This window comes from Schistocerca americana, chromosome 6 (assembly GCF_021461395.2).
Source record: "Schistocerca americana isolate TAMUIC-IGC-003095 chromosome 6, iqSchAmer2.1, whole genome shotgun sequence".
Lineage (NCBI taxonomy): Eukaryota > Metazoa > Arthropoda > Insecta > Orthoptera > Acrididae > Schistocerca > Schistocerca americana.
The window spans coordinates 295,172,173-295,316,351 of NC_060124.1; positions in this window are offsets into that span (position 1 = coordinate 295,172,173).

Consider the following 144,179-nt stretch of genomic DNA (forward strand, 5'->3'; position numbering starts at 1 on the left):
AAGATTCAATGAAGAGAAGCACGTTTCGTTAGTGAATAGTTCAGATAGCGCCACAGCATTACGGAAATACTCAACAGTTGGCAGTAACAGACGCTACAAGACAGGCATTATGCATTACGGAGAGGTTCACATTTAAATTTACAGAAGAGTACATTCAAAACAGAGCTGGACAACACCTTACTTCCTACCACACACGTATCGCGAAATGAGAACGACGAAAAAAAATTAGAGAAATTGGAGCTCATAAGGAAGTTCATTGAAAGTCCTTCTTCCCACGTGTGGCACCATTCGTGAATGGAACAGGGAAGGCGAAAAATGATACTGGTTCAAGAGGTATCCTCTGCTACACAGCTTACCATGGAGTACGGATGTAGATGTTGTGTACCATTCAACAGCAGCACAAATATTCGTATATTCAAAGTATTTTTGCTGCGATTACCTCTTAGATCTCCAGAAAAGTTGTATCACTGATTTTGTCTCATTTAGATCTGCTATTGTGGCTGGCAAAAAGTAGCATGGTTTCACTTTAAAAAACTCTGACTCCATTTCGTCATTAATCTTACTTGGATTGTAATGGGCACTACAGATTCGATACAATTATATTAAATCAAACGGGAAAATAAGCTGAAGACGTGAACAGAAGTTTGTATTAGGGAGGGCACTGGAGAAGGGTATTCCATCCAGGTGCACTACCTATACAGCTGCGGTGGTGGGATTACTAGCACACCTATTTTGCAAGCAAGGAAACCCAAATTCAAGTCCTGGCTTTGACGCAAATTTTAATTCATGTGTTCAGCTTCTAACGTTATCGCATGTAATGGGCACATTTTCGAGAAGGAAAGCTTTGTGTTTTTCTCACTGAGAAGGTTTACTCCCAGTGTGTTCCCTGGGTGCTCTTTTTGACAGGAGGCAGTCAGTTAATCTCATTAGCAAGGGTAAAGGTTCCCTGGAAGCTGGACAGTTTTCACAGAAGTAAAGCTTCGGCCTCCTTCGTGCTTTTGCCTGCAAGCCCTGAGAATAACTGAGCATCACATTTTTGTCTCTCTGTTTGGACATCAAAGGAGGACACACCAAGAAGCCGCCCAACCAGCATGAAAAGGCCTGTTGCTTTCACTGCAAACTGTGATGTACCCAATCGAATGTAGTCACCTTGAGACTGTGCTCGGGTAATGGAGCTCATCACTCGGTGGGACACTGCTCCATCCCAGCACCAACTTCTCATTTGTTGAGGTACGTTTTGTACACCAAGACTGGGAAATTTCCAGTGTTCCCCTTTGTTTAATGAAATAAGCGACGTTCTCGCCGTCATACTGGTAACAGCATTGACCTGCCCCTTCCATGTAGAGATCTTTTTTAACAGACAGTTGTAGAGCGATATTATTAAATTTACACCTAGGTGATAAGCCAAGGGGCTCTTCCTAATGTCGTGTGGGACCCCCTGTTGCCCGGCTTAGTGCAGCCCCTCGACGTGCCATGGACTCAACAAGTCGAGATAATTAGCCATGCTGCCTCCATGTCCGTCATAACTGCCTAAGTGTGGCCGGGGCAGGACTTTGTGCACCAACTGACTTCTCGTTTACGTCCCATAAACTCTGGATGGGCCACATGTCGGGCGATCTGCCTGGCCAATTCATTCGCTCGATTTGTCTGTAACGTTCTCCAAACGAATCTAGAACTCTTGTGGCCGTCTGTCACGGCGCGTTGTCATTCATGAAAATTCCGTCGTTGTTTGGGAACACGAAGTCCATGAATAGCTGCAAATGGTCTCCAAGTGGCTGAACATAACCGTTTACAGTCAATGATAGGTTCAGGTAAACCATAAAAAAAGACCCAGTCCATTGACTGTCAAGAGCCCACATCATTATGGAGCCACCACGAGTTTGCTCAGCGCCCTGTTGTCAACTTGGATCCATGGCTCTGTGGGGGTTTGCGCCACACTCGAAGCCTACCATCAGCTTTTACAAACTGAAATCTAAAATCATGGGAACAGAGCACGTTTTTCCAGTCGTCTAGGGTCCAACAGATATGGTCACGGGCCTAGGAGAGGCGCTTCAGCTGATGTCGTACTGTTAGCAAACGCACTAGCGTCGTCTTCTGCTCCCGTATCCCATTACAGTCAAATTTCGCCGCACTTTCCTAATGGATACGTTCGTCGTACGTCCCACATTGATTTCTGAGGTGATTTCACGCAGTGTTGCTTCTCTGTTAACACTGACAACTCTACGCAAACGCAGCCGCTGTCGGTCGTTAAGTGATGGCTGTCGGCCACTGCGTTGTCCGTAGTGAGAGGTAATGCCTGAAATTTGGTATTCTCGGCACACTCATGACACTGTGAATCTCGCAGTATTGAATTCTCTAACGATTTACGAAATGAAATATCCTAGACACCTAGCTCCAACTACCATTTCGCGTTCGAAGTGTGTTAATTGCCGTCGTGCAACCATAATCAAGTCGCAAACGTTTTTACGTGAATCACCTGACTGCAAATGACAGCTCTGCCAATTATGTGCCCTTTTATACCTTGTGTACGAGACACACAGTCATTTGTATATGTGCACACCGCTACCCCATTACTTTTGTCGCCTCAATGTGCACATACAGTTTACTTACTACAAACCATACATCGATCCGCCGCACTGAAGGGGGGTAGTGCTGAAAACGAGGATGTGCTATATTCCCTCATGATTACCAGCACGACATGACAGTGGTTCGCGGACTATGGACTTATGCTTCCTCAGACTTATTTAGGTTCAAAAATGGCTCTGAGCACTATGGGACTTAACATCTTAGGTCATCAGTCCCCTATAACTAACCTAAGGACATCACACACATCCATGCCCGAGGCAGGATTCGAACCTGCGACCGTAGCAGTCCCGCGGTTCCGGACTGCAGCGCTAGAACCGCACGACCACCGCGGCCGGCAGACTTATTTAGGGATCCGCTGTAAAACTGCTACGGTTTAGCAGCAGGGCTCGTATTTTCGTTAGTGTTTGCCATCTGAGCAGCCTTTACCATTATGCGGGTTACGTCCTCATTCGCCCTCAGAGCACCTCTTCCGTCTAAAGGAGCTCTCCGGCTTAACACGTGAGAGACCATTTCGAGTCTTGCTCCTGCGTCTACAAGAATTGTAAAAGATGTTCCGGCATTGTGCCATAAACGAGAGTGTTGTTTAAGCACTTTGTTCTTCCGGGAAAACAAGGTCCTCCACGCGAATAAACCGTCTGTTTGTCATTACGCGTTCTAGAGACCGCGAGCACCATTCATTAGCTGTGTAGCTCCCAAAGGAAATAACTCGACGCGGAAGCTAACGGGTGTTTCTTCGCTTCTCTAAACGTTTCACTGAGTCAGAGCGTACCGATGATTCTGCGGGCTCATAAAGGGTGCATTGACGTTTACCTGCGTCCGTCTGTTGCCTCAAACGCCAGTGCTGGAGACGTTTATAGTCACATCCTCATCGTGTTCTGTATAGCAGATAACGAAATTCTCAGCAGTGATGTACGAAAGCGCGTGTCTCCGACATCGCACGGGAATCAATACCAGGATAGGCAGGCTGCGATTACCTTATGGGTTACGGTCCGTTACACGTAGGAGTATTTGCACTCAAAACCCGATCAGAATTATTTCATGCGTTGCTTCGCAATGGGATAAAACGAAGTACATTATCTGACCTCAATTATATGATTATTTACAAAATTTACAAACTTGACATGTAAAATATTACAACATATCTTTATTCAGTGTCAAACTGTTGGTCATCGTCCTCTTCGTCATCTTTGCCGCCCTCTATTGTTTCGTAGCTATTGTTTTCATCTAGAGGTGAAGGTGGTGTGCTTGCGGTCATTAGACAGACTGCCTCTTGCAAAAATGGGACACTTTTCTTATGATGCTTTATCTGCTACAACTTAAATAAGGTTCTGAACTCAATAACTATCTGTGTAGAACATCTTTCTTACAATCCACACATGAATATTTTCGAGCAAAATTTATTCCGTATTGCCGTATGTATCTGTCGCGGATATAAGCTGCTTCCTCCGATAATTAGGCAATAGGTAGCAGCTGCTTTAGATATGACATTTACATACCGCATTGAAGCTTTGTGAAAAGTGCAAATCTGTGCACCTATTTTGCAATTTCGTGAGCAGATGCATCAAATTTCTCTGTACCAGTGTTGTTGCCACATGAAATCACTTCCTGGATTACTTTGCATCTTTTAATTTAATCCTCAATGAGGCTAGTGATTCGAGAAAGACTATTCTGGGTCGGCAAAAATCTCTCCTGGGTGTGTTGCCGTCATTCGTGTAGTCTAACTCATGAAGTCACTCTCGAACCATCTCAAAGCACGACTTAAAACAGTTGTTGGACCAAGTGGACAATTTATCATTTCTGCAAGTTCTCTTCCATGACAGAAAACGTCTCATTCATTTTCTTCCCTTTAAAATGCATTAGAAAGTTGCACAAAGCTCTTATAATAAATAACTTGACTGCGCCCAACGAATCTACAACAGAATTAACGAAAAATTTCTATGTTGCAATAATTTAACTAATTCAACATTTCACTTTGAATGAAAAAAAGCAAAATGGTGGATGAGGGCGGACAATGTTATTGTGTTAAACAGCTGTCATCGGTCTAAGACCCGACAGGTAACTTCAAACATTAAAACCTAAAGACTTTGAAGTAACGAGAGTACCCATGGGAACAGTGTCTATAAAAGTAAAATTTAAAACAATGAAACAATAAAGGCATCATGTAAGATTTCCATATTCAGTAGGTGTTTTTATCTAAACTTAGTCAGAAAAACGAGAGAAACAAATGTCATAAACAAGACTGCATGGAAGAGCACATGTATTTCCAACTCTGGCTCGTTTGTGACTGACTTTGCAACAGATGGCGTTAGCGTAGAGGACGGTTCTGACTGTCGAAAGTTTGGCAGCCTGTGAACCTTGTGGAGTAATACGTTTCAAAGAATTTTAAAGTAACTTGGCGATTTTGATTTTTGATCGGTTTTAGAGTACGAACACTCCTACGTGCGTCGCTCGGACACTGTGTATCGCTTTTAGCCGAGAAAAACGAGTCAGGAGCGGCCTCAGAGAGGTTCCGAGAAACGCGTTGATAAAATACTTAGCTTCAAAATTTTCATGTTTTTAAAAACTGATCATCTTTCAATGATTTATATTTCAGTGAAAAAGTTGGAGGATGAAGCAAACGCTGTGCATTTTAAATTATTTTAAAAATATTGAAATGGGGATGAAATTCAAGTACTAATTATGAAAACTGCGTTTCAAATGGGAATTTGAAACATACAATTACGGATACTAACGTGATGTTTGGATTATAACAATATCTAAAACTTGAAAGTCATGTTCAGAAGAAAGACAACACTGAATTTTAATATAATCTTCACGGTTATAAACAAGAACCACCGAGATGAAGTTCCTTGCGCTATCAAAACTGGGAATCCACAATTTCAGTTATATAAAATATGAACATTACACGGAAGTGGAGATATTACATTAATGGTGCGAACGTCTGTGCAATATTTAACCAAAATTTGAACGATTATTATTAGCCTGCATAATGAAGCCTAAATAGAAAAACTACATTGACTCTGCGTGTGTGCAACATAGCTGGCATGGAAAAACGCAAAAGGGAATCGGTTGTCATGTGTATCTTGAGTCAGATGCTCTTATTGTTTCTGCATGCAGTGTGTTAGACTGTAGCGCAATGTTAGTACCCACGTTGCAACTGTAACATGTTTGGTAAATATCTGAAGCAAGAGAGCATCAATAAACCGTGAAGATAACAAACTAACCGCCTTTTGTTCATTTGTTGAAGTTAATCTCACAAAAACCCATTACGCAATCGCCTGCAAAGCTATGGGTACGATCCTGGGGGTGTTAACTACGCACTTCCGACTTCTACGAGACTATCAAAGAAAGAGGTACAGTATTTTGTGTTTCCTCATTTTCGTGACTGGAAACGTGCTCTGTAGTTCATACGTGATGGCCAGGGCCGGTTTAAGATCTGAGAGACAAAAGCGGCGGCTCAAGGCACCAAGCTGAGAGCAGTGCCAGAGGCGACCAAGACAAACTTTGTATGAAGGGTGTTTAGTAATCAGTAGATAAAACCGTCGCGGGTAAAAATACGAGGTTCGGGGGGAGCGGGTAACTGATTCGTCGCTTTCTATGAAAGAAATTCTCGACTTGGCTATGGTTCGTCTTCTCGGCCTGATGGTGAAAGCGGTAATTTGTGCTTTCACCGATGATATAGTTTTCATCATTTCTAACATAATACGTTTCATTCGGCTGCGTTTCAGCGCCATTACCCTCTCACTGCAGTGCTCCTAGGGAATGTTGCAAAGGACCCATCTACAGCCACAATGGTCTCTTTATAAGACGAAAAAGCCCGCATCTCGTGGTCGTGCGGTAGCGTTCTCGCTTCCCACGCCCGGGTTCCCGGGTTCGATTCCCGGCGGGGTCAGGGATTTTCTCTGCCTCGTGATGGCTGGGTGTTGTGTGATGTCCTTAGGTTAGTTAGGTTTAAGTAGTTCTAAGTTCTAGGGGACTGATGACCATAGATGTTAAGTCCCATAGTGCTCAGAGCCATAAGACGAAAAATACTGACCAGAGCGGAATTCCTCCAGTTTTGAGAATAGGTGAAAGTCAGAGGGGGACAGATCTGAAGAACAGGGTGGATATTCCAGTATGTCATAGCACAAATCCCTCAATTTCCCAACTGCCAAGCGACTTTTGTCGACAGGCGCACTGTCCTGATGGTAGTTGATTTTTTCTTCTTTAAGTCAGGTCTATTTTGACGGATGCTTGCGTGATGTTGCGTTAGAAGTTGAAACTAGTATTCTGCAGTTATAGTTTTAACTTTTTCAAGACAGTGAATCAACAATATTCCGTTAGCATCCCAAAACACTGACCCCATAATCTTTCCCGCTGATGTCAAGTTCCTTGCCTACTTTGATGCCGAAGAACCAGCTTCCAGCTACTGCATGGACGGCTGTTTGGATTCGCGTGTGTAATGGTGAATCTATGTTTCATCCACTGACTCTTGTCAACGCAAAACGTCGCTTCTATTTTTGTTAAAACGCACCAAGCACTTTTCGGAAAGTGTTGCATGAATGCGTTTGTGATCCGCAGTGACCACACGTGGCACAATCTTGCACAAAGTTTTCACGTGTTCAGTTCGTAGTGCAAGATGTGACCGACAAGTTCCTTTGATATCCCTAGAGCATTAGCAACTTGACACATCTTTATATGCCTGTCTTCCAAAATCTTATCATGCGCTTTGACGATGATTTCTAGTGTACTTGCAGTTTTTGGACATTCTTCAAGTGAATTATTTTAGACGCTTGCATGACCACGTTTAAATTCGGCTGCCCATATCTTCGCGCAGGTAACTGGAGGTAAGAACCGCCATACACATTTACAACCCGCAAATGAATTACGGTCGATGTTAAGGCTTCTTTTACGAAGAATATAATCACTGCACCATACTCCTTTTTTTTTTCATTTTCAACACCACGCGCACCTCCAACTGTTTCAAACGACCGCCTACAGTCAACTGATGCCTGTGATGACATGAAATTTTACATGGCGTATACTAACACGTGTACCAACGTAACGGGAAAAAATCATGCTAATAGCGCTGTGATGTCTGAGCGAGGCAGAGAACTTTCCACGTAGCCCTCTTATTGCGTTAAAATGCAACTTTCGAAAATGATCAAGGAAATCAAAAAGTAAGTCGTGATCAGTCTCAGGTTCACTGTTAGAATTACTGAACAATATTTGTACACATATTCTGCTGGAAGCTGATTAACTTCAAATAGATTGTTTAATCTCAACGCTTCTGAAACATTTTTCGAACTGAATTCTGTTTTCTTATCAGTCACAAGTGAAAGAGAGGCGGAGAGAGAGAATTACACGCACGAGTCGTTATACACTCCTGGAAATGGAAAAAAGAACACATTGACACCGGTGTGTCAGACCCACCATACTTGCTCCGGAAACTGCGAGAGGGCTGCACAAGCAATGATCACACCCACGGCACAGCGGACACACCAGGAACCGCGGTGTTGGCCGTCGAATGGCGCTAGCTGCGCAGCATTTGTGCACCGCCGCCGTCAGTGTCAGCCAGTTTGCCGTGGCATACGGAGCTCCATCGCAGTCTTTAACACTGGTAGCATGCCGCGACAGCGTGGACGTAAACCGTATGTGCAGTTGACGGACTTTGAGCGAGGGCGTATAGCGGGCATGCGGGAGGCCGGGTGGACGTACCGCCGAATTGCTCATCACGTGGGGCGTGAGGTCTCCACAGTACATCGATGTTGTCGCCAGTGGTCGACGGAAGGTGCACGTGCCCGTCGACCTGGGACCGGACCGCAGCGACGCACGGATGCACGCCAAGACCGTAGGATCCTACGCAGTGCCGTAGGGGACCGCACCGCCACTTCCCAGCAAATTAGGGACACTGTTGCTCCTGGGGTATCGGCGAGGACCATTCGCAACCGTCTCCATGAAGCTGGGCTACGGTCCCGCACACCGTTAGGCCGTCTTCCGCTCACGCCCCAACATCGTGCAGCCCGCCTCCAGTGGTGTCGCGACAGGCGTGAATGGAGGGACGAATGGAGACGTGTCGTCTTCAGCGATGAGAGTCGCTTCTGCCTTGGTGCCAATGATGGTCGTATGCGTGTTTGGCGCCGTGCAGGTGAGCGCCACAATCAGGACTGCATACGACCGAGGCACACAGGGCCAACACCCGGCATCATGGTGTGGGGAGCGATCTCCTACACTGGCCGTACACCACTGGTGATCGTCGAGCGGACACTGAATAGTGCACGGTACATCCAAACCGTCATCGAACCCATCGTTCTACCATTCCTAGACCGGCAAGGGAACTTGCTGTTCCAACAGGACAATGCACGTCCGCATGTATCCCGTGCCACCTAACGTGCTCTAGAAGGTGTAAGTCAACTACCCTGGCCAGCAAGATCTCCGGATCTGTCCCCCACTGAGCATGTTTGGGACTGGATGAAGCGTCGTCTCACGCGGTCTGCACGTCCAGCACGAACGCTGGTCCAACTGAGGCGCCAGGTGGAAATGGCATGGCAAGCCGTTCCACAGGACTACATCCAGCATCTCTACGATCGTCTCCATGGGAGAATAGCAGCCTGCATTGCTGCGAAAGGTGGATATACACTGTACTAGTGCCGACATTGTGCATGCTCTGTTGCCTGTGGTTCTGTCAGTGTGATCATGTGATATATCTGACCCCAGGAATGTATCAATAAAGTTTCCCCTTCCTGGGACAATGAATTCACGGTGTTCTTATTTCAATTTCCAGGAGTGTATAATGTATTATCTATTTTGTCTTACGGTTGGGTCTCACAGGAGCGTTGAACATTTAGCAGTGACCATCTTTTGTAGTGTGTAAAAGATAGAAAAGCAATTGCTACTACACGTATTAATCCAGTCAAATAGTAGGTATACCTTCCAAAAGGTGGTGTAGAAGATTTAATTTTTTAACTCGGCCATATGGCTGAAGTTCCTGACAAACGAAGTTTTGCAACAAATTCTGTAGTCAAAAAACTTTTTGCATTTAGTTTTAAAAAGAGGTCTCAGTTTTTTGTGCTCCTAGAGCAATGAAATCTATTTCATTTGCAAAAGAACACAAAATTCTCTACAAATTTGCTTCCTACAAATTTTTTCGCACCCAATACCATGTGAAAACACATCAATTTTTCAAATTTCATGCAAAATGGCAAATACCTATTTTTGAGCACTTTTATTTCAGTTTCTGTTCGTATAGTAGAAATATATTATATATTAAGTCATATATTGGAACTGACCTCACTTTGCGGTATTCAATTACTCCATGTGCAGAAGGATGATTCCGGAGCACCCATCTGTTGTGATTTTTGCATCACTTGTTAAAGTTAAGTTTCAGGACATTTCAGCCCTGACTCGTGCATATTCATGAAACGACATCATTCACTCATTACGTTACGTATACATTACACTACTAGCGACAGAAAACTGAACTACTGTGAGCTGAAATAGGTAAACCGAAATCGGTAGCTTATTATACTTACATATACACACATCAAAAAATAGTTTTGTATCACCTCGGTTCCGAGAGTTCCGGAACCTGTACAGAAAATTGGAATAGAGATCAACATAAACATCATTTCCGCCCTTTTCGTTCCCCATAAAACCACACATTGCATGTTGTACCACCATACAGCGAGACCTTCAGAGGTGGTGGTCCTGATTGCTGTACCCACCAGTACCTCTAATACCCAGTAGCACGTCCTCTTGCATTGATGAATGCCTGTATTCGTCGTGGCATACATTCGACAAGGTTCGTCAAGGCATTATTGGTCCAGTTTGTCCTACTCCTCAACGGTGATATGGCGTAGATCCCTCAGAATTGCTGTTGGATCAAGTCGTCCATAAACAGCCCTTTTCGATCAACCCCAGGCATGTTCGATAGGGCTCATGTCTGAAGAACATGCTGGTCACTCTAGTCGAGTGATGTCGTTATCCTGAAGGAAGTCATTCACATGATGTGCACGATTGGGGACCAAATTGTCGTCTATGAAGACGAAAGCAACGCCAATATTCTGCGGATATGGTAGGACTATCGGTAGGACGGTGGCATTCACGTATCCTACAGCCGTTACGGCGCCTTCCACGACCACCAGCGGCGTACGTCGGCCCCACATAATGACACCCCAAAACAGCAGGGAACTTCCACCTTGCAGCAGTCGATGGACAATGTGTCTAAGGCGACCAGCCTGACCAGGTTGCCTTCAAACACGTCTCCGACGATTGTCTGGTTGAAGGGATATGCGACACTCATAGGTGAAGAGAACGTGATGCCAATCCTGAGCGGTCCATTCGGCATGTTGTTTGGCCCATCTGTACCGCGCTGCAGGGTGTCGTGGTTGCAAAGATGGACATCGCCATGGACGTCGGTAGTGAAGTTGCGCATCATGCAGCCTATTGCTCAAAGTTTGAGTCGTAACACGACGTCCAGTGGCTGCACGAAAAGCATTATTCAACATGGTGGCGTTGCTGTCGGAGGTCCTCCGAGCCATGATCCGTAGGTAGCGGTCATCCACCGCAGTAGTAGTCCTCGGGCGGCCTGAGCGAGGCATGTCATCTACAGTTCCTGTGTCTCTGTATCTCCTCCATGTCCGAACAACATAGCTTTAATTCACTCTGAGACGCCTGGACATTTCCCTTGTTGAGAGCCCTTCTTGCCAAAAAATAACAATGCGGACGCGATCGAACCGCGGTATTGACCGTCCAGGCATGGTTGAACAACATACAACACGAGGCATGTACCTCCTTCCTGGTGCAATGATCGGAACTGATAGGCTGTCGGACCCCCTCCGTCTAATAGGCGCTGCTCATGCATGGTTGTTTACATCTTTGGGCGGGTTTAGTGTCATCTCTGAACTTTCAAAGGGACTGTGTCTGTAATACAATATCCACTGTCAACGACTACCTTCAGGAGTTCTGGGAACCGGGGTGATACAAAACTATTTTTGATGTGTGTAGGAACCATGCAATACAAATGAGATATAGGTAACTTTTTTATAAGTAAAAAGACATTAACAGGAGGAGGAGGAAATTAGTGTTTAACGTCCCGTCGACAACGAGGTCATTAGAGACGGAGCGCAAGCTCGGGTGAGGGAAGGATGGGGAAGGAAATCGGCCGTGCCCTTTCAAAGGAACCATCCCGGCATTTGCCTGAAGCGATTTAGGGAAATCACGGAAAACCTAAATCAGGATGGCCGGAGACGGGATTGAACAGTCGTCCTCCCGAATGCGAGTCCAGTCTGCTAACCACTGCGCCACCTCGCTCGGTAAAAAGACATTAACATTTACTAACACTTATTATTATCACTTTTGAATGCGTGACACTTTCGATAGTGTACCTCAACCTTTGACGTGCTTCAGGTGGATATGTGAGTCACTTTCGACGCTTTGATGGGCCAAGTTCCACGGTGTCCCAGAAGTGCCTTACGTAGTTGAATCAGGGTAAATGGAATGAGGGGGTCCCAGATAGATCTGTTCTTTCAACAGTGAGTCTGTCTGTTCCAGATTTCCACGTCTGTACCTCAAGAATTTCTATAAAATCAACTTCTTCACTTTCTTCGTGAAAAGACTCTAGCATGTGTTAACAGTTAACTCTGCTGCAGTTCTTGCAAACGGAAGAAAATTCCAAATCAGCTTTTCTGCAGGAGATTCCCCCGACACAACTTAACTCAAATGATCGCGAAAGAACGAGAAAAACTTGTTCAAGTGCTGGAACTAGGCTCGTTACAAGAAGCCTCGAACCCTGTTTGCCATGAGTGCAGCCCCGTTTTTAAGGGGGTTTCCAGTTTCCGATCCAGCTTTGGATCTGCCAGCAACTCCGTAACGAATGATGTTGCGCATCATCTTCTGTAGGCGGCAACCTTGCAAGATTCCTGTTTTGCGGCAGACTTCGCGAACAGCTGGTACCTCAAATCGTCTAGCGTTTGGCAACTACTGGCATCTACACTATACAATGCGATGATAAACCGTTCTCCAACAGTTAGTATTTCTTCACGGATAGCGTCTGGTTTCTTGCACATTCCAAGCGCTGAGTTTACGTGTTTGTTTCTTAATAATGTTACAAAACTTCATTTTTATTTAATGGAAAAAAGCGGATTTTATACCACATCCACTAACGGCGTGAGTTAACAGAATATGTTCAGTGCCGGAATTGTACGATACCCTTAAAATCACTTGTCTTCTGCACATCCTTGTCCTAAACCGGTTGTGGACACAAGGAGGTTCTCCTACTATGACCACGCTCTCAAAATGGCAGATGTTACAGTCATAACGTCAGCGTGTTCTTGTGCCTCTTGTGCCTGTGCCTGGTGGGAGCGCGAAGATGCTGCGACCAGCCCTCTGCAAATGTGAGGGATCAACTTACGGCGACCTGACTAGTTTTGTATGTATTAAAATGAGCGTTAAATCTGCAAAGAAGCTCTTCAGACGAACTACGGTCGGCGCAAAGCATCAGAAACTTCGCTCCAAGCACACGGAAATACTCGTAATCAGTTCATTTTGAACTTCAATACATCAGGTCATAAATCATTTCTCGTCTTAAACGATCTTCGATGATACGATTGCAACTCTGCCACTGTGAACCATATGTACTAGGACTGTTAGGAACATAAGGTCCGCTCGCTCGCGAAATCGAAATCACATTGAAGATCAAAAATGTTTTATTTGACACAGTTTCCCACATCGTTCACCTACTTCTCTAAATAGTCACTTCTCCGACTTAGACATTCGTCTTAACGTTGTACCATCTTTTTAATATCCTCGTCATAGAAGGCAGCCGCTTGTGCTTTCCGACATTTCTCTACGCTGATCTATAGTTCGTTGTGTATGCCAGAATGTTGTCTTCATAGCCAGCGATCGGTTCATGTGAGCAGGGACGACCATGAGAGGGAGCATAGTCCGGGCTGTACGGTAGATGATCAAACATTTCCCATCGAAAACGCTGCAGGTGCATCCTAATTGTCCTGCAGTGTGCGGTTGAGAATTGTCATTATGAAGAAGCTGCACGACAGGTACGTTACGTGGGGTTGTATGAAATCAGGCGAATTCTCTCAGCAGCACCCATACTTGGTAAGAGACACTGTCGTCCTAGGCATCTTTACTCGCTCATTGTGTGCTCAGAATTGATAAGAGGGACACGTCACGATCGACAGTCATACTACAAACACTGCCCAACACGCCTGTACAAACTTCATCGGATTTTCACTGTTTTTCGATTTCGCAGTCGAGCGAAGCTTACTTTCCATACAGTCCCCCTCCCCCTTCTTCCTATTACACTGCACTATGATTTTATCCTTACATGTTGACATTTACAAGAAACAAGATGTTACTTCCATTACATTTCCCTTTCCGTAGTGGAAAAATCATTGTCACGTTTAGTGACTAGAAAAGTATGCAAGTAACACATCGAGAATAGCAAGTTAGTTTATACACTGCCCACTCACATTAATGTGACCACTTGTGAAAAGCCTAAAAACCACGTTTTGAGTAAGGCAGTTCCAAGACAGTCAGTGAGGTTCTGGAAGATTCCGACTGAGATGTGAAGCCGTAACGACTCCGGTGCCATGTCCAGCTCCAGTTGAGGATCCATGGCGCCAGCAGCCCGAGCGAGGTGGTCCCACAGACTCTCGATTGGGTAGTTTGGTGGCAACAGGAGTGGGGTAAACTCATCCCGCTCATTTTCGAACCATGCGAGCTGTATGATACGTTGCATTCTCCTGCTGGTAGATGCCATCGTGCTGAGAAAAAACAAATTGCACTTTGGGGGTGAACGTGGTCCCCAAGGATAGATGCAGACTTCCAGTATGTCGATCTCACCCAGAGAATGCCATAAAATCATTCCCCAGAGCATAACGCTCCCTACTTGCTTACTTTCTGTCCTTATACGCTAACGGCCATGTGTCCGATGAAGCAGAAAGTGTGATTCAACTAAACAGGTCACCAGTCGCCACTCACCGGACGTCCAACTGCGGTACTGGCGTGTAAGAGGAGAAACAAACTGCACATAGGGGTGGACATGGTCTCCAAGGCTAGATGCATATTTGTGTTGATCCATTGCACCTTTCAGAATGACGTGATCACCCAGAGAATGCCTCGAAAACATTCCCCAGATCATAACGCATTCTCCTTGCATGCTTTCAGGCCGTACACGCCATCGGCCAAGTGTCCGGTGGAGCACAGCGTGATTCAGCTAATCAACTAAGTGGGTGGCCTGACGCCGCTCAGTTGACGTCCAATTGCGATACCGGCCTATAGGTTCCACTGTTCGTCGCCGCTGAACTGCAGTCAGCTAGGACGCGCGAGGCGGGCGGCCGCTGCGCGGATCTATGCGCGGCAGCGTTTAATCAGCGCTCGTTGGGAAGACGCTGTACGTAATCCCTTGCTAACTCTGAGCGGTGAGCGGTCAGTTCTTCCAACGTATTGCGGCTTACCATTGTATTCTACTGGTGGTGACCACTAGCCACAATTTCAAACTAATTTCTGATCATTAAGCCTAATAGTTACGCGTAGTATTCTACTGTTAGTGAGCACTAGCTACAATTGCAAGCTAACTTCTGATAATAAGACCTAATAGTTGTGTAGCCACAATTTCAAACTAATTTCTAATCACTGTCAGTGAGCACTAGCCACAATTGTAAACTAATTACTGATGTTGTTGTTGTTGTGGTCTTCAGTCCTGAGACTGGTTTGATGCAGCTCTCCATGCTACTCTATCGTGTGCACGCTTATTCATCTCCCAGTACCTACTGCAGCCAACATCCTTCTGAATCTGCTTAGTGTATTCATCTCTTGGTCTCCCTCTACGATTTTTACCCTCCACGCTGCCCTCCAGTACTAAATTGGTGATCCCTCGATGTCTCAGAACATGTCCTACCAACCGATCCCTTCTTCTAGTCAAGTTGTGCCACAAGCTCCTCTTCTCCCCAATCCTATTCAATACCTCCTCATTAGTTATGTGATCTACCCATCTAATCTTCAGCATTCTTCTGTAGCACCAGATTTCGAAAGCTTCTACACTCCTGGAAATGGAAAAAAGAACACATTGACACCGGTGTGTCAGACCCACCATAATTGCTCCTGACACTGCGAGAGGGCTGTACAAGCAATGATCACACGCACGGCACAGCGGACACACCAGGAACCGCGGTGTTGGCCGTCGAATGGCGCTAGCTGCGCAGCATTTGTGCACCGCTGCCGTCAGTGTCAGCCAGTTTGACGTGGCATACGGAGCTCCATCGCAGTCTTTAACACTGGTAGCATGCCGCGACAGCGTGGACGTGAACCGTATGTGCAGTTGACGGACTTTGAGCGAGGGTGTATAGTGGGCATGCGGGAGGCCGGGTGGACGTACCGCCGAATTGCTCAACACGTGGGGCGTGAGGTCTCCACAGTACATCGATGTTGTCGCCAGTGGTCGGCGGAAGGTGCACGTGCCCGTCGACCTGGGACCGGACCGCAGCGACGCACGGATGCACGCCAAGACCGTAGGATCCTACGCAGTGCCGTAGGGGACCGCACCGCCACTTCCCAGCAAATTAGGGACACTGTTGCTCCTGGGGTATCGGCGAGGACCATTCGCAACCGTCTCCATGAAGCTGGGCTACGGTCCCGCACACCGTTAGGCCGTCTTCCGCTCACGCCCCAACATCGTGCAGCCCGCCTCCAGTGGTGTCGCGACAGGCGTGAATGGAGGGACGAATGGAGACGTGTCGTCTTCAGCGATGAGAGTCGCTTCTGCCTTGGTGCCAATGATGGTCGTATGCGTGTTTGGCGCCGTGCAGGTGAGCGCCACAATCAGGACTGCATACGACCGAGGCACACAGGGCCAACACCCGGCATCATGGTGCGGGGAGCGATCTCCTACACTGGCGGTACACCACTGGTGATCGTCGAGGGGACACTGAATAGTGCACGGTACATCCAAACCGTCATCGAACCCATCGTTCTACCATTCCTAGACCGGCAAGGGAACTTGCTGTTCCAACAGGACAATGCACGTCCGCATGTATCCCGTGCCACCCAACGTGCTCTAGAAGGTGTAAGTCAACTACCCTGGCCAGCAAGATCTCCGGATCTGTCCCCCATTGAGCATGTTTGGGACTGGATGAAGCGTCGTCTCACGCGGTCTGCACGTCCAGCACGAACGCTGGTCCAACTGAGGCGCCAGGTGGAAATGGCATGGCAAGCCGTTCCACAGGACTACATCCAGCATCTCTACGATCGTCTCCATGGGAGAATAGCAGCCTGCATTGCTGCGAAAGCTGGATATACACTGTACTAGTGCCGACATTGTGCATGCTCTGTTGCCTGTGTCTATGTGCCTGTGGTTCTGTCAGTGTGATCATGTGATGTATCTGACCCCAGGAATGTGTCAATAAAGTTTCCCCTTCCTGAGACAATGAATTCACGGTGTTCTTATTTCAATTTCCAGGAGTGTATTCTCTTCTTGTCTAAACTACTTATCGTCCATGTTTCACTTCCATACATGGCTACACTCCATACAAAAACTTTCAGAAACGACTTCCTGACATTTAAATCTATACTCGATGTTAACAAATTTTTCTTCTTCAGAAACACTTTCCTTGCCGTTGCCAGTCAACACTTTATATCCTCTCTACTTCGACCATCATCAGTTATTTTGCTCCCCAAATAGCAAAACTCCTTTAGTACTTTAAGTGTCTCATTTTCTAATCTAACTCCCTCAGCATCACCCGACTTCATTCGACTAAATTCCATTATCCTCCTTTTCCTTTTGTTGATGTTCATCTTATACTCTCCATCCATGACACTGTCTATTCCGTTCAACTGCTCTTCCAAGTCCTTTGCTCTCTCTGACAGAATTACAATGTCATCGGAGAACCTCAAAGTTCTTATTTCTTCTCCATGGATTTTAATACCTACTCCAAACTTTTCTTTTGTTTCTTTTATTGCTTGCTCACTATACAGATTGAATAACATCGGGGATAGGCTACAACCCTGTCACTCCCTTCCAAACCACTGCTTCCCTTTCATACCCCTCGACTCTTATGACTGCTTCCCTTTCATACCCCTCGACTCTTACGACTGCTATCTGCTTTCTGTACAAATTGGAAATTACTGATAATAAGATCTAATAGTTACGTCACATACGTGCCTGCGAGAGAATAAAGACTTGCTCTTCTCGCGGCGTGATACTAAATTCGCAGTAGTTATTCGGTGATGAAAAGGCTTGCACAGGATTGAGTAGCATGGAGAGCTGCATGAAACCAATCTTTGGACTGAACACCACAACAAAAATAACAACAATACCAAATTCAAATCTGGTAACTTCAGACTATTAAATGAGAGGAATTTAATGCGGCAGAAGACGAGGAAGCGGAAGGTAGGTGTTCAAGTTTCCTAAATAAAAGTATTACTTCTATGTTATCAGTGCCAGGGCCAGTTTATGGCCCAAGCGACACAAGTGGCAGCTTCGGGTGCCAGAGGCGACCAAGTGAAGTTCTGTGTAGAGTGTGTATCATCATTAATAGCGAAAAGCTATAAGGATGAATATATACGAGGTGAGGGCGGGCGATGGACGTGGCACACGCGAATTTCAATTCGAGATTAACAAGTTACTTGAAGAACATTGTGACTTTTGAAAATGGCTGTCAGTGTAATCTGTCGTCCATCAAACCATAACTTTTGTTGGATATGTGCAACCTTTCTGGAAAGAAGAACTTAACGAAAAGAGGGGAAAATGCCGAATCAAATACCAACAGTGTCCCTGTGGCAATGTTAGAAAGCGCACAGGGTGGTAGAGGCGCAGTCGCTTGGGCAAGTGTTGGGAGAGAAGTAATACTGAGCTTGTCGGGCAGGCCGTCAGCGTGCTGTAGGGGAAATGCCGAGCGCTGTAGCGAGTGCGTCGTTCTCAACTCAAGCCTACCCTCACATTTTTTTGTTAATTTAAGTGGTGCCCCTCCACGCCCCATCCAGAAAGATCTGTTGTTTCCTCGGCGTTGGTTAGTATCTAAAAAGAATTCCGCTGACAATGTAACAAACGAATTAATTTATTTTCGCCTGACTTGTCAACCATTACAAACCTTCAGAGAAGCGTCACGAGTCGTGAATTTTGAGTAAAACCTTCATTTGTCCTGTTGTCGTGCTAAAATTTGCTTCTTTTACCTAAACAACACGGGGTTTAGGCAATGTTACCTCAGTAACATGCTGTGCAGTCGCAGCTGCAAGAGGATTCTTAGTTAGTGGTTTATTAAGTGAGGAACTGAGGACAAGTAATGTCAATAGCTTATGAAAAAGCGTATCCTCGGTACAAACATAAATATATAATGTCTTCACTTACGCTTTTCCAAAACCAACACTATTTCTCGTTTGACCAGCTACTGAAGACCGTTAAATATTACTTTCATCGAAAGAGTCTGTGGATAGTGGAATAGCATGGCAGATAACGAAGTTTCACATAATAACTATATGGCAAAATAGTCTCCTCTTTACATGCTATCATTTGTTAAAATATTTCGATATGTCAAACCTTTTATGAGATATGATACATGTTATGAATATTTTATTCTAGCTTTATGGCGATCGTAAATGAGTGAACTACGTAAGATCAATTTTTTCGAAATTGGTGACATAGAGATCTCCACCCAAGTCGAAAGAAAAATTGAATATCTTAGTTAAATTTCATATTCAGCAACGTATTACGAAATACGCACCAAAAGCAAAACCATAGCGACCACTATTTTCATTTCAAACTTATTCGAATTTCGCCCAGTGTCTTATTTAAAAGCAGATATCACCATTACTATAACCACAAAATAAATGATGGGCGTTTCGTTATGAAGCTGAGATATGAAGCTGAAAGTAATGTAAAAATGAAACTTTTTTACCGAATAATTTCTATAAAATCGTTTGAAAGAGGCTGAAGGGCGAGCGGCTGTATTCTCTCATAGCAGCCGGCCAAACGCGGGCAGACAATATCGTCTTTACCTTCTTAACAAGCGAATGAAGTCGCCCAGTACTTCCGACGAAATCCGGTCACCGCGAACCGGCCACTGTATCTTGTGTTTTTACTAATAGGAATTGCCATCTGGTGCACAAGTCTGTACAAAGCTCAGTGAATAAATGTTACAGCGCACGCTAGTCTGAAGTGCTAAATGGTAAATGGAGCAACAATTTTCCCTGACTTCCTTCCAGGGCCTCTTCTTATCCATCTGATTTGTTTTGCCACCAGCTAAAATCGGTACATCATTGGTGGGTACAGTGTTTGTGTTTATATAGTGTCTGCAGGTCCATCAGTCATGCATGCATGTCTGAAGGAACAGACACGGTCATTAACGAGTACAGCTGTGTCTTGCACATTGCAAATATGCATTAACATCAGCTGTCTGCGACTTATGAAAATTTCTGCTAGATCAGGGCTCTAATCCGGGTTCCCACTTGTTTTCAGCGTTGCCTTAACAACTTTGGATATCTGAAGATCGATTAAAACTTCCACATGGTATGTAGCCACAACACTCAAGCTCGGACAAGAAGTGATTTCTGTACAGAGACACAAGGTGTCGTTCAATAAGTAGTTCAACAATTTTTTTCCGACCAATTTCGGTCTAAAAACTGCGGAATTTATTGCGGGACATCGTGGAATATTTCCGCTTCAGGCAATATAGTTTCATAAAGTTCCAGTAGGTGGCAGTGCTATATGTAGCCTTGAAAATGATGCCTGTAATGGAGGTGGTGTTCCAAGCAGATAGCTGTCATTTTCTTTTGTTGGAAAACCAGAGCATTGCAAATAACACTAGGCGCTTTGAGAATGTTTACAGGGACCTGGTGGCATACAGAGGCACGGTGAGTCATTTCATCAAGGTCATGCAAACATGTCCAGTCTCCCACGTGCTGGTTGGCCACACATAGCTGTGACTCCCACAACGTTGGAACAGACGGACACTTTCATTCGAGGCGACTGACGGATCACAATCAAACACCTCTCTGCACAGCGTGAGTCTCTATTGGAGTGCTGTCACACTCGTCCACCAATTGGTGTAGTCGTCAAACGGGTGTTCCCCTTGGGTTCCTCGCCGCCTAACAGAGGACGATTAAAGCAACAAAGGACCGTCTGTGTGGAATTGATTGCGTATTACGAGGCTGATGGCGACAACTTTTTTCTCGAAGATCGTCACAGACCTTGAAATATGGGCTCATCACTTCGTATTGGAAACAAGATGGCAATCCATGAAATGGAGCCGCATCACCACTACCTCTCCTCCTAAGGACAGCTTCAAAGCTTTACAGGCGTTATTTTATTTGATTTTCTCCCTCATGGTGCAACGATCAGCTTCGATGTGTATCGTGCTACCCTCGGGAAATTGAAGACACGATTTTTGTATTTTCATCGCCACAAAAATGCAAAGGAACTTCTCCATCTCCATGCCAAAACAAGGCCTCACACAAATCTGTATACCAAAGAGGAGCTCACAAAACTTCCATGGACTGTTCATCTTCATCCACTCTACAGTCTGGATCTCTTACTTTCTGACTTTCAACTGTTTGGCCCAATGAAGGATGCACTCCATGGGAAGAAATATGTGGATGATAGGAAGGTTACTGATGAGGCAAGACTTTATCTACGACGTCTACCAGTAGGTTGGTACTATGCTGGCATACAGGCTCTTCCAGTAAGATGGCGCTGATGTTGAAAAATAGGATTTTGTAGCCAAAAAGTGGGGAATAAATACGTGTTGCGTTACTTATTGTACTCCCCTCATATATTCTCATTTTTGCCATCGAGGCGTGGTTGCATGAGGTTACAATGTCTGTGTTTATACATGCATGCATGTCTGAAGGATCCCATATTGTGAAGATTCAGGCACTGTATGAACACAGACATTGTAACCACCAATGATATATCCGTGCCTCGACTGCCTAAATTGACAGTATAGCACTTGGCTCTTTGTGTAGGAACCACGAATTGTGCGAACGTAAGTACTGTGACCACATGACATATGGATGTTTGAATTGGTCCTGGAAGTGTCCTCCGATAGCCGAAGTGGTTAAAGCGACTGCTTATCATAGGCGGGAAATCCGGGTTCCAGTCTACGTCCGGCACAAATTCTCATGTGTCTCAAACAGCTGCCGTAGTCCCGCCAGGTTAGCCGAGAGCACTAATGCGCTGCTTCCTGGACTCCAGTAGGCGCACCGGCCCCGGATAGAATCCACCCGGCGGATTAATGACGAGGGCCAATGAGTCAGCCAGCCTGGATGTGGTTTTTAGGCGGTTTTCCACATCCCACTTGGTGAATACCGGGCTGGTCCCCACGTCCCGCCTCAGTTACATGAATCGCAGACATTTTCAACACATTCACACTTTCTCATTATTTCCACTAGACGCAGACAGTTGGGGTACACTGATTCCATCCCGGGGGGCACGGGGTGGCGACAGGAAGGCCATCCGGCCACCCCTTAACATTAACCGTTCCAAATCTGATTTAACCACGTCGACCCCGCGAAAACTGCGGGATATGGCATAAGCAAAAGAAAGAAGAAGCAACAGCTGACGTCTATGAATATTCGCAGTAAGAGAACTTAGTTCGTAATATCGGTACTCCAGAAGCCGCCGAAACATTGGAGCAACAAGCTGGAACGGCATGCGGAGATCATGAATTATCTGAAGTGACAGGAAAAAATATCATACAGCTGGAAAGTCGATTTTGATCTGATGTCGGCACACGCCACCTGGGGGAATGTACTGATAATGGCTTCAACGTCGTTCATAAACAGACAGCGTAGTGACGTAGCTACCAGAGCGCTATCTTTAAAAGGGAATGCTCACAGCCCCAGAAGGCACAGTCTAATGCAAACTTGCGAAGCAAGCAGGCAGCCATGTCACAGAAGCGCACTCGTGCTTCGGACAGACCAAGTGAGCGAGCTCGAAAGGGGTACAATTGTGGCCTTCCGAGTGGCGGGATGGTGCTTTCGGAGAACTGCCTCACACGTTGGACGTGCTGCGTTGGTTGTGCAATGATGGCAGTATCAGTGGTCACGTGAATGTTCATGTAGACGAGGTTCTTGGCCGTGCAGCACAGACGCAGACAAGGACCATCGTATTGGAACGGCAGCAGCGACAGATCGTACAGCTACCACAGAGGACAGCAAGTGTGACAACAAGAATTGTTGGGAACCGGTTATTAGCAATGGGACTACAGGCATGCACACTTCTAGCTCGTCTCCCAGTCACATCACAGCATCGATGTGCACTGCTTTAATGGTGTCGTCAGAGGATCAGTTGTAAGATGGAATGACGCACCGTGATCTTCGGCGATGAAAGCAGATTCTGCTTGCATGCTAGTGATGGTCGTTTGATCGTAAGACATGTACCTGGTGAGTGCTGTCTTCAAGTGTTCATTTGTCCAAGACACACTGGCTCAACCACAGGCTTTATTGTCTGTGGCTCGACAAGCTACAGCTCTCTCTAACCTTTGGTGTTAATGGTGGGAAAGTTAACCAGCATTCGGTACCTTCAAAGTGTCAGATCCGTTCTTTTGCCGTTTTTGCAACAGGAAGGTGATGTGTTGTTCCAAAGGGATAATGCTCGCATACATACTGCCCGTGAAACTTAAAGTGCTCTGCAAGACGCAGCACTTTCCCTGGCAAGCAAGGTGTCCGTACTTGTCTTCAATCGAGCATGTGTGGGATATGATGGGAGGAGTAGCGACTCGTCCGACTCGTCAACCAATAACTTTCGGAATTCCGTAAACACGTCGAGGAGGCGTGGCATAACTTATCACAGGACAGTATTCGCCATGTATACAATTGACTGGACGCCAGAGTCAGCGCCTACACTGTGGCCCGTAGAGGCTCACTGTGTACTAAATTGGGTATTTCAGCGTGGATCGACAACTGGAACCTCAGAACCGCTTGTGCTGTTGATCTGTAAATGTAATCATTTCATTTACTTCACATGAATTGTTGCAACAATAAATCTTGCGTACACTGGAAACCTCTAAACGGGTGTACTAATTTTTTATCTGGCAGTTACCGTCCAACGCCAGATACTGAGCTTGGGTACGGCATTGGAAAATACTGCAGCATTCAGGAACTGACATGAGAGTGAAAGAGGAAACAGCAGTCGAACTCTGGTGGGCCAAAAGTTGCGACCATCTGTTTAATAGCGAGTTGGTCCACATGAGCAGGCGCCCAATATCATCGCAGATGTGTTCCATCAGGTTCAGATCAGACGAATTTGGTGGACAAGACATCAACATGTGTTCACTGTCACGGTGCTCATACCACTGTATCGCAATTCTGGGTTTGCGGCACGGACAGTTACTCTGCTGGAAGATGCCATCGCCATCAGGCAAGACATCAAGCATGAGCTGATGCAGGTGATGCACAATAATGTTCACAGCTGTCCACAGCTGTCATGGTCCACTTGATTACTGCCGTATATCTCATGGCAGCCCCCGGTGAACGTCCCCCACAGCATAATACGGCCCCCACCAGCCTGGGTCCGTGACGCAGTTCATGTCTCCCTATGCCGTTCGCCTTTATGACAGTGTATCTGGACACGACCACCGATCTGGTGTAACAGGATCGTATTTCATCTGACAGGGCGACGCAATTCAGTTGATCCACGGTCCAATCTCGTCGATGCTGTGACCACTGCAATCATAAGAGACAAAGTCGTTACCTCGACATAGCAACGTGACGGAGTAATTTTTTATAGAGCCCCATTTTTAATAATGTGCAGTGCTCGGTGTGCTCGAAACAAATTGGGCAAGCACCAGCATTGTAAGTCGTTGTCAAATCTGCTGCATATTGCCCTCCTATCCTGCTTCACAGACAAACAAGCCTCCAATCTGCATGTTCTGTGATGAGCGTGGACGTCCAACACATTTTCATCTGCTCTTGGTTTGATCGTGTTTCAACCACATTCTGCACATGCCCAGTACAGTAGCACGTAACCGGCTCACCAGCTTCACCGTTTCCGAGATATCTCCTCCTGCCTCCCCTCCCCTCGATAACAACCTACCCTTCCACTGAAGGGGAACTCCAACGCTAAATTATAAAATTTTGCGACCATCATCTTGGAAAGTCTTCAAGACCCCGACTTCTGATTTTCCACAATTAATAAACTCCGCTCATATACTTCTCTTACCGCATCACGTGTCCTCAGACCCACCAGGCATCACACAACATTGCTGTGGGATGTTTTGTCTCATCAGTGTACTTTGCTTGAAAATCACAATATCGCCTATTTTTCATGTCTTAAAGAGGGCTACCACCTTAACTGAGTTTTTTGTCGTCAAAGAGTGGGTCATGTACGGCACAATGATTCAGTGTGGCATTAACCAATCAGTGTTGGCCAGACTGCCAACTTCTTTGATGAGGAATAGAGTTAACCTGTGGAACTGGCAGGCCATGACAGGAGAAACATCAGGGTTTTTGGGGGGAGAGGGCGGGCGCGCGGAGACGGAAGGAGCCTGCTCTTGTATGGAAAGCGCGGCGCCAAGCGAGCATGCTGGTGTTTGCCTGATCGGAGCTACGCTGGCAAGAGCGGTTAACTTTATGCACGGAGAGAGTAAGAGGCACGGTGACTCAGAGCAGACAGCGGTGCATGTAACGTGTCTAGGTGGCCAGGTAAGCGAAGTGTTAATGCAGCCGCTGTGTTAATGGAAAGTCTGCGAAAGCTACTGTCATTCACCAGTACAACTGACTCATCATCTTGGTCGAACATTAACTGATGGTGCGTCGGTATCACATCGCTCATCCGTTTGCTTAAAGCCTTGTCATCTGTCGATTGCGCTGCCTTTGCCTTAGAGACTAAATGATTCATTGAGTGTCTTGTATTGAAAAGATTTGTTGTTGTTGTGGTCTTCAGAGACTGGTTTGACGCAGGTCTCCATGCTACTCTATCCTTTGCAAGTTTCTTCATCTCCGAGTAACTACAACAACCTACATCCTTCTGAATCTGCGTAGTGTATTCATCTCTTGGTCTCCCTCTACGATTTTTACCCTCCACGCTTCCCTCCATCACTAAATTGGTGATCCTTTGATGCCGCAGAAGGTGTCCTACTAACCGATCCCTTTTTCTAGTCAAGATGTGTCACAAATTCCCATTCTCCGCGATTCTGTTCAGTACCTCCTCATTAGTTATGTGATTTACCCATCTAATCTTCAGCATTCTTCTGTAGCACCACATTACGAAAGCTTCAACTCTCTTCTTACCTAAACTATTTATCGTCCATGTTTCACATCCATACATGGCTACTCTCCATACAAATACTTTTAGAAAAGTCTTCCTGACTCTTAAATCTATACTCGATGTTAACAAATTTCTCTTTTTCAGAAACGCTTTTCTTACCATGGCTAGTCTACGTTCTATATCCTCTCTATTTTGACAATCATCAGTTATTTTGCTTCCCAAATAGCAGAACTCCTCTACTACTTCAAGTGTCTCATTTCCTAATCTAATTCCCTTAGCATCACCTGATTTAATTAGAATACATTCCATTACCCTCGTTTTGCTTTTGTTGATGTTCATCTTACATCCGCCTTTCAAGACACTGCCTATTCCGTTCAACTGCTCTTCCAGGTCCTTTGCTGACAGAAATACAATGTCATCGGTAAACCTCAAAGTTTTTATTTCTTCTCTATAGATTTTAATTCCTACTCCAAATTTTTCTTTCGTTTCCTTTACTGCCTGCTCAATATACATACTGAATAACATCGGGGATAGGCTACAACCCTGTCTCACTCCCTTCCCAACCACTGCTTCCCTTTCATGCCCCTCAATTCTTATAACTGCCATCTGGTTCTTGTACAAACTGTAAATAGCCTTTCGCTCCCTGCACCTTCAGAATTTGAAAGAGAGTATTCCATTCAGCCTTGTCAAATGCTTTCTCTAAGTCAACAAATGCTAGAAACGTAGGTTTTCCTTTCCTTAACCAGTCTTCTAAGTTAAGTCGTAGAGTCACTATTGCCTCACGTGTTCCAACATTTCTACGTAATCCGAACTGATCTTCCGCAAGGTCGGCTTCTCCCAGTTTTTTCATTAGTCTGTAAAGAATTCGTGTATTTTGCTGCCGTGACTTATTAAAGTGATAGTTCGGTAATTTTCACACTTGTCAACACCTACTTTCTTTGAGATTGGAATTATTATATTCTTCTTGAAGTTTGAGGGTATTTCGCCTGTCTCATACGTATTGCTCACCAGATGGTACAGATTTGTCATAACTGGCTCTCCCAAGGCTATCAGTAGCTCTAATGGAATGTTGTCTACTCCCGGGGCCTTGGACTTAGATCTTTCAGTGCTCTGTCGAACTCTTCACGCAGTATCATATCTCCCATTTCACCCTCATCTACATCCTCTTCCATTTCCATAATATTGCCCTCAAGTACATCGCCCTCGTATAGACCCTCTACATACTCCTTCCACCTTTCTGCTTTCCCTTCTTTGCTTAGAACTGGTTTTCCATCTGAGCTCTTGATATTCATACAAGTGGTTTTCTTTTCTCCAAAGGTCTCTTTAATGTAGGCAGTATCTATCTTAGCCCTAGTGATAATGCCTCTACATCCTTACATTTGTCGTCTAGCCATCCTCGCTTAGCCATTTTGCACTTCCTATCGATCTCATTTTTGAGACGTTTGTATTCCTTTTTGCCTGGCTCATTTAGTGCATTTTTATATTTTCTCCTTTCATAAGTTAAATTCAATATCTCTTCCGTTACTCAAGAATTTCTACTAGCCCTCGGCTACTTGATCCTCTGCTGCCTTTACTATTTCATCTCTCAAAGCTGCCCATTCTTCTTCTGTCGTATTTCTTTCCCCTGTTCCTGTCAATCATTCTCTAATGCTCTCTCTGAAACTCTCTACCACCTCTGTTTCTGTCAGTTTATCCAGGTCCCATCTCCTTAAATTCCCATCTTTTGGCAGATTCTTCAGCTTTACTCTACATTTCATAACCAATAAATTGTGGTCAGGGTCCACATCTGCCTCTGGAAATGTCTTACAATTTAAAACCTGGTTCCTAAATCTCTTTCTTACAATTATATAATCTATCTGAAACCTTTCAGTGTCTCCAGGCTTCTTCCATGTATACAACCTTCTTTCATGATTCTTAAACCAATTGTCAGATATGATCAAGTTTGCTCTGTGCAAAATTCTACCCGGCGACTTCCTCTTTCATTATTTATCCCCATTCAATATTCACCAACTACTTTTACTTCTCTTCCTTTTCCTACTATCGAATTCCAGTCCCCCATCGTAATAACTGACTAGTGCTCCTATTTTTTTTATTCATTATTAAACTAACTCCTCCATTACCCCAATTTCATTTTGTATTTATAACACTGTATTCACCTAACCATAAGTCTTGTTCCTCCTGCCACAGAACTTCTCTAATTCCCACTATATCTAACTTTAACCTATCCATTTCCTTTTTTAAATTTTGCTAACCTACCTGCCCGATTAAGGGATCTGACATTCCACGCTCCGATCCGTAGAACGCCAGCTTTCTTTCTCCTGATAACGACGTCCTCCTGAGTAGTCGCCGCCCGGGGATCCGAATGGGGGACTATTTTACCCCCGGAATATTTTACCCAAGAGGACGTCATCATCATTTAACCACACAGTAAAGCTGCATGCCCTTAGGAAAAATTACGTCTGTAGTTTCCCCTTGCTTTCAGCCATTCGCAGTACCAGCACAGCAAGACCGTTTTGGTTAATGTTACAAGGCCAGGTCAGTCAGTGATCCAGACCATCGCCCTTGCAACTACTGAAAAGGCTGCTGCCCTCATCAGGAACCACACGTTGGTCTGGCCTCTCAACAGATACCCCTCCGTTGTGGTTGTACCTACGGTACGGCTATCTGTATCATTGAGACACGCAAGCCTCCCCATCAACGGCAAGGTGCATGGTTCATAAGGGGAGGGGAAGAGATTTATGAAGAGATTTATAAAGTTAAATTAGTTGTTCCTCATTTGCGTCTAGCTGTTTATTAATCACGACGGTAAAGACCGCTTGAGGAGACTGTAGTGTCGAGTGCCTGCAGTCGAAGCTGTTCGCCTTCTAAACATTGTTATTTCTGGGCACTGATACTAAAATCCAGGTGTAAAAGCTGACACTGTCTCGTACTTACGTGGATTGTGGTAGATGGATGAAGCGTATCATTGAACACGGTAGGTGATGGAGCAGCGGTCGTGACTCAAGCAGACGTTACAAGGAAGCAATGTTCCAATTCTAATTGTATCAGAACCAATGTTAGTGAACATTAATATCATCTGGTTACCACAGAGTATTCTATAAGTCTCAAACAAAACTGCGTGTTCTCGTAAGTTAAAAGATTTCATAGTTGAGCCAGTTATGAGTATTCTGCCTCGTGAGTAAGTGTGGAAACAAGGCAAGGAAACAATTGAGATAACTGAAATTTCTAAGGAAGAACAATAATTGGAAGACTTGCACAAAAGATTCAGCTTTTAAATGTTAAATTGTAAACGCTGTTACAGTATTGTTATGACTGGAACATGATTTTTTTAAATATAAGTTTCTTTAAAGAAATAATTTCATTAGACTGGTTACGCTTTGTCGGATAGCTGTAATGAGTATTGTTCTGAGTTACGAGTGAACAAGTTTGGTGTGACCTCCTAATTTTAAAATAAATGATTTAAGTGTTGGGCTTGTGGGCCAGCTACTTGTAACAAGAGAGTACTGCTAGCTCTGTCCAAAAGTAACGAATCGTGGTTGTAGTTTAACGTCTCGTATGTAATGAGGTCGAGAAACATTTTCAGTCCGTATATATCATGTTTCATAAGCAAAAAGTGAGATTTTAGTTACTGTTGAAAGGTATAATTTGCAATCGCAGTTTCTACGTCAGTACAACATGCATTTAATGAAATTCACCTGTGCTTGCGAGAGTGACGGGTTCTAAGGCTTACATAATCCACAATGTGTCAGAAAACTCCTTTGACAGTTACAAAGTATCTCCTGTATTTGAAATACGCTAATGTGCCGAAATATTACAGCCACTATAGAACGCGAGATTGAGTGTGTTCTGGTGGCGTTGTGGGGACGTGACGCGGCAAGGAGACTATGAAGGGTGTCAGGGGTATATGTGCAGATATTGTCATCATTGGTACCTTAATATGTATTCGCTTCAGTATATTAGTTTTTTTCCTCCGTCTAACAGTCGCCAAGCACGTCACATAATTTACTACCTGACATTTTCTGCGTGGTCGTAACTACACGCCTAAGTACACGCCTAGATACACCGTTTTGGATCCATGCATCCACACTTCACCACTTTACCCGCTGACCAGTGGAAAAGATCCATAATGGCTTGCTCTTGCCGCATGTTCTTGGAGGTACTAAACAACCTAGAAACAAACTACTAATATCCATAATTATTAGTCCGAAAGTGAAGTAAATGCTGACGTAATGATGTATACTGTCCTTAGCCACCAATAAAAATATCTGCAATTATACCCCTAATCCCTTGTATAAACGCACTAGAGACGAATGGTTAGTCAATCTAGTGACAATGCGGACGGCAGTTGTTGGAGAAATCCACTGACCTAAGCGACTTTGACTAAGGGCGTACTGTTATGGTTCAGCACCTGGGAACGACAATCTCCGAAACGGTGAAGCTGATCGGCTGTTTGCGTGCCACTGTAGACTGCATCTACGGATAGTGACTGAAGGACGGTGAAGTCACGAGTAGGCAATAAAACGTTGGACTTACACGCCTCATCACAGAACGGGTAGGTGGAACGTCTGGCCACTGTGTAAAGCAGGAGGGCCCGCAATTGTGGCAGATCTGATGATGGAGTGCAAGGCTGCTGCTGGCACAAACTGTTCGGTGCACATAGCTGAAAGTGGGGCTTGACAGCAAGAGTCGTTCTTGGTTCTATGTCGATGCAGCGGAATCATCAACTACCACTGCAGTGGATCCACATCTGCATATACGAGTGTTTCCCAGAAAGTAAGTTCCGATCGGTTGCGAAATGGAAACCATAGTGAAAACCAGAAACATTTTATTTGTAACAGTTAGGCACAGCTTCCACCTACTTCTCTACATAGTCGCCGCTCCAACTTAGAGTGTTGTCGTAGTGTTGTATCAACTTTCCAGTGCCCTCGTTATAGAAAGCAGCCGCCGGTGCCTTCGGACAGTTATCTGCACTGGTCTCCAGCACGTTGTCTGTGGAAAAAGTTTGTCTTCATAGCCAGCGGTTCTTGTGAGCAGAGATGAAACTCACGGAGAGCCAATTACGGACTGTATTGTGGGTGATCAAACACTTCTCATTGGAAACGCTGCAGGAGCGTCTTCATTGCCCCTGGAGTGTGCGGCCGAGAATTGTCATGAAGAAGGAACTGCTCGACAGTTGTGTTGTGTGGGCTGCATGACACAGGCGAAATCTCTAACCACGCCCTCGTACTTGGAGGGAGACGCTATTCCCTACGCATCTTCACGTGCTCACTGTTCACTCAAAACTGAAAAGAGCGACGCGATACGATCGACGGGCATATTAGAGACACTGCCCAACACATCTGTGCAAAGCTTTACCGGATTTTCCCAGTGGTTTACATTTCTAGACTGTTCTGAACGTACTTTCTAGACAACTCTCTTGTACTCCGCAGGCCACAGGACGGTACGTGGCGGGGGGTACCCTCTACCACTTTCCTGTTCCATTCGCAAACAAAGCGAGGGAAAAAGACTGTCTATACGGGTCTGTACGAGTCCTAATTTCTCGTACCTTCGTGGTCCTTATCGAAGTGTATGTTACCGGTAGCGAGAACATTTGGCAGACAGCTTCAAATGCCGGTTCTCTAAATTTTCTCAGTAGCTTCCCTCAAAAGGAACGTCGTCTTCCCTCCAGAGATTCTCATTTGAGTTGCAGTTCCATAATACCTACGTGTTGTTTTAATCCATCAGCAACTTATGTTCCCTCCAGCCTCTGAATTTCTTCGACGTCTTCCTTTAATCCGACCTGCTGCGGATTCCAAATGCTCCACCAGTATTTAAGAATGGGCAGTACTATTGTGCTACATGGAGTGTCCTTTACAGCTGAACCCACTTTCCTAAAATTCTCCCAATAAACCGAAGTCAATCATTCGCCTTCCCTGCTACAATCCTAGAGGCTCGTTCCATTTCATATCGCTTTGCAACGTTACGCCTAGATATTTCATCGACGTTACTGTGTCTAGGTTCAAATGGTTCAAATGGCTCTGAGCGCTATGGGACTCAACTGCTGAGGTCATTAGTCCCCTAGAACTTAGAACTAGTTAAACCTAACTAACCTAAGGACATCACAATCATCCATGCCCGAGGCAGGATTCGAACCTGCGACCGTAGCGGTCTTGCGGTTCCAGACTGCAGCGCCTTTAACCGCACGGCCACTTCGGCCGGCACTGTGTCTAGGAAGACGCTACTAATGCTGTGTCCGTACATTACAGGTTTGCTTTGCTTACTCATGCGCATTAACTTACATTTTTTTGCATTTAGAGCAAATAGCCGTTCATCACACCAAATAGAAATTTTGTCTAAGACATCTTGTACCCTTCTACAGTCACTCAACTTCGACACCTTTCCGTACACCACAACATCATCAGCAAACGGCTGTATATTGCTGCTCACGCTGTTCGCCGTATCGTTGATGTATACAGAAAATAACAGCGGTCCTATCACACTTCACTGTGGCACTGCTGACAATATCCTTGCGTCTGGTGAACACTCGCCCTCAAGAAGCATGTAATGTTCTGCTGTTTAAGTAGTCTTCGAGTAACTCACACATCTGGGAACATTCCGTATGCTTGTAACTTCGTTAACAATGTGCAGTGTGGCACAGTTTCAAATGCTTTTCGGAAATCTGGGACGGTGAATCAATGGAAACGTGTCACCTGGTCGGATGAATCACGTTCCTTGTTGCACGAGGTCGATGTCTGGTCCGGATACGCCACTATCCTGGCGAAGAGCTTGACCGCTACACGGACACCGGCTGATATGGGCTGTATTATGCTATGCCGGAGGTTCATTTGGGCTGCCGAGAGCTTTGTTTGTAATCGAACGCACCATGGCAACTTTAGATTAAGCGCTCACTAATGTGGACATCCTACAGCCCTATAAACTTGATGGCTTGGCCCAATGCCGATGGCATCTTGCATCAGGATAATTTGTAACACTACAACACAGTGCCTCCCTTATTTTTTGCAGTCATCTAATTCTACGATTTTAAAACATTTTTTATAATTATATGCAGTTTTGAGTTTTGTCAGTAATTACTATTCATGAAACTGCAATACGATGGTAGAAGAACTAGTAAGAAATAATTCTGTCAAAGCTTAGTAGCAAACACGAAGGCAAAGTCAGGGAAATTTATTCTATACGGAGCCTAAAGAATATCACTGCAATAAAAACATCGGTGGCGCGAGCGCTCGCAGTCTCAGTAGGGGAGACAAAATAGGGAGTAGTGAATCATCTGTTGTGAGATACGAACTTGAAGTGTTGGCACGCTAACGCAAAATATAGATTACTCTGGAGCTTTTTTTTCAATTAGTGAGATCGCAAAACATATAGGTGAGCGAGCACGTGTATGGGTACGGTACGTAGCTGTAAGAAGATTTGGTAATTAAGGAAGGTTACTGTGCACCCCAAAGTCACTGAAGCTGCTCGCTAACCAAGAGGAGCCTGTTTTCAATCATTCATGCCATAAAAAGCATTACGTCGTACCACAAGGTCCTCGTCGCAAAGTTAACTCCCATTCGAATAATCATTGGAATTAGAGGCAGTAACGATTCCATGCAGTGTTTCACTACTGCAGACAATCAGTCAAACCGAAATATGTTTAAAAGCAATTTACATTCTAATGACAAGATAACGTTGACTCTATTGCAGCCAAAGTAATTTTACGAAGTTATGTTATGTTTTACAAATGAATGCATGTGCTTATATCCTCGTAACACTGGCATTTCGAAATGGTTGTTGCTATAAATGAAACAGTTTACAACTTTAATTTAAGAAGTAACCATTAAGGAACAGTAATTAGGTTTGGTCATGTTTCTGCGAATTCACAAACAGACAGCATTATCGTGAGTTAGGTAAATCAGTACAGTTTCGAAAAGTGTTGCTTGTCATTACTTATTATGGGTATTCGTGACCGCCCCCGGTAGCTCAATGGTCGCCAGCACGGTAGCTCAGCGTGTTCGGTCAGAGGGTTAGCTGCCCTCTGTAATAAAAAAACTGAGTTAATCGATCAACAACGAACTTAAACGGATGTCTTACGACGTCCGCCCCGAGCAGATACAACGAACAAAAGCGAACAAAATGAGATCTAAGAAAAAAAAAATGGTCAGCGCGACAGAATGTCAATCCTAAGAGCCCGGGTTCGATTCCGGGTGGGTCGGAGATTTTTCTTCCGCTCAGGGACTAGGTGTTGCGTTGCCCTAATCATCATCATTTCATTCCCATCGACGCGCAAGTCGCCAAAGTGGCGTCAAAACGAAAGACTTGCACCCACCGAACTATCTACTCGACGGGAGGCCCTAGTCACACGACATTTACATTTTTATGGGTGTTCATAGCTATTAATAATATCAGTATTCCAAGTTGTCATCATTTTGTTCATGATACATGTGTCTTTAACATCTAAGCTCGCGCAAGTGCTTTTTGTTCACTTACTGCATTATTATTCACTACCAATTATTACATGATTTCAAAGTCATGCCAGCCATTAAATAAATTTAATTTTTGCTCGTTTTTGAGCTGGCGGCCGTAAGTAATCTGTACAACTAAAACACCAGCACAAAGTTGCAAACTTCACTTTCATATTTTTTTCATTCGATGACTAGTTTCTCGTCAGGACCCACTTTCAAATCATCCCACAGGGCAGAAATACAAATTTACACTCACATACAATACAGGTATTATCAATTTTAAGCACCTACTAAAAATACAGAACATATCGCTTAGAGACGTACGTAACATAGTCAGAAATGATGTTTCCGAAAATGCAAAAACCATGCCAAAAATGTGCAAACGAACAGTTCTACATTTACATCTATATCTTCACTGAAGAGGCAGTGAAACAGATACACCTGCCTACTGTCTTGTAGGGCCCCCGCGAGCACCAGAAGTGCCACCACACGACGTAGCATGAACTCGACTAATGTCTGAAGTAGTGCTGTGCTGAAGGGAACTGACGCCATAAATTCTGCAGGGTTGTCCAATAATCCGTAAGGGTACGAGGTTGTGGAGATCTCTTCTGAACAGCTCATTGCAAGGCATCCCAAAGGTATCTCTGATATGCTCAATAATATGCGGAAGTTTTTAAACTCAGAAGACTGTTCCTGGAGCAACTCTGTAGCAATTCTGGACATGCGAGGTGTCGCATTGTGCTGCTCGAATTTTCCAAGTCCGTCGGATTGCACAATGGATATGAATGGAAGCAAGTGATCAGACAGGATGCTTACGTTCGTGTTACCTGTCAGAGTAGTAGCTAGACGTATCAGGGGTTCCATATCACTTCAACTGCACTCGCACCACACTATTACAGAGCATCCGCCAGCTTGAACAGTCCCCTGCTAACATGCAGGATCCATAGATTTATGAGGTTGTCTCCATACCCGTACACGTCCATCCACTCAATAAAATTTGAAACGAGACCCGTCCGACCAGGAAAAATGTTCCCAGTCATCAACAGTCCAATGTCGGTGTTGACGGGCCCAGGCGAGGCGTAAAGCTTTGTGTCGTGTAGTCATCAAGAGTACACGAGTGGGCCTTCGACTCCGGAAGCCCATATCGATTACGTTTCGTTGAATGGTTCGCACGCTGCCAAGTGTTGATCGCCCAGCACTGAAATCTGCAGCAATTTGCGGAATGGTTGCACTTCTGTCACGCTGAACGATTCTCTTCAGTCGTCGTTGGCCCCGTTCTTGCAGGATCCTTTTCGGCCGCAGCGATGTCAGAGAGTTGATGTTTTGCCGAATTCCTGATATTCCTGATATTCACGGTATACTCCAGAAATGGTCGTACGGCAAAGTCCCCACTTCATCGCTACCTCGTTGATGTTGTGTACCATCGCTCGTGCGTCGACTATAAAACCACGTTCAAACTCACTTAAATATTGATAACCTGCTATTATAACAGCAATAACCGATCTAATAACTGTGACAGACGTCTTAAATATGATTTCCCTACCGCAACGCCGTAGTCTGCCTTTCTCCATATTTCTTTATTTGACTACGCATGCCTATACCAGTTTCCTTGGCACTTCAGTCTACATACATACTCCGCAAGCCACCATACGGTGCGTGGTGGAGGCTAACCTGAACCAATACTAGTCGCTTCCTTTCCTGTTCCACTGGCAAATAGAGCGAGGCAAAAACGACACTCTGTATGTTACCGTGTGAGCCCTAATTTCTCCTATCTTATCTTCATGGTCGTTACATAAAATGTGTGTTAGCGGCAGTATAATCGTTACTCCAGTCACCTTAAAATTCCGGTTTTCTCTATCTGCCGGTTCTCTCTATGTGCCGGTTCGAAAAGAACATGGTCTTCCCTCCATGGATTCCCACTTCAGTTTCCGAAGCACCTCCGTAATACTTTGCGTCTTTCTCGAACATACCGCTGACAGATCTAACAACCGACGTCTGAACTGCTTCCGTGTCTTCCTTTAATCCGATCTTGTGCAGATCCCAAATACTCGAACAGTACTCAAGAATACGTTGCGCTGTCACCCTACATGCAGTCTCGTTTGTAGAGGAACCACACTTTCCCTAAATTCTTCCAATAAAACGAATTCGACCATTCTCCTCCCCTACCACAATCCTCATATACTCGTTCCATTTTCTATCGCTTTGCTTAAACAATGTGCTGTGTCAGGTAGGATATACTATTGCTGTATCCGAAAACGTTGGATTTGTTTTGCACACTCATCAGCATTAACTTCGATTTTTCTACATTTAGAGCCAGCTACCATTCGTCACACAATCTAGAAATTTTATCTAAGACATCATTTGTCCTCCTGCAGTCACTCAACGACGACGCTTTCCCGTACACCACAGCATCATCATCAAACAACCGCAGATTGCTGTCCACACTGTCTACCAGATCACTTATGTATACAGAAAACAATAGCAGTCCTATCGCACACCCCTAGCGATACCACTGTCTCTCATGAACAGTTGCCGTCTGGGACAACATACTGGGTTCTATTATTCAAGAGGTCTTCGAGCCACTCACATATCCGTGAACTTGTCCCATATGCTCGTACCTTAACAGCTTGCAAAGGAGCATGGTGTCAAACACTTTCCGGAAATCTAGAACTATGCAACCTGCCCGTTGCTCTTCATTCATAGTTTGCAGTATATCATGTGAGAAAAGGGCAAGCTGGATTTTGGACAAGGGATGCTTCCTAAAAAAACTGATTCTTGGACGTAGGCTTCTCAGTCCCAACAAAGTTTATTATATTCGAACTGAGAATATGTTCAAGGATTCTGCTGCATACGGAAATTCGAGATATGGCCTGTAATTTTGCAGATGCCTCTTTTACCCTCCTTGTATCCTGGAATCATCTGCGCCTTTTTCCAGTCGCTTGGGTCTTTGCGCTGGGTGAGAGATTCACGATTAATGCAAGCTAAGTAAGGAGCCAATGTCGCAGAGTACCCTTTGTAAAATCGAATTGAGATTCTATCTGGAGCTGGCGATTTATTTACTTTCAACTCTTTCAGTTGTTTTTCTACGTCTGGGATGGTTATTACTATCTCGTCCAAGCGGGATCTGTCCGACGGTCAAATGACGGTATGTTTGTACGATTCTCCCGTGTGAACCATTTCTTGAATGTGAAATTTAAAACTTCGGCTTTCGTCTTGCTGTCTTCTACTGCCACAGCAGATAGGTCATCAAGCGATTGAATGGAAGCCTTAAGCCCGCTTAGCAATTTTAGATAAGATCACAATTTTCTCGGGTTCTCTGCGAGATCTTTTGCTAAGGTAAGATAGTGGCACCTCTCCTCTCTGTTCATCTTACTTTCTCTCTTTTTCTGCTGATACCACAGCCCTACCCACCCACCAAACTACTCCTTCCTCTCTGTCTTTATCCATCTTACCACCTACTCTCTTTCTACAGAAACCATGCAGCAGGTTACGAATTTATACCCACAACCATCCTAACGTTTAATCTCCCCACAACTTCTTCTCCCAGCGCAGGTTCTTTAGTGAAAGTGCAGTGGTTCTTTTTAACAAACGTAGCCGTTTGATTTTAAATTTTTAAATTTCTGTTTTGTCTTTTTATCTTTACGTGCCAGCCTTCATATTTCCCTATTTCCCTTTTCATTTTCAAACGACGAAAATTCAGTAAACTCTGTAGGTTGCAGAGCCGGATTTGCTGTACTGCTGCCAGATTATCATCCTCCCTTCCCCCCCCTCCCCCACCACTGTGGGCGCGAGGGCATAAAATAACAACAAAGGAAAAACGAATACGTTTAAAAGATTATTGGTGACCTGCTTCCTCCTGAAGAAGATACCCCAAGTGGTATTGAAACCTGATCAAGGCTTGTTACAATAAACTTTATACAACTGATTGGCTGTGTACACTGTTTATTGAAAAAATTTGTAAATCATGGAACATTAACGTTTTATTATTATATTTCCTTTTTGTATCAAAGCCTTAATTTTCCGAAAAGCTATTAACTGGAGCACATTACTACGTCGATGATCACTGAATATTATCCATACAACTTATTTGTGAAATTGTGGGATAAGATAGTGGGTTAGAGTAATTTATTACGTTTTGTTGGGCATCGGCCGCTTCAGTTTTCATTCTGAACCAGTGTCGATCATTTCAATTCATCGTTTTCAAACGTGGAGTTCAATTAAATTATTATAGATTCCCTTCTGAGGTAAGCAGCGCTTGTGCATTTTTCGATAAATTTTAAGAATTCGTTTTTATACATTGTGTAAACGTTAATATCCTAAAAGGATCTTTAATCTTACAAAAATTTGTTTCTGCAAACTCAGTTAACTGTGAAAAGTAAGCAAAATACTTAAAACGAAATTAATCCTGTTATGTCAGTTCACATGTGTCTACTTAACTTACTGTCTATGTGTGTTAGCTTATATCATTGATGAACATTTTGTTGAGTGTATTTGCAACAGTTGTATCAGAGAAAGCAGAGTCTATGCCACTTCTTGAATGGAGCTGCATCAGTGCGAGCGTTATGTGACGAAGAATAAAATGTTGTGAATGCATTGAAGTACTTGATGAAAGTGGATGTCGATGTTAATTCATATAGAATACCGCTATTAGCAGTTCCAGTTGCAACAAACAAAAATCATAACTCAGGTCTTTAATGGAATGTGAATAATTAATTTTCGACGAAACCTTCGAACAACGTGGTAGGTAAAAATTATATTCCGCTTCCTGTTCTCAAATATCTTTTAAAATATTGCAGTGTAACCATGTGGTGAGAGTGTTGTATTAGGGCGTTGTGAGGGATATGTTGTGAGGCTGGTAAGATGACAGTGATGTGGTGAATGTGTAGTTATCTTAGTGATGGTGTAGGAGCTACTGTGACAATGACTCTGGTGTATTGCGTATGTAGCTGCTAAATGTAAATGTCGTGTGACTAGGGCCTCCCGTCTGGTAGACCGTTCGCCGGGTGCAAGCCTTCGATTTGACGCCACTTCGGCGACTTGCGCGTCGATGGGGATGAAATCATGATGATTAGGACAACACAACACCCAGTCCCTGAGCAGAGAAAATCTCCGACCCAGCCGGGAATCGAATCCGGGCCCTTAGGATTGACATTCTGTCGCACTGACCACCCAGCTACCCGGGGCGCGGGCGGATGTATTAATGGTGGAGGTGCTGAAGTGAGGGCACAGGAGAGGGCAGATACTAGTAAGGAAAGGGGAAGACTTACCTTTCTGAGAGGATTCTGTGAATGCACAGTGAATCTCTAAAGAAAACCGCGTACTTGGTGTTAGTACGACAAGACCAAAAGTACTGCTTCAGCATTTCGAGCCATTAACAAGTAGCCTTGACAACAACCATTACATACACATTATTCTGATTCGAATATAATATACTACCTTGAGACCGAAAATCTTATGTCACGACTCATCATGGTTTTAGAAAGCATCACTTACGCGGAACTCAGTTTGCCCTTTTATCGCATAATGTACTGTGAACCGTGGATGAAGGGCAACAGGCAGATTCCGTATTCCTAGACTTCCGAAAAGCGTTTGAGACAGTGCGCCACTACAGACTGTCAACGAAAGTACGAGCAAATGGAATAGTTTCCCAGACATCAGAGTGGCTCGAAGACTTCTTAAGTAAGTAATAGAACCCAGTATGGGGACTCTATCAGGAGTTGTGTGCACCATGACCACCACATGAGTATTAATAACAAAAGGAGGTTCAGCAGTGGTCGTTGAAGCAGAAATCTTTATTTCTGTTTCAAATCGATTTCAGTCACTCGTGACCATCACCCGTGCTGTAGATAAAACAATACAATAATAAAATAATCAGACTGCACTATAACATACAACATCTGCAAAACTGTACAAGTAATAACATACAGAAGGGGACGTTTACATTAACTTACCTAGTACTAAAGCCCTGTTGACTCGAAACTACAAGCAGTAAAACTGCATTATCTGCACATATCAATGAAGAGTACTTATCACACCGAAGGTACAAAATCGACTGGGCCAGCTGCTTACACGGACATATGCAGCTGTGCTCATTGCTAACATCGGACGCAACAGCGTCCTCTTTAATGACCATTATTAGTAAATCGTTTACTGGTGAGAGTAGAAGGCATAACAAAATATAGCAGTTAATCCATGCAGACATCAAGAACCTTAAATGAAAAAATCTGTAGGACTAATACTGAAATCATAAATCTGACAGTGCTTACGCCTTCTGGCGTGTGCTTCGTGTACCATGTCCTAACGTACGTGGTGTAGCGTGAACCGTACAAGAACACTGTATTGCAACCATTACATTAATGTAACACTGAAATGATTCCAGCGAAACCAAAAGAAATGGGTTACACTAATTTGCAGTTTTACATTATTTTTTATACTTACGCGATTCCTAATGCCTATATGACGCAGTGTAGGTATAAAATTACAGAGTAATGAGCAAAAAAGTTTAAAAACCGAATTAAAAATTCGTCGTCATTCATATTTAGGTAAATTGAATAAAGTGACTGCACTCACATCCTCTGCCATTAATTGAAACACTCATACATTTTCGAATGACGTGTAAAAACCATGTAGACACAAACATGTAAAGAACAACATCTAAAACCTTAAAAAAACCTTTAAAACGACCACAGAAAATTCTGACAGCCATATTTAGGTAAGTCCCCGTGAGATCACCGAAGTTAAGCGCTGTCGGGCGTGGTCGGCACTTGGATGGCTGACCATCCAGGCCGCCACGTACTGTTGCCAATTTTCAGGGTGCACTCAGCCTCGTGATGCCAATTGAGGAGCTACTCGACCGAATAGTAGCGGCTTCGGTCAAGAATACCATCATAACACCCGAGAGAGCGGTGTGCTGACCCCACGCCCCTCCTATCCGCATCCTCCACTGAGGATGACACGGCGGTCGGATGGTCGTGGTAGGCCACTCGTCGCCTTAAGACGGAAAGCAAAGAAAAAAAATATTTAGGTAAGATGACAGTGACGACATGTACAGAAATAACGCGCTCTTGGCGTTTGAATCTGAAGAATGATTACTCCCTTTTACTGCGATTGGGACTTAGTCTATAATGTAGCGTGACTGTTTTCTGTTACGAAATGTTTACATAACAGTTAGCTATTGTTAGTATTCTTGTGAATCATTCTTTTATCCAATCTAATTTACAGACAGATGTATTTCAGATTAGTTAAAATCCAATTCCTAAAAACGTTATTTGCATAAATGAGTTCATATTGAAAAGTAGGGTAGCTACGCCGATTCTAGATCTGAATCTGTAATCTTAATTTTAGATGTCAGAGAATTTTCAGACTGTTAGCGAGAGATTCAGTTACACTGTTTCAGCCTACAGGCCACACTAAATATACAATTTTCACCCGAGTTCTTATGGTAACTACACATTAAAACGTAAAGAGTCAAAAAACGGAGATTGGCTCAGAAATTGGCGCACAGTCAGTGGTTCCTTGCTGTGAGGCCGAAGTGTAGTCGGGTCACCACTTAACAGATCGCTGAAAAGACAGTATTCCATACATAGTCTATCCCCGCTGTGAGGTTCTCTGAAGATGTCGACGCATCCCACTTATCTGCTATCACCAGTTTCTATCCACCCACGCTTCATCGTATTTTTCTATTTCTGTTTTTTTTTCGTATCCTTCATTCCATCCAACCAGGAAATCTTAGCGCCTCCTCTTTTTCTCTCGTGATGGAGAAACGTCAAGATCCTCACTAGTCAACCGTCATAAGTCATTCGCATTGTACGTCCACACAGGGCGAGTTGAAATTCTTGTATTCTACCTGTGATGCCTTTTTGAGTCTGAGTCATATCCCAAACCGTTGTATTTCTTAAGTAGTTATTTTCATTTCTTGCAATAGATTCCGGCACTGGCATCCATAAGTTGTTATATACCTTACAATATTCCTGTAGAGCATCATTTTCACTTTCCAACTTGTGTCAGAAGACGGTAACAGATGGTTTAGCCTCTGGATTGCTGTTTCTCTATGGGCTACTCGTAGCTCATTTCCCAATTACTTATTTCGTCTTCCGATGGCTTCTACTCAAATATTTAAATTTTTTACACGTATTGATGTACTGGCCACCTGCTATTACGTTGAGTGCGGTAGTCGACGTGGGGTTGTGGACCACTGCGGCTGCGTCGGGGACGGAGCCTCTCCGTCGTTTCTAGGTCCCCGGTTAACATACAATACAATACAAAACAATACTATTACGTTTCCTACAATTCTCCACTGCATAGATATTCAGTCTTCTGACAATTTACTTTAAGTCACCACTCATCATGTCCTTCCAATAATTTCCTTGCCATAAAGCAGATACCCTCTTCACTAGCCGCCACTACCTAACACCTGCGAAGAATAAGATGTGCATACAATGATGTTTTGTTATCTCACTGCCCGATCCTGCACATTTCATATTCCACTAGTCTGTGGCTCTCTTGATTTAAACAATGTAGTAGACAAGCAGTATCCCCGCTTTAATCCTTCCGTAATTTTGAAAGACTGTGACGAAATTTTGTTCTCCAATTTGACTGCACACTCTGTAAACTTATGTATATTGTATATACTTCTAAAATCTCTTTTCAAGCCCACTCTTCCCCTCGACTTCAAACAATTTTTGCAGTGTCATACGCCTTTCGTATACGCAAACACAGTCTCCTCTCAGGAGACGGACGAGAGGAAGTCGGCCAAGCCGCAGGGAGGAGTTTAATCTCACCTAACTTGTTCCCACGGAGAGACGACCTGTTTTCGCACCAGCGTGACAGAATATTCTTATGAAGCTGAGATCCTCCGGGAGTGGCAAACCTTGGGTGCGGTGGGGATCCGTGGAATACACGATGTGCGTGTCTGTGTTCAATATTAATGCTCCTGAGACAACGAGAACAGGCGCGCGGGGTAGCCGTGCAGTCTGGGCGTCTTGTCACGGTTCGTGCGGCTCCCCTCGTCGGAGGTTCCGCTCGGACGTGGGTGCGTGTGTTGTCCTTAGCGTAAGTTAGTTAAGCCTAGGGACCGATGACCTCAGCAGTTTGGTCCCATAGTCCTTACCACAAACTTCCAATTTTTCCACGAGAATATGGAATGGAAGCTGTCGACCGCTCAGTCGTCCGAGGCCAGCAGTATCTTTCGCCGGCGAGACTGGTCCCAGCTGGTCACCTCCTCCTGGTGAAGACGCAGTGCACACTGAGTGGCAGTAAACTCGACGCGTAAAAAATTGCAGCCACGTCCTAAAGCGCCCCCTGCAAGCACTCACTCTGCCGCGCGACCTCGCGGGTTTTATGTCTGCTGTAAAAATTATCGACTACGTGCGCGCCCAGGGGCACCCATACAGCCACACGTGCGCTCAGAGGGTAGGGCAGTGGCTGCTTATTATATCGGATTCTCAAACAAAAGGTTAACGGGACAGCTGAGTGACAGTTACCGTCTTCATCACTCTTATCTAACAAGGAACCCCTTGAGTTGCAGCTCGCAAGAGGCCCATAATCTTTATGGCACTTGACGCCTCACATATTGTCAACCATGCAACCACAACATCCGCTACTAATGGCAACAGGGGCCGGGACTGGAAGTGTCCAATGGTGAGCACAGCATGTGGCTAAGGAGCGTAGTCGAACCGCTCAGACGACGAGTAACTCACAACAGTGCTACAGTGTTAGTGGTGTTGATACAAAGCTGACCAATGGCAACAGTAAACAAAGCAAACATTGCATTATATCTACAACAACAGTTGCCGAAGATGATATTTCGTCAGAAAGGAACCCAAGGAATTTCGTAGAGTGAGAAAGAAGTGACAGATGAAATATTAGCCTTTTTGCGAGATAAGTCAGTTGAATGCGTAGTGCAGTATACGCTGTACTGCGTGGGCAATGTACATGAGGAGTACGATGACGACGATAAGTGCTTAACTAGTGAAAATGGTATTGAAACATTCTCTTTTCGTTCGTCAGTCAGTCACGTTAGTTTATTTCCCTCTCTCTTCATTACTTCAGTTCTATCAGCTTCCTCTTTCTCTCTCATCCCTTTCTTCACGTCTATTACTGCCAGGGCCATCAGTTTTAAAACTGTTTTGAGCCGCGCATGGTAGCCGTGCGGTCTGAGGCGCCGTGTACGGTTCGCGCGGCTGCCCCGTCGGAGGTTCGAGTCCTCCCTCGGGCATGTGTGTGTGTGTTGTCCTCAGCGTAAGTTAGTTTACATTAGATTAAGTAATGTGTAAGCTTGGGCACCGATGACCTCAGCAGTTTCGTCCCATAGTATCTACCACAAATTTTCAATCTAATCATCTTTTTTTTTAATTTGACGTTGTTGTACAAATTTTCATGAAATGTTACTAACTTTTTTTCTGCTATAGACACTCTTTTTTTCCCACTGCTAGCTACGAGTTGTTCTACGTGCTGTACCTTATATGAAATGTACGAGTGTCTTTAAGATAATGCACACAATATGTAGAATTCCTAGTTACATGTAATAGAGGATCTGGCGGGATTAGTATTTTTAAGTTAAATGAATCACTAAACAAAAAAAAATGTGTTCCAAGCGGTATTCTTTATACTCTGATTGTATTTTTGCAACATTCTACCCGGCTGATCCCGGTGGAGGTTCGAGTCCTCTCTTGGGCACGGGTGTGCGTGTTTGTCCTTAGGGTAATTTAGGTCAAGTAGTGTGTCAGCTTAGGGACTGATGACCTTAGCAGTTAAGTCCCATAAGATTTCACACACATTTGAACATTTTGAATATCCTACCAATAAAGCGAAGTCTGCCACCTGTTTTACCTACGAATGAGCTTATTTGACCGTTCCGTTTCGTATCTCAACAAAATGTTGTAGCCGAGTATTTGTATCGGATGACAGATTCTGGTTATGAATCATTGATACTGAAGCCATGGGATACTCGTACGTTTTTGCTTTTATCTGTTTGTAAAGTGAACCATTTTACCTTTTTAGGTATTTAGACTCATTTGCTATCTGCTATCTTCATAACATCAGTGTCTGACTAAAGGCTTGTGCAGTTGGTTTTTTTTTTTTTTTTTTTTTTTTTTAGATAAATCTTGATTACCTGTCTCCCAGATTACCTGTCCTCCATACGTCTAAATCTACAACTAAATCTATACTCTGTAAACCACTGTGAAGTGCATGGCGAAGGTTGCTATTGCGTGACGATAATCTCGTCAAAACCAGTTAAAACTGGTGCGTAATTTAGTACGATTTGGATTGCATTCTAAGGAAACTACTCCAACATATTTTCATATTTATGAGAACCTGAAACAGAAATCACACGTTACAGAGTTTTTTGAAGTTCTGTGCTCTGAAACTTTTGCATTACGTACAACTGCAGACTTTCGAGTGTCACGGGTGTTCTGCGACTTGGATGCTAGCGGATGACACTAAACCAGCTTTTCCTAACCTTTCTACAGCTTTCATATTTTCATTAATGATTCGTCGTACAGTGCTCTTTCTGACGCTACATGTTTCTGCAGCACAGCTTCAGAATGTCAACAAGAGCGGTTATGCTTCAGTTTGAAAACGATATAAACCCAGTAAATAACCCCACTCGCCTTTTTATGAAGCTCTACATGTTTACGTCCGTCACCAGATACGTTTTTTTATAGCTCACACTGGCAAATTTACTAACACACATTCACAGCTATACCGCTACCGCAAAATAACATCGATAATTCACCCGCAATAAATGAAACTGTATCTAGATCTTCGCATACATCTATACGCCGCAAACCATTGTGAAGTGCACGGTAGAGGTTACTTCCCATTCTGCCGGTTATTAGGGCTTCTTTCCGTTCTATTCGCGTATTGAGCGCCGGAAGAAAAACTGATAGCGCCTCTTTGCACGCTGTGATTAATCTATTCTCGTCTTCGCGATCCCTACTGGAACGATACGTAAGATTATTCCCCATTTAAAACTGGCTCTTGAAACTTTGTAAGCAGCCTTTTAGGGATAATCAGGCATACGCAGGGTGGTCAATCCGTTGCGGACGCAAATTCAAACAGCCCCCCACAGACAGTGTCAGCTCTTCTCGTGGCATACATTATAGCGCACGAGACTGCTCAGATTTCCCTACTACCGCCCCATGCCAAGTTTTTGCATCGCTGTCTTGCTTCGTTTTAGGAAACCAAACAAAGTACACGTTGAGTGACACTATCTCCGGCGGGTCGCTAGAATTTGCACGCACAGTGGCCTGATTGGCTAACTTCAGCGGGTCACTTGAATTTTGCACGCACAATGAGCTGATGGCTAACTTCAATGCTAATTAACTCGCTATCAACGGAACGAATAGAATTATTTCTTAACAGTTACTTCTTAGCACGACGTAACTCGCGGCACCCTTACAAGTTGCTCCGACTGTTTTTGACCACCTTGCATACGCGTGTTGTGCATTGCGGTGAACATATCCGACACAAAGACACCACAGTGTGAAACAGTGGCTGTTAATCATGTGAATTAAAAGGATCCAATTACATCACCCACCGAGCGAGGTGGCGCAGTGGTTAGCACACTGGACTCGCATTCGGGAGGACGACGGTTCAATCCCGTCTCCAGCCACCCTGATTTAGGTTTTCCGTGATTTCCCTAAATCGTTTCAGGCAAATGCCGGGATGGTTCCTTTCAAAGGGCACGGCCGATTTCCTTCCCCATCCTTCCCTAACCCGAGCTAGCGCTCCGTCTCTAATGACCTCGTTGTCGACGGGACGTTAAACAACACTAACCTAACCTTACATAAGCCGCGTTCGGACTTCGAAATAAATCCAACAACCATATGAAAATTTGTGCCAGACCGGGGCTCAAACATGGATACCCAGTTTAATGCAAGCAGTCACCTCGACCGCTTTGACTATGTAGTGCGCTTTCCATGCGACCTCTATTCTCATCCTGTTGTACGCCAATAACGTCGTTGTCCATTCTCTTCCTGCTTGCAGCTCACTCTGATTACCACAGGAGTTCGGACGTTATGTGCATCCGTACTGAAGCAATAGTAAGAGCCTTCACCTAACAGGGATGGATGATCTGTCTTGCGGCTCGCATTGGTGCCATTAGTAGGTTGGCATCGTGTAATACGGATAGTGGCGTCTCGTTTTTTTCTCCCGTGTTTACTAGCGCCACTACGTTTGCTAGCGTTGTCAGTCCGCGAGTGGCAGCAGCAGTGGTTATCGATATCTGGTACCCTGGTACTATCTTTGGAAGGGCGTCAAGTGTTTTCCTGATCACGGTGTGCCGGGCAGTTCGGATGGGACGGAGCAGCAGCGAGGTGCGCAAGCGCAAGTACATGGCGGGACCGCTGGCGGCACGCAGGCACTGCCAGATCGAGGGGCTGTAGTTGCGAGGGCCACAACCTCGTCCTCCACCGGAGATGAAGAGCAACGACTGGAGTATTTGGAGTTGGCGAAATTCATTAGCCATCCTCCACCTTTTAATCATTGAATTCCTTGTGTTTATTGATGAAGTTCAACCAGCGGTATTTCTCTGCCTAGTGGCCGCTAACGCCCCAGTTACTTGCCCTGGAGGTTAGCGTACTTTCGCAGCAGTGTACCTTTCCTCGCCTTGCTGCTGCTGTCCGGTAAGGCGTGTAGTTCGACAGCCGCCTTGGTTGTGGTTCGGATATTTGTTTCTTTTGGACTATTTTGGTCGTACTGGATCCCTCTGCTTCTGGATGTTCTAAACACCGGATTCTGAAGACGCAGTGCTGTCCGCCGGTTCCGCCTTGCCTGGGTTATTCCATCGTTGTGTCGGTTATCAGACGTTAGGTAGATGTTGCAAGGGTGTTGGCCTGGGTTTAAACTGTCACTAGTTTGAGTTGCCATCCGGTTAAGTGAATACAACTCTTGGCTGCCTGTCTCGTCGTTTATGAAGTTGATAGACTTTACTAGGTCGATCCTTGGAGCACTGTTTGAGGCCCACTTCCCTCTTGATTTGGTCAGATTATGATAATTGTCAATAAGGCTTCAGGCGTGAATACAATTTGTCTTTAGACTTTTTAATTAGATATTGTCTCTTAATAGCCAAAATTTGATGATTGTCCTTTTTTATAATATTTTAGTATCTCTTGGAGAAGTTTATTCCTTCCTAAGAATTTGTTATCCAGGCCTTCAGCCGTCAAATTGTTTTTTTGAGTTATTACTATTAGGGCCTTCAGCCGACAAATAAGTTAAATTTTTGGTCAATAAGGCCTTCAGCCTTGAGTGCAACTTGCTTAAGAAATATTTTATTAAATGTTGTGTCTTAACAGTTAAATTGATAATTGTTCCTTATTGTCAACCTTATTTGCAATTGTTTTCAAATAAAGTGTATGTGATTTTTTTTAAAAAAAAAAACTGAGCAACCAACGGTAACTGAGTACGGGCGCGTCCACACGGAATCCTGCCTTTCCCTAAGTACGTACACAAATATACAGGCTGTCCGGAAAGTCGCGTTACAAACTTCTGTGACTTGTAGAGGGGAGCAAGTAGATAATATTTTGGACTGGAACCCATGTCCGGAAACGTACCATTTCAGTGCTATAACCGTTTGAAAATATGTTGGTAATGCGATCACTTTTACAAGTAATTGATTAGAGGTGACCCAGTACATCAAAGTTCCACTGATTAATAGCGAAATAAATTGCTCATGTACTCGCTGACGGGTTCTCTTCAACGTGATGTAGCACGACCTCTTCCATATCATGTGTGCGCCGTCTCCTTGGAGGACCACCGCCACCACTGCTGACGGTGAAGGCAACCTTTCTCGATGCCGTTTGTTGCGTATCTGTGGCGAAAATTATATGCAATGAAGTCTGGCGTTGTGGAGAATGATCTTGATAAAGGTGACGAACAGCTCTTCCACTATCTTGAGCTTCGCCATTGAGAAGGATAACGTCGGTGTATTCTCCAAACGAATACTCAGCCATGCTGCTTTAACACTCATAGGCACGTGAATGACTCTCGAACCATATCAGAGAGGTAAGATAGACCTAATGACCCCCCCCCCCCGCCCCCCTCACCATGACTGCCCTGTTGCATACTAGCAAAAATGTTTTTAAACGGCTGTATCACGGAAACGGCACGTTTCCGGACATGAGCTCCTATTCAAAATATTATGTACTCATACCCCTGTACAAGCCTTAGAAGTTTGTTACGGGAATATCCGAGCACCCTGTATATGCGTGGTGTCTGTCCTATCGGATATGAGTTTCCAGCAGGAGGAGCATGGACAGGGACGCTACTTGCGTATGATAGGATAGGAATTTGGGTCGGATGGAAAGCGTGCCGGGATAGTCGAAGCGATCAAGGCGATCACTCGCGTTAAGCGGGGAATCCGGATTCGATTCCCCGTCCGTCAGAAATGTTCACCTGCGGCTGACATTGGTTTCCCTCATTTCGCAAATAAGTTTGCCTCTCTTCAGGCGTCTGCCAGCTCAAATTTTTTAGCATCTCCATTACGCTCTCGAATGGGTCAAACAAACGTGTAACCATGCGTGCTGCTATTCTTTTTACGTACAGTATTACATGTTATTCCTATTTGATACTGGTCCCACACTCATCAGCAATATTCTAAGTAGGGTCGCACGAATGTTTTGTAGGTTATCTCCTTTCTGGACAGATTACTTTTCCTACTGTCCTGCCAATGACCCGAAATCTGCCACTCGCCTTATGTACAACTGCACAGACGGATTTCATATCCCTTTACTGATTGCAACTGGCTGAGTGATACTAAAGTCATAGAACGCTGTGTTTTGTTGTCTTTTTTTAAGTGCACCGTTTTAAATTTGTGAACATCAACAGAAATTTTCCAATGTTTGTACCATTTCGCAATCTTATCAAGATCTGACCAAGTATTTGTGCAGTTTTGTTTGGACAGCACTTCATTACAGATACCTCCATCATCCACGAAAACTGGCCTGCGTAGCTACGTGTGTTAACGCCACCGTCTCTGGAACGCTGAGGTATTCCAACCCCGTACCGAATCCCCATTGTCGGTTAACAACGAGGATCGATGAGCCGGCCAGCCTGGATGTGGTTCTTATCGGTTTCCCACATCCCACTAAGTCAATACAGGGCTGGTTCCCATGTTCCACCTCAGATACAAGCTACAAAGGTGTTTAGAAATTTTTTTCACACTTATACACAGAATTTACTCAATACATATACAGATTGTATACACTGCTTCTGTCCAGGGAGGGGTAAGGGGGGGGGGGGGGGGGGGAGTGGAGCAGCGGGTGTTAAATAGCAGACAGCTAATTCTCGTTATTTGGTTTCCTTAAACACTTACTCAACACCAACCACGAAAGGTCTGAGCTCACAGTTAGTGTTGTCCACCAATTCATTAATATGCAGCGTGAACAGGAAGGGTGACAACACACTCTTGTGAGGCGCATCTGAAATTGCTTCTAGATTTGTCGATATCTCTCCAACGACAACAGCATGCTGTGTCCTCCCTCCAAAAACATCCTAAACAGAGTCTTATATTTCGTTCGATGTAAGCCTGGTTGGAAATGCTACGAAAAAGTAGCCTGTTTCAGAGTACGAAAAAAAAATGCTTGTCACCACATAGTAAAATATTTGGGTACTTTCAGCTGTAGAATTGCAGAATCTAGTTTTGAGATGAATAATATGCCAAGAACTGCTTCCTTATTTTGCTTTCCCTATCTGGAAAGGACATGATAAAACAGCTGCGCTAAGTGCAGTAACTGCGTATGCACCCGGTGGAAAACATGTCGCAGTGCTGCACATGGTCACATGATGCCCCGGTACGTACGGAATTCCAAACAGAAATGCGACGAAAAGCGCTTGAGCAGAGCAAACAGCGAGCACATAGTCCTGATGTCGTCATAACTGCCCTTGCACACCAACGTCTGTTTTTTGACGTTGAAAGTGGCTCTCTGGCCTCTGCTCAGACGACTGCTCATCCTGCGCCCGACCTTCGCGCCGACTGCGAACTCAGTCCCTGTTGACATCCCAGCTATCTAACGCACTGAATTATTCCATTCAGCGTGACGTCAGGAGCGCGCTCTCTCTCCCTCTCCCTCTTCCTCCCTCTCTCCCCCTCACCCCTCTCCTCCTCTCCCCCTCTCCGTCTTTCTCACTCTCTCTCTATCTCTGTATGTGCCCAGCAGAGCTGCTACCTTTAATTCGATTGCTCGCGAGTATTTCTGTACTTGGCACCTACTACGGCTCTCTCTAGGCGCCTGGTTGAAACCATTAGACAGGGCACCAGTGAAGAAGTTGATGATACCGTATCGGAAGATCGCAGAGTTTACGTTCTGATACGGTTTGTGTCTCTGCTGATCGAGTACGCCACAACGTGCACGAAAAACTGAAGGTGAAAGAGCATTGTGCAGGGTAGGTTCTAAGGCAAAAATTTTTTGGTCTTTTATGGAACAGAACTTACAAAACTCAGTTGAAGTCTGCGGATATTTTTATTCAGAACAGTGTTATTCATATTAGGTCAAGGATTTCAGAAGGCTGCTGCGCGAAAACTACAAGACATAAAGAAAAATGGTACATGTCAGTGGATGGAGCACCTTCGACTCGCAACACTTTGACAATGGGCGCACCACTACTGGAACAGATGTGTCAGAACACGTAAACAACTCACCTGCTTCTACCGTCGCATCGAATTACCTCGCACCTGTAGATAGACAGCCACATAAACAAGTTTCTAAATCAGGCGTCTGTCTTTGCCTCGCCCTGACTTCAGTAAATCCACCTGTATGTGCTCCTCTGGCCATATTGACGCTTGTCGTGTAACAAGCGTTGCCCGTAATCAACATCTGCTAGTATATGCATATATTTTCTCTACACACGAGCACCGAGCGAGGTGGCGCGGTGATTAGACACTGGACTCGCATTCGGGAGGACGACGGTTCAATCCCGCGTCCGGCCATCCTGATTTAGGTTTTCCGTGATTTCCCTAAATCGCTCCAGGCAAATGCCGGGATGGTTCCTTTCAAAGGGCACGGCCGACTTCCTTCCCCGTCCTTCCCGAATTCGATGAGACCGATGACCTCGCTGTCTGGTCTCCTTCCCCCAAAAACCACCACCATCTACACACGAGTAGTTATAAGAAAAAAGTAATGTTTCACTGTTTACGTTAGGTAGAAGTTCAATGCAGTAGAAATTAATGTCCACTTTATTCTTCGCCTTTTTTTCTTTTTTTTCATTTAAACTCAACCACAAATGGGCACCACCACGAAGATGATATCACTGCCATCCAGCTGTGAGTAACAGCTTAAGCTGTGGATGACGCGGAATACGGATACGTGAATCAGAGACGGACATTGCGACATCTGATAAATGGTTTATGTCCTACATTTATGGCATACAACAGGAAAGCCGGCCGAAGTGGCCGTGCGGTTAAAGGCGCTGCAGTCTGGAACCGCCAGACCGCTACGGTGGCAGGTTCGAATCCTGCCTCGGGCATGGATGTTTGTGATGTCCTTAGGTTAGTTAGGTTTAACTAGTTCTAAGTTCTAGGGGACTAATGACCTCAGCAGTTGAGTCCCATAGTGCTCAGAGTCATTTGAACCATACAACAGGAAAATTACGGAGTGAGGATTAAGAAGCACAGAACAAATTTTATCTTCAAAATGGCTCTGAGTACTATGGCTCTGACGTCATTAGTCCCCTAGAACTTAGAACTAATTAAACCTAACTAACCCAAGGACATCACACACATCCATGCCCGAGGCAGGATTCGAACCTGCGACCGTAGCAGTCGCGCGGTTCCGGACTGAAGCGCCTAGATCCACTCGGCCACGGCGGCCGGCCAAAATTTATGTCCCAAACGTACATTGACATCACCAGTCAGGTGACTATGGTGGGACGTAAGGCTTGTCCAGTCCACGAACTCCCTGCAGATTTTGAACGTCGCTACAGACAGGTCACATTCAAAAGTATTGTGTGCTTTGTACACGAGTTCCATAAGCGTCTTAAGACATTGTATCCTATATCTGAAGTGAACTTGGCTTAAGGCTTCGAAGAGAGAAATGCAAGGACATTTTGATTGTTTGCGAACAAACGTCACAGCTCAGATGTCGAGCATCTTTTTCTTTCATTTACAGGGAAATAAGGGAATCCACCGCTATTTCTAGGTTTTGTACGGCACTTTACTTTTTCCTCAAGAAACATCGAATTCGGAGCTAAAGCGCGTAAGGAATTACTGATTTATCACATTCTTAACAGTTTTCGGAAACGAAATTCTCCTATTTTTGCTTCCTGGTGCGATCTGTATTAATTCTAAGTGAAACTAAAATATAAGGGTCGATCTTGAAGTTCCCATTTGAAGGCCACACAGTCCAGAATCGGTATGCCAATCAGGCACAATCGCCGAGAGAATTGAGGTAATCATCCCACCGACGTAACAGGTTGAAGGTACCAGTTTGCTAAAACACCAAATCCCACTGCGTGAAGAAGAGCGTAACTGTCTGCTGCACATCGTCGTTTGGAAGGAATCGTCGACCCTTCGAGGCCTTTTTTAAGGAACGGAAGGCATGACAATCGCATGGGGACAGAACAGGATTATAGGGCGGGTCCCCGAGTGTTTCCCACCTCTCCGTAATGGATGAGGCTGGCCTCCAAGTCGACCTACGACTTCTGTCGAGTCGTAACCAGTACGGTACTTGGCTCACTGTTCCAAAACTGTGATTTCGACTGACATGCTGCTCCTACACATTCTCCATTGTCCGAGACATAACTACCGGTGTTTGTATTTCTGCATCCAAGAATAGAATCCCACCGCGTTGGACCTCCTCGGACGCATTTGGTAACAACGTCACCATAGTTCTCGTTTCGGCATTTACCGCACGCATGATGTAAAGACAAGAATATCACACTAATCCCTTCCATACATCTCAGCGCTTATACACTTGTATCGGAGTCGCGCTACATTGCATATACACTGCACCAACTCTCTCAAACGGAAACATTTTTGATCGACCTTAATTTTAACCGCACATAATCATTCACCACGTCATAGCAGACTTATGACTATTGTAAAGAAAAGCACAGTGGCTTGTAAAATAGAATAATACGAAGGAGATGACACAGACTCTCAAATATAAATCTTTTCTGCAGATGAACATTGCTCGAAATGCATACACAAGAAAACTGGAGCCAGTCACTTTTTTTAAAATATTTCTTTCATAAACCAGTTTGAGAACTTTTTGAGGCTCGTCTTCAGATAGCGCACAGAAGGTTACATGCGTGTATCAAAGCGAAATGCTGCTTGCTGGTATGAGACAGTATGGGCGGCTTCGTAGTTAATGTCCATTTGCCAGCTTCCACTATGATGGACAGTTGGTTACACATCACTCCCTTTTCACAAGATGTTTATGTATATACAGGGTGTTACAAAAAGGTACGGCGAAACTTCCAGGAAACATTCCTCACACACAAATAAAGAAAAGATGTTATGTGGACACGTGTCCGGAAACGCTTAATTTCCGTGTTAGAGCTCATTTTAGTTTCTTCCACCTACGCTCAATGGAGCACGTTATCACGATTTCATACGGGATACTCTATCTGTGCTGCTAGAACATGTGCCTTTACAAGCACGACACAACATGTGGTTCATGCACGATGGAGCTCCTGCACATTTCAGTCGAAGTGTTCGTACGCTTCTCAACAACAGATTCGGTGACCGATGGATTAGTAGGGACGGACCAATTCCATGGCCTCCACGCTCTCCTGACCTCAACCCTCTTGACTGTCATTTATGGGGGCATTTGAAAGCTCTTGTCTACGGAACCCCGGTACCAAATGTAGAGACTCTTCGTGCTCGTATTGTGGACGGCTGTGATAAAATACGCCATTCTCCGGGGCTGCATCAGCGCATCAGGGATTCTATGCGACGGAGGGTGGATGCATGTATCCTCGCTAACGGAGGACATTTTGAACATTTCCTGTAACAAAGTGTTTGAAGTCACGCTGGTACGTTCTGTTGCTGTGTGTTTCCATTCCATGATTAATGTGATTTGAAGAGAAGTAATAAAATGAGCTCTAACATGGAAAGTAAGCGTTTCCGGACACATGTCCACATAACATATTTTCTTTCTGTGTGTGAGGAATGTTTCCTGAAAGTTTGGCCGTACCTTTTTGTAACACCCTGTATGCTTTGTGCTCAAATGCTATTTATTTACATATCCGAGCATGCCGATTTGACTTTTGTTACATGCCGCCTTCCCGGTGTTGCGGTTTTAACGGCCAGCAGTATACCTGTTGTAGACAGAATGCAGCTACTAGTATCGCCCCACTAGGCAGGAGCGGCTGCGGGCACACAGCTTTTGCGGGCGCAGCGAGTAAACAGGGCGGCGTTGCCACGCAGTGCAGCGGATGGTGATAGGGGCCGTGTTTGCCGCGGCAGATAAGGCGCGCCAGATGGCCGCTATAGGCAGCCGTCCCACAGCCGATTATCGATACCCTGTAGGGGGGCGGGGGGGGGGGGGGGGCGGCTCAGGCCCTGGCTTTGGCTCCACTGCTGCACGAGACACCTCCTCCAACGTTGCCGCCCCGCGCCGCTGCGACCACACCGAGTCAGTAATCATATGCTGGTCAGAAAAGTATTTTCCCCTTCCAAGAACTGTTCTCGAGTTTATCTTGTTCACTGTGGACACATTTGAACGCTGCTGCTGTGGTGTGAACCACTGGTTCCATAGGAGGGTGATAGCCACCTTCGTAGCAGGGGGTGGTGGACATTTGCTTACCTTTATCGAATGGAAAGAGAAAGTTTACTTATCGGCTACCAGCAAACAAAATCAGACATTAATTTAATTTTCTAAGACTATCACACCACCAGCCATTTGCCATTGCAACATCATGGAGGTGGCATGCAACAAAAGTCAAATTATCATGAAGTTTAATTTTAGGGCAATCACATAAAAGCACTGGGTGGCTATAATTAACCTGATGTTCTCTATGCGGCAATGCAAGCTGTAAACATCGCAAGCCGTTAAAACATGTTCAGTATTCATTGGACCCGTGCATTACGCTGAAAAAATAATAGTTCAATTTTCTGCCACCAGGTGAAAACATGGCATTACAAGCAGTCAGGACGTGATGTAGTTGTAAGAAAAGGAGGCAATGATCAATCACAGTGGTTCTGGCAAGTTTATTAGCGTTTGGTTACACGTTCCAACATGTATTCAGTATGGTCTTTCGACTTATAAACTTGCTGCATTTGTAACATGGCATGGTCGCCACTTGCTGGCAGCATATCCGGCGTAATGAGAGCAATATGTCATCATCTGCTATGTTTCAGTTCAGGAAGTATCAGGATACATCCCTCATAGACACAATCTTTCAGATAGCCACACAACCAAAAGTCACACGGATTTAGGTCAGGGCATCTGGAAAGGCATACATCTTGAAACTGCCTAGAGATCATGCACTTGTTACTGAATGTCTCTCCAACTCTTTCACCTGGGAAGCGATGTGTGGTGTTACCCCTTCTTACATGAAAATAGTAGTGTTGACACAGTTGCGTTTTTACAAAGGTGTAATCGCATGTTGCACAAGGGGTGACATGTAGATGTCCCTGTACACATAAAACACCCATCAGGTGTCATCTTCTCGAAAAAAGAAAAGGACTAAGAATGAAGGAGCTTGTGAAAATACACCAAACAGTTATGTAACATGAGTAGAAACCTCATGCGATGGTTCTGTGTATTCACGACATTGTGCTGAGTGAAATGTGTCTCGTCTATACGAAGAATATTCCCTGGCCACATGTTATTTATTTCCACGCATGCCAGGGAATGAAGCCCATCTTAAGACTTCATCTGCTGCAGGTTCTCAATCTTGCAGGGACACTACAGTAAAATGTGCTGCAAAGATGTTTGGACTGCTGACTAGGGAAGAGACAGTTCCCTTGACACAGCTTAAGCACTGGTTGTAGGATGTGAGGATGTGCTGCACAGTCGGCTGAAGCTACAGCAACTTCATCAACAACTGCAATGGGAATGAGCTGCCTCCCTCTCGTTGCTACAAGGTTGTTACCTTACGAGCAGTGCACTATATTTCTTCTCATTAGACACTGCATTTTGTGCAGAGAATTTTAACCTTCTTAACCCTTTACACCAACAGTCACTTCGCAAAAGAAATCAGCACATGTCACCAAGCAACTAACAGAATACAGAAGCCAAAAAAAAAGGAAACATTTCACATTCTGAGAACTTACAGCGCCATGTTTTCGTCTAGTTGCAGAAAGGTCTCTTATTATTTTTTCAGCATACTCTGCAAGTGCAATGATTAATGAACGTACCTATGACATTTGAGTGGCCTGAGATGTATAGACCTTGCACTGCAGCAATCGGGACACCATCAGTTTAATTACAGCCACCCAGTATGAGGGAGTCACACCATCTACATCTACGCATATTATAAATTAAAGACTACACCAAAATTTCTGTCTCTATGATTAGGCTAATCTCCGAAACTACTGTAGGGATTTTGATACAGTTTTCAGTCATGGATGAGTGATTCATAAGGGAGGTTTGAATGTAAAATTTATTACCACTAAGTAATCATGAGTGTGTAATATATGTGTTGTTATTCGCTCCATATTTAATTGGCGTCTGGAGTGACATCTTGTGACAATTATATGAGCTACAAGGTGGTTGGCTACACAGGAGATGGTATCCGGTGGGAAAATCAGTAAAGTAAACAGCCATTGCAGCTACAGAATCTGTCGGATTTGGTGATCTAACGGTAAGACACATGTCTTTTAACTGAAACATGATGAGACTGAAGTGCGGTTGAACTTCGGAATTTTCAGTCTACCTTTTAATCTAGCATTCACCTCTCAGTGTTGTGGAGATAGCTAGGAATGACACACGGTTTGTTTTGGATTCCACGTTAAACTGCATGTTCATTTTCCCCAGTTGGAAAACTGGGATAGGGCAGGGAAACACAAGTCGCTGATATAGCATCCAATTGACTTGCACTAGGCCGTTGTCCCACATGACATTGTTATTACCAGAGACTATAAATCAATACATATATTCCTCGATTATACATCCTATAAATCAAATTCCCCCATCATGTATTTCCGTCTGTGTTTGAGAGCCAGTCTCAGGAACTAATGTAGGGATTTTGTTACAGTTTTCATTAGTAGATAGACTGATTCAGGAGGAGGTACAAAAATCTATGGCACAAATTACAGGACACTTTCCACACACATAGGCAATGAAATTATGTTATATGAACATAGGTCTCGAAACGCTTTGCTTCCATGTTAAAGCTCATATTCTCCAACTCTTTAATCATGGGAAACATATGCGAACAGAAGGGAACATGAACTCTTGGTGACGTTTGGTTACGTTGTGCACTGCCAGTGTTATGTTTTACATGTCCGTGTTGTCAAGCAATGCATATAATTGCTTGTTTGCAGGTAACATCAGCTGCTCCAGCGATCAGTAAGACAGTTGCAAGGACGCGGGTTACTACATAAAGTTAATCACAGACTTTGCTCTTGCAATAGCAATGTGCGCAAATGGAAAGATGGCAGATGCAACTTTAATGTATGGATTACCTGACGGCAATGATTCTCGCGCTCAACGTGTATACATAGAGACATTTCCATAACGAAGGCGCCCTGATCGGAAAACGTTTGAAGCCATTGATCGTCGACCTAGGGAACATGGGGCATTTAAATCTGATACTCGCGACTGGGGGAGGCCTAGAAGGATGAGGACCGCAACGGGAAGTGGCAATTCATCATGCAGTTGACGACGACCCTAGTGTCAGTACAAGACATATAACTGGAACACTGAATGTCGAACACATGACTGTCTGGCGAGTGTTACACGAGGGCCAGCTGTACCCATACCAGTTGCAGTGTGTGCAGACACTATCAACAGCTGATTTTCCCTCATGGGTACTCTTCTGCGGATGTTTTATTCAACAAAGTTCCAACCCTAATTTTAGTGCAACGGTGTTGTTCAGAGATGATGCGTCGTTTCAACGAGAGACATCAGTCCTCACGCAACTGTTGAAGCAAGTCACCAACAAACATTTCGTGTCAATGTTTCGGCCGGTATTGCTGGTGACTGTTTGGTAAGGTATTACTTTCTTCCACCCAGGCTCAACACGCAGAGTTATCATAACTTTGTTGACAATTTTGTACCTGATCTGTTAGCAGATGTGCCTTTAGGTGTGCAACAAAACGTGTACTTCATGCACAATGGAGCAGCTCCTCATTTCAATGTTCATGTCCGTCGGCTTCTAAATAACAAATTCGGTGACAGATAGATAAGTAGAGATGGGCCAGATGCCTGGCCTCCACGCTCTCCGACTGGTTTTTTATTTGCGGGAGCATTTGAAAGCTCTTGTGTATGGAACGCCAGTCTCTGCGCCCATATTATGGACGGCCACAAAACCATACACAATACTCCAGGGATTCACTATGACGGTGGGCTGCCGCACATATCAATGCTCACGGAGGGCATATTAAACATCTCCTGTGACAAAGATTTGCTTGTGGTATGCTGGTGCATTCTGTTCGGGTGTGTTTCCCATGATGTAACATGGAAACTATGCATTTCGAGATCCATGTTTGTATAATTTCTTCATCTACATGTGAGGAATGTGTCCTGCAATTTGTGCTGTACATTTTTGTCACACCCTGTACAATTTATTACCACTATGTCAGAAAAGTCGTATGGCTGTAGATACTTGACGCTGTCGTTGCAGGCCCGGGGCAGGTCGCTAGTCCTATATATAATGAAAGATTATATGGCATATTTCTTATTCAGAAAGTGAATTTTGATTCTTTCTCAGAACATGTTATGCCTTGCATAAGAAGGAGAAAGACTCCCTGTACATGTCGGAATTTGAGAGTAGCAGCCTCACTGCAACAAACAGTTAGCACCAAAGAAAACAAATATATTGTTTCCTCGGCGATATATGGTTGTACAGCCATTTCACGTGCCTCCAGTCAGAATATGGACTTGTTTTCAGAAACACGAATTTCCGCACAGACAAGGCGACGATTCTGGAGCACCGCAGCATGGCGACCATTGGTGTGGCTTCAACTCACGCACTGGACACACGAAAGGCATCATGTCGTCTTTTCAAACAACTCACAGTTCTGCACATAGCATTACGATCGCTGTACCTGTGTGTGGATGCTCCAAGAAGAACTAATGCTGCCATATTGCATTTTTCATTTTTCACACCTGGCGTGACATTTTGGTTTGGTGCTGGATGTGTTACGAGACAATTTTTCCAGTAACAGTCTGGCAACGTATCCTAGTTCGTAAGAGGAATCCCATTTGATTCGAATACTTAACTGACAACAAAGAACGTAACAAAGAGCTGTACAACTGATTGAGAGTAAATAACTAATGCAGCCTGACTATTGTCAATAAAATTCTTCGGGGTTTGAGACCGCATTGTCAACTATAGTTGACAATGCGGCCTCAAACCCAGAATATTATTAACTGTGACAACAGCCGCGGAAGCCAACGTTTACAGCCTGACTATTCTTTTACTCTTGATTAGTATTTGCATGCCTTGTAGAAGTGGGAAAACATTGAAAGCATCCAACTATCAAAAAAGGACAAGTCGGTCGCCAGAAGCAGCAAAGTAAGCCACTACTCAGCACCAGTCCTTGGAAGGTCATAGGATGAGGACCAAGCGACAATGACCGACTGGGCAATGGCTATTGCCTTGGAGCACAGCTGCAGAACATCAGGCTTTGTGCAGAAACACAAACAGTATCTGATATGCGGTGAACTGCAGGCAAAAACATTTATAATCTGTAAATGGAGTGAGGAAGATCACCCTTTTCAGCACAAAATGTCATTGTACTAGAAATGTAGAAAGCTGCCCATTTCCTCAGAAAACAGACGGTTAGGGGTCCCACCACTCCTGGCCCTTCAGAAACGTGGCACAACACCAAACGTTTTGATTGTGCAAACAACAAATGTTTACACAATGTGAGACCCGCCAGCATTGCTTCACATAAATAAATTATAGCTAGATGCCGGACGGTTGTGACACAGAGCACCACACTGATCGAAGAAAGAGTCAGAGAGAGAGTGATGCAACTTTTTTCCGTAGAGGAAGTTACTTCTTAACCTGCTAGGGAAGGGGTCTAGAGTTTGGTAAGAAGAAGTTTGCACGATCACCACTCGACAGATCTGAAATAGAACCAATCAAACATCAATGAGAGACACGAAATGCATCAATGTGAGGTTTCCTTTTAACTAAAACTCCATCACAAATCAGACTTCGGCTTCGCTTCCAACCTTGAAGAAGGCCTTCAGGAGCCTCCGCTGACAGACGTCTACGCTGAGAGCCACACTTGGCCGCTCAGGCGTCTGAGATGAAGTATTAGAAAAATTTTGGGGTAGTCTGAACTTAGTGACTGATGAGGGGTACTGGTTCTGCGACAGATCGATTCCACAGCCACTTCAGCCTGCAATAATATCGTGAGATCGAGCTGCAACCCCGAGATCATGTGCAGGGACATTAAAGTCGTTTTAAGGCAATCTGATTATTTCAAGCTTCACTCTCAAGACTGGGATTTTAGAGCCATGTACAGTTGCTTTCAACTCCAACTACAAGCGTGACCTAATGCCTTCTGCAATACTATCTATTTTCAATTAACATTATGACAGTCACTGGGCACTTAACGATTATAATTAATTTATCTGAATGATTATTACCATCTTTCCTCCCAAACACCCATGTCAGATACGCCAAGGTTTTATTAGATTAGTATTCCTACAGCTTGCTATTGCTTATTTATGATTTTGCATAACACGATTAACATTGTCACACGTTCCCATCTGTTTAGCTATCTTTTTTTTATTGGAATTAATCAAAGTAATTGTAATTAGTGTCTCCTTCAATAGTCATGAATTTCCCCATTCATCATTTCGGAGAGTACCCTTATATATTTAACAGACGCCTGCCAGGAATCAATTCAGTAACTTGGAACGTCAATCCACAACATACACAAAATACAAAAGCAGATCCCCAGCAGGTGCACAATATGACCACTTGTGGTTTGTGTTGGGAAATTTGAACAGTTGGTATTCACTTTTGACATGTAAAGGCCAGTGGTTGTGCCGTATCTTGGAAGTCTATGTGACATCAGCTCTCAACAAGACAGTGCAAAACTGGTTGTTGGACTCCTCGTCCTGACCTACCTCCAAAGAGCGAGTCACACTGACCTATCTGTTCTCCAGATATCTCACCCACTGTAGACATCTGGCCATCACTTGCCCCGACAGAGGCACGCCTCCAGTCGCCACCCACTACTGCTGATGAAGTGGGGCACGGAATGATGTACCTGCAGGTTTTATACAAGTGCAGTTGGACACAGTGCCCAGCCGGCTCCGTTATTGCCACAGGCGGTAGCTCTGTGTCTTAAATTTGGTACTCTCTGTGCCCGCAAATTACCTACAAATTTAATCATGTGTTGTTCCTACCATACTCTACGCATACAGTGATATACTTCTTGCTATTGCAATTTTAATGGAAATTAGTGTACATAAGACATAACACTTGAAAACCTATCGATTGATTAAAACTATTGGTTCATAAAATTGGTGTTATTTTTGCACAAACACCCTTTTTAACATGGCATATTGTAAGACGTCGTGGCCTCCTGACCTTCATTGCTTACATATTCCGCCCTCACAATCACATTCCGCACATCAAGACGCTTCATTCGAACCCAAACTCGATAAGATAATGTCAACGATGTATTAATTCATGTAAATGATATGCAAATAACAAGTAAGCACACTGTGGTTGAAATACTCGAGGCTGGCGTACACACATACATTCCAGACACGACGGCCACAGGAGCTTTTAGTTCGAGAGAGGCAGACTGCACACCGGAGACCGATCCCTTCAGAGGATGAGTAAACCTCGACCGCCTGTGGAGTGGACAGCGTTTTTCCGAGTGAAAGGATGAACTACCCCATGTTCGGCTTAAAAGCAAATTCCGCTACATTGTATGGGAGCGCCAAGCCTATGCATTCTTTACAAATATAGCACACAATCTCAGAGATTTTCACAGGGAGACAGCAAACGCCAAACGCCGATGCCACATATTTCCGGATTGGTCGCCTTAAACGAAACGTCATTCTCCCGTTTTAGAAGAGCAAGGCTGATTGGCAGACGATATTCCTGACACCTTGAGCTGAAGGAGTAATGGAAGAGACCGAAAGATATACCCCTTCACGTCTGGCGTGGAGAGGGGCCGTCCCGTTGTCGCTCTTGGAGCGAGAACACGTAACGAGAGCTTGTGCGCTCGTACGTTTACTCAAAGAGTGAGGAACAAGTCTCTCCTCAGTACTTCACTGGGAGAGCACCTCTGTCGAGAGCAAATCGGAGTGCGACTTTATATTGAGTCCTTGCGATTAAGCGTTGTTCTCTGTGTTGGCAGCCACACTTATTTGTGGTGTGAATCGACAGAGTTACAGTTAAAAACCTGTGAGCGAATTTTTGAGTGGCATCACGATGGACTGGTTATCTGACTGGTGTACCATGCCAATAGTTAGAACAGGGGCGAATAGGAGTCCTTGACTTCATCAAGGCGTAGGGAGAGTTTGATTGGCGAAGTTCAATCCAGATAGAATGAGAGTTATCTTATTTGTCAGTAGCCGGCTGAAGTGGCCGTGCGGTTAAAGGCGCTGCAGTCTGGAACCGCAATACCACTACGGTCGCAGGTTCGAATCCTGCCTTGGACATGGATGTTTGTGATGTCCTTAGTTTAGTTAGGTTTAACTAGTTCTAAGTTCAAGGGGACTAATGACCTCAGCAGTTGAGTCCCATAGTGCTCAGAGCCATTTGAATTTTATTTGTCAGTAGCGAGCGGCGCAGACAGCAGTTATCACAGCTTATGGTATTGTGTGCTACAGCTCTTGTGAGCCCCATATTTCCTCCACAACAGTACACTTTACTGCATTTCACACGTGACAGCCTCGAGCGTACCTAGCAACATTCTAATGGATAATTATTCAAGTTGAGTAGGCGCGGCTCTCAGCCATTCTGCCAAGTCAATAACAATCTTAAACTTTGTATAGAAATTTTATAAGCGAATCCTATCCTTGAGAGGTAACTTCACATTCCGAAAAGAACCCGGAAATAAATTGTTCAGTTCATAACTAAAAGTGCCATTGTGATTTCTCAGAATTTTTGCAAAATAAAATAATAATTTTCGTTAGTTTCATGTTTTCTTATACTAACTAGCACTACTCCAGTACCCAAGTATCCCACTAGTTACGTAAGAAATATTGTGAATTTTTGTGTCATTTCCTTACAGGGGACGACTCCAGAAGGTATTTATTGCCGCAAGTTTTTCAGGAATTTCTCTTTAGAACTTTAGGAGCGTCTGCCTGAAATCTGGAGTAGTGTGGGGGTGGAAATTGCATCTTGCAGGAGCCACAGGGTAAAGGGTACACATCTCAGATTAATCCGTTGCGCAGAATGACGGAATAGCACCCACACGCTCACAATATAAATGGAAAATGTGCTTAATTATAACTGTCTTAGAAATTAGTAACTTCATTTTTACAAGGAACTTAAGTCATACCACGTGTTCTGTCATCTCAGTGATTGGAATTGGATGTCCATGGACAGACGATTTCTAACAGGCTCAGATAAACCCTAACTAGGAAATTCTGCAAAATAACTTGGCAAAGAGCACCTCTTTGCCAGCAGAAAATGGTCGGTATTGAGACTATCTGCTGTGTTGTGTACTACAACCGGTGAAAAACTATAGTTAGTGAAATAACTAGCGTGTTTTGGCAGCAAATTTTCGCATGGTAAGGAAGTAGTGTATTCAATATTCGCTTGTATGTGTGAAACAAAGACTCATGGTCATAATGTCTGTGTTTATACAGTGCCTGTATCTTCACATTAGCGTTTTTCAGACATGTATACATGTCTGAAGGAACATACACTGTTTTTACAATTACATTTTTGGTAAATACTACGAAAATGATTCGCATTTCGCGAATCCAGAATGACGTCAGCTGTTTGTGACAAATAAAGTGCTGGACTGGGACGTGAACCCAGATTCCCCACTTATAGTGAGAGGTCGCCTTCGCCAATTCGACTTTTCAGCTACCTGAGCACAACTCTCCATGACATATGGAAGTCTGGGTCTGTCGTGGAGGTGGGCTGTGAGAACCGAAATGGTTAAGGCGACCGCTCGCAATAACTGGGAAATCCGGGTTCACGTCCCAGTCCGACAAAAATTTTCATTTGTCACAAACAGCTAGTATTAATCCGAATTTGCGAAATTCGAATAAATTTCGTAGTAAAAACTCAGTATTTCCTCTTTGTAGCTTTTCCGTCTGAGTTGTGAGATGTTATTTCCAAACAGAGCTATGAAGAAGTGACACATAGTCTGACAAAATTTAAAGTTAATTTTCTTTCACTTTGCCGGCCTGAGTGGCCGTGCGGTTCTAGGCGCTACAGTCTGGAGCTGAGCGACCGCTACGGTCGCAGGTTCGAATCCTGCCTCGGGCATGGATGTGTGTGATGTCCTTAGGCTAGTTAGGTTTAATTAGTTCTAGGCGACTGATGACCTCAGAAGTTAAGTCACATAATGCTCAGAGCCATTTGACCCATTTTCTTTCACTTTCCCATACCAAAGTCTGAGAAATACACCAATATAGGCAAGTAACTGGAAAAATCTGCTCTCTCTTGTCACAATGTCCGCTTACTGCCTACTAAGTGTCTTTATTAATAAGCCCTACTCAAATGTGAGAAATCACATTATGTCTGGAAAACATTTCCATTTCTCAAACGAGATTGTCAGTACTATGAAGGGCCATCAGCTATGGGCCTTGATGAAATAGGTTTCTTTTTGTTAAGACACCTTCCATCTTTGACCTCCTAGTGGTCAGCACACTGGACTCGTGTTTGTGAGGACAATGATTGAAGTTCCCATCTATCCATCCATCCAAATTTCGGTTTTCGGTGATTTCCATAAATCTCTTCAGGCTAATGCTGGGATGACTGCTTTGAAAAAGACGCATCCGATTTCCTTGCCCATCCTTTAGTAATTCGAGATTGTGCTCCATCCCCAATGATCGCAGTGTCAATGGGATGTTAAATTATAATCTTCCTTCCTTCCATTTTACCTTAGATCTACAAGACACACTTAACGGCATATGAGCTAAAAACAGACTTTATAACAAATCGATCAACAGCTAGACAGCAGAAATGAAAATGTCGTGTGGAAGTGTTGGGTGGGATATCCAACGGGTTGGGAACAGCAGCCTGTCGGATAGGGGATTCTTCCTCCACACACATTGGCCTCTTCCCTTGCGGATATGTGAGAGTTTTGTCGTATGTGTGTTTGTAGAGTATAGGTGAGTGCAGTAGATAGTGTACTGTTAGGTTTTTGTTGTATGAGCAAGAAGAGAAAAGAGAAAACGTGAAACCCAGACCCGATACAAAGCCCACTTCTCTCAACTAGCACGTCCTGGGCAGCCGAGTTTAACGTCCCCATCCGTTGGACGGATCACCATTAACAGTGTCACATGGCCCCAATAATGACACACTGCAGTGAGGATTCGAATTTAACCCAGGACACTGACGTAAAGATGGGTGGTAAGTGATGGGTGGTAAGTGATGGAATTTCACGCAACCGCCCCTAACGCCCTTTACAGTCAAATACTGGCATGAAAATTTCTTCCTCTAGCAGGAATCTAACCAGCTTACATCCACATTGGGGCCACCGTAGAGGCCTGCATTAGATACCTCGACTATGGAGGCGGATGCTAGAGACAAAAATTTCGTGGTAGTGCCTAATGCACTGGTCTATTAATTGGAACGAAGAGATTGCGCAGGAAATTTTGTTTGCTATAAATTTGACTGCCAACGTATAATAGGTGAACAAAACGTTCCCGTTTGAGGGCCTATAGCGATCACGATGCTGGTACGTAAACAGTGACATTTGGGCAAGGGATTAGTGTGGTACTGGTGTCTTTCCGATCTACGTGCGGTAAATGAGAAAACGTGAACTATGGCGACGTTATTACCAAATGTTACCAAACAGAACCAACATGTTGTTATTCTTTTTTGGCTGCTAAAGGACAAACACCGGCAGACTCCATCAGAGAAGCATTTATGTCGAAAACCACGGTTGTGGAATGGAGCTCCAAGTTCCGTGCTGCTTCATGATAAAGCACGTCCCCACTTCGCAAATGTCGTAACGCAGAAGCAAGTGTGAGATACTCGAGCATCCACCCTACAGTCCGGATCTCTCCCCATGCGATTCTCATGCTTCCGGTCTCTTAAAAAAGGCCTTGAAGGGCTGATGATTGCTGTCGGACGAGGATGAGCAGCAGGGTTACGGATTTCTTCGCGCAGCAGGCCACGGTATTTTACCAAACGGTCATCTTCAATCTGATGATACGTCGGTGGGATGATTGCCACAATGTTCAGGTTAATTTTGCCTGATTGGCATACCAATTCTGGACTTTGTGACCTTCGAACTAAACTTTTTGGTCGCCTCTTATACAACGCTCTCCTATATTCAAAAGACAGAACTTAGCAAAGAAAAGAAACCACACCATTTAGTCGTTCAACCTGTTGGTTTGTTTCACGGGTTTGGATACAGGACCCACGCTTCCCACAATCAGGTAGGCTAAGCCAATACGAGGACGCGTGCCTCCGGATCAGTTCCAGTTAGCAGCAGGTAGTACCCTTGAGCTCTCTCAGCCACATCGGAGTAGTAGTTTGCGGGCCCATGTTTCAATCTATGCCAGAGTATTTCGTAGTGAACATGCTCTCCGACGGGACTGCAGTTACAGTGAGTAGAACTGGGAGAAAAATGCTTCTTCAGAAATGATTTGCTTGCATGTTCAAACAAATTGTTAAAATGTGGTATTACGCGGTCGACGTTCTTCAACATTAAGAGTTGCAGAAGTTTTATTAAAGCTCCCTCCACTGTAAACACAGGAGTGCTCGAGAGCCAAGACAACCGCAACCACCCGAAATTAGCTTGTTACAAAATTAAGAGGCAGAAAATATTTTGCGATCCGAAGAGGGAGACATGTGTGTATGACAGTAAAAACTAATATATAATCAACTGAAATATAACACACTGCGGAAATAACCATTAACGATGTCGGCACCTTACGTAAATTTATTTATAAAGACAGACAGAAAATTCTGTGGAAATCATCTACTAGTCACTACTCATGAGGTTCATAATGTTTTGAACTCATTAAGCGTGAAAACTACAAATAAGCCGGATTTGTTGTTATGTAACGATGGTGACAAAAATACTGCAATATTTTGCGTGGCATAAAACATCAGCATACTCAGTAGTGTGACACAATATATGTCGGTGGAAATTTCAAGTATTCCACAAAGCTTGTTGTCAGCTGTTGGGCTTGTTAATAAAATTTCTAATAGTTTTTTCTTCGTTGAGCGATAAAGAAATCTTCATCTTATCAGCATGCTTTTCCAACAGTAGCTGATATGTATGATGGTCTAGGTCTGAAAGTATCTCGACCAAGGATGTTTCCAGACTTTATAGAAAGCTTAATGAAAGTTGAAAGTGAAGTGTTGACTAATGTAAAAATACAAGGATGTAAATTCCATCTAATACACAGCTGGTAGCTAGAGATACATTGGGACTTCCACGTGACTACTACTGCAGAAACGAAATCGGCAAGTTTCTGCCTTATGCAGGGTGATTCCGTGATGATGTCACAAACTTTCAGGGCTGATGGAGAAGGGGGTATGCATCAGCTGATGGAGGAGGGGGTATGTATCAATTTCAGATAAGGCACACTGGTGCACGGAAGACCAGGTCAAAAGTTATGGGCGAAAATCGTTCTGATACCTCTGGCATGAATCTCTTCGACTGCAAGCTCTTTTCCGTATTTTAGGAGGAGGCAGTATGGTCCAAAACAAGAAAAAAAAATTCCGATAAACACAGGCTCTAAAGCGCATACATTAAAAACTAAGGGCAGTTGTTCATCTTTACTTCCGTGAAACACATCTCTTTTACTGAGCAAGTGCTCGTAGCTCTAAAGATACACATTTTAGCTCTCATGTTAATTACGCAAGTTTTTATTGTTTTGACCCATACTACTTCCTTCCAAAATATGGAAAGCAACGATCTTGCAGTAGAGTAGGTCCACTATCAGAACCATTAGAACAACTTTCGCGTATAACTTTCCACTCGGACGCTTCCGAACCAGAGTCCTTTAACTGAAATGGATACATTTTACCTTCTCCGTTACGCCTGAAATTTTGTAAGATCATCATGGAATCACCCTCTATGTTTGGTTTGCTAATGCTGGTTCCTGGTATGATTTGTGACTGTTTTTCCTCCATCCGTGTTGGCAGAACTACAATAAGTACCAATAGACAGAGAACAACCAACGCTTGTGAAAGTTCCCTCAGCAATACAACAATCAGTTCTACTCCTGTAGCCCAGATAAATTCAGATTTCTGGAGGTACTGAAGCATTTTCACCTAGACGCCAAAACTGCAATTAATATCTTGTAAAACAAGAAAAAAGAAGAGTCTGGTCTGGTATGCAAATTGAAGACGTAGCAAGTGGCAAACTTCAAAGATTGAAATATTACCAAAACGCAGTACGCAAAATACGTTTACTATGAAAAAAATCCTCGAATTCAAAAGTATTGACAGTTTTAGATACCAGCATACATCTTAGCCTAGTACAACAATAAACTTATATATATTTAAAAATAAAACAATAAACTTATATATATTTAAAAATAAAAAAGTTCAATGTAAAACTGTAAATATGTTTGGGGTATGTGATAATTCGCTTCCTAGTGGTGCACCTGAAGCGTTACAACAAATAATTTCTGTGCCACAGGGAATATTACGATCTATAGAAAAATACTGGTTACGTTAACGCTGAACTTGCTTTATCGAATTCTTGTGTCTTCACCTTTTTATCGCGTAACAGAGCTTGGGCAAACTGGAGTATAGCCGTTCATTATCTTATAATAACCATTCAAGTGAAGAAATCGGTGTGCCTATTTTTATGACTGCACAAGGCATCGTTCCTGCATACCAGGTGGATACTTAAGGATGTGGGAAGCAAGGACCCTACTTTGCTGACTTCAGGAGGTGTGAACCCTCCATGGCGTAGGTCCTGCACCCCTCAGAACCTTAAAGTCTGGGAAGCATTGGTCCTATTTTTCTGACTGCAGGACGTGTGGGTCTTGCGCCCGAGGTGAGCCCTTAAGAGTCCAGGAGGCATGGGTCCTATTTTTCTGACTGCAAGAGATGTGGGTTGAGCACTCCAGGTGGGCCCTTATGGATCCAGGAGACATGGGTCTTGTTTTTCTAGCAAGAAGAGGTGTGGGTCCTGTGCTCCAGGCAGAATGTTAAGGGTTCAGGAGGCACTCGTCTTATTTTTCTTCCGCACCCACTTATCAAGAATCCTCAGTACCTGGCGTTATAGCAATCCACTGAATAGTCAATAATAACCTGTGGCTAAAATTAAAAGTGAGCAACGTTTTATCAACTGTAATAAATGTCCGTTCCTTGAGTGATTGTCTCTTTTGTAAGCAGCTAGTTGCTGATATCTGAAATGAAATTTATGTTATTAATACGCTTGATAAATTTGAAATGGGCATCCCACCCTAGAAGGCATGGCTGCCTTCACACGGAGACACTGAGAATCATTTCTCAGTGGCGCTTTCGCAGGCAAAGCATTGGTTTATTGGGCGCCTTCAGACATGCAGCGCCACTGCGCTTCTGTGACGGCCTACCGCCACCATTTGCGGAGAAGCTCTACTGGGTCTCCGCTGGTGGAGCACTTTTGAGAGTCCACGCAGGGTACGGTGGCCGATGCGCAGTGACTAGTTTTCGCCCAAAGTGCTGGGCCACTTGATTCGTTTGTTCGGAACAGGACGTCACCTCTCGGCCGGTCAGCGATGACAGAATCGAGGCGCAGGCCTTCAATTTTCCTGAAACGATTTTACAGACACGATTCGGTAAAAATTATTCATTTTTGTTTTAATTGTAGCTTTATATGTCAGCTTCATGATGACGTGCCCATCATTTCGTTAATAGTCATAGTTATTGTGATATTTACGTGGAAGTAAGGTACTGCCCAAATTTCGAAAAAGTTTGCAGCCAAAAACTGGAAAAATGGCTCAAATGGCTCTGAGCACTATGCGACTTAACTTCTGAGGTCATCAGTCGCCTAGAACTTAGAACTAATTAAACCTAACATCACACACATCCATGCCCGAGGCAGGATTCGAACCTGCGATCGTAGCCGTCGCTCGGCTCCAGACTGTAGCGCCTAGAACCGCACGGCCACTCCGGCCGGCCCAAAAATTGGAGTCGGTATGATTTTGCGTTTGGTGTATATTACATAATATGTTCCTGCATATGAAATTTAGCTAACATATTGAATTCTTCTTTAGACTTGGCTGGAGGTCTCTGTCATCAATCTCGAGAAAACAGATCTGACGTAGCAGACTCATTTGCGATCGCGCCGCGCCAGAAATAAAGCCAAAGTGAAATATTCACAGCATTCCTCACATTTCATAAATGGTTTGAGATACCAAAACACATGATAGCATGCAAAGAGGAGAATATTTTTCCATATGCATTTTACGCAAAAATTCACTATATACCGTGTTAGCCCACTAACTACAGACTTTTTCGATGAATGAATGTAATTTTTAAAGGCCTTCGATTACTGGTGAAACAAGAAGTGCTATCGGTTATGGCAACATAAGTGAAGACATGACATGTTTATTTTGCACTGAGGATGTGTTTTCATAAAATAGAATAAAATAAACAAGAGAAATGGGTAGGTTTTACTAAAAATTCGTCATCCGTAAGACTTCTTTGAAAGTTATAAATGGTTAACAAGCCAGTTGAAAATAAATCACTTCATTTTCGGCGGAATTCTTTCTATATACTAACAAGAGCAAGGATGACAGAACCTTCCGAATGGTCACCATGCAAGCGTGCTCGTCAAGAGGCCCCACTTCATATTTACAAAAAGTGTGAGTCTAGCCTTCAGTTTAGAATGGCACTTCCCCTCCAGTGCTTGGCATTTCCCCCACACTGCCTGCCCGCAACCCCCACAAGTGTCCTGCCATCTCTGCATCTACCGGCCACTCCACTCTGTGCAGACTCTACTAACAGCAGACATCAGATGACGCCACTCGGTGGCGCTATTAACAGACCAAGCAGCAGGTGAAGCTGCATCTTAATAGCTGGCTCATGACATACTGGGATTTCTGCTCGTTGTTATTCGGTAGTATGGTTATGTAGCTCACATTTTTGGCTAGGGGTGAAAGTCAATACAGAATATTTAATATGTGAGGCTGAAAAACATCCATCTATATGCAGCATGGAGTGTAAGGAATATTCACCTAAACTGCAGAAAATTAAAGCCCTTTGTCAGACGTTGGAGGCAAACATTCTTTAGAGAAGGCAATTCATGTGTGTCGTTCACATTTCTTCCTTCTTGTATTGACACTGTTGACACGCAATTCTGAAGCACTCAAAGTGTCTTCAGATCCGTACCAGTCTCGAGCACGAATAAAATTTTGCAGCACACAAGAATTATTTATAATATCTTCAGAAAATTCTGAAGATATATTCGAAGGTCAATCAAAAATTTTGCACCCTTTAGCAAGAACGCCGAAAGTACTTTCAACATATCTTTTAGTGCTACAGAGTTTGTATCTATAAAGTCTTTGAAAACAAATTTTCTGCATATTAACGTAGTAAGAAAGATGACATACCGAAACCTTAATCACCAATGATTACAAGAGGAACGTAATCACAGCCTTCCTGAAAATGGCTGACTTGAAGAATTTTACAGATTTATTATTAGTACATATGTATAATTTGTCTTTTTAAAGTGTATCTCTAATCCTAGCCTTTTAGTTAGTATCAGTAAAACCTGACCACCGGTTCTTTAAGGAATCCAACCCCCGTGTAGACTGACCAGCCAGAACATTGTGACCAACTACCTAAGAGTCGGTATTTCCACTATGGCACGTATAACAGTGACGATATGTGATGGCGTGGAAGCGACGAGGCCTTGTTAGGTCGCTGGAGGGAGTTGGCACCACATCTGCACACACAACTCACCTAATTACCGTAAATTCCGTGGAGGAGGGCGATGAACTCTGATGGCACGTTCAGTCACATCTCAGATGTGTTCGATCGGTTTCAGATCTAGTGAGTTGAGGGGGTGGGGGGAGGGCGGCAGCAGCACATCAATCATCAATTAGAAGTCGCCACTGTATTCCTCGAACCCCTCGATCACACTCCTGGCCTTGTGACATTTTGCATTATCTTATTGAAAAATGATGCTGCCGTTGGGAAACATGATCATCATGATGGATTGCATGTAGTGCGTAACCAGTGCACCATAATCCTTGGCCTTCATGGTGCCTTGCACGAGCGCCACTGGACCCATGGATGCCCACGTGAATGTTCCCCAGAGCATAATCGAGCCGCCGCCAGCTTGTCTCCGTCCCACCCACAGGTGTCAATGAACTGTTCCCCTGGGAGACGACGCATTCGCTCCCTCCCATCGGCATGACGAAGAAGATATCTGCATTCATCAGACCATGCAAAGCTCTGACACTGCGCCAACGTCCATTGCCGATGGTCACGTACCCGTTCCTGTCGTAGTTGCCGACGTCGTGGTGTTAACTTTGGCGCAAGCATGGGTCGTCGGTTGTGGAGGCCCATCGTTAGCAGTATTCGGTCGACTGTGTGTTCAGACACACTTGTACTCTGCCCAGCATTGAAGTCTGGTCATAGTTCCGCCACAGTTCGCCACCTGTCCTGTTTTACCACTCTGTCCAGCCCACGACGTCCGACATCTGTAATATGGTGTGGCCGCACAATCCCAAGACGTCTGGACGTGGTTTCACCTTGGTTTTGCCGCGTGCCGAAGACACTCACCACAGCATTCCACGAACGCTCGGCGAAATGCTAGTACCGAGCATCCGTGCCATCACAATCTGCCCTCGGTCAAAGTCAGATAGATGGCGCACCTTCCCCTTTCTACACGTGGACAGCACGCTCACTAATGCTACATGCACCGTGCGTGTGTCTAGCAGTCACTCCCTGCCAGGTGACGCTGCTATCAGTAGCAGGTCGATGGTCATAAGTTCTGGCTGATCAGTGTATAAAAAGCTTCAAAAATGTGATTACAAATGAAGTAATATGTTACATATTTGATGCAAAGCATGTAAGTCAAAAAAGGTTTAGAAAAGATTTGTAATTATGTTTAAAGTTTGTTGGAAATTCGTAAGTGCTCTCATTATCAAACTGTGGATGAGTATAGTCCGGATAATTTTGAATCCATTTTGACAAAAGCTAGTTTCCCATTTGTTGTTAGAGGAAATAGAGAAGATCCAAAGAAGACAGCACGTTTCGCCGTAGGTTCATTTAGGAAACACGGAAGTGTCACGAAGATGATCATCCAACTCCAGTGGCAGACGCTGCAAGAGAGCAGTTCCGAATTACAGAGCGATTTACTGTAAAAGTCCGAGATCGTACGTTCCTAGAAGAGTAACAAATGTATTGCTTCCTCCTACATATATCTCGCAGAAAGGTCACGAAGATTAGAGAGATTAGAGCCCACTCGGAGGTTTTTGCATCTACATACATATTAAACGAGCCACCGTACGATGCGTGGGGAAGGGTACTCTATACCTCTGCTAGTCATTTCCTTTCCTGTTCCACTCGCAATTACAACAAGGGAAAAACGACTGTACATATATCCCCGAATGAGCCCTAATTTCTCTTACTGTATTTTCGTAGTCTTTACCCGAAATGTACATTGGCACAAATATAATCGTTCTGCAGCCAGCTTTAAACGCTAGTTCGTAAATTTTCTCAGTAATGTTCCTCGTAAAGGACGGAATACCGGCAATCGTTCTTCTCGCGAAGTATTCGCGATTGGAAGAAGAAAGAGGAAACTAGCAGTGGTATATGAAGTGCCCTACGCCACACATCAGACGGTGTCTCGCGGAGTACAGATACAGATGTTGATCTCAATATTTGTTGTCATTTCCAAAATGTTCAGATGTGTGTGAATTCATAAGGGACCAAACTGCTGAGGTCATCGATCCCTAGACTCACACACTACTTAAGCTAACTAATGCTAAGAACAACACACACACCCATGCCCGAGCGAGGACTCGAACCTCCGGCGGGAGGGACAGCGCAATCAGTGACATGGCGCCTCAAACCGCGAGGCCATTCTGCACGGCAGTGTCATATCCCCTGAACTGTGTGTCACACAACGATATAATAGTGCAGCTACATGCCATGGTATTTGTGGATACTGTCTGCAAAATATGTTGCGAATAGAATTCGTGCTGAAGAAAAAGAAAATAAAAATTCATGCTTGATGCTGAAGTTTTACTGCATGAACGGCGAAAATGTCATTAGCGATAAAATTACTTTCTTCCTTTCATCATTCTGTGTTGGATACGAGCGAGAAAAAGTATCGTAAAGGTTTTAAATTATGCCTAAAGTTTGTTGGAAGTCACTAGGAGCTCTGATTTCCAAATATGGAATGAATATTGTCTGGGTAATTTGAGCGCCATGAATTACGTTGCATCAAGATATATATGCTGTTCGTAAGTGTAATCCTTGTCTTAATGTGCTAAACTTTTAACATAAGATTATGCCTCTTAATGAGTAGAACGAACTCGCAAATTGTGAGTAAGCGAAATGCAGGAAGACCTGCAGCGGATAGGCACTTGGTGCAGGGAGTGGCTACTGATCCTTAACATAGACAAATGTAATGTATTGCGAGTACATAGAAAGAAGGATCATTTATTGTATGATTATATGATATCAGAACAAACACTGGTAGCAGTTACTTCTGTAAAATATCTGGGAGTATGCCTACGGAATGATTTGAAGTGGAATGATCATATCAAATTAATTGTTGGTAAGGCGGGTGCCAGGTTGAGATTCATTGGGTGAGTCCTTAGAAAATGTAGTCCATCAACAAAGGAGGTGGCTTACAACACACTCGTTCGACCTATACTTGAGTATTGCTCATCAGTGTGGGATCTGTACCAGGTCGGGTTGACACAGGAAATAGAGAAGATCCAAAGAAGAGCGGCGCGTTTCGTCACAGGGTTATTTGGTAGGCGTGATAGCGTTACGGAGATGTTTAGCAAACTCAAGTGGCAGACTCTACAAGAGAGGCGCTCTACATCGCGGTGTAGCTTGCTGTCCAGGTTTCGAGAGGGTGCGTTTCTGAATGAGGTATCGAATATATTGCTTCCCCCTACTTATACCTCCAGAGTAGATCACGAATGTAAAATTAGAGAGATTTGAGCGCGCACGGAGGCTTTACTGCAGTCGTTCTTCCCGCGAACCATACGCGACTGGAATAGGAAAGGGAGGTAATGACAGTGGCAGGTAAAGTGCCCTCCGCCACACACCGTTGTGTGGCTTGCGGAGTATAAATGTAGATGTAGATGTAGCAGTCGTCTTAAAAACTTCGGTTATCCGAGCACGCACCCAGGAGCGGCTCAAGTCTCCCTTTTTCCTGGTAGCTACTCTCCCTCGTGCTCGCACTGTGTTACCGTGACTCCCACACAGGGCGACGCCCTGTTATTCCCCGTCATCGTCTTACTATAGCATTAAATCACGGTAGTATAGTTCGAGTAGAATGGAGACCAGACAGAAGAACAGCTGACGTTTTTTAAAAATATCGAGAATCCGCCATATCGATATTTTAAAAGCTTTGATCAAGTGCTTCAGGAGTATCGAAAAAATTATCGGTATATCGACGGGATGAATATCGCTTTACAGGCCTATAAAAGTATCGACTGCACATTGTAAATATTCTGCCGATGATAGAGCTGTATATATAAGTGTTGGTTAATTATTTGATATACTGTACGTCAATAAGCTAGCAGCCTGCTTATTTCCCTTAGAGCAAGAACTGAAAGGAAAACTATGCACGTTCGCGCTTGGCGATAACCACTTTGTTAACAGCGGTTACTACATGTAAGTGGCGCAATAAAATGTGTCCGATGGTCCGTTGCTCGGTTTCGTCACATATCGGAGTTGTGCAGAACATTTCATGTCGACTTCCCTATTTTTTCATTTCTGCAAACGCAAACGTACTAGCAGTTGTAGTGTCAAAATTGCTTGATGAAGTTAAATGTTGTAGTTTCTGTTGGCAGCGCCGACCGCCGATTACGTCAGCATTTCCCCTCATATGTCTCTGGCCATCGCAAAGACCAATCTTTTCACCTATCTTTTTGTTCAGCATTTTCAACAATGGCTTTTGAAGAATGCCGATGTGAAGAAACAGGACACTAGTTGCATTAAAATTTGTTTTTAAAGCAACTTGTGTGCTATTTCTTCACACAGGAATCTTTTTATTCCATTCACACCGCCAGCCACCAGCGCAGTCTGACCTCGTCTTTGGGCCATCTATACTTGCTCCATACAATCAAAGAGAAATACTGGACGCGATGAAAGTTCGAAAGATAGTAAGACTCCTTCACACAGCGAAAATAAAATTATGTTCTACTACAGTTTCAAAACAAGAATTTCAAATATTTATCGAAAACTGCGAAAAATAATATAATGTCAAATAAAAATATCGGCACCCAGTACTGCCATTTCACTATCAATATTTCGACATGCAGGTTATAAAGATATATCGCCCACATATATCGATGTCTTTTTGAAGGAATATCGATATACTGATGTTTTATCAGCATCCCTAGTAGACACCAGGACAAATGGAGACTTGGACCGCACCTGGATGCGTGTACGGAGAGACCAATTTGTTGAGGCGACTGCTTACGACAAGCGGGAAATGCGGGTTAAGTCCCGGTCCAGCACAAATTTCCATTTCTCAGGACATATTCCGCAGCTGATGCGGAACTATAATCGGCGTCTGCGATTTCATTCTTAATTGACTGTGGCTGTTAATCGCCAACGCAGTGTCTCAGACAGTGCACTACAGTACTTAATGAGTAGATTATGGCAGCATTTTAACTTTTTAAATGTGGGCAGTGATTATATGAAATACTGAAAATCGAATATTTTTCCCCTGGAAGCTGTTAGAGAGGCAAGTTGCAACTGGATCCGTGCACCACGAATCAGCTTAGCCGTTTGTCGATATAGATGACTACGCATGTTACGTATACTGCATGAGCCATAAGCTGATCCACAATTTTATATTTATTTTCGAGTATGGTTTGTCAGGAAGAAGAGACATGATTTTTAAATTTCATGTTTTTAATTTGGTTTTGATGTCTTTCATTGTAGTTTATGAAGATCGGTCACAAGCAAACATTTTGTGAGTGCGTCTGGCAGAAAATAAAATAAATTACGATGACGTCCAACTGCATCTATTTACTCTTATTGAAACTTCTGCAACTCTCAAATATATTGAAATGTAAGCGTCATATGTTTCAGTCTGTTGCATTGGTATGTTATCCGACGATATCATCAGCAGCAAGCGCAGTGCCTGTCATGAAGCAGGTAAATAACTTCTCACAATATCCGCGTATAAACTGAATGATCAGAAATTTTGGCCACTGTATCACAATGCGACAAACAAATTAGAAATCTATATTCAAAGACACGCCTTACAAGGATTGGTAGTAGGACAATAGTTTGGTTCTGAGACTCAAATTAAGTCTGCCTTTTCTTGCCTCAAGATCTCGACATATACCCAAATAAAATGACAGAAAATAAATGTCCAACGAAATAAACATAAAGTCTCATAAAGTTGACTGAGAAATTGCTCCTACGTAATACGTCCAATATCGTCTAAAATACTGCAACGCAAAATTCCCTAGACGTTCAGTTTAATCAAGAACATTTCTCTAATATTATGGGAAGGTACCTCGTTTATGTGGAAGATTGCTTGGGACTCGCTACAAGCTTTCCTAATCTGTGCAGCACGAAAATGCAAAATAATCGATTCCAAGACTCACGAAACTATAAAATTAATCAGGCAATGCAAGTTGGGTAGCAAATCTTGTAAATTATGAGCTGCTCAGAAAGCGCGAAATGTGACACTTACCCTAAACTCAGTAAACATGCGCTAGACACAACCGACCGCCACCGTATAAAGAACCACCTAGTCGGCGTCAGCAAGCGTGTGCCGTACTCGGCACCAAGACCACAAGTCTCCCTCACTCTGTGGTAGGATCGCAAGTATCCGAAATTATCCTCCTCTGAACCTAATTCCCACTTTTTAGAAAACTCCACGTGGAAGGGAAACTCAATATTACTCCCAACTAATTACCGTATCAGGACCAAACTTCGTAGCACTCATGTCAAGGACATGCGAAAGAGAAATAATGCAGAATCAATTCACTTGAAACAGTTTCAATGTGCTGCTACGGTATATCATACCATTAGATGCTAGTGCCATTACTGCTACGAAAGAGGCTCAATATGGCGCCCGTCAGCGTCCAGAAGAGACTGAGAGCGAAGTATTGCACTCTGCACAGCAGAACGAAGCATGTCCGTAGGTATGCTGCATACCTCTCTTGTTATGTTGCGCTTCTAAACATTAGATGTGTGTATGTTATCTTGGTAAACCCTGTCCTTCAGGTAGCCGCACAACCAGAAATCACAGGCAGCGAGATCAGGTGATCGCGGCGGCCAAGCATTTGGAAACCATCGGTTGATATTTACTATTAAAAACAGTCTTGATCACGATTTATTTATCAAGGTGACCGGTTTCGACCACTACTGTGGTCATCTTCAGACCATTGAGTAGGAACCTCTTTCTGTTGGAGAATCACTCCCGAGTGATTCTCCAACAGAAAGAAGTTCCTACTCAAAGGTCTGAAGATGACCACAGTAGTGGTCGAAACCGGTCACCTTGATAAATAAATCGTGATCAAGACTGTTTTAATAGTAAATATTTGTAAGACATTGATCACTGCCTTCCCCGTAATGTATTCAAAAGTAATTCATCGGTTGATAATTCGATGGTTTCCAAATGAGTTTCGGAGAAGAAGGTGAACTTCACGAGCAACGTGTGGTGGGTCCCCGTCTTGCATGAACACCGTTGAGTTCAATGCGCCTCTCTCCTTTAGGTCGGGTATGACATGCTGCCGAAGCATATCGCAGAAACGCTGGCCAGTCACACTGACGCCATTGTTGCTAGAGTGCCAACCTGTTCAAAACAGAATGGGCCAATGATGAACTTAGCCGTGAAGCCACATCATACAGCGACACGTTCACCTTACAGAGGGCCGGCCGCGGTGGCCGTGCGGTTCTAGGCGCTGCAGTCCGGAACCGCGGGACTGCTACTGTCGCAGGTTCGAATCCTGCCTCGGGCATGGATGTGTGTGATGTCCTTATGTTAGTTAGGTTTAAGTAGTTCTAAGTTCTAGGAGACTGATGACCTAAGATGTTAAGTCCCATAGTGCTCAGAGCCATTTTTGAACCTTACAGAGGAACTTCATTCACAGTGACTGGAGGTGGAGATCCCCACCCTTGGCAATTCTGTGTGCTCGCCCCACCCGTCAGAGAAAAATGAGCTTCGGCTGTCCATAGGATGGTCCAGAGCTAGCGTTCGTCAACTTCAGTGGAAAGTGAAGTCAACACATCGTTGTGCGTCCTGTAGTGCAAGTTGCTGTACGATATGGATCTTGACGGATACCATTTGAGAATGGTTCGAAGCACCTTCCGTACAGTGGACCACTGGATGTTCAACTATCATAACACAGCACGCACACTGCCTGGCGATCGGGAATTGCGCGCAGCGTTGTCTGCCACAGCAACAGCGATTTCATCAACCACCTGTGGTGCAACCGGCCGTCGGCCTCTTCCCGGCGAGACGCCGAGTTCTCCAGTTGATTCGAACTTCTTCATCATGCTCCGCACAGCAGGTGGAAAAAGAGTACCCTACCGTAATCCTTCCAGCTGGCTATATTCTCGAAGTGCAGCTGCAGCATTACTGTTGTTCTGATAATAGAGCTTCACCAATAATGCGCTGCTCCTTTTGTCCAAGCTCATGTTGATACGTAAACAAGCGCACTGCGACTGGCCAGGTGTAGGGCGAATCACAATGACTGACATGATTGCCATAGTCTGAACTGGACGGTGGCGCTGTGACGCTTGGAAATTATGCACCTCATATTCTGGACATTAATACTATAAGTTTGGTACTCGTACGGTATTTAATTTCCGTGTTATAACGTGTTAAACAGGGAAAGTTTAATTACAACCACCTTGTTCATAATGAAGTTTGCACGGAACGCTCAGTGTGCGAGACATTTATTTTTTGTGAATCACAGTGTGCGACGCCATCGAAGAGCGCAGGTGGAGGCGACTTTGGAACGAGAGGCCATTCGTCGAATGGACTGGACTGCCCATTTACCCGACATATATTCCATCGAGCACGTGTGGGATGTTTCGGGGAGACGTATTGCAGCACTTCCACATGCGCCAACGACTATCCACCAGTTGTGAACAACGTTGCCGGAGGAATGGAGCGCCCCACCACAAGAACTTCTTACCAGCTTTGTGGCCTGAACTGGAGCATTTTCTGAACTTGCGCTGCTGTTTGTGATGATCACGCACCTTGTTAAGAACCTTGTCCTGCCTTTTGTAATCTCCAGGGAACGATGATGAATCACTGTGACTTCATTATCGTCTTTGAATAGAAGTGTTATTTCTCTTTGTCCCGTTGTGTACCTATTTCTGTTACCTTTTTCTCTACACTGCAGCAATTGCTTCTATGTATGGTCCACGTTAAGTCGAGCTATGTTGCTTGGCAATAACACGTAATGCGAAAATTACTTTTTCCCTTAAATTGTGCATATTAGTGTTTTTCTAGTAAATGTTAATTGAAATCCAAATAAGCCGTAAAACACGTTTTCAGGAAAAAAAATTGTAATTACCTCACTACACAACGTATTTATGAATGAACAAGTTTTAGATCCCATTTGTGTTGTGCTGCTCCCGAGACCAGCTGCGCTTAGTTAATGATCTTGTGATTTTCCAACCATAAGTAACACTAGCCACGTGAGGAGAAATTAATGGCAGGAAATCCCACCGCTACTTTTCTGGGAGACGGAAGATCTGTACCAAAAGACATTTCTGCCCTTTCAGTTATCACGGTTGCCTTGTGGAAAGCACAGATATCTGTTGGTCGCCGTAATACGAGACTTATATATCAAAGGCAGTGGATAAATGATATGTTGCAGAGGCATATTAAGATGCACCTTAGCTGCAGTGCCAGGGGGGTGTCGAAGTTAGTGCTTCTGCCTAATTAACAGGAGATCTGGCTTCGAACCCTGCCCTTGGTACAAATTTTAGCTTAATGCTTCAGCCTGTATTTACTATCGATGACGAGGGAATTAAACATAAACAATTTACTGTCATATTGCATCCAAATGTGAGGACGGCACATGCAACACCTCCTTCCCTGGGTACGATATATTGTGACTCGAAAAGTGTTATTATATTTCTTGGTGAGGTAAGCCATGGGTGGAATTTGAGGCCAATTAGGCGAAGATCTAGTCGAAAAGTTTAGATTTTAAATAGGTTTGTATTAGTAGCACAAAACTTCATACTTAATTAGATAGCAGCTTGTAACCACGCATTCGCAGACATCTCACAAACGGCCCGTTTCCTGGCCTATGTATATCGTATAGTTTTCTTCTCTTGTCGTATACTTTCATCCGTGTCAGTATTCGGTATTTAATTACGATACACCCTTTGCATCTCTCCATGCTAAAATATCATACTCTTTCATATGACATAAACAACGCGCCGTTCCCCAAACTCACTTTTCATTAGTTCTCCGCTTGTGATCTCATCCTGTGGTGGGGATTGAGGTCTAAAACAATACGAAACGCTGGTAGCGTCTTCTGATTCATTTATACAGTGTAACTGGAGAATATGAGCTTTCCCTTCCGAAGATAGGCATCTTTGCATGGAATCCAGCACTAAATATGGGGGAGGTTTCATATTATCTATTTTTATTTATTTGTTGGTTAAGTCATAATCTTCTAGAAATATATCATCGAATAAAGCTAGGAAAATGTATGTGATTCCTGAAAACCATCATCACAAAGCAGTAAGACAGTTCAGAAGACTGATTAAGCTTTCCTCGATGATGTTCGACGCGCAAGTCACCGAAGTGATGTCACCTCAAAAGACTTGCACCAGGCGATCAGGTCTACCCTCGCCACACATATTTGATGTTGTGTTCAGCTCTTATGAGTTGACGACTGGTGGTAAATGCCGGGTTTTCGGGCTCTCCTGCAACTCCGCCTACCCGCGAGGTAGTGTCGCTATGCGGGTCATCAGCTCTGCAGGCGCACCAACGGAATTTCGCCGAAATTCGCCCGATCTGCAGGAAGCAGGTTAGTTCAGAGGGCGCGGGCAAGAGAAATAGAGGCCACCACACCCACGGACCTTTTGCTGCATCCGCCGCGCCATTTTCCTCGGCCAATTCGAGCCCACATCGTTAGACCAATAGCCATGTGGTAGTCATCCGCCATGTGGATATAACTGCCCTCTCCTGGCGAGCAGCAGGACCGCCTATATGGGGCGTAGGGGGATGAAATAATAGTAAAAGGGAAAAAAGGAAGAGGGAGCAGCAGGCAGTTCGGCCTGCGCAAGCACCACGTCGCCGCTCGGACTCTGCGTCGCCCTTTGCCACACGGGACCACCGCGCATCGCGACCCGCTGCTCTGGCCCTGGACTCTGATGCTGGAACTACTTGTTCTGCTCGTCAGATGGACTTTAATTTTCTGCCTGCTGTTGATGTCTAAGAAGATAATCTGTTTCATTTGTAAGTAACTTTTCAGAAGATAGTCTTACGCAGAGATTTACTTGTGTTGTTTTACAAAAACATTACGTAGTCAAAGAAGTCTTCCTTCATTCTCAAGAAGGGTTTTTAATATTTGTTTTGAACTGCTGATGGATCGCAGAACTTATATTTTTGAACATAAACTGATTTTTGAATGTAATTAACTGTTCCCGGGTTCGATTCCCGGCGGGGTCAGGGATTTTCTCTGCCTCGTGATGACTGAGTGTTGTGTGATGTCCTTAGGTTAGTTAGGTTTAAGTAGTTCTAAGTTCTAGGGGACTGATGACCATAGATGTTAAGTCCCATAGTGCTCAGATCCATTTTTTTGTAATTAACTGACTTACTGTGAAAGTGCCACAAGCTGGGACGCTTTAGTAAACAGTAACAAAGGGCGCGCATTCAATATAGTCATGTATAGAAGCACGCATTCTGGGTGAAGACTTTAATTTGTATGGTGACCTTTAGCACTTAGAATATTCAAGAAACGACGACAGTATACAAACGTTAATAAAGAAACGCCTAAAACCTTAGCTACAATGTATGTGGAAACCCAAAGTTACATTACAGACAGCCAAAATATCATCCATCAAACAACTTGAAGATGTCCTATGTACAGTGAAACTGAATATAATAAAAAATATTTGATAAAGCTGCGTACTGATAATGACATTTCATTCACGGCAAGTTCAACAACAGGCTTACACTCAAAGACAAAAAAAATGATTACAATTTCAGAAAGAGCGTCACAAATTGAGCAAGTCAGTGAAGTTTTGGTACACCTTTGGCCCTTATGCAAGCACTTATTCGGCTTGGATTGATTGACAGAGTTGTTAGATGTCCTCCCGAGGGACATCGTGCCAAATTCTGTCCAACTGGTGCGTCAGATTCTCAAAAGCCCAAAATGATTGGAGGGCCTGCCCATAATGTTCCAATCGTTCTCAGTTGTGGAGAGACCCAGCGACCTTGCTGGCCAAAATAGTGATTGGCAAGCACGAAGGCAAGCAGTAAAAATTCTCTCCATGTGCGAGCGAGCATTGTCTTGCTGAAATGTAATCCCAGAATGACTTGCCATTAAGAGCGACAAAACGGGGCGTAGAACATTGCTGACGTACCTCTGTGCTGTAAAGGTGTTGCGGATGACAACCAAAGGGGTTTTGCTATAAAAAGAAATGGCATCCGAGACCATCGCTCCTTGTTGTCGGGCCGTAAGGCGGGCATCAATCAGGTTGTTATCCCGCCATTGTTCAGGGCACCTCCAAACACGTCTTCGGTCTGGAATATCATTGAATGAAGTAGAACTGTCTTCAGTGGTGAATTCTGATTCGAAATGAGCCCGGACGACCAGCGAAGAATTATCGGGAGACACCTCGGGTAGAGGTGGGATACCAACTTGACTGTCGCACACCATACAGCGCGACAACAAGAAGTGTTGGCCTGGCGTACCATTTCTTTTCAAAGCAACACCACTTTGGTTGTCATCCGCCGTAACGTTACCGTCGACGACATTCTACATCCCGTTTTGTTGCTCTTCGTGGCAAGCTGTCCTTGGCTTACATTTCAGCAAAATAGTGCCCGCTCGCACACGGCGAGAATTTCTACTGCTAGCAAGGTCGCTGGATCTCTCCCAAATTGAGAATGCATGCAGCATTGTGGGCATTCAACCATCACGGGATTTTGACGATCTAACGCTATAATTGGGCATAATTTGGCACTCTCATTATATCCCTCAGGAGGACATCTGACAACTCTATCAATCAATGCCAAGCCAATTAAATGCTTTCATAAGGGCCAGAGGTGGACCAATGCGTTATTGACTTGCTCAATTTGTGAAACTCTTTCTCCTGAATCAATCATCCAATTTTTCTGAAATCGTAATCATTTGTTTGTCTGAACATGCATGTCGTATCTACCTATTCCCGCCCCACTAGATAATTCCTTCGTGGCGCCTTGTTTTCTTTTTTTCTTAGAGTGTTTTAGATCTTAGGAAAAAACTGCGAAAGTCAGCAGCTAAGTAACAGCGTATTACATAAGGTGTTTCGGATTGTAAGGGGTGATAGCATGGAATCTTCCGAAGAACAAATAAGCTATACGCATGTACTCCATTTTCAGTTGTTTCTGACGTATTTTGAACGTGAATTGTAAAGGAAAACTAACAATGAAAGACTGGCAATATCGACATTTTTATTTTGTACACCTGATTCGTTTCCATTTCTGATGGCTTCAGACAGCATACATTTATCCAATGTTTCTCTTTAGAACTGTTTGTACACGGCTTAACTAGTAACTTATACAGCTTTTACTGAAACACGCAGTATATTGTAGAAGGCTAACTCACCGTTCTGTGACGGAACTTCTTGTTCCAAAATGGTGATTAACACGCGTTATCACCCCACTGACGTTTTTCGAGACAATGAAAGGAAGAACCCACTCGGACACTGACTTTCAGTAAGTGTCAACGATTGGTTATTTTCTAGAAATCTTTCAAGAATGATGCACGTGGCCAAATGGAACGCAGTACCTGAAAATCCAATGTTGGTAGATTAAATAAATGGTTGAATAAAATAAAGACTCAAAATAATGTGCCAGTAACAAAACGTTTCAAACAACACTTTGTGTTCTCATTCCACAGTAATGCTCATCTGCTACTGTTGCAGCAAGTATTTTTGCTGTACGAATATTTGAGATATGGAACAGTGATATTACTAAAGTTCATCCGCTTAATCAACTAAACAGTATTTTAGCGGTACGAATATTTGAGATATGGAACAGTGATGTTACTAAAGTTCATCCGCTTAATCAACTAAAGAGAATTTTACATGAGGTGGATGGAGGCACTTTACTTAAATGAACATGAATGTGCTGCTGGCGTCCCAGAGGTTGGAACAGCGATGAATAATGTAAATTAAGTTGTTCACAGAACGAACCGAAAGACATGGAACAAATGGGGCAACATAGATGCGACAACCATACGTTAGCAATCCGGTCGGACAAAGCGGAGCTGAAAAGTGGTTCAAATGGCTCTGAGCACTATGGGACTTAACATCTATGGTGATGAGTCCCCTAGAACTTAGAACTACTTAAACCTAACTAACCTAAGGACATCACACAACACCCAGTCATCAGCGGAGCTGAAGATGTAGATAAAATAATTCTTGTGGAACTAGTCCATCTAATCAGCCTACTACCACAATGTCCTGCGACGTAAACAATACGATTTTTTACATTAGTCCCACCTAGTGAAATATGATATTCAGTCATGCCACATTTGATGAATTTTATGCTGTATGTGCTCCGCAGATATCAAGTGCTTAAAAAAAGAGGATATGGCTGCCAAGAATCAGCACTTCCATGATAATGTCATTCATCTCGTAGACGTAATAAAAATATATAGGCTTGCTATAGTGAGTCATTCAGGTCCTACACCGTGAAGCACTAAACACTGTTCAGACCATTTGCATATGTACCTGTATAGTTGGCGTACTCCAGAAATACCATGCAGCTATTCCCATGGCAGTTGCGCGGTGCCAAACAGTATACACACTAGTATTTCATCTGTGGCATTCAGAAGAAGCCTGATAATATAGGATGAATCCACAGACAAAATATCGTAGACTGTTCAGGAATGTTTTCTGCGGATTTTGACATATGGAACCCGTAGTCTCGTGTTAGACAGCAATTGTTTAATTACGATTTATTCAGTTTGTTACACCAATGACGTTTGTTTTTTTTTAAATATATTCACAATAGTGAAAAAGCCTGCAATATGCCAAAAAGAAAACACGCAATACAAAACCTCTGTAGTGCAAAAACCCTCAGAGGATACACGTACGATTTGTTCATTGTCTGTTCGACGTATTGGTACAGTGGAATACGTAAGAAATACAAAATTGTTGCCTTACAGGTAGTGTTCAAAATGTGTCAGCAGTGTTCAGAATGAGTCGATATACCTAACCACACTGCCAAGTATCACTGACAATGTACAACTGCCACTGCCTCTAGAGTAAACTCGAGACAGAAGCGTGCAGGACTGAACGCAAACTTTGAACGAAGAGAGAAGTGGGCGTACACATTAACAGCAATTATCTGGAGAGAATGAAACAAGTTTGTATCCAAACGTCACACACAGCGCGTAACGTCGACATATGCATTATTGTGCATGAATTTTCATTACAAATACAGATACGAAGATAAATGGGGGCAACAAATCAAACGAACCGCAACTGCGTCTACTCAATAACGGGTCACCGGAGCACCACGCATCTCTCGTATCAAATTGCTCGATAAATATCCCGGAACAATCTTCCAAATTCTGTAAGTGGGGTCTCCATTTATAGTGTTGATGAATGCTACATTTCATACATTTTGTGCAGACTGCGTGCTTCGCATATTCCAAATACGTGGGAAAGAAGAGATGGCTGCCAAGAGGCTGCAATTTTTATTTATTCGCTGGTAATAATAGGAATGATAATACCATTTTTTGACCAACTTAGTCGTGCCTTATAGGCTTGCTCGGACGAAACATTCTCGTCACGCACTATGAAGCATCAAACATTGTACAAAACTTCTGTAAATCTAACTATATGATTGGCATACTTTAATATTACTATAAAGGTGGTGCCATAGCAGTTGTATTGTGATGACCAAGAGTACCTGCACTCAAATTTTACATTACGGCATTCAAATGTGTCCTGCTTATATAATTACGTACATATAAAATTCGTCAAACTCAATTTTTCACTACTAGTTTTGATGGTAATTCAATATTATGGTCGACGTTAGCATGTTTTACAGGCTTCTAGTCGGGCCATTGTCCTCATATACTGTGAAACGTTAAGTACTGTGAAAAGCTTTTGTAACTATGCCTGTATAATACTCCAGTAACGATATGAATGTAATCTCATGGCAGTTATTGCCTGCTCTGAAAGAGTCTGTGCACTCTAATTTGCATTACGGCGTCCAAGTGCGTCCTGGTTATATAATTATATACACGCTTATTGTAAAGTTCGCCAGTAGCGTTACTGGATTATGCCAATTACACAGGAACATTTTACTCAGATTTCGTGCGGCCTAGAACAATGTTCAGCTATATATTCACAACAGCTTTGTAGAATGCTTAATGCTACAGTTTATAGAAGAGAATGACTCGCCCAAGAAGGTCTGTATGGCTTGTTTACATTGACCGAAGGCGGCATTGTTATTGAAACTGGTGGTGAATAAAAGAGACAAGTTGAAGTCTATTGGTGGCCACGCCTTCTCCCCACGTACGCTACATTTTTAGCATAGTGTGGACAGGAGTTGCCTACCGCTGGTGCAGCCCGGAGCTCGCAGACGTCGGCCCGCGCGCTGCTGACGCGGCACTGAAGCGCCCCTAGCGACGCTGCGATGCGTCCCCGCAGCTGCCGTCGCTGCGAGCACACTACTGGGGCGGCGGCACGCGCCGTGCCGTATATATGGGTGGCTCCGGCGCGCATGCGCACCACGTGCCTGTCGCCAGCGTCGACGCCAAGTGCCCGCCCACTCGGGCGACGCATCGCATCGCCACTCGCCTCCAGGGGGTTCCCCTTTATTCGCTCAAGCACTTTCAGCGCAGAGCGATGCGGCGGGAGCGTAAAGTTGGCCGGGACTTGGGGTTCTGCCCCATCGGGAGCTCTCAAACCGCCGCAGCAGCGGTGGAGGGCAGTGTACCGTGAGGAGCTTGCCGCTTTGCCGTCTCCCTACCGTTCCTCCCAAAGCGACTAGACGCTACATACATCACTGCAAACCCCAACGTTTCAGTACTCCCTGAAACAGTCCCAGCCCTTAATCGTTCAAACACGTGCCTGATCTGTTCTATACACAGTAAACTCCCCACTCCCGTGATTAATGCGGATCCTAGACTAAACAGATACTAAGTACTGTTAACAGTATTTCCAAAAACGGTACACAATATCATAGTTAGGATCTACAGACCACTATGAGCCCTAGCAGGGGAAAATAGCATTTTAGAGCAAATTTATAACCGGTACGTTGCAATTTATGTTTCATTGTTTAATTTATAAAAGTTCACTGTTCCATTTTATGATTCAAATAATTGATGAGATTTTGCTTTTAAAACAAAAATTGGAGAGCTAGGAATGGAACTCGCGCACTAAGGGTTCCGTAGAAACTGAATTATGTATATAGACATTTCATCCATTCCGGAAATCGAGGCTCTCGACCACTTTCGCCTATTATAGAAACTGATACTGGCAAGACATCGGTCCTAGGGATTCCAAGATTTGTGAGAGTGTTTAAATTTCAATAATATAAATGTTACATAAAGTCAAGCAGGAGGCAGATGACCATCACCAAATAATCAGTAGTTCTCCCTTCAGGCTGTCTGGGTCGCAGTGGTAAAACTCAAACATCAGGCATGTGGTATCCAGGAACGATTACTGCACGTAGATATGGTGTTTCGAACTGTCTGTGAAACGCAGTATCTACGTGCAGTAGTCGCTCCTGGATGTCTGACGATGGATAAATTCTGAAACGCATCATATGAGCAATAAAGTCATTCCTCGCCTGATGTTGGAGTTTTATCATTGCGACCCAGTCAGCGTGAATGCAGACCTTCTGACTGTTTTAGTCTCAAGTTTTGACGCCTGATAACAAATGACAAAATAAATACTTTGTCGTGTGATATAATTACAAATTAACAATGTTCAGATTTTTTATCTTTAGTTGTACTGTGAAACATTGCCTCTTTCCAAATTTCATGATTCTAGGACAACGTGAAGTACTCTATAGGCTTTGATCATTGAGTTTGCGAGTATAAAAAATTGCAATGTAAATAGCCGTATCTTTTTATTGAATTGACTTAGAAGCTTCAGTGTTTTACACCACCAAGTGACCATAGAGCTTAGTAATTTCAACGTGATTCGTCGACCCGTTCCTGAAAAAAAGGGTTTTAGCAGTCGGCAGACAGACAGACAGACAGATAGAAAGGCAGGCAACGAAGTCATCCTATAAGGGTTCCGTTTTCACCGACTGACGTATGGAACCCTAAGAAGAAAGAAGAATAACGATAATCATTTACGTATCCAACTAGATGTATTAAAATTACTATGAAGAAATAAATTTTCTTAAAAAAAAAAGAAGAAGAAAGAAAGAAAGAAAGAGAACAACTAGTTACATTCATGTCCATGTAAACCTCAGGATTTCAGTTTTAAAAATAACATACTGCAACTGTTCAGCACGTAAAATGAACAAAGGCAACTACTTATCTATAGCTGACTGATGTGTAGCACATAGAAACACGCAACAGAAAATAATATTTATACTAGCTAGCGTAGATGGGGTTTCACAGCTGGCGTCACTACGTATTGCCATGTAAACGCAACGACATCGTCAATTGCAGTGGGCTTGACACCATCGAGAACTGACCGCGGATCTTTGGAAACGTGTCGCCTGGTCAGATGAATCAGGTTTCATGCTAACTCAGACCGGTGGTCGTGTTCGGATAACCCACGATTCAGGCGAACTGCTACTCGAATTATACACCGCGATATGGTCTCAGGCCAATGGAAGAGTCTCATGCAATGAAGAATTTTCATCTGAGCTTCCATGCGACCTGTGGCAGTGAAGCAGTAGTTTTTTAGTGGTATCAGATGTCGCTAGACTCACTGTCGTGATGCCCTGAACCATAACAAGAATTTTTCTGTTTTTATACTCATGAAATATGGCCTTTGGATTTACAGGGTGGTCCATTGACCGTGACCGGGACAAATATCTCACGAAATAAGCGTCAAACGAAAAAACTGCAAAGAACGAAACTTGTCTAGCTTGAAGGGGGAAACCAGATGGCGCTATGGTTGGCCCGCTAGATGGCGCTGCCATAGGTCAAACGGATATCAACTGCGTTTTTTTAAATAAGAACCCCCATTCTTTATTACATATTAGTATAGCACGTAAAGAAATATGAATGTTTTAGTTGGACCAATTTTTTCGCTTTGTGATAGACGGCGCTATAATAATCACAAACATATGGCTCACAATTTTAGACGAACAGTTGGTTACAGCTAGGTTTTTTAAATTAATGTACAGAAAGTAGGTACGTTTCAACATTTTATTTCGGTTGTTCCGATGTAATACATGTACCTTTGTGAACTTATCATTTCTGAGAACGCATGCTGTTGCAGAGTGATTACCTGTAAATACCACATTAATGCAATAAATGCTCATAATGGTGTCCGTCAACCTCAATGCATTTGGCAATACGTGTAACGCCGGCCGCGGTGGTCTCGCGGTTCTAGGCGCGCAGTCCGGAACCGTGCGACTGCTACGGCCGCAGGTTCGAATCCTGCCTCGGGCATGGATGTGTGTGATGTCCTTAGGTTAGTTAGGTTTAAGTAGTTCTAAGTTCTAGGGGACTAATGACCACAGCAGTTGAGTCTCATGGTGCTCAGAGCCAATCCGTGTAACGACATTCCTCTCAACAGCGAGTAGTTCGCCTTCCGTAATGTTCGCACATGCATTGACAATGCGCTGACGCATGTTGTCAGGCGTTGTCGGTGGATCACGACAGCAAATATCCTTCAACTTTCCCCACAGAAAGAAATCCGGGGGCGTGAGATCCGGTTAACGTGCGGGCCATGGTATGGTGCTTCGACGACCAATCCACCTATCATGAAATACGCTATTCAATACCGCTTCAACCGCACGCGAGCTATGTGCCGGACATCGATCATGTTGGAAGTACATCGCCATTCTGTCATGCAGTGAAACATGTTGTAGTAACATCGGTAGAACATTACGCAGGAAATCAGCATACATTGCACCATTTAGATTGCCATCGATAAAATGGGGGCCAATTATCCTTCCTGCCATAATGCCGCACCATACATTAACCCGCCAAGGTCACTGATGTTCCACTTGTCGCAGCCATCGTGGATTTCCCGTTGCCCAATAGTGCATATTGTGACGGTTTACATTACCACTGTTGGAGAATGACGCTTCGTCGCTAAAAAGAACGCATGCAAAAAATCTGTCATCGTCTCGTAATTTCTCTTGTGAACATTGGCAGAACGGTACACGACGTTTAAAGTCGTCGCCATGCAATTCCTGGATATTGAAATATGGTACGGGTGCATTCGATGTTGATGTAGCATTCTCAACACCGACGTTTTTGAGATCCCCGATTCTCGCGCAATTTGTCTGCTACTCATGTGAGGATTAGCCGCGACAGCAGCTAAAACAGCAACTTGGGCATCATCATTTGTTGCAGGTCGTGGTTGACGTTTCACATGTCGCTGAACACTTCCTGTTTCCTTAAATAACGCAACTATCCGGCGAACGGTCCGGACACTTGGCTGATGTCGTCCAGGATACCGAGCAGCATATATAGCACACGCCCGTTGGGCATTTTGACCAAAATAGCCATATATCAACACGATACCTACCTTTTCCGCAATTGGCAAACGGTCCATTTTAACACGGGTAATGTATCACGAAGCAAATACCGTCCGCACTGGCAGAATGTTACGTGATACCACGTACTTATACGTTTGTGACTATTACTGGGCCATCTATCACAAAGCGAAAAAAGTGGTACAACTAAAACGTTCATATTTCTTTCCGTACTATACGAATATGTAATAAAAAATGGGGGTTCCTATTTAAAAAAACGTAGTCGATATCATTTTGAACTATGGCAGCGCCATCTAGAGGGCCAACCATAGTGCCATCTGGTTTCCCTCTTCAAGCTAGACGAGTTTCGTTCTTTGTAGTTTCATCGTTTGATGCTTATTTCGTGAAATATTTGGCCGGGTCACTATCAATGGACCACCCTGTATATCTGTGTTTTATTTTAATGTCTCACAGCTTCCCATTTCCTGTATATACCCTTCCATGAGTGTATGACTGCATGAAGTTTGAATGTGATGGGGTACAAAAAGGTGAGGAACTAGCCAAAGACAGAGTGTAATGGGCTTTGTCAAAGTATAAACTGTGGGAAATTGAGCATGAGATTGCCTGTAGGCTTCGGAAAAGACAAACAGAGTCGAGAGTAGAGCATGGCAGGTCGTTACAGCCAGTAGGAGATGTTCCTTTTGGGGCAATTCCAACAACAAGACGTTGCCTCCGGAAGTGCACCATGATGGAGCACTGTTAGACGTCTCGCCTGAGGTGCAGACGCTGCTGTGGAGCTCTTGCTGACATGGTGAAAGGAAGGCGGTCATTTCACTGTGGATAAAGTACGAAATGTGTCGGTTAGAATCAGTTTAGTCAGGGAAGTGATAGAAAACCGTTTAATTATCTACACGGAGGTGACAAAAGTCTTGGGATACCTCCTAATATCGTGTCGGACCTCCTCTTGCCCTGAGAAGTGCAGCAGCTCGACATGACATGGACTCAACAAGTCGCTGTATGCCCCTGCAGAAATGTTGAGCCACACTGCCCCTACAGCCACACTTAATTGCGGAATTGTTGCCGGTACAGGTTCTTGTGCACGAAATGACCTAACGATTATGTCCCATAAATGATGGGACTCATATGGGGCGATCTGGGTTACCAAATCATTCGCTCTAACTGTCCAGAATGTTCTTCAAACAAGTCGTGAATCATTGTGACCCGGTGACATGACGCATTGTCATCCACAAAAATTCTATCGTTTGATACCGTGTAACCGAACATAACTACTTTCAGTCGAATGATCGGTTCAGTTGCACCAAAGGACCCAGTCCGCCCGATGTAAAAACAGCTCACACCATTATGGAGCCTCCACCAGTTTTCACAGTGTCTTGTTGACAACCTGGATCACGGCTTCGTAGTATCTGCACCACACTAGAGCCCTACCATCAGCTGTTACCAACTGAAATAGGGACTCATCTAACCAAACCACGGTTAACCAGTGGACTAGGGCCCAACCAATATGATCAGGAGAGGCGCTGCAGGGGATGTCTTGCTGTTAGCAAAGACACTCGTGTCGGTCGTCTGCTGCAGTAGCACATTAACGCCAAATTTCGCCACACTGCCGTAACAACATCATGGAACCTCCACCAGTTTGCACAGTGCCTTGTTGACAACTTGGGACATGGCTTCGTCCTACGTCGCAAGTCGATTTCTGTGGTTATTTTACTTAGTGTTGCTTGTTTGTTAGCACTGACAACTCTATGTAAATGCCGCTGCTCTTTGTCGTTAAGTGAAGGCCGTCGCCCACTGCGTTGTCCAAGATGAGAGGTAATGCCTGGAATTTGCCATTTTCGGCACACACTGTGGATTTCAGAATGGTGAATTCCTTAACGATTTCCGAAACTGAATGTTCCGCACATCTAGCTCCAACTACCATTCCCGTCGTGCTGTTGAAATGAACAGATTTCAGGTTTCTTGTAGAACCAGTAGATTGTAAGGTGGATTTTGCCACCATACATTCTGTAAATTCTTTTCGATTTACATTTATCTTAGATCTTCGTTTACGATGCACGATCGAATTATTTATCATTTCATTGGGCTGATACTGGCTAGAACCACGTACTAAAAATTTCTGTAGTGCTGCATGTCAGGTGGTTAATTAAAGCTGAACATTGACAGAAAGGACCACTGTGTTGTGTGTCCCTCAGAAGCCGCTATTGGGTAAGTGTTGTCGTGTTCCGCAGGGACAGCCATTTCCTGCCCTGAGAGAGAGCAGAGAGAGAAGGTGGCGGTTTACAATGCTGGAGGCCGCAGAACTCAGGCAGCGCGGACAGCTGGGCAGAAACTTACACTCTGATGGGATGAAAACAAAAAAAATCGGAACCTTTCCTGACGAAGGAGAGTCATGGGGAGAACAAGGCGGAAAGATATCCTTGTAGTATGAAGGGCAGCACGGGGTCACAAAAAATGATCGGGAGCTGACATCTGATGAATCTTCTTCCAGGAAGTGCCAAGGCATCTTTTCACCGAAAAGTGGAGATGTATATTTGATTGGTGGAATGCTAAGGATGTAGGAGGGAAATGGAAACTTCCAGAAAATCTTCTGAAAGGAGTATGAGCTTCAGGTGATTGGCTGGCAGCCTCATGATCCATGTAGTGCAGGGTAATGTTTTTGTAACGACCTCTGGGATTCGTCACCTGAGCAGTGAAGTAGATGCTGCGTGTCCGGGACGGAGCCGGAATATGGTGTGGAGAGACAATTCCCTGCGGGGATCGATCGAAGACATTTCCCTCCGGAAATCGACGTAGAGACTTCACTGGTAAGAGCTACAGTGGAGAACCTGGCGGTTAGATTCTGGTAAGAGTTGCTTTCGACACAGGGGGCTCGTGAAGACGTTTCTCTGTGAACAGAGATGTTATTCTGTTTACACGAGTAATGTTTCCTTAGCTCTATGTGAAATCTGACACATATTGAAGTGCTTATTTATAGAGGAATACTTGGGTCAAATTTCTATACCTGGCTAGTGAGCAAACAGGAAACTTGTTTTCTCTCTTGTACTGAGTTAATTTCAGCCCTAGAAGTTTGGTGACGCCATATTACATCACCTGAGAAAGCAAATAATTGCAGGTACACCACATACATCACCTGCAAAGAAGCCAATGCCCCAACATGCAGATCATCGGTAACGTACAACTGCTCTCCATACTCTAAAAAGTGATACTCACACTCCAGTTCGGTGGAAACACTAACTAAATATGTTCAATTTTATGTGCTTTTTGTTTCCACCTAATAAATGAAGGTGGGTCTAAAAAAATTCAAAGATACGTTCTTCCGGTTTCCGAATTACATCCAGGGTAGAATCCGACACTGTGTGCTTCATATTTAAACAATTTTTTACATGCTACGTGTTTTTAGAGAGCAAATCATTTATAGCATCCAACTTGTGAGTGTGGTAGTATCCCAGTAGGATTGCTTGGTTTGATATGCGCAACTGAAGCGACGGCAAGATTTTGCCACTATATATGAACAATTTTGATAATTCGTGTTTCATTTACGGCACATTGGCTAGCACACTGGACTCCCACTCGGCAGGACTATGATTCAAACCCGCTTCCGGCCATTCTGATTTAGGTTTTCCGTGATTTTCCTAAATTGCTTCAGGCAAATGCTGCAATGGTTCCTTTGAAAGGGCACGGGCGACTCCCATCACCATCCTTCCCTAATCCGACGGGACCGATGACCTCACACATTTTGTAGAGGCGCACTGGCTCTGACAACAGGGCGAACGTAGGCCTTCGCGGCCTCCCAAACCGGCGCGTGACGACTGCAGGCAGGGCAGAGTGTGCCTCTGAAAGCAGAGTGCCGGGCGTTTGCTGCCCGTCGAGAAGCAGGTGGAAAGGGGTGGCTCTGATGTTGCTGAGACGCTGCTGAAAGCATAAGATCGTGCAGACAGCATCTTACGAGCGCTGCCTCTTACGAGGGCTGCCACCAGCCTATTTCAGCAAGGAGGAATGCACAGGAAATGCCTGCCGCAGATGCGAGCTAACGGTCGCACGATTTCTCATGGCAGACGCTAGGACGCCTTCCCGCCAAAAGATACAGAAACGCATAAGGTTTGCTGAATTGTACACGGAGTTCACAATTTGTTCTAGAAGTTTCTACCGAAAAGAGTATAAGATGAAGGTGGTTGGTGGGCAGCTTCATGACGAGTAGAGTGGAAGATATTCCGTTTATGACGGGCGCGGTGATTCGCCACAAGGAGCGAGGTTTGCTCTAAAGAGGACACTGTGCGGCAGGTGGACTCGCTGGCGAGCGTCGATAGGACACACTTTGCTGGATAGCACTTTAAGACAAGGCATCAGTGAACAGCCTCCAGATTAATTTCGAAAGTACTGATTTCGCCACTGGGAACTGTATCAGATTTTATAATTTTTTGTATTTGTGGTGATCCACAGCCTCCAGGTGTTTAATAAACGTAAAAATGATCCATAGTAGGCTGTAATGTGACTGAATAAAAATGACATTACTGCCTACTACGAAGAATGCTTACTGAGCCGTGCTCTCCTTCCTCTGGCGCATCGCCAGAGGGGGTCACGGTGCTTAGCGTGTGACCGCTGGCGGCTTCCGGAGAAAGAAGACGTACCAACTGACGAGCTGTCGGTGGCAGGTGGCCCGCGTGGACGGCCTCAACGTATCACAGTTTGAATCCGCCTGTGGTCGCGTATGCGTGTTCACCGTTAAATGGTATATTGTCAACTTGATCTGCAAGTTTGCATCTCGCGGATTCGTGTCATGGCTTTCTTGTAGTGTTCCCCGAGATTTCCTGTTGTTAACATTCACCGTCGAATGACAATATGTTTAACGGCAAGCCACAAGAAAAGCCTTTGGACAGAGCGCCGTTGAGTGTTCAATCAGCGTACAGTTGAAAATACTGTTATTACCTAATGTTTTGCCGGCCGGGGTGGCCGAATGGTTCTAGACGCTACAGTCTGGAGCCGCGTGACCGCTACGGTCGCAGGTTCGAATCCTGCCTCGGACATGGATGTGTGTGATGTCCTTAGGTTAGTTAGGTTTAAGTAGTTCTAAGTTCTAGGGGACTGATGACCTCAGCAGTTGAGTCCCATAGTGCTCAGAGCCATTTGAACCTAATGTTTTACAGCCACAAGCAGTTTTACTCTGTGCTTGTGACTTGGCTGATTACATAGTTTTAGTTTTTAATATATATATATATATATATATATATATATATATGATGCTGTTTAAGCCCCTTTTTTGTATGTATATGTTGGGTCGCAGCAGGTTTGGCGACTGATTATAGCGTTGTCAGCAAGATTCCTACTTAAGGATAAATCCAGACTTAAGTAGGGCCATATCACTTACGTTTATAAGGAACGGCATCATTCGTTTTTCTGTGAGCAGACAAACGAACCTGCGCTTCTTTGTAGAAACTAAAGTAATTCTTTATCACCGCACACTTGAGTCAAATCTCTGCTGCTGGCCTGTAAGCAGGCGAAACTCTTGATCCGTGTCCGGCATTGTGCTTAAGTAGCTTGGACTCTAGGAGTTTTCATGTCCTCTGTGTAGTCAGAATTTTTAGCTACGCAACGCATTTTGTCTGCACGACCGCCGGCATCACAGACCAGATCGGCGCTGCCGAACTGCTCTTCTCACCACTGATTTCGCTGATATACGCAACACAGTTCGGCAGATAGGGAATCTGTAACAGTATATTTGTTTGATCGCAGAGCTCTTTACCATCAGTTCCAGGGTGGAGGTTTTCTTAATTTCGATGCTAATGAGTATCAACCACTTAGTGTTTCAGCTGTATAAACGGGGGCGCGACTTCGAGTCAAGTCATAGACATTTTCACAATCTCAGTTTTAGATTAATGAGTATATATTGTATGTTTATTCTTGTTCAGTTTGCATACTTTTCTTTGAGAGTCGTTTTTAAAATAAATATCTTACCAGTGCCCACTTGTTGTACTTTTCCTAGGATTAGACTTCAAGTACCGATGCTTATTAAGTTAGAGTGGAGTATTGGCACAATTTGAGAATGAATCCACGTGTTATTCCCGGTTACAGGTTACAGGTTGTCAATGGCAGGGCGAATCTAATTCAGTTTTTAGGCGGGATCACACTGTTGCAAATAGGGCACTGACAGCCATCACACATACACACGCAGCTGGAGGTAACTTTGGTTTACAGAAATCCTTACGTGCAGGTTGTCCGTGGCAGGTCGCTTTAATCATCTCTAGGCGTGAGAATTCCATTGCATAGACAAAAAATGTTCAAATGTGTGTGAAATGTTATGGGACTTAACTGCTAAGGTCATCAGTCCCTAAGCTTACACACCACTTAACCTAAATTATTCTAAGGACAAACACACACACCCATGCCCGAGGGAGGATTCGAACCTCCGCCGGGATCAGCCGCACAGTCCATGACTGTAGCGCCCAGACCGCTCGGCTAATCCCGCGCGGCATTGCAGAGACAACATTGGGCAACCACACATACACTCAGTATATGTTACAAATACCAAAGTCGGCTGTTGTTGCCAATTAAAGTCACTGTATCAAGCAATACAGCATACTTTAAGAGGTTAATATGTACACAGGGATTACCACAGAGACTTAAAGCCATAATCGCAATCTATGTAGGCAGGATGACAAACCAAACATCACATAATAAGATAGTATTTGCAATACATGCATCACAGTTCCATTCTAGCCCACCGACGGCAATTATGCCGAAGTAACCGAATTCCCATGACAGCTTTTGACGATGCGAACATTAATATGGACAATGAGCATTTATTCCTGCTTGACATCTTCCAGCAGTGTAACTTGTCTTGTCACCGGGTTTGAGGAGCATGATAGTGAACCCACCTTGATGTCTTGGACACCAATTCGCTTGATCCGAACCCAACAGAAGACTTCTGGGACGCTACTGGTGCCAACTCCACACCCACCAACCAAAGGTTCGACATATAAGGGAAATGCGAGCCCTATGCGTAGACATTTGGCGATACATACCCCCTCAGACCCACCGAGGACTTGGGTAGATTCCCTGCTGTATTGTGTTCCCAAGGTGGACCAACACACTTTTAACGATATGGCCATAATGTTTTGTTTTATCAGCGTAGAACGAAAGCAACAAGACGTGAGAAAATGTTACGGACAAGGTGAAGACGGAATCGACAACTTACAGATGTGTTTCCGAATACAGACAGGAAGCATCTGCCCAACTCACATCACGCGAATTACAATTACAATACATTCTGTAACGAAGACCGAGCCAACCACATTGAAAACATTGTCCTAAAAAATTAACCTGTGTAAATAGGTAAAAGACTCCTAAATCCCGGAGTCTAAATGGAACCAATATATCACGCAGAATAAGTATAAAGGTATAAGGTCCACATCTACATCTACGTGATTACTCTGCTATTCACAATAAAGTGTCAAGCAGATGGTTCAATGAACCACCTTCATGCTGTCTCTCTACCGTTCCACTCTCGAACGGCACGCGGGAAAAACGAGCACTTAAATTTTTCTGTGCGAGACCTGATTTCTCATATTTTAACGTAATGATCATTTCTCCCTATGTAGGTGGGTGTCAAGAGAACGTTTTCGCAATCGGAGGAGAAAACTGGTGATTGAAATTTCACGAGAAAATTCCGTCGCAACGAAAAACGCCTTTGTTTTAATGATTGCTACTCCAATTCACGTATCATGTCTGTGACACTATCTTCCCTATTTCGCGATAATACAAAACGAGCTGCCCTTCTTTGTACTTTTTCGATGTCATCCGTCAGTCCCATCTGATGCAGATCCCACACCGCACAGCAATACTCCAGAATAAGGCGGACAAGCGTAATGTAAGCAGTCTTTGGTAGACTTGTTGCACCTTCTAAGTGTTCTGCCAATGAATAGCAGTCTTTGGTTTGCTCTACGCACAATATTATCTATGTGATCGTTCCAATTTAGGTTATTTGTAATTGTTATCCCTATGAATTTAGTTGAATTTACAGCCCTCAGATCTGTGTGACTTATCGCGTAATCGCGTGAGTATTAACTTAAATATCAGTACAAACTGAACTGTGAAATCTTAATTAAAATAATCACATACCATCCAGTCACATTAACGCCACCACCACCAACCGTCTCGCTTCTCATTGGCTGTCAGCACTTACGACCAATGAGAACTCACTTCTAGGGCGCGGCTCGCGCCAAAATCTAGCAAGCACCAACCACTTCTCTAGGCTCGTTGACGTCATCAAATTAAGTAACACAAAACTCACTAATTAAATAAACAAAACAAAATGAACTATAAGCTTTATATCTGGAAATTTATTACGTAGTGGCGAATGTTCTGGCTGTCTTATACATAAGCATACATACTTGGACATCCAACATTCACTAGTAGGGGAACCACTAGTGGATTCGTTTCCACGTTACAGAGTTGGAACACTGCTTTCACACACGCAGCTGCAACAGACGGTCGTGACGTCAGTCTGCAGGACACAACTCGTCCGTTACTGACCGTATAATAATACTCTACCAGTTTACATTGCAGCCCACATACATTCTGAAGTAAAGTATTAATAGACAAATGGGCGATCGCGCACTAATTGCGACGCCACAGCCTCTTTCATACTGACTGCTGCTCATTGGCTGTAATTTGCACGCCAGTACCGCAAATGTACGTCCACTGAGTGGCGACAGGTGACTTTTTTCAGAAGGATCGTGTTTTACACTCCATCATAGAGATGGCTGTTGGCGTGTACAGCGTAAACGTCTGAAAACAAAGCCTCTTGACACGGCCAGCCGGAGTGGCCGTGCGGTTCTAGGCGCTACAGTCTGGAACCGCGCGGCTGCTACGGTCGCAGGTTCGAATCCTGCCTCGGGCATGGATGTGTATGATTTCCTTAGGTTAGTTAGGTTCAGGTAGTTCTAAGTTCTAGGGGACTGATGACCTCAGCAGTTAAGTCCCATAGTGCTCAGAGCCATATGAACCATTTGAACCTCTTGACAGGAGGAGAGAGGGTTGTGGTCTGGAGAATATTTTCGTGGCATTCTCTGAGCAATCTCGTCATTCTGGAAAGCACAGTGGATCAACACAAGTACGTCTCTGTCCTTGGGGACCATGTCCATCCCTAAACGAAGTTTGTCTTTCATCGTCAAGAAGGCATCTACCAGCAGGACAAAGCAACATCTCAGAGATCTCACAGTGTATATACGTGGTTTGAAGAGCAGCACTATGAGTTTGCCATACTCCCCTGGTCACCAAACTCTCCGATTTTAATCCCAGTCGAGAATCGGTAGGACTACCTCCATCGGGCTGTTGGCGCAGCAGATCGTCAATTGAGAACCTTACTGCAGCTGGCCACGGCACTGGGGTCGATAGGACTCCACATTCCTATGGGTATCTTCCAGAACTTCACTGACTCTCTTGTTGCACGTCTTGCAGCTATCTGCGCCGCAAAAGCTGGTTATTCAGGCTATAGACAGTTGGTCACATTAATGTAAATGGAAAGTATATATTCAAAATGTACATTCGTAGGGACTTCGGAAAGTAAGTTACGCTCACCGTTCCACATTAAGACCACTACACAATAACAGGCGCTTTCTCAGAAAAAAGTACGTGTACTGGGATTTCTGCAGACGCAGTACAAATAACAGGTGCATCGTAGTATGCAAGTGGAATGGCGTGACAACTGCAAACTTTCTCAAAAAAAATGAAGTACGTGGGACAATACTACTCTCAAACGCGAGACGTCTAAACTACACAAAGATCAATGTGAAATTCTGGTTGTATATGGATGTATATATGGAAGAAGTTTGGGGATACCAGAAGGTCCCAGATAGATTATATAATGGTAAGACAGAGATTTCGGAACCAGGTTTTAAATTGTAAGACATTTCCAGGGGCAGATGTGGACTCCTTCCACAATCTATTGGTTATGAACTGTAGATTAAAACTGAAGAAACTGCAAAAAGGTGGGAATTTGAGGAGATGGGACCTGAATAAACAGAAAGAACCAGAGGTTGTAGAGAGTGTCAGGGAAATCATTAGGGAATGATTGATAAGAATGGGGGGGGGGGGGGGAAGAAATACAGTAGAAGTAGAATGGGTAGCTTTGAGAGATGAAATTGTGAAGGCAACAGCGGATCACGTAGGTAAAAAGACGAGGGCTAGTAGAAATCCTTGGGTAACAGAAGAGATATGGAATTTAATTGATGAAAGGAGAAAATACAAAAATTCAGTAAATGGAGCAGGCAAAAAGGAATACAAACGTCTCAATAATGAGATCGACAGGAAGTGCAAAATGGCTAAGCAGGGATAGCTAGAGGACAAATGTAAGGATGTAGAGGCTTATCTCACTAGGGGGAAGATAGATACTGCCTACAGAAAAACTAAAGACACCTTTGGAGAAAAGAGAACCACTTGCATGAATATCAAGAGCTTAGATGGTAAAGCAGTTCTAAGCAAAGAAGGGAAAGCAGAAAGGTGGAAGGAGTATATAGAGGGTCTATACAAAGGCGGTGTTCTTGAGGACAACATTATAGAAATGGAAAAGAATGTAGATGAAGATGAAGTAGGAGATATGATACTGCGTGAAGAGTTTGACAGAGCACTGAAAGACCTCAGTCGAAACAAGGCGCCGGGAGTAGACAACATTCCAATAGAACTACTGACAGCCTTGGGAGATCTGAGCCTAATAAAACTCTACCATCTAGTGAGCAAGATGTATGAGACAGGAGAAATACCCCCAGACTTCAAGAAGAATATAATAGTTCCAATCCCAAAGAAAGCAGGGGTTGACAGATGTGAAAATTACCGAACTATCAGTTTAATAAGCCACGGCTGCAAAATACTAACACGAATTCTTTACAGACGAATGGAAAACCACGGGGAAGATCAGTTTGGATTCCGTAGAAATGTTGGAACATGTGAGGCAATACTGACCCTACGACTTATCTTAGAAAATAGGTTAGGGAAAGGCAAACCTACGTTTCTAGCACTTGTAGACTTAGAGAAAGCTTTTGACAATGTTGACTGGAATACTCTCTTTCAAATTCTGTAGGTGGCGGGGGTAAAATATACAGGGAGCGAAAGGCTATTTACAATTTGTACAGAAACCAGAAGGCAGTTATAAGAGTCGAGGGACATGATAGGGAAGCTGTGGTTGGGAAGGGAGTGAGACAGGGTTGTAGCCTCTCCCCGATGTTATTAAATCTGTATATTGAGCAAGCAGTAAAGGAAACACAAGAAAAATTCGGAGTTGGAATTAAAATCCATGGAGAAGAAATAAAAACTTCGAGGTTCGCCGATGACATTGTAATTCTGTCAGAGACAGCAAAGGACCTGGAAGAGCAGTTGAAAGGAGGATTTAAGATGAACATCAACAAAAGCAAAACGAGGATAATGGGATGTAGTCGAATTAATTCGGGTGATGCTGCGGGAATTAGATTACGAAATGAGACGCTTAAAGTAGTAAAGGAGTTTTGCTATTTGGGGAGCAAAATAACTCATGATGGTCGAAGTACAGAGGATATAAAATGTAGACTGGTAACGGCAAGGAAATCGTTTCTGAAGAAGAGAAATTTGTTAACATCTAGTATAGATTTAATAAGTGTCAGGAAGTCGTTTCTGAAAGTATTTGTATGGAGTGCAGTCATGTATGGATGTGAAACATGGACGATAAATAATTTAGACAAGAAGAGAATAGAAGCTTCGGAAATGTTGTGCTACAGAAGAATGCTGAAGATTAGATGGGTAGATCACATAACTAATGAGGAGGTATTGAATAGAATTGGACGGAAGGGAAATTTGTGGCACAACTTGACTAGAAGAAGGGATCGGTTGGTAGGGCATATTCTGAGGCATCAAGTGATCGTCAATTTGGTATTGGAGGGCAGCGTGGAGGGTAAAAATCGTACGGGGAGACCAAGAGATGAATACACTAAGCAGATTCAGAAGGATGTAGGTTGCAGTAGGTAGTGGGAGACGAAGAACCTTGCACAGGATAGAGTAGCATGGAGAGCTGCATCAAACAAGTCTCTGGACTGAAGACCACAACAACGGCAAGGACCAAATGAAATGTCGCGGCCAGTAATCTTGAAATGATGCAACAATTTGACCAAGGCCACACAAACTTTCGTCATGCTGGTCGGGATGTCTATATCTTGTTACCATGCGAATTCCATCTTTTCGGGAAGCTGAAACATTATCTATGAGGAAAGAAGTGGTTTCTCGACGATGAGGACTTCCACACAGCGGTTGTCGAATGGCGCCTTGACCAAGAAACGAATTTCTACTGTCGAGGAATCGCGGAAATGGTAAGACGTTAGATCGTTGTTTACGAAGACTTGGTGTCTATCTTGAAAAATAGTGTTATGCCTCTGTGTCACTTTGAATCGTAATGTAGCATTGAGTGAACGCTACGTGGCCTGCCACGTTAATGCGCAACTCACTTCTTAACTCCCGCCCGTCGTATTTGCAAAAAGGGAGGTATGTTTCGGTTTATTGTCCCGTCGAGGTCGAGGTCATTAGAGGCGGAGCACAAGTTCGGAAAGAGCAAAGAAAACGGCAGTGTCCTTATGTAAAGAACCTAACCCTAAAGTGGTCAAGGGAAACCATGAAAAACACGGATCTGGGTGGCCGACTGCGGATTTTAACATCCGTTCTCCCGAACACAAATCCAGTATATTACAGTGCTTCTCTTTTTAAGGAAAAACTAAATTCCTTCACTCACAACATAACAGTTATGTGGAACATAGTAAAAACTGAGGTAGTAGGAAGACATCAGAACAACGAGGAAATTTCTTTAAATGCTAGTAATCAACTAATCAAAAATAGTCCCAAACCTGTGAACATTTGCAAAAAGTTCATTAATGTTAAGTAGGACATAATTTAAGTCTGAATACGTCCTTAGTGGGTACATTATAGACACCATGGTAACTGAGATGAAAGGAATCATTGGACTACGATATGCACATGTACAGATGGCGGTAGTATCTGGTACAAAAGGGCAGTGCCTCGGCGGAGTTCTCATTTGTACTCAGGTGATTCATGTGAAATGGTTTCCGACGTGATTATGGTCGCACGACGGGGCTTCTACATCTACGTGATTACTCTGCTATTCACAGCTAAGTGCCTGGCAGAGGGTTCAATGAACCAGCTTCAGGCTGTCTCTCTACCGTTCCACTCTCGAACGCCGAGCGGGAAAAACGAGCACTTAAATTTTTCTGTGCGAGCCCTGATTTCTCTTATTTTATCGCGATGATCATTTCTTCCTATGTAGGTGGGTGCCAACAGAATGTTTTTGCAATCGGAGGAAAAAACTGGTGATTGAAATTTCATGAAAGAAGATCCCGTCGCAACGAAAAACGCCTTTGTTTTAATGGCTGCCACTCCAATTCACGTATCATGTATGTGGCACTATCCACCCTGTTTCGCGATAATACAAAACGAGCAGCCCTTCTTTGAACTTTTTCAATATCATCCGCCAGTCCCACCTGATACGGATCCCACACCGCACAGCAATACTCCAGAATAGGCCGGAGAAGTGTAGGGTAACCAGTCTCTTTAGTAGATCTGTTGCATTTTCTAAGTGTTCTGCCAGTGAATCGCAGTCTTAAGTTTACTCTAACCACAACATTATCTATGTGATCGTTTCAACTTAGATTATGTGTAATTGTAATTCCTAAGTATGTAGTTGAATTTACAGCCTTCAGATTTGTGTGACTTACCGCGTAATCGAAATTTAGCGGATTTGTTGTATCTGTCATGTGAATAAAACTTTTCTTTATTCAGGGTATTGCCACTTTTCGCACCACACAGATATCTTATCTAAATCATTTTGAAATTCATTCTGGTCATCTTATGATTTTACAAGACGGTAAATGACAGCATCATCTGCAAATAATCTAAGAGGGCTACTCAGATTGTCTCCTATGTCTTTAATATAGATCAGGAACAATAGAGGGCCTATAACACTTCCTTGTGGAACGCCGGATATTAATTCTGTTTCACTCGATGAGTTTCCGTCTGTTACTACGAACTGTGACCTTTCTGACAGGAAATCACGAATCCAGTCGCACAACTGAGGCGACATTCCATAGGCATACAGTTTGGTTAGAAGAAGCTTGTGAGGGACAGTGTCGAAAGCCTTCTGAAAATCTTAAAATATGGAGTCAATTTGACATCTCCTTTCGATAGCACTCATTATTCCATGAGTATAAAGAGCTAGTTGTGTTCCGTAAGAACGATATTTTCTGAATCCGTGCTGACTATGTGTCAGTAAATCGTTTTCTGAGAGGTACTTCACAATGTTCGAATACAGTATATGTTCCAAAACCCTACTGCAAATCGACGTTAGTGATATGGGCCTGTAATTCAGCGGATTACTCCTATTGCCCTTCTTGGGTATTGGTGTGACATGAGCAACTTTCCAGTCTTTAGATACGGAACTTCCCGTGAGCGAGCGGTTGCATATACACTCCTGGAAATGGAAAAAAGAACACATTGACACCGGTGTGTCAGACCCACCATACTTGCTCCGGACACTGCAAGAGGGCTGTACAAGCAATGATCACACGCACGGCACAGCGGACACACCAGGAACCGCGGTGTTGGCCGTCGAATGGCGCTAGCTGCGCAGCATTTGTGCACCGCCGCCGTCAGTGTCAGCCAGTTTGCCGTGGCATACGGAGCTCCATCGCAGTCTTTAACACTGGTAGCATGCCGCGACAGCGTGGACGTGAACCGTATGTGCAGTTGACGGACTTTGAGCGAGGGCGTATAGTGGGCATGCGGGAGGCCGGGTGGACGTACCGCCGAATTGCTCAACACGTGGGGCGTGAGGTCTCCACAGTACATCGATGTTGTCGCCAGTGGTCGGCGGAAGGTGCACGTGCCCGTCGACCTGGGACCGGACCGCAGCGACGCACGGATGCACGCCAAGACCGTAGGATCCTACGCAGTGCCGTAGGGGACCGCACCGCCACTTCCCAGCAAATTAGGGACACTGTTGCTCCTGGGGTATCGGCGAGGACCATTCGCAACCGTCTCCATGAAGCTGGGCTACGGTCCCGCACACCGTTAGGCCGTCTTCCGCTCACGCCCCAACATCGTGCAGCCCGCCTCCAGTGGTGTCGCGACAGGCGTGAATGGAGGGACGAATGGAGACGTGTCGTCTTCAGCGATGAGACTCGCTTCTGCCTTGGTGCCAATGATGGTCGTATGCGTGTTTGGCGCCGTGCAGGTGAGCGCCACAATCAGGACTGCATACGACCGAGGCACACAGGGCCAACACCCGGCATCATGGTGTGGGGAGCGATCTCCTACACTGGCCGTACACCACTGGTGATCGTCGAGGGGACACTGAGTAGTGCACGGTACATCCAAACCGTCATCGAACCCATCGTTCTACCATTCCTAGACCGGCAAGGGAACTTGCTGTTCCAACAGGACAATGCACGTCCGCATGTATCCCGTGCCACCCAACGTGCTCTAGAAGGTGTAAGTCAACTATCCTGGCCAGCAAGATCTCCGGATCTGTCCCCCATTGAGCATGTTTGGGACTGGATAAGCGTCGTCTCACGCGGTCTGCACGTCCAGCACGAACGCTGGTCCAACTGAGGCGCCAGGTGGAAATGGCATGGCAAGCCGTTCCACAGGACTACATCCAGCATCTCTACGATCGTCTCCATGGGAGAATAGCAGCCTGCATTGCTGCGAAAGGTGGATATACACTGTACTAGTGCCGACATTGTGCATGCTCTGTTGCCTGTGTCTATGTGCCTGTGGTTCTGTCAGTGTGATCATGTGATGTATCTGACCCCAGGAATGTGTCAATAAAGTTTCCCCTTCCTGGGACAATGAATTCACGGTGTTCTTATTTCAATTTCCAGGAGTGTATATGCTACATATGAAGCTATTGCATCTGCATACTCTGAAAGGAGCCTGAGTGGTATACCGGAAGCCTTGCCTTTATTAAGTGATTTACGCTGCTTTGCTACACCGAGGATATCTACTTTTATGTTTCTCATCTTCGCAGTTGTTCTCGACTGGTCTTCGGGAATATTTACTTCGTCTTCTTTGGTGAAGGAGTTTCGGAAAACCGTCTTTAATAACTCTGTTTTTATGGCACTGTCATCAGTGACTTCGCAGTTGTTATCGCTCAGTGAACGTATTGATTGCGTCTTGTCACTGGTGTGCTTTATATATGACCAAAATCTATTTGGGTTTTCTGGCAGATTCCGAGACAGAGTTTCGTTGTGGGAATTATTAAAAGCATCTCGCATTGAAGTACGTGCTCTATTTCGAAGTTTACAGACTTTAAATGCGGAGTGGTAGTTGGTGTTAGACGCGTGGGACATTCTATTTCGGAAACCGCTAGCGAATTCATTACTCCAAGATCCACAGTGCCAATAGTGTGCCGAGAACACCGAATTTCAGGCATTTTCCTCTCATCCGACCCCGTCAACGAAGTGGCCGACGACCTTCACTTAACGACCGAGAGCAGCGGTGTTTTCATGCAGTTGTCAGTGCTAATAGTCAAGCAACAATAGTGAAATAACGGCAGAAATCAATACTGGAAGTACTACGAACGTATCTGTTAGGAGAATGCCTTTTATGGGCAATGGCAGCACACGATTGACGCGAGTGCCTTTGCTGACAGCACGACATCGCCTGCAGCGCCTCTCCTGGGCTCGTGATCGTATCGACTCGACCCTAGACTACTGCAAAACCGTGTTCTGGCCATATGAGTCCCGATTTCAGTTGGCAAGACCTGATGGTAGGGCTCAAGCGTGGCGCAGACCCCACGAAGCCGTGGACCCAAGATGTCAACAAGGCACTGTGCAAGCTGGTGATGTCTCTATAATGGTATGGGTTGTGTTTACGTGGAATAGACTGTGTCTTCTGATCCGACTGAACCGATCGTTGACTGGAAATGGTTATGTTCGGCTACTCTGACACCATTTGTAGCAATTCACGAACTTGACGTTCGCAAACAACGATGGAATTTTTAAAAATGACATTGCGCCATGTCACTGTGCCATTGTTCAGGACATGTCTGAAGAACATTCTGGGCTATTCGAGCGAGTGATTTGGCCACCCGCATCGCTCGACATGTATCCCATCGAATACTTATGCGACATAAGCGAGATGTCAGTTTGTGCACAATACCCTGCACCGGCAACACTTATGCAATTATGGATGGCTATGGAAGCAACAGCGCTCAATATTTTAGCAGGGAAAAGGAGGTCCGACGCGATATTAGAAGGAATCCCACGACTTTTGTCACCTCAATGTATAGTGCAAGGCGTGTTTAGCATAATGCCAGAGTTGGCAGCGAGATGGTCCAACACATTAGCAACTAGAGTTCCACTTATCTCGAATGATTCGGTATTAGGGAGACGAGATGCCAACTAAATGTGAGTGCACTGCATTGGCACTGAGGATGCCGACTGCATTGGGATCGGTTAATAAGTCTCAGTGCAGTATATCTTTCAATACAGTATAAGTACTACGCAAATCCAACTTGTGGATTTCATCAATAAAATCCGATGACTTTGATGACTGTAGTTGATTCCAGACGTCTGGTCAGAATGTGACTTGTGCTGTCAGGTCTTACAGCTACGTGCAAGGTAAAACAGATAAACAAAACATTTTTTCACGGTTTCGCATTTATTTTCGAAACCTCTATTCGAAATTATACATTACTGTCATCCGGTGCGCATGCACCCCGTTGTCAACCTACATTTAGTTGGATATCACAAAAACGAAAACAACCGTAGGCCAACGTGATCTACCGCACCAGTAATTCACTCTCAAGTGACTCTTGAGGTCCGCACAAAATGTATTTAAAGACATCGTACTCCTCACTGGTTTAAGGGATGTGAAGTCACAAAATGCAATACAAAAACGTATGTAATAATAGAATTACGCTGCCCTTATACAGCATTAACTTACAAGACTTATTCTATTGCATCCGAAATTTGTTTAAAAGTATATTAATGTGGTAGTAATAATACTTGATTCCACTATTACATACTGAAAACTGTATGTCATCTTAGCAAAGTAAAATAAGTTAAATTTTCGTGAAATGTAGTAGAGCTGAGATGTCACGTACAAAACGTCTCATGTTTAAGGAATGTTCGTGCTGATTCCAAAATTTTTCCTGTATTTTGCGAATCTGTAATACTTTTATAGTTGATGCATTGTGATTACAGTTACATGCGTAAATAATGATCTTTCGTCCTTCAGCATCTTCTGAATAACACTACTTTACGAAACAGTCATTTCACTGAATGTGTGTATTAGGCAAAAATTTCCGTTGCTCATACGCAAAAGAGTTTGTGAATTAGCTAAATGAGTTCGTCCCCCATGAAACCTACTATCTTACTTACTCCTACACCGAGCGAAGTAGCGCAGTGGCTAGCACACTGGACTCGCATTGGGGAGGACGACGGTTCAATCCCGTGTCCAGCCATCCTGATTTAGGTTTTTCGTGATTTCCTTAAATCGCCCCAGGTAAATGCCGGGTTGGTTCCTTCGAAAGCGCACGGCCGACTTCCTTTCCTAATCCGATGAGACCGATGACCTCGCTGTCTGGTCTCCTCCCTCAAGACAACCGAACCCAACTTACTTCTATCGATCTTCAGTTCATGGTAGCAATGCACAGTGTAATGTATTAGAATCTTTTCAGCCTTCGAACTCTCGATTTCTAACAGGAATCCTGTAACACAACTTCGAAGGAATAAAGGAGATCAGCAGCATTGTACTGTTTTGAAAATATATCTTATGTACAAAAAGGTACTTCACATTGAGTAAGATTTTTGGTTAAGTGTCGCAGTCGACTTTAATTCAATTATAGACTATGAAATTATATCACAATTGGCACAAGCTGAACCATCTTGCCTGATTTCACGTAAGCAGGAAAAGCGTTTCCAACTGCTCTTCATCACTTTAATAAGACACCCATTATTTAAAAAGTGAATTAGTTTGCGGAAAAAACAGCTTGATGAATGAACGACGTCTACAGTGTGTCAGAAATTCTTATAAAATGCATTGTTTCTCATGATATATGCATGGTAAAGATGTGATTTAAGACACCGTAATGAAACATGCCACTTACCGAACATTATCGATACGAACTAATACAGAAATCGTTTGACAATAAAACTCCATAGGACAATGTACAATATGTAGTATTGCGATTTTTCTGCAATTGGAATATTTATAAACTTCATGCTTCTTCCAAACATACTGTCTCGGACATGCCGTGATAAACAGTCTCCAAGACTAGTTTGATGTCTCACATTCTGACCGCTGTCATTGCTCCATGCTCTTACTGCATTTCACGGTTTTCTTAAAACTGCGCTGAATGGTATCGGAAACCTTCATACTTCGGATACATTCTAGTGTCCGATACCTCTCGCTTTCAAAGATTGCCTCTATGTATCGTCTTTGCCTTGGGTATGACGTCATTGCTCAAAGCCGACGGGTGGAGTCGGACTCTAGATATTGATCCCATATTTCTTCCCGTACAACTCAAACTAACGCTGAGTAAAGGTGTGGGCCACAGCAGTGTCCCTGTATTGTTGAGAATCGCGTCACGTCAAGTTTCGATGTTTGCTTAAGGCCCCTATACACGCACCGACTTATTGGCCGACCGCCCGACAGACCAGTTTTGTGGCAGCCTACACGCGTCGCCCACCAACTGCAGTCAGCGATTCCCGCGCACCCCTGTCCCAATCGCTGACATCAAATCGTCAATAGTAAGTCCATGAGGTTCTGTTCGATGAAACAAGAACTAGGATTTGCCTTGGGTGATATAGAGGTAATTAGGCAAAGAAAACAAGCTGTGGCCAAAAAATTGCGTAATGCAAAGAAAGAAATTCAGCGACGCTCAGTTACGTAACGTGGGAGCCGATGATATTCGCAATTATCTAAGGATGGGTGAAACATGTTTTCGGGACAGCTGAGCATCAGTCATCAAACAATTCTTTACGAATAAGAACACAGTCATGAGAGAGGCTGTAAGCTGTGAGGAGACGCTGTCAGCTACGTTACGGTTTCCAACCACTGACAAAAGTTACAAGAATTTCAAATTCACAATTGTTTTCTTTTCTAAAATAATATCTGAAGCCTGCAATGTGACTTTTATTTGCCTGTGGCAAAAAATCATGGTAGAGCAAAATAAATAAAACGAAAGATGTTCACGTAAACTTTATTAAGTTACTTATGTACGTAGAGCAAAATATGGCCCTGTAAGTTCACAGATTCATTTCAGATCAGAAGAGGTGGTGTAGCACATCATCTAACATATATAACAACAGATACATAAGAACTGAAGCAGTTAGTAACTCTTGGATCTGAAAAAAATGATCTATGCTTTGTTCTTTATAGCAAAAGGCTTTTTTTTTTATCAGTCTTCTGACTTGTTTGATGTGACCCTCCACGAATTCCTCTTCTGCGCTAACCTCTTCATCTCAGCGTAGCCCTTGCAATCTACGTCTTCAATTATTTTCAGGATGTATTCCAATCTCTGTCTTCGTCTACAGTGTTTACCTTCTACAGCTCCCTCTAGTACCATGGAAGTCATTCCCTCGTGTCTTAGCCGGCCGAAGTGGCAGTGCGGTTAAAGGCGCTGCAGTCTGGAACTGCAAGACCGCTACGGTCGCAGGTTCGACTCCTGCCTCGGGCATGGATGTTTGTGATGTCCTTAGGTTAGTTAGGTTTAAGTAGTTCTAAGTTCTAGGGGACTGATGACCTCAGCAGTTGAGTCCCATAGTGCTCAGAGCCATTTGAACCTCGTGTCTTAACAGATGTCCAATCATCCTGCCCCATCTCCTTATCAGTGTTTTCCTTATGTTCCTTTCCTCTCCGATTCTGCGCAGAACCTCATCATTCCTTACCTTATCAGTCCACCTAATTTTCAACATTCGTCCGTAGCTTCGATTTTCTTCTGTTTCGGTTTTCCCACAGTCCATGTTCCACTACCGTACAATGCTGCACTCCACACGTACATGCTCAGAAATTTCTTCCTCAAATTTAGGCCGGTATTTGATATCAGTAGACTTCTCTTGGCCAGGAATGCCCTTTTTGCCATTGCTAGTCTGCTGTTGATGACCTCCTTGCTCCGTCCGTCATTGGCTATTTTGCTGCCTAGGTAGCAGAATTCCTTAACTTCATCTACTTCGTGACCATTAATCCTGATGTTAAGTTTCTTGCTGTTCTCATTTCCACTTCTTCTCATTACCTTCGTTTTTCTTCGATTTACTCTCAAGCCATACTCTGTATTCATTATACTTCATTCCGCTCAGCAGATCACGTAAGTCTTCAACACCTTCATTCAAGATAGCAATGTCATCAGCGAATCGCATCACTGATAACCTTTCACCTTGATTTTAATTCCTGAACCTTTCTTTTATTTCCATTATTGCTTGTTCGATGTATAGACTGAACAGTAGGGGCGAAAGGCTACATCCTTGTCTTACACCCTTTCTAAGATTTCTTTGTCGTCCACCCTTATTATTGCCTCTTGGCTGTTGTATATATTGTATATGACCCGTCTCTCCCTATATCTTACCCCACTTCTTTCAGAATTTCGAACATCTTGCACCATTTTGCATTGTCGAACGCTTTTCCAGGGCGACAAATCCTATGAATGTGTCTTGATTTTCTTTAGTCTTGCTTCCAGTATTAACCACAATGTCAGATTGCCTTTTTCGTGCCTTTACCTCTCCTAAAGCCAAACTGGTCGTCATCTAGAGCATCCTCAAATTTATTTTCCATTCTTCTGCATATAATTCTTGTAAGCAACTTGGATTCATGAGCTGTTAAGCTGATTGTGCGATAATTGTCGCACTTGTTAGCTCTTGCCCTCTTCGCAATTGTGTGGATGATGCTGTTCCGAAAGTCAGATGGTATGTCAGCAGACTCATACATTCTTCACACCAACGTGAATAGTCATTTTGTTGCCACTTCCCCAATGATTTTAGAAATTCTGATGGAATGTTATCTACCCCTCCTGCCTTATTTGGCCTTAAGTCCTCCAAAGCTCTTTTAAATTCTGATTCTAATACTAGGTTCCCTATCTCTTCTAAATCGACTCCTGTTTCTTCTTCTATCACATCAGACAAATTTTCTCCCTCATAGAGGCTTCCAATGTATTCTTTCCATCTATCCGCTCTTTCCTCTGCATTTAACAGTGAAATTTCCGTTCCACTCTTAATGTTACCATCCTAGCTTTTAATGTCACCGAAGGTTGTTCTGACGTTTCTGTATGCTGAGCGAGTAGTATTTCTGTATTCCTGAGTTTCCTGGAACATTTTTGTACTTCCTCCTTTCATCGATCAATTTCTTCTGTTACCCATGATTTCTTCGCAGTTACCTTCTTTGTACCAATGTTCTCCTTCCCAACATTTGTGATGGCCTTTTCTAGATATGTCTATTCCTCTCCAACGGTACTGACTACTGAGCTATTCCTTTATTGCTGTATCTACAGCTTTAGAGAACTTCAGCCATATCTCATCATTCCTTAGTACTTCCGCATCCCATTTCTTTGCATATAGATTATTCCCGACTAATATCTTAAACTTCAGCCTACTCTTCATCACTACTATATTGTGATCTGAGTCTCTATCTGCTCCTGGGTATTCCTCAGAATGTTAAATAGAAGCGTGCAAACGTACATACATTGTGTTGACAGGTGCCGTATTTCAGTTTGTGGTATGGAGTACCATGCCTGTTTCACTTGGTCGGTCAATACAGCGCCGGCTAATGCTGTTTCTGGATGATGCTGGAATTGTCGTGCGATGATGTCTCATATGTACTCGATTTGGGACAGATCTGGTGATCGAGCAGGCCAAGGCAACATGTCGATACCCTGTAGAGAATGGTGGGCTACAATAGCGGCATGTGGGCGAGTGTTATCCTGTTGGGAAACACCCGCCGAAATGCTATTCATGAATAGCAGCTCAACAGGTTGAATCACCAGACTGACGTACAATTTTACAGTCAGGGTGCGTGACATAACCGCGAGAGTGCTCCTGCTGTCATACGAAATAGCACCCCAGACCATACCTCCAGGTGTAGGTCACTGTGTCTGGCATACTGACAGTTTGGTTGCAGGTCCTCAACTGGCCGCCAATACGGTGCCATCACTAGCACCGAGGCAGAACCAGTTTTCATCAGAAAACACAACAGACCTCAACTGTGCACTCCAGTGAGCTCTCGCTTGACACTACTGAAGTGGTAAATGGCGGTAGTTTAGTGCAATGCACGTTTCAGGGCGTCTGACTCGGATCTATCATTGAAGTAACCGATTTGTAACAGTTCGTTGTGTCACTGTGGTGTCAACTGCTGCTCAGACTGCCGTTGCAGATCCAATATGATGCGCCAGAGAAACACTCCGAGCACGATAGAACTCTCTCTCGGTAGTGTCACGTGGCCGCCCGGACCCCGGTCTTCGTGTGATCGTAAATTCTCGTGACCACCGCTTCCAGCAGTCATGTACAGTCGCTACACTCTAGCCAAGTCTTTCTGCAGTATCGCAGAAGGAACATTCAGTTTCTCGTAGCCATATTACACGACTTTGTTCAAACTCAATGAGGTGTTGGTTACTATAGCCAGTCTTATGTGAATCGGGCGAAATCTGAATAGACATCATCTTTCAGATGTAGAAACACCCCTACCAATTTTCTTTTACGTCCCACAACTCCTTTGTGTTGCGGCGTTCTTACATCAGTGTGATCGTAAAACAATGACTTACCTGTATAAAAGAATCACATAGCATGTATTTGAGATATCTTATTTATGTAATTTCACTGAAAATTTAATATGCAATTTCTCAGAACAACCAACTTACGTCTCACTATTGATTACAGTGAGGTTCTGCAATGTAGCATTGTGTGCTTGCCATAAAGCTGGCTACGATCAGCTATAGTGTTAGTGAGTACATATCGTCAAAAAAAAAAAAAAAAAAACCTAAACAAACACTCCTATTACATAAGAGGTAGGCAGCAGGCCTTTCGAAACACGTACAAGAGTAATGAAGGTTTTCCTGAATAGCTCCCCAACTCGCAGTGCTGCCCATTTGAAGCGCTAATAATACGTCGTTTCTGGCCCCATGTTCTACAGACAAGTGTCTGGTTGCGCAATGAGTTCTACCGGCATTTCTGGCAATGGAAGCGGCCTCTCCACCCTCTCTGGAGAAACAAAAGTAGCACTCCCCTGGGCTGGACCAAAGAGACTTTCATGCTCCAGGTACATCGATCGACTGGTTCAGGTGTAACCTCTCCCTCACTTATCGACCTTAATGACAGTGAAAAATTAAACCACGTGTACCTAATGGAAATTTGGGAAAAGCAATCGTCACCGAAGTTAATCTGTCGATAACGAGGGAGGAAAGGGTGACATCCAAATGAAAGGAAAAACGCAAATGAAACTGGTGGAAATTAATTTTGAAAAGGGGTAAAGTTAATAAAGAAAGTAAATGTGCGGCTGTTACGTTAACAATTAACTAGCGGTAATTAGATATTTGAGATTTGGGGGAAGTTACGGTCGCCAGTCCTATGGACAATTACTATAGTAACTGAAAAAGAAAGGTTATTACACATATAATTAGCACTAGAAGCGTGGCAACTGAAGGTTGACATGTGTAGTGTGAAAACTGAAAGTTTGTCAGAAATAATAAATTTCGCTACATTCTGACTTAATTTGGCAAAAGAATTAATAAAACCAGAAAATTGAAAGTTAATTTAGTGACTGAAATTAATAGTGACCTTTGTTTCTAAAGCACATCGAAATTCAGTAAAAAAAGGTTAGTCTTCGGCTACCTCAACAATCATGTCAAGAGCTACTTGAATCTACGCAATTTAGAAATAAGAGATTTAACTTTGAACTTGAATTAAATGATTCTGAACAATTAACAATAGTAAAATTTAGTACGTACCAAGCTGAGCTGCAGTCACAGGTAACTAAAATACGGTAACAAAACTTGCACTCTTAATTTGTGCTTGTGTAATCTAAATATTGCAGCCAGCTATGAATACTTCAACTGAACTTTGAAATTAAAGCAGTGAAATGGAATGATATTACTTTAATGCTGGTGTATGAATTTCAATGACACTCGGGTTCATTCCGGAAAAGGAAGGGACCCTGCTTGGTAATGCAATTGGGACAAAGAGCAACAAAGGTTCATGCTACATTGCTGTAATTTTGTGATTTGAACAGTTTGAAAAGCTGAGGTCTGCCATACAGTTCTAAAACTTCACGTGCTTCCAGTCTTCCTTGTTGGTTGATTGAAGGTTTTAAGTCGTCGATCGAGGAGGTGGCGACAGTCACTCATTGTCGGCCGTCGCTGTTGCAGGAGCTGAATGTTGGCGCGCCTTCTTCTCGACACGGTCTCCAGCCGAAACGGGCTCTAGATGTGCGCCAGCTAACGCTTCCCGTCCGCGACACCATGTCAGAAACTAACATAGCAAGTCGAGTGCAATTACATGCTGCCAAACCCCGAAAGCGCGGCAACTCGCGGGAGCGTCACACAACACACCTGCTCCACTGCCCTCCTCCAGCCAGCCCCCCCTCTGCCCGCGCTCCACGCCTCAGAGTTAACACTACCAAAGATCCTAAACACTTTGGTTCTCCACACGACCTATCGATTTATTCGTTCGATAGCATAGTTTTCCCTAGGCAAGACCCAGCGTGAAATACAAATAATATTTACAAAACAAACCAATTATACATCGACATAAATGCATAAATATATACATACAAATAGTAAAACAATTACAATATATAAAGACACAGAAATGCCATATCTCGAGGCAACAAAGGAAGGAAAAAAATTTGCAGTGCAATTGGTGGAAAGAGGAGGATATGCATTTCCGGCGTTACACGTGCCCCACATTGTCTGAGGATGTTTGTGTAACCTAAACAGATTCAGAAAATGTCCCAAATGAAAAAAAAAAAACAGCAGAAATGCATATGCTCAAAACATCAAGGAAATGTAGCATTAGGCTAATTAACCATAAACCAATTTTTAGACCATAATAATTGAGTGGAGACACTCTTAATCTTATTCCACTCTGTCATCTTACACAAAAGAAAACAGGTTGACAACATATTAAAATTCATGGAAAACATAGAAAATTGTTTAGCTATTCAAAAAATCAAAATTCCTAACAGTATCAAGAAATGGAATACTATTTACAAAATTAATCCAGAGTACATGGTCATAAAGAACAGGTATATCCAAGTACGCAAATTAATAATTAATTATACAGAATACACATTTTTATATAACCTTTTCATAATTAATATTCTCGTCATGAGAGTCCATTTAACGCTAAACAAGAAAATAGTACACAGCAGATCGGAAAAAAAAACATAAATATTGACAGCAGAATTCTTTCACATCAGCTGTCCGGAAAGAAAAACAACTCCGCCTTCCGTATCCGCAAGTACAAGGAATGCCGACAGCGGCACAAGAGCCGGCAGCGGCTCCGCCTCGCCAGTATTGTTGCGCCCACCTGTCGGCACGCTTGATCTCACTCGCCCTTATAACGCCATTTCCAGAACGTCCGTTTCACTGAATTCTTTCGGAAAAACTCACTCCCGAGTAATCTCAAGGAGTCCATTAACACTATCACGGTGGATAATTCGACACTGTCCATCATTACACGCATGTACTAGCCTGAAACTTAAAACAGCGTCTAAGTACATCGGCAATGACTAGTAAATCACATATTTATGAAATCTTACAGCTAGTTACAAAATCATATTTGCACTCCTTAATCTACTGTGACTCAGCTGAAAACTTAAACTAGCAGCTTGGATTTTTCAATTGATTATTAATCAATTCCTCTTAAATCATTTAGTCAAAATTAATTACTTATTAATTACAACTTCTTTGATGTCCTCTTGGTCAGACAAAAGCATGGCAATCTAGCAAACCTTAAATCTTACATTCTTTATTTACATACTGTACAAATTACCTTTTCTGTGGTATTAATCAATCCTTGGTTGGTACAATTTCAGGTCTACAATGTTCTGTATACCTAATAGTTTTCCAGAGCTTGGATACTCTAAGCAATAAGCATTTGTGTGAGGTATACCAATTACTTTATATAGTCCATTATAAACAAACTTAAATTTATAGAGTTCATTGTCTATCTCGCTCGATTTCTCATGAGCTTTTACAAGTACTAAGTCTCCGATTGCAAACTTAGCTAAACGCGCTTTAGCGTCATGATGACGTATGCGAGCATCGGCTTTTAGCTTCATTACTTCTCGCAAACTATCTTTTTTCACACCAATACTAATGTCAATCCGTGGAGGGAATTTGATTATCTCTTCCAATAAACTTTTACTACTGCGGCCAGTTAACAAGGTGTATAGGCCGGTATTGCCTATGCACACTGTCTCCTGCCTCATCAAAACTAACTACTATTGTTTTATCTTGTGACGTACATGTCAAAGTTTGGCTTTCGCAATTAATCACTGCACGGTACTTTAATAGCCAATCTAACCGGATAATTACTTCCGTAGTTAAGTCTGGCACGACGACAAAGTCTTGTTCAAATCGTGCCCCACATATCTCGAAGTTGACAAAAATCTGTTTTGTGACCGGCTTACTGGCCTCCCCAGTAGCACCGATAATTTTCACTCCTGTTACTGGCATAACTACGATGCCAGGTCTGTCTTTCAGCAACTTAAATATTTTTTCAGATACAGCACTCAATTCTGCACCGGTGTCAATCAACACGTTTAGTTGTAGGCCTTGCATATTAACAGACACTACTATCTGTCTACACTTATCCTCGACTGTTTCTTTATTTTCCCCTCAATAAATCCTCGTCTATATCAAGGTCAGTCCAGAAAAAACCATCCGGCTTTGATCGTATCTGGCGGCTTTTTCAGCCTCTGTTCACATATAGTTTTAATTTCAACACGTTTGTCCTGAGGCTTAGTCTGTAGCTTCGCCTCCAATACCGAAACCTTTTCCTGTAACTCGTCAACTAGTGAGTCTTGCTTTGCTATCAATTCACTAATTGTCACCGTCGTTGATTCCTCTTTGGTCAGATTGATCTCATCTGCCAATCTACCTGGAGGAATGTGCCCAGTAGTATCTGCAATTACTTCCTCTGGATCTGCACAACCCACACTGCTATCGTCCGACCGTATAACGTCAGCTCTAACCTCATACACGCTGTAATTTTCGTGCTTTTCTACCAATCGTGTCCGGCTATCACTAAAATTTTCGTAATCTTTCTCCTTAATACTCTCGCAATGTTTAAACTGGAGTTTTGCGTCGGATGGGTCGGCCACTTCTAACACTATAACTTTCAGTAAAGTCTGCCGGTCAGGTCCAGAACTTTCCGTTACTACTTCAACATCCAACTCTTGCGGTATGAAACACGACGAATCTTGCTCATGCTCCCCATTAACATCAACTATTTCTGGTAAAGTCTGCCGGTTAGGGCCAGAACTTTCTATCATTTCACAAACACTATCTTCCTGCGGGACGAGACGCGGAAAATCCTGCACGTGCCCCCCATAAACACTTCCCCCATACAGGCGCCTATAATCTCTTAGTTCGTCGTATAAGCGACCGAACTGCCTTAACCAGACCTCATCCCTTTCTGAATCCCCTCGCTCGATGACGGACGTGTTATCCGACATCTGATCTTCTCTCAACAATTGCGAATCATTCTTAAACTCAATCTCCTGTTCCGCTGTGGGTGTTACAGCTGCCACTTTATAATCGTTTTCCGGAACACTACTTAAATTGTTCTCACTGACAGTGAATGTATTTTCTACTGCCGTGTCTACAGCTGATCTACTAGTCGTGGGCGCACTCCTTTCTCCTAACACTGGCACACTCTCCCGCCGTTGATTATTCCATACGGAATTTTCATAACGACGACACCTCGGTTTTCTAATGTTATTGGGCCGCCAAAATTTCTCCACGCCCGGTCGGCCCCTCACCGGCGCGGGTAATGGTTTCCCCTGTCTCGTCCCAGCAGATACGCTCCCCGGATACTGCTGAGGTGGCTGGTCACACCCTCTGGCGTTATTACTATTCTGCGAAGCCCGTATCACGCTAGTATGATACTGGTTTCCGTCATTCCTGTTATTATTTGCATTGTACCGATTGTCATTACGGCCCGAACCACTATTTTTATTGCTGCCAAGATTGCGGTATGCATTATTCCCATAGTTATCATTGTTGTGGTTGCTGTGGTACCCGTTGTTGTTACCACGGCCTCTACCACTGTCGCGATTATTGCGCCAATCGTCCTCGTCCTCAACTCTTTCCAGGAAATCACTGATTGTCCTGTAATTGCTTCCTATGTAGCGTTTTGTATCATCTGGAAGCTTCTTGTAGAGTTCCCAGACTATTTCGGATTCCGTGCGGCGATCACGCAAATATTCCAACTTGCGGATCCAGCCCTCACGAAACTCCTTCATCGAGCCGCGCGAATTCGCATCGAAAGGCCTCGATACGACAAATTCGCGCCAGACACTTTGTTGTTTTTGCTCTGACCAGTATTCAGCCAGAAACAAATTTTTAAACTCGTCAAAAGTCAGGTTCGTAATGTTGAGGTTTAAGCCCCAACGCTTGGCATCACCAGCCAACACGTCAATAACCGCATTAATTTTTCTCTCATTAGGCCATAATCTGGGTAAAACTCTTTCACAATTTGTAATTAAATCCGTCGCGTGTATACCGCCTTTTTTCAAGAGGCCGAACCGCTCCTCTTTCGTCAACAATTACGAACTATGTGCACAGATTGGCACATAGCTCTGTTTTTCGTCAAGTTTCTTTTCTAATTCCGAAACTCTCGTAATTACTTGGCAAGTGGTTGTCGCAAGCGTTTCCACTTCCCTCTTTTTCTCTTCGCAGGTATTAGCCTGCTTCCTCATTTTGGTATCTACTTCGGATACTAAAGCCTTTAAAGTTTCCACCTTCTGTTGATCTTCTTTTTTCCCTAATTGAATTTGTTCCGTCACCTTATTCTCGATGATCGGAGCAACTGTTTCTCGTACACTTTTCTAGATTCTGCTAATTTCGGAATAAAAACGAGTATTTATGCTCGCAATTTCCGCCTGAACGCCTATCATTTCCTGTTTAAGATTACCGATTTCGTTATTAATCACATCAATATCTTCTTTGATTTTATCAACTTTTGTGCTAACAACTCCAACATTGTTGTTAACAACATTAATAGCTTTGTTCTGATTGTCTAGCTTCTGTTCAATTTTTTCAGACTGAGCTTCTTGCTTGGCAGACAGAGCTTCTTGCTTGGCAGACTGAGCTTCTTGCTTGGCATCCTGAGCTTTAATTTCTGCCGATTGACTCTTGATTTCATTAATCAAAACATTCAATAAATCAGTTAAATTCCCGGAAACTACCGGTTTTACTTCCGTAGCTGGTTCCTCTATATCAGTTCCCCCGTATTCGTCATCAAGGGGTGCAGATTTGATTTTCGCTTCCGACTCCGAAACAATTTCTAAAGTTTGGAATTCCATTTCTGCTCTTTGTTGCGTTTCGGCGGTCGCGTCTTTCATGCCAGCCGCCTGCCCCTGAACAATGGGTTCCGCGGTGCGTGTTTCCCACTGTTCGACCGATTGTTTCGTATCCAAGTCTACCAAATTTTGGTAATTGTTGCCTTCACTCATTTTAATTATTTTCAATATAAATGACAAATCTCAAATCTAATTAGGATTCCTCCCACTACTTAATCTCGCTGACGTGACGACCTGTTCATAACCAATACTTTGTTACGAGATTTGCACCATACAAAATTCGTGTCCAGAACAACCTCAAATCTGAAGATTGTCCTGTCACCAGGTGCCACGTGTAACCTCCCCCTCACTTATCAACCTTAATGACAGTGAAAAATTAAACTGCGTGTACCTAATGGAAATTTGGGAAAAGCAATCGTCACTGAAGTTAATCTGTTGGTAAAGAGGGAGGAAAGGGTTACATCTAAATGAAAGGAAAAATGCAAATGAAACTGGTGGAAATTAATTTTGAAAAGGGGTAAAGTTAATAAAGAAAGTAAATGTGCGGCTGTTACGTTAACAATTAACTAGCGGTAATTAGATATTTGAGATTTGGGGGAAATTACAGTCGCCAGTCCTATGGACAATTACTATAGTAACTGAAAAAGAAAGTTTATTACACATATAATTAGCACTAGATGCGTGGCAACTGAAGGTTGACACGTGTAGTGTGAAAACTGAAAGTTTGTGAGAAATAACAAATTTCGCTACATTCTGACTTAATTTGGCAAAAGAATTAATAAAACCGGAAAATTGAAAGTTAATTTAGTGACTGAAATTAGTAGTGAGCTTTGTTTCTAAAGCACATCGAAATTCAGTAAAAAAAGGTTAGTCTTCGGCTACCTCAACAATCATGTCAAAAGCTACTTGAATCTACGCAATTTAGAAATAAGAGATTTAACTTTGAACTTGAATTAAATGATTCTGAACAATTAACAATAGTAAAATTTAGTACATACCAAGCTGAGCTGCAGTCACAGGTAACTAAAATACGGTAACAAAACTCGCACTCTTAATTTGTGCTTGTGTAATCTAAATATTGTAGCCAGCTATGAATACTTCAACTGAACTTTGAAATTAAAGCAGTGAAATGGAATGATATTACTTTAAAGCTGGTGTATGAATTTCAATGACACTCGGGTTCATTCCGGAAAAGGAAGGGACCCTGCTTGGTAATGCAATTGGGACAATGAGCAACAAAGGTTCATGCTACATTGCTGTAATTTTGTGATTTGAACAGTTTGAAAAGCTGAGGTCTGCCATACAGTTCTAAAACTTCACGTGCTTCCAGTCTTCCTTGTTGGTTGATTGAAGGTTTTAAGCCATCGATCGAGGAGGTGGCGACAGTCACTCATTGTCGGCCGTCGCTGTTGCAGGAGCTGGATGTTGGCGCGCCTTCTTCTCGACACGGTCTCCAGCCGAAACGGGCTCTAGATGTGTGCCAGCTAACGCTTCCCGTCCGCGACACCATGTCAGAAACTAACATAGCAAGTCGAGTGCAATTACATGCTGCCAAACCCCGAAAGCGCGGCAACTCGCGGGAGCGTCACACAACACACCTGCTCCACTGCCCTCCTCCAGCCAGACCCCCCTCTGCCCGCGCTCCACGCCTCAGAGTTAACACTACCAAGGATCCTAAACACTTTGGTTCTCCATACGACCTATCGATTTATTCGTTCGATAGCATAGTTTTCCCTAGGCAAGACCCAGCGTAAAATACAAATAATATTTACAAAACAAACCAATTATACGTCGACATAAATGCATAAATATATATATCCAAATAGTAAAACAATTACAATATATAAAGACACAGAAATGTCATATCTTGAGGTAACAAAGGAAGGAAAAAAATTTGCAGTGCAATAATGGAAATGGGAGGATATGCATTTCCGGCGTTACACGGGTTATCTTTCCTTCAACAAATATTTTGCCTGCTGAAAGCTGAACTAGTACTGGCAGCGTGATGAAAGTTGGAGCAATGAAAGTCTATTATAGCATATACATATGACTTTCAAGGTTAACGAGCTAATCATGGAAAAACCCTACAGGGTGTTACAAAAAGGTACGGCCAAACTTTCAGGAAACATTCCTCACACACAAATAAAGAAAAGATATTAGGTGGACATGTGTCGGGAAACACTTAATTTCCACGTTAGAGCTCATTTTAGTTTCGTCAGTATGTACTGTACTTCCTCGATTCACCGCCAGTTGGCCCAATTGAAGGAATGTAATGTTGACTTCGGTGCTTGTGTTGATATGCGACTCATTGATCTACAGTACTAGGATCAAGCACATCAGTACGTAGCATCAACAGGTTATTGTTCATCACGAACGTGGTTTAGCAGTCAGTGCAATGTTTACAAACGCGCAGTTGGCAGATGCCCATTTGATGTATGGATTGGCACGGGGCAATAGCCGTGGCGCGGTATGTTTGTGTCTAGACAGATTTCCAGAACGAAGGTGTCCCGACAAGAAGACGTTCGAAGCAATTGATCGGCGTCTTAGGGAGCACGGAACATTCCAGCCTATGATTCGCGAATGGGGAAGACCTAGAACGACGAGGACACCTGCAATGGACGAGGCAATTCTTCGTGCAGTTGACGATAACCCTAATGTCAGCGTCAGAGAAGTTGCTGCTGTACAAGGTAACGTTGACCACGTCACTGTATGGAGAGTGCTACGGGAGAACCAGTTGTTTCCGTATCATGTACAGCGTGTGCAGGCACTATCAGCAGCTGATTGGCCGCCACGGGTACACTTCTGCGAATGGTTCATCCAACAATGTGTCAATCCTCATTTCAGTGCAAATGTTCTCTTTACGGATGAGGCTTCATTCCAATGTGAGCAAATTGTAAATTTTCACAAGCGACATGTGTGGGCTGACGAGAATCCGCACGCAATTGTGCAATCACGTCATCAACACATATTTTCTGTGAACGTTTGGGCAGGCACTGTTGGTGATGTCTTGATTGGGCCCCATGTTCTTCCACCTACGCTCAATGGAGCATGTTATCACGATTTCATACGGGATACTCTACTTGTGATGCTAGAACATGTGCCTTTACAAGTACGACACAACATGTGGTTCATGCACGATGGAGCTCCTGCACATTTCAGTCGAAGTGTTAGTACGCTTCTCAACAACAGATTCGGTGACCGATGGATTGGTAGAGGCGGACTAATTCCATGGCCTCCACGCTCTCCTGACCTCAACCCTCTTGACTTTCATTTATGGGGGCACTTGAAAGATCTTGTCTACGCAACCCCGGTACCAAATGTAGAGACTCTTCGTGCTCGTATTGTGGACGGCTGTGATACAATACGCCATTCTCCAGGGCTGCATCAGCGCATCAGGGATTCCATGCGACGGAGGGTAGATGCATGTATCCTCGCTAACGGAGGTCATTTTGAACATTTCCTGTAATAAAGTGTTTGAAGTTACGCTGGTACGTTCTGTTGCTGTGTGTTTCCATTCCATGATTAATGTGATTTGAAGAGAAGTAATAAAATGAGCTCAAACATGGAAAGTAAGCGTTTCCGGACACATGTCCACATAACATATTTTCTTTCTTTGTGTGTGAGGAATGTTTCCTGAAAGTTTGGCCGTACCTTTTTGTAACACCCTGTATATTTCCTTGCAATTATTCAGAACATTTACTGATTTTTTGCCCACAACATATGCAATTGTATGATATAAAAATTTGTCCCATGTGTACTTCAGACTAACGTTAAAGACAGTAAATGAGCTGACAAAGACAGCACCATTTGTGTATTCTATGAGACCACCCGATGCGGCCTCCTATGTGAGTGTAGGACAGACGAGTGGAGATGCAATGGTGGAGTTCTGTGGAGTGCCAGCGCGTTAATGACACGTCATTGACTTAACAGACATTTATTCCAGAGAGTTTTACAATCACTCTATCTTCTTCCCAGCGCTGCCTAGCAACAGCCGTGCTGAGCCCGCGTTCGCGAAGCGCAGGGTGGGACGTCAGCATAAGGCTCCGGCGTTGTCTGAGGTCAATGCCGCAGCCTTGTTCGTTGGAGGGTCATACGGCTGGTGCGTCGCTACAGTCCGGCAGTGGGCATCTGTCGGAGTATCAGCGCTCTGGTTGAGTGAAGCTGCGCTTTATCTCAGTCCCAGAGATCTGCATGTCCCTATTCTCGGTTGTCGGTTGTCCGGATGGCGTGTAGGCGGGAGCCCAACTGCAGTACGAAAAACAGCCCGCCAGTAAGGCGGTGCTTGTACTGCCCGAGAGTGGCGGCGCAGGCGTCCTGCTCCGAAGCTGAACATCTCACGAACGGATTGATCGGTTCTTCAGCCACATAAGGTCAGTCCAGCCTGTATCTTCATTCATTCACAGTTGTGACCGACAGGAATGCCGCTCACAGATTCAAGTTCCCTCCACAGCCAGGTGGTGGTGGCAGTAGACGCTCAGTTGTGTTCACCAGGGCATCCTGCAGCTAGTAGAACTGACGTTCCATAGGTGTCACTGATGCACATGGAGTGACCTAACTCTGAGAGTGAGTGAAAGTAAGGTGAGGATTTTATAACAGTCGATTACATGATTCCCCCGTATTCGTGACCGAATGTAATCCCGTTTTCTGAGCCTTCAGTGCTCTCAGCTGGCGTAGTGTTTAAATTCAGAGCTTCAGCTTGTTCTTTTATGCAAAGTTTACAGCCGGAAACGCGTTCTTTTATCATCTCTAGTTACTACACGTAGCCCAGTTACAGAAGTGCGTTGTGTTTGCTCTGACTGAAGAGCTACTTAATTGAGGAGCAGCGGTTTCGGTCTCATAAACTCTTAAACTGACATCCGACCGGGAGAGCGGTGTGCTGACCACATGGCCCTCCATATCAGCATCTAGTGACGCCTGAGGTCTGAGGATGACACGGCGGCCGGTCGGTGTCGCAGGGCCTTCATGGCCTGCTAGGGCGAAGTTTAGTTTAGTTTAGTTGTGTCTGCTCTGCAGTGTAGTCCAAGTGCTGAATCATGTGTTCCCGATGTTGTCCATCGTACCCTACGAGTTTTTACTTCAGTTCTTCCGAGTGTTGACAAAGGTTACGTCACCGCTGCATGCTCGGCGGACGTCTTCCACTTAGCGTCGACTCAGACGGTTCTAACAAAAATTTATTGCTGTACTTAATTACTATTCGGCTGTGCATAAATGCTTAAAGAGACATTCATTGACATTCTTAAATCTCTAACATAATTTTTAAGAGCAATGATCAGACTGTATCAATACGCCTTAAAGACAAGCCGGCCGGAGTGGCCGAGCGGTTCAAGGCGCTACAGTCTAGAACCGCGCGACAGCTAGCGTCGCAGGTTCGAATCCTGCGTCGGGCATGGATTTGTGTGATGTCCTTAGGTTAGGTTAGGTTTAAGTAGTTCTAAGTTCTAGGGGACTGATGACCGTAGATGTTAAGTCCCATAGTGCTCAGAGCCATTTTTTTGGAACCCCTCCTGGAATTCGTGGTACAGAATTCTAACACGGGCTGTTCAGTAGAAATTATGCCTTTCCTTGAGCGCCATGGTATTTTCAGCGTTGTTCAAGGCAGATGTGACGATTTACAGAACATTTCCCCAAACAACTCTCTGATCCTTCTTCGTACAGTCCTTGTCAAGTTCCAGAAATGCCCCTTCCCAACATCCTGGCGCCTATTGTCAGCATGGGGTAAACATGCTGAAGTATATGTGCCCACTATCCTTCCCTAGTCCCACAAGGCCGTTCCTTCCTGCTACCACGTTGATTGATCGCAACAGTAGTTTGAATTTTTCATCTGTGGAGTGATTAAAGTACCATTAAAATTAATAAGATTAGTTAAAATGTGTATAGACGAAACTTCATGTTGCATAAAGACACCGGTAGGAGAAACAGAAGATTTTAAGGTGTACACTCGACTGAGACAAAGGGACGCCATTTCACCTATTTTATTTAACCTTGTCCTAGAGAATATCGATAGAGAATTTTCTAAAACCATTCCACAGGGGATCCAGCTACAGAATGTGAACATTACAAGACTTGCCTATACAGATGATGTAGCACTAATAAGTAGTTCCAAAACAGAATTAATCAGAATGATGCAAATTTACTACAAAGTTGCTGAGAAAACAGGATTACATGTTAATGAAGAAAAGACAGAATACCTGCCCATAAGTAAGAAAACCAGAAAAGATGCACATTTGACTGTAAATTTATTCAATTTCAAGACTGTTGATCACCTCAGGTACCTAGGAAGTCTTTTCAGTAATAACAACTGAACAGATATAGAAACAGATGCCCGTTTAGCAACAGCAAACAAGACACATTTTAGTTTCATCAAAATTCAAAAAAAAAAAAAGGTCACTTAACAGTAACTTCAAAATCCGCATATATTAATCGACCATTATGCCTGTGCTGTTATATGGATGTGAAACATTAATATTTAGAAAGAAAGATGAAGAAAATATGTTACTATTCGAAATAAAAATACTAAGGAAAATTTTTGGACCTGTATACGACGAAAATAACATGGAATGGAGAATAAGAAGAAATGAGGAATTAAGAGGGCTGTACAAACACCGTGACATCGTCGAAGTGCTCAAGAGGAGAAGGTTGAATTGGGTAGGCCATATAGCAAGAATGACAGAGAAAAGACTACCTGGAATGGCATTCAGCAGAACAATGGATGGAACGAGAGGAAGAGGAAGACCCAGAATCAGATGGCGGGATAACATTCTGGAGGACACAACTAGGATGAACAGCAAGAGCAACTGGACAAACAGCGCATTGGACAGACAGAAATGGAAGAGGCTCATAGAGCAGGCCTATAGTCGATAAAGCCCTTGCCACATGCAAGGTAAGTAAAGAGTGATTGTGGAAGTCCAAAAAGTACAGTCTCGCTGTACCATAGGAGTGTTCATCTGTAACTATCTGTGAATTAGAATGCATCAATCTAAAATTTAAAATAAAATGAAATAATACATTTTCTGCTCCAGGAGAGAGGAGAAAAGTTGTGAAAAATTAGGGTCGAAAAATTTTCCAATTCAAGAAACAGGATCATTGCAAATTAATTGTGGTGCAACACACCGTGAAATACATTCACAAAATTACTAATTCAGCAGCCCAGTTGTCATGGTTGCACAGTAAGTTTTCAAACTGGGATGAGGGATAAGACTAATCTTGGTTCAATCCTAGGCTGTTAAGAGCTGATTCTACCGGCCAATGTGTGATTGTTTTGGAAGGTTCTTCGCAGTCATCTTGTCGAATGCTGGCTTGGGTCACACTTTACCCAAATATATCAAAAAAATTTAACTTAAGAAATACATTTCATTAATTTTCTTCATAGCAGGTACCACAGCAATGAATTTATTGAAAGACTGTGGTATTTTCCACTGCTGCTGTATTAACTTTGTGTCCACAACTAGTTTCAGCTATGTAGGTCATCATAAAGTGATTTTGTTGTTCTGTGCAAAATAGAATTTATTATACCACTTTCAGAAATAGAAATTTGACTGTGTGAATGTAAACGTATTTCAATACATTTATCTGCAATAGAAAACTATGCCTTAACATGTTGAAATCGAAAATAAAAACGAATAAAAAACACAAATATAAAGACGTTGACATTTCAATATGAAGGCACAGACAAACGTATTTAAATTACGGTTACATACCTAACATTCAGTTTCTATTCGTGAAAGTAATACGATACGTTCTACTTTGTACAGGGCCACAAAATCACTTGAAAATGGCCTAGAAAGCTGAAACTAGATGTGAAAAAATAAAATTAATACAGACGTTGACATTTTAATATGAAGGCACAGACAAACGTATTTAAATTACGGTTACATACCTAACATTCAGTTTCTATTCGTGAAAGTAATACGATACGTTCTACTTTGTACAGGGCCACAAAATCACTTGAAAATGGCCTAGAAAGCTGAAACTAGATGTGCAAAAATAAAATTAATACAGCGAAAGTGGAAAATGCTATTTTCTTTGAATAGATTTTATTAATCTTTGATTATGCCAGTCAGCTTTTTTTTTAAAAAAAAAAAAAAAAAGGCGTGAAAATAATGAACTAAAATTCATTAAAGTGATCGGATGTGAAGTTTTGTGAGGAAATAGTGAGGGCATAAGTTGCATAAGTGTTTTTAAAGTTTGTTTCCTATTACTTCGCTTTCAAGAGCATTAAGAACTAGCACTTTTTCAGATTTTTTTTTTTTTTTTTTTTTTTTGTAATGAAAGGAGTTTCGTGAGTTTTCTGATATTAAAAATAGCAATTTAAGAAACTTGCCGCGTTCCGCGTACAGTTTTGCGGACACCCACTCACATAGATCTTTCGGTCTAAAAGTATGGACATCGCAGCTGAAATGACCCCTTAGCAACGATGAAGTCAGAAATAAAGAACATAAAATTAGATTTTAGCGTTCCGTCAATGACGAGGTTCTTAGGGTTCAAAATGGTTCAAATGGCTCTGAGCACTACGGGTTAACATCTGAGGTCATCAGTCCCCTAGACTTAGAACTACTTAACCCTAACTAACCTAAAGACATCACACACATTCATGCCCGAGGCAGGATTCGAGCCTGCGACCGTAGCAGCAGCGCGGTTCCGGACTGAAGCGTCTAGAACTGCTTGGCCACAACGGCCGGCTCTTAGGGACTGGATGTAAATTCGGACAGGAGAAGCATGGTTAAGGAAATGGACCTTATCTATTTCAGAGGCATCCTGCTGTCATTTGGCTCAAGCTAGTTGGGAGGAAACCACGAGGAACCTGACTCTGGAAGGATGGACCAGCATTTGAAAAGTTGTTCTACCGAATATGAGTCCAGTGCAACATAATGCTCGGTTGCTGTCAGAATTAGTTAGCATCAAAGGATCGTTCGACGGACTGTCTGACGAAACTTAGTACATCTATGAAAGTTGTTGCATCAATTGCAAATTCCCCCTAAAAAGTTAATAAAACTAGTAAAGAACCATTTTGACATGCTTTGCGAGGTCAAGAGACTTATCTTTTTGCCCAATGATTGGCAACATTTATTCGCAACGAAATACCTCTTTTTATGTGAATGAAATACCCTGAGCAGCCGAAACCCTGCGACCACTAGCTTACCGTCATATTGTTTCATTTTTGGAAACCAATAAAGCAGCGATCCTGCACGGCATGGATCTGACAAGATTTCTGGAGTTATGTGGCACCAGATCCCAACAGACAGTATACTTAATTCGCCTAAACTGAGGACCAGTCGTTTGTGGGTGCTGAGCTGGTGCCGGATAGAATACCAAATACGTTTCAGTGCGTTCAGTTCGGTCGACTTTGGTGACCAACATATTGGCCTGTCTTCAGTATTGTGATACAAAAACCACAATAACATTATTCCGGTCTTGCGACACAGACAGATATCCTGCTGGAAGATGCCATCAGCAACGGGGAAGACATCAGACACGAAGGGATGCAGGTGGCCCGCAGTAATGTTCACGTAGTTCACTGTTGTCATGGTGCCTTCAGGTACTATCACAGGTGCTACGGATGAGCAGATAATGTCTCCCATAGCATAATATATGCCCCAACAGCCTGGTCCGAGTAGCCGTTCGCCTGGATGACGGCGCGTCAGCACACGCCTATCCACCTGGTGTAAGGGGTGATAAATATTGAACTATACGAAGAAAAACGTAAATTAGTTACGAACTACGCTGTGCACACACTTTATTCAACACGCAAACGTCACTACAGATATTCGGATTGAGGTAATAACATGTTCGAAATTCCTGCCATCATTGGCAATGAAATGGCGCAGACTAATAGCGAAATTTTGCGTGACCCGTTGAAGTGTCGGAACACTGATGATATTGATGACCTCCTGAACGGATGTTTTCAGCTCAGAAATGGTTTTGGGGCTATTGCCCCACAGAAACGTGTCGCATGTGTTTCTATCCGGAGAATATAACGGCCAATCGAGGCCCACGCCAGTGGCCTCTGTGTACCCCAGAGTCAGAATGTGGTTCAAAAATGGTTCAACTCTGAGCACTACGGAACTTAACATCTGAGGTCATGAGTCCCCTAGAACTTAGAGCTACTTAAACCTAACTAACCTGAGGACATCACACACATCCACGCCCGAGGCAGGATTCGAACCTGCGACCGTAGCGGTCGTGCGGTTCCAGACTGAAGCACCTAAAACCGCTCGATCACACAAGCCGACAGAATGTGGTCCCCAGAGTGCTTCGCCACGACATCAAGCTCTCTCCTGCTTCAATGGGTTAGAGCTCCTTCTTGCATGTACCACATCTTATCGAAATCACGATCACTATGGACAATGGGGATGAAATCATCTTCCAAAGCCTTCAAGTAGCGTTTGGTAGTCACAGTGCCATCAAGGAATATCGTACCAATTATTCCATGACTAGACATTGCGCACCACACTGTTACCCACTTAGGGTGAAGAGACTTCTCCATCTCGAAATGTGGAATTTCAGTCCCCCAGATGCGCCAATTTTACTTACTGACGAACCCATCCAAACGAAAGTGGGCTTCGTCGCTAAATGAAACCGAGCCTGTGAATACTAATTCCCATCATGCCTCGCAGCCAACCATCCAGTTTGAACGTTCTAGCGCATACCGTTCAGAAGTTTTGACTATTTTATTTCATGTACTTCACTAATTGTCGCCCTGTAACAAGAAACATGTTTCATCCTGCCAGGTGGAACCTTTCCACTCATCAAATCTCGATATTCTGTTTTCATTATAAGCTACAAGTAGCCGAATGTGATTCATCAGCAAGTGACAGAGAGCAAATTGAATGTACAGGCACTAATTGCTGTATGAAACTAGCTGTACCCAGCCATGTGTTGCTGTGGCTCAGTCCGGTTAAATGGAAACATCTCCCCTCCATTTGTCCATCACCTACTCCTCTGTCCATCAAATCCTCCCCCTCTCTCTGTCCATCACCTCCACTCCCCTGTCTTTGTCCATCACATTCTCCCCCTCGTAATGTCCATCACCTCCTCCCACTGGTCCATCGCTTCCTCCTCCTCTCTCAGCCCATCACCTCCTCCCCGTTCTCTTTGACCGTCACCTTCTATACCCTCTCACTGTCCATCACCTCCTGCCCCCTCCCTCTATCCTTCACTTTCATCCCCCTCTCTCTGTCCATCACCTCTTTCCCCTTTCTCTGCCCATCACCTCCTCCCCACTCTCTCGGTCCATCAACTCCTCCCCCTCACTGTGTCAATCACCTCCTCCCTACTGTCTCTCTCCATCACCACCTACCCCCTCTCTCTATTCATCAACTCCACCTCCTCTTTTTGTCCATCACCTACCCTCCCTCTCTTTGTCCATAACCACCCCACTCTCTCACTGTCCATCACCTCCTCCCCCCTCTTTGTCCATCAACTTCAATTTACAGCTGTTTTTGACTTTAAAAGCATCACTTCACGCATTAATCATCAGACCACTCTCTTGAGGTACAATGTTCACATTTGCAACAGTACAAGTTCATCTGAGATTTTAACAACTTGTTGGTCCAAAACTATGGTGTTGACTCCTTCAGATGAGACCATGAACTGGAAAAAGCTCTGGCATGCTCAACACTATGTTGACGTTAGCATGATGGCACTGCTATGCTGAGATGAAGATGTGGTCCTCTGGAATGCCTCCCGTAAGTCACTGCAAATTGCAGTGAGACATCGCTAACATGTGCGTTGTCGAAATGTGTTGCCAACTTTTGTGTGACACTGTGATCTCCAGGTGATATGACAGACTACACCGAGTTCTACAGTGAGTTTGAACTTGCCTTAAGTGGAAATGATGAAACAGCAGAATCTAACAATCCTGTAATATTCAAAGGACTAATAAATTTAACTTTAGCTTTAGATGCAGTTGTAAAAGAGCACATGAACAATGCTACAACCTTTATGGGTACATCCAATTGTTCTCAAAATGGTCAACTACAGTGTATTTTACATGTCTTTATTGGAAAAATTAATGCAGAAATAGCTCAGGCTGATTTTGTGTCTATCATAGTAGATAAAACTTCTGATCTATCTTCAAAATTTCAGTTAGCTGTACTATTTCATTATTTATTATCTACTGGAGAGCCTCTTGAAAAATTTTGGACATTTTAAAATCTGTCTGATAATTATGCTTCCTCCTTAGCAGCAGTATTAAAAATACTGTCCCCAATGTTCAAGACCAGAAAGAAAAAGTAACATCCCAAAGTTATGATGGTGCTTGCATCCAGTCCAAACAATTGTAAGAGAAGAGTCTAGTTTTGCATATTACTTGAATTTTTATATGCACCAACTGAACATATTCTTGCCCAAGCCACCGTCAAAATAAACAAGTAAAACTATTCTTCAGTACTATTGCAGACATATCAATATTCTGCTCTTGCTCACCTCAAAGAGTGATTGTCCTAGCTGCAGTTGTGAAATGAAGGGTCCCTCATGCATCAGCCACAAGATGGAACTTTCAATTGAGAACAGTTCTTACAATTCAAGAGAATGAAGAGGCCATTCTAGTACGTCTTCAACACACTGAAGTTTCCAGTAACCAGACAACAATTGTGAATTTGAAACTGCAACAGCCAAAATTTTCCCTTTGGTTAGAGGTGTTTTATAAAATAATGCCCCACTTTCATATTTTGTACAACTAAATGCAAAAGTGCATAATTGATCCCATCTGAATAAGGCAAACAATAGCAGCATTTGAAAATTAAATTTTGAGAGTTAGGGGTAACATTGATAATATCGAAATTGAGGAAGAGCCAAATGTAGCAAAAAGAAGGTGCAAGGACGTGTGTCATGTATGCAACTAGGAATGTAGCAGCAAAAGAAAAAGAAGAGATAGTAATTCAGCAGAACAATCAGAAGTTTGAATTTCCAACCACTTATCAGCTTCTCATTTACTTGAACAGCATTTCTTCCCTTCACTGAAAAACAAATTTCCTGAAAAAATCCTTCTGCTGTTGTGTAGTTCCATATATTGCTAATTAAAGCTAAGTTAAAAAGAAAACTACAAATAACTTATTCTTAAAATGGCTTTCAACAAATGAAAAGTGTAATAGCCTTCTAAAGTTTTCAATTGAAAGTAACATGCAAGTACCATTTGGTTACATTTTGAATTTGGTGAAATTAGTAGCTACTATCGCCATGACAATGTGTGAAGTAGAGGAGTGTTTCTCCACTTTGTTCTGGATCAGATATTTCATAGAAGTACCATGGATGTATGTAGGCTGTCTACTCTTGCCACACCATCTACAGAAAAGAAATGATCCCACAGGCTTCCAGACTTCAATGAAAGAGTCATGGACAGATTCGCCATAACAAAGGAAGGGAGGATGGACTTTCTCTGTAAATATACCTCTACATGTGAGTGAACCCCCTAATATTGTCAGGTTCATTTTAAGATAATTTTAGAGCTACAGAAATATTTTAAGTAATTTTGAAAATTAATTAATTTGTAAGGTAAACTGTACAACACAGAAAAAGCAGTGAGTCCCCATTTGTTTTAGGCTGCCAATGGTTATAATCACTTTGCAAAAAAAGGAATTGACAATTGATAACTGGAGAAAGAAAACTGGCAAAAATTTAACTTGCCACATCAGTAGTGCTAAAGTTTTCAGTTTGTAAATGCAGTGTTTTTATTTGTAATGTTTACATTGGTTTCAAATGCTAGGTTCTCAAAAACAAAGTAAAGTGAGTACTTCTTGTTTAGTAACAACCCCAAGCAATAGTCACGTGACACTAGAAGTGGTACAGCATTATTGAACTAATAACGCAGCTTTCACCATGTGGTGCCCATTTATGCACAAGAATAACCTATTATAAGTTATGCTCAGTGCACACATTCTTTTGACTGTTCATAGAAAAGCCAATGTAAAAGTGAGCTGCCATGTGCAGGTGGTGGTGTAACTAAAATATTTGTGGAATGAGGGCACTAAGGCATGCTAGAAACATGACACTGAATTGTGTACCACATTATTATACATGAATTGTTGTCCTATGCAGAGCAAATTTATAGAGCTCCCACACAGTTACAGTGTCAAGAGTGCACTGTTAATCTTTACTTTCTTTCCTCCAAAGATCCTCTCCCTGGGATGTCAGAGAGGTTTTGACCTCTCAAAGCTCTATGTTCTCTCATACTGCTAGCTTGGCAACACTGGCCTCTATTGTGAACCAATAACAATGAATGTTGCCATCTTTGGACATGTTCTAAAACCCATCTTATGATACAAAATTTATTGTACAATGGCAGTCTGGTGTATGCCTGTTGATCAGCCTAGGGGATCCAGATGCTTGAGAGACTTGACTTGAGACTCCCATGAGACTTGAACCCCAGGGATCTTACTCCGTTCACCCCCTCTCCCCTATCCTGCCCCTCTTGCCAGGCCTAACTGTATGCCATCTGTAAGTGCAAAATTATGTTACACTATTGTATCCTGTGTAGTGTTACACTACAATTCATTAGTTTAGAAATTTTTCTTCATCAATGACCATTGTGTGTCGAACTGGGGGCCTAGAGATGATGGAGAGGCTTTGTCCCGCAGCAGCCCTCAGTGGTTCACAACCCAACAACAGGCCACAGGAGTCCCCCCACCCCACCGCTGCCCCACACTGAACCCAGAGTTATTGTGCGGTTCGAGCCCCCCATCCCCCCCCCCTGCCCTCCCCCTATCCCTATGCCCCCCCCCCCACACTGAATCCAGAGTTATTGTGCAGTTCGACCCCCCCCCCCCCCCCGTCCCCCTCATGTCCTCTCCCCCACCCACCCCACCCCCCGGGAACGTCTCCTACCAGACAGGTGTAGCCCCAAATGCTTTTGTGGTAAAGTAATTGTGGTGTACGCATACATGGAGACAGTGTTTGTGCAGCAATCACCGACATAGTGTAACTGAAGCGGAATAAGGAGAACCAGCCTGCATTCACCGAGGCAAATGGAAAACCACCTTAAAAACTATCCATAGGCTGGCCAGCACACTGGACCTCAACACTAATCTGATGGGCGGATTCCTGCCGAGGACCGCCATGCCTTCCCACTTGGGAAGCAGTGTGTTAGACTGCGCGGCTAGCCAGGTGGGCTTATCAATGACCATACTTCCTAGCAACAATGAGTTCAGAGAAGTGCAAGTGCTCCTTCAGTGAACAACTGCAAAAATAAACTTCCTTCTGTCAGATGCATTAGTTCTTCAGACTCAAAAGGAAATGTGAGATGTGGCACTTGTCCTCCTTCTTTCTCAGTAAGTCACAGTGGATGTGTCCTGAATTTGGGTACAGAAAATATAGCCACCTTACACAAATAAGTCTCAGTACCTACATTTTCTTTGAAAAATGTCACTGTATTCAGCAAATATTAAGGCACTAATAGCAGATAAACAGCAGCTATATAGTGTGTAAAAAAACTACATACACTCCTGGCAATTGAAATAAGAACACCGTGAATTCATTGTCCCAGGAAGGGGAAACTTTATTGACACATTCCTGGGGTCAGATACATCACATGATCACACTGACAGAACCACAGGCACATAGACACAGGCAACAGAGCATGCACAATGTCGGCACTAGTACAGTGTATATCCACCTTTCGCAGCAATGCAGGCTGCTATTCTCCCATGGAGACGATCGTAGAGATGCTGGATGTAGTCCTGTGGAACGGCTTGCCATGCCATTTCCACTTGGCGCCTCAGTTGGACCAGCGTTCGTGCTGGACGTGCAGACCGCGTGAGACGACGCTTCATCCAGTCCCAAACATGCTCAATGAGGGACAGATCCGGAGATCTTGCTGGCCAGGGTAGTTGACTTACACCTTCTAGAGCACGTTGGGTGGCACGGGATACATGCGGACGTGCATTGTCCTGTTGGAACAGCAAGTTCCCTTGCCGGTCTAGGAATGGTAGAACGATGGGTTCGATGACGGTTTGGATGTACCGTGGACTATTCAGTGTCCCCTCGACGATCACCAGTGGTGTACGGCCAGTGTAGGAGATTGCTCCCGACACCATGATGCCAGGTGTTGGCCCTGTGTGCCTCGGTCGTATGCAGTCCTGATTGTGGCGCTCACCTGCACGGTGCCAAACACGCATACGACCATTATTGGCACCAAGGCAGAAGCGACTCTCATCGCTGAAGACAACACGTCTCCATTCGTCCCTCCATTCACGCCTGTCGCGACACCACTGGAGGCGGGCTGCACGATGTTGGGGCGTGAGCGGAAGACGGCCTAACGGTGTGCGGGACCGTAGCCCAGCTTCATGGAGACGGTTGCGAATGGTCCTCGCCGATACGCCAGGAGCAACAGTGTCCCTAATTTGCTGGGAAGTGGCGGTGCGGTCCCCTACGGCACTGCTAGGATCCTACGGTCTTGGCGTGCATCCGTGCGTCGCTGCGGTCCGGTCCCAGGTCGACGGGCACGTGCACCTTCCGCCGACCACTGGCGACAACATCGATGTACTGTGGAGACCTCACGCCCCACGTGTTGAGCAATTCGGCGGTACGTCCACCCGGCCTCCCGCATGCCCACTATACGCCCTTGCTCAAAGTCCGTCAACTGCACATACGGTTCACGTCCACGCTGTCGCGGCATGCTACCAGTGTTAAAGACTGCGATGGAGCTCCGTATGCCACGGCAAACCGGCTGACACTGACGGCGGCGGTGCACAAATGCTGTGCAGCTAGCGCCATTCGACGGCCAACACCGCGGTTCCTGGTGTGTCCGCTGTGCCGTGCGTGTGATCATTGCTTGTACAGCCCTCTCGCAGTGTCCGGAGCAAGTATGGTGGGTCTGACACACCGGTGTCAATGTGTTCTTTTTTCCATTTCCAGGAGTGTATAAAGTTATATGGCATAGTGCACCATTTTCCTGGTAGGAGTCCTTAAAGGGTTTGACACTGGATCTCACATAGGCTAACATGCACAGGTGTTTTCACTGCTCCACATGCAAGACATTGATACTGGAAAATGACTGGCAACTTGATTACATCTTTCTGCTAGGAAGAGTAAGTTTTCATTACAGCTAACAGTGTCCACATCCCTGAATAAACATTTATTTTTTGATTGTTTATGTTATTTCATGTTTACATGAAAGTTTCTACTGATATTCATAGGTTCTTGATGGCTGATTACACTCTAACCATGTTAGCTGCTGAGAATCTCATTAATGGAGAGGCACAATGCAACAGTCAAGCAGCAAGGTGCCTGTTTCCAGAATAATTTTCTGGGATAGGTTACCAAATTATATCATATTTCCGAGATTTGATGGCCACCTATGTGAAGAAGAATTGCTTAGACCAGACCAATCAGAAACTAGTAGGTCTTGCAATGTGCAAACTGTTCAGTTTGAGGAAGCTGTGTTACAGTGAACTGAGGACAGCTCCAGCACTGACACACTGTTATAGCCACAGAATTAAATACCTCCAACACCAGTGTGTGAAATGTTCTCAATGTGGTGGGCATACATTCATTCTTTTTTTTATACTGATGAGGCTGCCTTCACAAGGGAAAAATATTCAAAAGTCATAACATGCATGTCAGGGCATTGGAAAATCCTAAGGCAGTTCATGAATTCCACTGTCAATAGAGATTTATCATAAACATGTGGGCTGTTATTTTTTGTGAACCCTCTGACTGGGCCATTGCTTTTGCCCAACATGTGTGGTGGAGGAAATTACTGTACCTTTATATGTGGCTTACTAACAGAAATGATGGAGAATGTCTCACAAGCAGTTGAGCAACGATTATGGATCCAGCACACTTTGCCGTTGATATCAGGTAACATTTAGACAATGTTTTCTCCAGTAGTTGGATTGGTCACTATCTTCTTTTGACTTCAACTCTACAGATTTCTTTTTATTCAGGGAGATTAAGTGTTTGGTGTACAAAGACACTCCAGGAGAGCATGTTGCCTGTTTGACTGAAGCTGCAGCCATTATTCATGAAACACATTGTTCTTTTGTCCTTATAAATTCCTAGATGCGACAGTGGATAGGTACTGGATGTGGGAGAAGCATATGAACAATATTTATCATAAAGTAAGTTCAGTAATATTTCTAATGAGAAAAATGGCAAGGACAATAAGAATACAAACATTGTTACCAATGTGCTATAGGGTAGTTCATTCACGAATTTCATATGGTATCTCTGGTCTTGGAAAATTCTGCAAATGTGCACATACAAAGAGTACTGAAGCTACAAAAGAAGTCTGTAAGATGTGTAACAAAATTAGCCCCTAAAGACTCCTGCAGAGATAGATTCAGGAAACTAAATATATTAACAGTAGTGTCACTACCCATATATGAAACAATTATTTATGTAAAAAGTAACCACACTGCACTGTTAAATAGAGATATCCATATCTATAACACGAGAAATAAAAATGATTATAATACTGCAGGAAATTGGCTCAAATTAATTGAGAAAGAGCCTGTAAAAGCAGAATGCCTTCTATATAACAGTTTGCCAAACTATATAAAGATAATAGGAAACATACCAGCTTCTAAACACAAACTAAAATGTCTCTTGATTAAAACTTGTCCATACAGTGTTAAAGAATATCTTGAATCAAAAAATTAATGTAATTGTGCAAATATGTAAAATACTTGCAGGATGGATAAATTGATTTTGATCTTTGGTAGTTATGTACGTACATCAACCTTCTTTTGAAGATGCTTGCATCTTAGAGGCTATTTTTTTTAAAGATATCAGTCATTTTACTATTTTACTAATATATGCATGTAGTTAGGCATTTTTGAAGCTTTAAGTTTTTCAAACTTCATGTACACTTAGTGAGCGAGGTGCTGCAGTGGTTAGCACACTGGACTCACATTCAGGAGGACAATGGTTCAAACCCGTGTCCAGTCAACCTGATTTAGGTTTTCTATGATTTCCCTCACTTGCTTCAGGCAAATGCTGGAATGGTTCCTTTGAAATGGCATTGCAAATTTTCTTCCCCCTCCCTCCCTCCCTCATCTGATGGGACCAATGACCTAGCTGTTTGGTCCCCTCCCCCAAATCAACCAACCATGTAAAGGTGTCCAACCCCATTGTACAGAATGGTCCACAGATGTAAATAAAGTAGAATGTGAATATTCTTGGAAGCACAGAATAAAGTATTTTGCTTGTAGCAGTTATGTACAACTTAAATTAATATGTGCAGTAAATGAGTTTCATGTTAGACAGTAAGTGTGCTGATGCCAGTTGTGCATTAATGTGAGATGATGACATTTTCAATACCATCTCTAAAACAATAGTCATCCCATGCCAGTTTAAACACCATCTCTGAACACCACTAGCATCAAAACCTTTAGGGGCACCTAGTGGGTAAATGGTGCACAAGTCATTTGTTTTTATTATGTCTGTTTCTTGTGTATTTGTTCAGTACAAATTTTGCAGTTGGTTTTATACTAACTTCCCAATGAGCTAGATGTGTGACACATTCAACATAGCTCAAAACTGGATGACAGTGCAGTATTAACTCACTTTCTTGTCTGGTGTGGGGTGGACAGTACTTCGTTTACAACTGACATATTCTGATGAACTCTAGACTTAAGACTTTCAACACAGCTCAGAGCTGGATGACACAATATTAACTCACTTTCACAACTGGTTGGTGGAGGGTGCTTTGAGTACCACTGCTATTTCTCTCTTCTCATGTTCCAGTTGCAAATACTTGGGACAACAACAATTGCTGATATGCCCTATACTGGTTAGGTGAAGAGAAACTGAAATAAAACTGAAATTTGCCATGCGTCTCTGTTGTAATCTCATCAAAATGTTTGAAATCACGCAAGACAAAAAAAGTCATAAATAAATACACAAGACAAAAAGGTCATAAATAACTATTTAAATTAATTTTTTAATATAACATGTTTTTAGAGTGGACTAAAAAGTATAAAATAATGTCTCCTTTCCCCATACAAATTTCAGCCCCATATCAGTTTTTAATAGCTATGACAATACTTGTAAATTTTGAAACACAAAACCTGGGGCACTTACAATTGATAATGGTAAGGAATGTAGAGAACAGCTGTCATTGGGAAAAATCACAACAGTTCATCTCATTAAATTTGTATACATTTTCATACTTTTAATTTTCAATGTATGCCATAAATGTGTCCACAAAACATACAAAATTTAAGTCCTCATTTTCCTAATTTCTGCTGCTAGGTTTGACAATTTCTCT